This window comes from Mesoplodon densirostris, chromosome 1, assembly GCF_025265405.1.
Source record: "Mesoplodon densirostris isolate mMesDen1 chromosome 1, mMesDen1 primary haplotype, whole genome shotgun sequence".
Classification (NCBI taxonomy): Eukaryota; Metazoa; Chordata; class Mammalia; order Artiodactyla; family Ziphiidae; genus Mesoplodon; species Mesoplodon densirostris.
Window position 1 is genome coordinate 9,418,171 of NC_082661.1, and position 106,623 is coordinate 9,524,793.

The 106,623-nt window shown below is 41.8% G+C and overlaps 4 protein-coding genes across 4 annotated transcripts; 2 read left to right on the forward strand and 2 right to left on the reverse strand.

The window, feature by feature from the left end:
• The first annotated feature begins 578 nt into the window (after nucleotides 1-578).
• FAM24A (family with sequence similarity 24 member A) lies at nucleotides 579-1,793 on the forward strand. Its single transcript, XM_060095460.1, has 2 exons — nucleotides 579-688; nucleotides 1,616-1,793. Exons 1-2 carry the CDS (start codon nucleotides 579-581, stop codon nucleotides 1,791-1,793), a joined length of 288 nt encoding a protein of 95 aa, XP_059951443.1.
• A 26,435-nt stretch (nucleotides 1,794-28,228) lies between these two features.
• Nucleotides 28,229-46,093, reverse strand: C1H10orf88 (chromosome 1 C10orf88 homolog). The gene is made up of 6 exons (XM_060098596.1): nucleotides 45,790-46,093; nucleotides 44,827-45,030; nucleotides 43,932-44,004; nucleotides 40,894-41,100; nucleotides 34,374-34,828; nucleotides 28,229-29,369 (listed from the first exon to the last, which is right to left on the reverse strand). The coding sequence occupies exons 1-6, from the start codon at nucleotides 45,951-45,953 to the stop codon at nucleotides 29,135-29,137; spliced, it is 1,338 nt and encodes a 445-aa protein (XP_059954579.1). The 5' UTR covers nucleotides 45,954-46,093; the 3' UTR covers nucleotides 28,229-29,134.
• Nucleotides 46,094-64,014: 17,921 nt separating this feature from the next.
• On the reverse strand, nucleotides 64,015-73,241 carry LOC132487720 (putative DMBT1-like protein). The gene is given in 6 exon segments (XM_060095472.1): nucleotides 64,015-64,029; nucleotides 64,593-64,735; nucleotides 68,760-68,792; nucleotides 69,412-69,589; nucleotides 69,592-69,710; nucleotides 73,133-73,241. Coding segments are annotated over 6 exon segments (597 nt in total).
• Nucleotides 73,242-80,367: 7,126 nt separating this feature from the next.
• Nucleotides 80,368-82,142, forward strand: C1H10orf120 (chromosome 1 C10orf120 homolog). Its single transcript, XM_060098109.1, is given in 4 exon segments — nucleotides 80,368-80,567; nucleotides 80,774-80,849; nucleotides 81,391-81,859; nucleotides 81,862-82,142. Coding segments are annotated over 4 exon segments (1,026 nt in total).
• Nucleotides 82,143-106,623: the final 24,481 nt, after the last annotated feature.

A 106,623-nucleotide genomic window follows, 5' to 3' on the forward strand; every position in this document is an offset into this window, starting at 1 on the left:
GTACCTTAAATCATATACACTTGACTTAGAACAGGTATTCTATTCAACTTTCATTTTTGTAACCCTTTTAACTATAAAGTATGAAAATCTTGCAATGTCCATGAGCATATATGCTTGAATCCTAGTAAATGGCTCTGTATTATTTCATTGTGTAGCTAACATAAAGTCGTCTATAATTGAACTCTTAAGTGTAAGACTATTTTTAATCTCCCCATTTCTATCTTTTTCCTTTATTTGTTAAATTATAATTTTAAATCCTTAAGATTATCGTGAGGGAAATAAGACCTGGAAAGTTAAAGACTTAGAATTAAGTGATTCAAAATAGTGTATCTATTTCATGGGGGCTAAAATATACCTACACATGGAACCAAATTCAGAACTCCGTGAAAGAGCTGGTGTCCAGAGAGCTGATGTCACAGAGCCTATGGCCTGATAGGCATACAAGTTGGAGCTGGACAGAGGCTGTGCTTCTAAAATGAGCTCTTCAACCCTGGACCTTAATTCCTCCTAACAGGGATGATTCGATCCCTGTTTCTCAAATTACAGGTTTGATAAAATATCTGGTTCCCTAAAGTAAGATGTTTGACCTCAAGATCATGATGACCATTGGTGGCGGCTTACTGATGACTGCATTGGTGCTGATAGGTGGTGTCACCTGTCTTTACTTCAAAGTAGCTGACACATTAAAGTGAGTGATGTGGGTAAGAGTGGCTAACACCCCCCCAAATGGGATCCTGGGGCTCTGTGCTGAGCAGGGTCATCCCTTGCCCTGTGGCCGCCGCACCCTGGGTGAGGTTAGGAACAGCAGGAGGGTTTGACATGACAAAGGCAGTGCGTGTAGAATCTTGGCTTCTTCCCCTTCTGGTTTGGGGCTGTGAGCTCATAAGTAGAATGTTCTCAGCCAGGTGGCTCTGTGCTGCCTTGTCACTTAACCTCATTGAGTTTACCCTCAGCTGGTTGATTGCACACTGGCTGGCCCAGCTCTATTCAGGCTCTGCAGACTGGGGACTGTCAGGGAGACTGTGTGAATGAGTCTCTGCCTCTGTTCACCCAGAGGATGGGCTGAGCTGACCTCCTCTTGCCTGAGTTGGGGAGCTCTCAGGGTGTCCTCTCACTTGTGGCCTTGGGGATGGTGAGGGGGGCCTACAGGACTCTGGGGAAGCTGACAGGAGAGTGTAGATCAGACAAAAGAGCATTAACTTGGGGGGAAAGAAACCTTCAAACATGGAAGAGATTGGTTGTCAGAAGCAGTGGTTTTCCCATTCTAGGGAAGTTAGGCCTGTGTGCTGGAAGGTGAATCCCAGCACCCAGGGGACGGCTGACTTTGGCACCTGTCATGCTCTGCACTTGGAGGACTTGCGGTGATCATCTCGTGACCCACACTTGCAATTCACTCTCCCTTATTTGCTGTAACCTGATTATACATTTCTGGCAATGTTAGGAGAGAAAGGGATTAGACAGGACCTTGGGACGGGGGCGGAGCACTTTAGTCTTGGGCTGGTGTCATGTGTCTGATTGGCTCCAGCCCCAAACTGTCCAGATACCCCCGACAATTGTAACAGATGGACTGAGAAGAAAAATTCTAATTCCATGCTTTGTGTATATTTTTCTGAAGTGCTGCAAAGGACCTTGTTGCTATGACCATAACCAAGAGTAATCAAGACGAGGTTGCCAAGGCTACAACCTCCATCTCTGAGTCTTATTCCAGCCTCCAGTGCTGCGAAGAATGTAGATTGCCTGTCGACTTTGACCCCCTGCCATCGTGCTTCTGTGACATAAACGATGGACTCTGAATACAGAATGAGTAGTAGAAGCTGTTTATAAATACCAACTGCTACCATCTGACCAGTTAAAGAAACAAGGATTCTGTCATATTTCCTCCTTATTTGTTATGAATATATTATGTGTGTATTTACATATATTAAGCAAATATCTTTGTTTTCTTTCCTCTCTTATTTCCATATCATGTAACATAAGCTATATTGACTTTATATCAGCATTTAGTATTTAATTTTACATCATAGAATTTAAGTTACAGGATATCAGGAAAATAGTGAACATCACTCAAGAACTTCCCTGCTCTTCTGGAGAATGAATTAGTGTGTTTTGGGCTGCACGCAGAATAGCTGTATCATGTTAGGTGGAATTATGACCTTATTATTGCCTTTATCTGGAGATTAAGTATGCTTTACGAAGATGCATACGAGTGCCACGTTGACTAAGGGTGGACTTGTGGTGGTTAATTTTATGAGTAAACTCTACTGAGCTAAGGGATGCCCAGATCGCTACTAAACCATTATTTATGGGTGTGTTTGTGCGGATGTTTTCAGAAGATATTAGCATGTGAATCAGAGACTGAGTAAAGATCTGTCCTCACCCGTGTGGGTGGGCGTCATCCAATCCCTTGAGAAACTGAATAGAACAAAAGGCAGAGGAAGAGCAAATTCATTCTCTCTCTTCTTGAGCTGGGACATCAATCTTCTGCCCTCAGACATCGGAGCTCCTCTTGGACTCGGGGACTCACACTAGCAACCCCGCCACCTCATCCCCCCTCCCGTGGTTCTTAGTGGCCTCGGACTGGGAGTTACACCACTGGCTCCCCTGGTTCTCAGGCCTTCAGACTCAGACTGAATTACACCATGGGCTTTCCTGGTTCTCCAGCTTGCATCAGGCATATTGTGTCATATCTCATTCTCCATAATTGGGTGAGGCAATTCCATTATACGTGTCCTCTTATATATCCTATTAGTTCTGTTTCTCTGGAGAACCCTGACTAATAGAGTTGGATAGGACATGAAAAGCACTTGGAAACTAAAGCATTTTTAAGTAATATGAAAAGCAAACAAACAAAATCCCCTTAATTCTTCTCAGTGTATATTTTCTTGAGCACCTCCTGCGTCTAAAATAGTGGGTTCAGCAAGACAAAGTACAGACACAGAAGCTTTGGTTCCTGAACTCAAGTATCTGTCCACAGTGTAAAATCATACCCTGGAAAACTGTAGGTCAAACAAAATTCAAGTTTCATTAGAGGCACAAGCAAAGGGCATGGAGATCCAGTGGAAGGAGTAATTAATGGTGGGGGAGGGGGGACAGGTGAGAGCCTCAGGGGAGGCTTCCTGGAGAGAAGACATTAGGATTCCAGCAACTGGAGGAGGGGATGGAGGGCAGGCCCAGCAGCCAGAGGAAGCGGCCCAGGCTCAGAGGTTTGAACATGCGTGGGCTGTGGGATGTACAGTGGGAGGTGAGGCCGGATAATAAGCTAGGCTGAGACAGAGATGGTGTTGGAGGCCATGCTAAGGGGTGTGCCTTCCATCCTGCCCTGTAGAGCTCCAGCTTCAAGCTCCTGGGGGCTCTCCACTGAGTTGAGGGTGCATCTGTTAGGGGAACCACAGACCAAAACCACCCGCCCTGGCCAGAGTTATGAGTTATCTTACAACAGGAGGGCCTGGTAAGAAACGTGGAACTAACACCCCTTACCCACCCACCCACAGGAAGAATTCGGGAAAGGTCAAAAGGAGAGAGGAGACGCCAGTCCATGTGTCCTACCAGGCTCCCAGAATCCTTCTCGCTGGAATCCATCCCGGATGAGCAATGCGCGCACCACCAGGAAGGACCCTGAGTCAGACCCGAAATGGGCCAAGCAACATGATTGGCCAGAGACCACCCCGAAACTAACCCCAGCACCACAAACCCCGAGACTGGGAGCCACGTAGCAGAGCAGTCTTCCTGGGCTCCCTCACCCCGCCGCTCTCCGCCCGGGCGCCCCTTCCCAATAAAGCCTCCTGCGTTGTCAGCACGTGTGTCTCCTCGGACTATCCATTTCCGAGTGTTAGACAAGACCCCACTCTCGGGCCCTGGAAGGGGTCTCCCTTCCTGCAACAGATCCAACACTCCCACACGAACATTCCTCCATCTACATCTCCTGCAGCTCTGAGTTAGCAGGTCTGGCTTTGGCTCCACCTTGCTTACCCTTGTGTGTGGCATATAATTCCTCCAAACCCGATTTTTCTTGTCTGTAAAATGGAGGTAATAGGAGCCACTTGATAGGGTTGTTCTGAAGATTCAATGGGATGTTGAAGAGGAAAGATCTTTATTTAGAGACAAATACGGTAAAAATATAAGTTTCTCCTGAGAGGATAAGCCTCTAAGCAATACAGTGTTTACCACTAAGACCGAATTTGCAATAACTTTCAGGGCAGTCTTTTTCTCAGGCTTCTAAAATATATTTTCTTGAAAATAAGAATTCTTCTAGTAGTCTGCATGACATTAAACTCTTTTGTCATTTTAGTGTTTGCTTTTGAATCACATCACATAATTGTATACATAAAATTACAGTGAATATGAAAATTCGCTAAAGTTGCACTTTTGATATAAAAGATTCAGGAGTGTCTAAAGCTTTTCTTAAGAAGACATTTTCTGGGCTTCCCTGGTGGAGCAGTGGTTGAGAGGCCGCCTGCCGATGCAGAGGACATGGGTTCATGCCCCGGTCCGGGAAGATCCCACATGCCACAGAGCGGCTGGGCCCATGAGCCATGGCCATTGAGCCTGTGTGTCCAGAGCCTGTGCTTCGCAACAGGAGAGTCCACAACAGCGTGAGGCCCACATACCGCAAAAAAAAAAAAAAAAAAAAGACATTTTCTTCAAACCTTGTACAGACTTCCGGGAAAGATGGCGGAAGAGTAAGATGCGGAGATCACCTTCCTCCCCACAGGTACACCAGAAATACAGCTACACGTGGAACAACTCCTACAGAACACCTACTGTACAATGGCAGAACACCTCAGACCTCCCAAAAGGCAAGAAACTCCCCCACGTACCTGGGTAGGGGAAAGCGGAGAGATTCACACACAGAGGATCAGTGCCAACCGGCACTCACCAGCCCGAGAGGCTTGTCTGCTCGCCCGCCGTGGTGGGCGGCACTGGGAGCTGAGGCTCGGGCTTCAGTCGGAGCGCAGGGAAAGGACTGGGGTTGGCGGCGTGAACACAGCCTGAAGGGGCTAATGCGCCACAGCTAGCCGGGAGGGAGTCCGGGAAAAAGTTTGGACCTGCCGAAGAGGCAAGAGACTTTTTCTTCCTTCTGTGTTTCCTGGTGCACGAGGAGAGGGGATTAAGAGCGCTGCTAGGAGGAGCTCCAGAGACGGGCGCGAGCCACGGCTGAAAGCGCGGACCCCAGAGACGGGCGTGGGACGCTGGGGCTGCTGCCACCGCCGCGAGGCCTGTGTGCGAGCGCAGGTCACTGTCCACGCCCCCCTTCCGGGGAGACTGTGCAGCCCGTCACGGCCGGGGTCCCGGGATCCAGGGACGGCTTCCCTGGGAGAATGCACGGCGCGCCTCGGGCTGGTGCAACGTCACGCCGGTCTCTGCCGCTGCAGGCTCCACCCACACTCCGTGCCCCTCGCTGCCCCCCGGCCTGAGTGCGCCAGAGTCCCCGAAGGGGCTGCTCTTTTAACCCTGTCCTATCTGAGCGAAGAACAGATGCCCTCCGGTGACCTACACGGAGAGGTGGGGCCAAATCCAAAGCTGAGACCCGGGAGCTGTGAGAACAAAGACGAGAAAGGGAAATCTCTCCCAGCAACCTCAGAAGCAGCGGATTAAAGCTCCACAATCAACTTGATGTACCCTGCATCTGTGGAATACATGAATAGAAAACAAATCATCCCAAATTGAGGAGCCAGGAGTCAGTGCTGTGCCTCTGAGGTGGGAGAGCCAACTTCAGGACACTGGTCCACAAGAGACCTCCCAGCTCCACATAATATCAAATGGCAAAAATCTTCCAGAGATCTCCATCTCAACACCAGCACCCAGATTCACTCAACGACCAGCAAGCTACAGTGCTGGACACCCTATGCCAAATAACTAGCAAGACAGGAACACAACGCCACCCATTAGCAGAGAGGCTGCCTAAAATCATAAAAAGTCCACAGACACCCAAAAATACACCACCAGACGTGGACCTGTCCACCAGAAAGACAAGATCCAGCCTCATCCACCAGAACACAGGCACTAGTCCCCTCCACCTGGAAGCCTACACAACCCACTGAACCAACCTTAGCCACTGGGGACAGACACCAAAAACAATGGGAACTACGAACCTGCAGCCTGCAAAAAGGAGACCCCAAACACAGTAAGATAAGCAAAATGAGAAGACAGAAAAACACACAGCAGGAGAAGGAGCAAGATAAAAACCCACCAGACCTAACAAATGAAGAGGAAATAGGCAGTCTACCTGAAAAAGAATTCAGAATAATGATAGTAAAGATGATCCAAGATTCTATTTCCAAGATCCAAAATCTTGGAAATAGAATAGACAAAATGCAAGAAACAGTTAACAAGGACCTAGAAGAACTAAAGATGAATCAAGCATCGATTAAAAACACAATAGATGAAATAAAAAATACTCTAGATGGGATCAATAGCAGAATAACTGAGGCAGAAGAATGGATAAGTGAGGTGGAAGATAAAATAGTGGAAATAACTACTGCAGAGCAAAATAAAGAAAAAAGAATGAAAAGAACAGAGGACAGTCTCAGAGACCTCTGGGACAACACTAAACGCACCAACATTCGAATTATAGGGGTTCCAGAAGAAGAAGAGAAAAAGAAAGGGACTGAGAAAATATTTGAAGAGATTGTAGTTGAAAACTTCCCTAATATAGGAAAGGAAATAGTTAATCAAGTCCAGGAGGCACAGAGAGTCCCATACAGAATAAATCCAAGGAGAAATACGCCAAGACACATATTAATCAAACTGTCAAAAATTAAACACAAAGAAATCATATTAAAAGCAGCAAGGCAAAAACAACAAATAACACACAAGGGAATCCCCATCAGGTTAACAGCTGATCTCTCAGCAGAAACTCTACAAGCCAGAAGGGAGTGGCAGGACATAATTAAAGTGATGAAGGAGAAAAACCTGCAACCAAGACTACTCTACCCAGCAAGGATCTCATTCAGATTTGATGGAGAAATTAAAACCTTTACAGACAAGCAAAAGCTGAGAGAGTTCAGCACCACCAAACCAGCTTTACAACAAATGCTAAAGGAACTTCTCTAGGCAAGAAACACAACAGAAGGAAAAGACCTACAATAATGAACCCAAAACAATTAAGGAAATGGGAATAGGAACATACATATCAATAATTAACTTAGGGCTTCCCTGGTGGCGCAGTGGTTGGGAGTCCGCCTGCCGATGCAGGGGACATGGGTTCGTGCCCCGGTCCGGGAAGATCCCACATGCCGTGGAGTGGCTGGGCCCGTGAGCCATGGCCGCTGAGCCTGCGCGTCCGGAGCCTGTGCTCCGCAACGGGAGAGGCCACAACAGTGAGGGGCCCGCGTACCACAAAAAAAAAAAAAAAAAAAAAAAAAAAAAAAAATTACCTTAAATGTAAATGGACTAAATGCTCCCACCAAAAGACACAGATTGGCTGAATGGATACAAAAACAAGACCCATATATATGCTGTCTACAAGAGACCCACTTCAGACCTAGAAACACATACAGACTGAAAGTAAGGGGATGGAAAAAGATATTCCATGCAAATGGAAATCAAAAGAAAGCTGGAGTAGCAATTCTTATATCAGACAAAATAGACTTTAAAATAAAGACTATTAGAAGAGACAAAGAAGGACACTACATAATGATCAAGGGATCGATCCAAGAAGAAGATATAACAATTGTAAATATTTATGCACCCAACATAGGAGCACCTCAATACATAAAGCAAATACTAACAGCCATAAAAGGGGAAATCGACAGTAACACACTCATAGTAGGGGACTTTAACACCCCACTTTCACCAATGGACAGATCATCCAAAATGAAAATAAAAAAGGAAACACAAGCTTTAAATGATACATTAAACAAGATGGACTTAATTGATATTTATAGGACATTCCATCCAAAAACAACAGAATACACATTTTTCTCAAGTGCTCATGGAACATTCTCCAGGATAGATCATATCTTGGGTCACAAATCAAGCCTTGGTAAATTTAAGAAAATTGAAATTGTATCAAGTATCTTTTCCGACCACAATGCTATGAGACTAGACCTCAATTACAGGAAAAGATCTGTAAAAAATACAAACACATGGAGGCTAAACAATACACTACTCAATAACGAAGTGATCACTGAAGAAATCAAAGAGGAAATCAAAAAATACCTAGAAACAAATGACAATGGAGACACGACGACCCAAAACCTATGGGACGCAGCAAAAGCAGTTCTAAGGGGGAAGTTTATAGCAATACAATCCCACCTTAAGAAACAGGAAACATCTCGAGTAAACAACCTGACCCTGCACCTAAAGCAATTAGAGAAAGAAGAACAAAAACATCCCAAAGTTAGCAGAAGGAAAGAAATCATAAAAATCAGATCAGAAATAAATGAAAAAGAAATGAAGGAAATGATAGCAAAGATCAATAAAACTAAAAGCTGGTTCTTTGAGAAGATAAACAAAATTGATAAACCATTAGCCAGACTCATCAAGAAAAAAAGGGAGAAGACTCAAATCAATAGAATTAGAAATGAAAAAGGAGAAGTAACAACTGACACTGCAGAAATACAAAATATCATGAGAGATTACTACAAACAACTCTATGCCAATAAAATGGACAACCTGGAAGAAATGGACAAATTCTTAGAAATGCACAACCTGCCAAGACTGAATCAGGAAGAAATAGAAAATATGAACAGACCAATCACAAGCACTGAAATTGAAACTGTGATAAAAAATCTTCCAACAAACAAAAGCCCAGGACCAGATGGCTTCACAGGCGAATTCTATCAAGCATTTAGAGAAGAGCTAACACCTATCCTTCTCAAACTCTTCCAAAATATAGCAGAGGGAGGAACACTCCCAAACTCATTTTACAAGGCCACCATCACCTTGATACCAAAACCAGACAAGGATGTCACAAAGAAAGAAAACTACAGGCCAATATCACTGATGAACATAGATACAATCCTCAACAAAATACTAGCAAACAGAATCCAACAGCACATTAAAAGGATCATACACCATGATCAAGTGGGATTTATTCCAGGAATGCAAGGATTCTTCAATATACGCAAATCAATCAATGTGATACACCATATTAACAAATTGAAGAAGAAAAACCATATGATCATCTCAATAGATGCAGAGAAACTTTCGACAAAATTCAACACCCATTTATGATAAAAACCCTGCAGAAAGTAGGCATAGAGGGAACTTTCCTCAACATAATAAAGGCCATATATGACAAACCCACAGTCAACATCGTCCTCAATGGTGAAAAACTGAAACCATTTCCACTAAGATCAGGAACAAGACAAGGCTGCCCACTCTCACCACTCTTATTCAACTTAGTTTTGGAAGTTTTAGCCACAGCAATCAGAGAAGAAAAGGAAATAAAAGGAATCCAAATTGGAAAAGAAGAAGTAAAGCTGTCACTGTTTGCAGATGACTTGATACTATACATAGAGAATCCTAAAGATGCTACCAGAAAACTACTAGAGCTAATCAATGAATTTGGTAAAGTAGCAGGATACAAAATTAATGCACAGAAATCTCTGGCATTCCTGTACACTAATGATGAAAAATCTGAAAATGAAATCAAGAAAACACTCCCATTTACCATTGCCACAAAAAGAATAAAATATCTAGGAATAAACCTACCTAAGGAGACAAAAGACCTGTATGCAGAAAATTATAAGACACTGATGAAAGAAATTAAAGATGATACAAATAGATGGAGAGATGTACCATGCTCCTGGATTGGAAGAATCAATATTGTGAAAATGACTCTACTACCCAAAGCAATCTACAGATTCAATGCAATCCCTATCAAACTACCACTGGCATTTTTCACAGAACTAGAACAAAAAATTTCAAAATTTGTTTGGAAAAACAAAAGACCCCGAATAGCCAAAGCAATCTTGAGAACGAAAAACGGAGCTGGAGGAATCAGGCTCCCTGACTTCAGACTATACTACAAAGCTACAGTAATCAAGACAGTGTGGTACTGGCACAAAAACAGAAAGATAGATCAATGGAACAGGATAGAAAGCCCAGAGATAAACCCACGCACATATGGTCAACTTATCTTTGATAAAGGAGGCAGGAATGTGCAGTGGAGAAAGGACAGCCTCTTCAATAAGTGGTGCTGGGAAAACTGGACAGGGACATGTAAAAGTATGAGATTAGATCATTCCCTAACACCATACACAAAAATAAGCTCAAAATGTATTAAAGACCTAAATGTAAGGCCAGAAACTATCAAACTCTTAGAGGAAAACATAGGCAGAACACTCTATGACATAAATCACAGCAAGATCCTTTTGGACCCACCTCCTAGAGAAATGGAAATAAAAACAAAGATAAACAAATGGGACCTAATGAAACTTCAAAGCTTTTGCACGGCAAAGGAAACCATAAACAAGACCAAAAGACAACCCTCAGAATGGGAGAAATATTTGCAAATGAAGCAACTGACAAAGGATTAATCTCCAAAATTTATAAACAGCTCATGCAGCTCAATAGCAAAAAAACAAACAACCCAATCCAAAAATGGGCAGAAGACTTAAATAGGCATTTCTCCAAAGAAGATATACAGACTGCTAACAAACACATGAAAGAATGCTCAACATCATTAATCATTAGAGAAATGCAAATCAAAACTACAATGAGATATCATCTCACACCAGTCAGAATGGCCATCATCAAGAAATCTAGAAACAATAAATGCTGGAGAGGGTGTGGAGAAAAGGGAACACTCTTGCACTGCTGGTGGGAATGTGAATTGGTACAGCCACTATGGAGAACAGTATGGACGTTCCTTAAAAAACTAAAAATAGAACTACCATATGACCCAGCAATCCCACTACTAGGCATATACCCTGAGAAAACCATAATTCAAAAAGAGACATGTGGGCTTCCCTAGTGGCGCAGTGGTTGAGAGTCTGCCTGCCGATGCAGGGGACATGGGTTCGAGCCCTGGTCTGGGAGGATCCCACATGCCGTGGAGCGACTAGGCCCGTGAGCCACAACTGCTGAGCCTCCGCGTCTGGAGCTTGTGCTCCGCAACAGGAGAGGCCGCGATAGTGAGAGGCCCGTGCACCGCGATGAAGAGTGGTCCCCACTTGCCACAACTAGGGGAAGCCCTCGCACAGAAACGAAGACCCAACACAGCAAAAATTAATTAATTAATTAATAAACTCCTACCCCCAACATCTAAAAAAAAAAAAAAGAAAGAAAAATCTCCCCTTATAAAAAAAAAAAAAAAGAGAGAGACATGTACCAAAATGTTCATTGCAGCTCTATTCACAGTAGCCCGGAGGTGGAAACAACCTAAGTGTCCATCATCGGATGAATGGATAAAGAAGATGTGGCACATATATACAATGGAATATTACTCAGCCATAAAAAGAAACGAAACTGAGCTATTTGTAATGAGGTGGATAGACCTAGAGTCTGTCATACAGAGTGAAGTAAGTCAGAAAGAGAAAGACAAATACCGTATGCTAACACATATATATGGAATTTTAAAAAAATGTCATGAAGAACCTAGAGGTAAAACAGGAATAAAGACACAGACCTACTTGAGAATGGACTTGAGGATATGGGGAGCGGGAAGGGTAAGCTGTGACAAAGCGAAAGAGAGGCATGGACATATATACAGTACCAAACGTAAGGTAGATAGCTAGTGGGAAGCAGCCGCATAGCACAGGGAGATCAGCTTGGTGCTTTGTGACCGCCTGGAGGGGTGGGATAGGGAGGGTGGGAGGGAGGGAGACGCAAGAGGGAAGGGATGGGGCAACAGATGTATATGTATGACTGATTCACTTTGTTATAAAGCAGAAACTAATAAAAAAATAAAAATCCAAAAAAAAAAAAAAGAGAACTTTGGGGATTGACATGTATACACTGATGTGTATAAAATGGGTGACTAATAAAAAAAAAACTTGTAAAAGCTCGGTTTTTCTTTTCCATGTTAAGTTGACCAAACCACTTGACTATTTTGTCACTTAAGATTAGGTGTGATTATAACAAAATCTCAAAATAGCAGTGGCTTGAACAAGTAAGAATTTGATTTTTCTCCTCTTCAAGATGCCCAGCATCAGACAGGCTGGCTGCCTTTCCCATGTCAGGGGCCATGGTGCTCTACTGTGGTGTGTTGGGGTTTTTTTTTCCCAAAGTCATATCATGGTCCAGGATCACTGGTGGTTCTCTAACCTTCATGTCCAAATTCTAGACAAAGAGGAAGGAGGTTGAAAAAAGCTGTGCGTTCCATTTCTCTTTAAGTCCCCTGTGCTAGATAGAACTGAATCACATAGTCTCCCCTAGCTGCAAGGGAAGCTCATAAACGTAGTTTTTATTCCAGTTGTGAATGTGCCCAGTAAACATCAACGTGGTAATAGACATTGCATGTAATGAGCTATCTTCACCTCAATCATGAAGTGATTTCTGACAGTTTATCTTCTAAATATTCATATAAAACACGTTTTGATTATGTTAATTCACATCTTTGCAGTAAAGCATTAACATTTAATATAATCCTTATCATCAGAGTCATTATTTTTCCCCATCAGTGAGCTATTACATCTCATAAGTGAGTGAAGGCATGTAACACTTAGAACAGTGCCTGAGGATATGTTCCATAAATGTTAGCCTGACTAACACACATTCTGTGTTAGCACAGAAATGGGCAGCAAGATGCACCCTTGACTGTTCTGGTGCCTTCCACTGAGTCTCTAGCACCCATTTCTAAGCACAGACTCCCCATCTGTAACCACAATTTGTACTTCCTGTGATAACAGAATGCTTGCTTTATAAGCATCACATGTTTACTTAGAGTTAACTAGTGACAGGTGATTACCTACTAAAAGGGGTAAAAAAGATAACTTGGAAATGAAGGAAACAGCTACTCCCTCTGGGATGAACATAGAACTCAGCATCTTCCAAAGGCCCCCTCTCTGCTGAGTTTCAGTCCTCTCAGCACAGGGCTTGGCTGATGGAATAGTCAGCATTTCAGTGATGCTGAAATTTGCCAGAAGGGCTGATGGGGACAAACTTCCTAGAGGGTGAGTGCTCCCAGCCCCAGTACAAGTTTTAAGAAGCAAGTTTAGAATTGCATCTTCCCTGGAGGCTGCTCTGAAACGCTCCACTTTGAAATGACCTGTCCATCTTGAGTTCCAGGACACTTTCTCTGCTCCTCTCCTGGCATCTATTCCCAGGTTCATCTTAGGTGTTCATATGCCTTCCAATTTTCTCTTGCTGCCAGGAAGTTCCGTATCAGACATGAAGGCAGGACTGTGTATCATATTCAATTCTGTATTTCCAGGCCCTAAAACAGTAACTAATGGATATTTTTTGAATGAATGAAAGACAGAAAAAAAAGAAGGCAACAACACACACACACTTGTTCTTTTTAGTCTCACCTTGGACACCAGGATTCCTTTCTATCATCCACAAAATGTAGTGCCTGAGGGACTTTAATGTGCCTTCGTCAGGCTCTCTGGACATAGTAGTTTGAAATTCCTCCAAACTGAACCTGGATCTGCATTTTCTTTTTCCTCCTGATCCTGTGCCACCTCCCTACCCCCTCCCCCTCAGGGTCAGCACCCTGGCAGGCTCAGAGGAACCCAGCTGGACCCAGAGTTCGCCCAGCTGCCACACTTCCTGCCTCACATGGCTAATCCCTTAGACTCCGAAGGCTTTAATTTTGCAGAAGAGCAGTGAAGGCTTAAGAGGTCAATGGTGCTACCCTCTTCATGATCTGAACAAACAGTAAGGCAAAGGCACAGTCCCAAGTCAGTGCCACGAGGAATTATTTGTGCCTACTGTGTGCCAGGTGTTGGAGATCCCCTGTGAAGAGCTTTAGCTGGGCTCCTCCTGCAAACCTTCCAGGAAAAAAATTGGGGAGAGCAGACACTCACTGTTTGGGATCGCTGATAATAAACCAGTCACACAGAAGCTATATTCTCACATAAATCTACCCTTTGCATAGTCAGACTGACACACTTCCCTAGAGGTGGCCAGGAGGCTTATGAAACTAGATAGTTATGAAATACAGAAAAGTATAAAAGTCTGCTTACCTTCAAGGCTGCCTCCTCACAAAGATGGAGGCTGTGAGAAGGGTCATCCCTTTGGCCCTTTTAACTGAATCATGTTTGGTGGAGTTGGATTTGACCAAGTCTGAAGGTAAGAAAATTGAACCAGGTTTTTCAAACAAAACAGGGCCATTCAAGAGGCACCTGCCAGAGACTTAAAAAAATTTTTTAACGTTCTGCTGCCCGCAGTGTGGAAAAATTTACTCATATATACTTAGTGGAAGATTAATTTAGTACCAGCTTTATTCAAGGTGATATAACAATATTTATAAAAATATACAAAGCACAAGGAATTTTACCAGGTATATTACTTCTAAAATTTTAATCTTTAAAGAATTAATACCAATCCTTCCAGAAAATAGAAAAGGAAAGAACACTTCCAAACGCATTTTACAAGGCTAGCATTACCCTGATCCCAGATGTAGACAACACAAGAAGAAAAAGTAACAGGCCAATATCCCAGATGAACATAGATGCAAAAATCCTCAATAAAAAATACTAGTAAACTGAATTCAACAGTACGTAAAAAGGATCATGCACCATGTTCAAGTGGAATTTATCCTTCGGATGCAAGGATGGTTCAGCATACGTAAATCAATCTATGTGAGACAACACATTAACAGAATGAAGGATAAAAATCATATGGTTATCTCAATAAATGCAGAAAAAGCATTAGACAAAATACAACATCCTTTCATGACAAAAGCTCTCAACAAATTGGGTATAGAAGGAACATATCTCAACATAATAAAGGCTATATATGACAAGCCCACAGCTAACATCATACTCAGTATGAAAAGCTGAAGGTTTTTCCTCTAAGATCAGGAACAACACAAGTATGTCCACTCTTGCCACTTTTATTCAACATAGTACTGGAAGTCTTAGCTAGAGCAATTAGGCAAGAAAAGGAAATAAAAAGCATCCAAATCAGAAAGGAAGAAATAAACTTGTCTCTGTTTGCAGATTATATGATGTAATATATAGAAATCTCTCAAGACTCCACAAAAAACTGTTAGAACTAATAAATTCAGTAAAGTTGCAGGATACAAAATCAACATACAAAATCATTTGCATTCCTTATACATAAACTACCACAGAAATTAAGAAAACCCATTTACAATAGCATCAAAAAGAATAAAATATTTAGGAATAAACTTAACCAAGGAGATGAAAAATCTGTACACTGCAACCTATAAAACACTAATGAAAGAAACTAAGGAAGACAAAATAAATGGTAAGATATTCCCATGTTCATGGACTCCAAGAATTAATTATGTTAAAATGTCTATACTATCTCCAAGCAATATACAGATTCAATTCAATCCCTATTAAAATTCTAATGACATTTTTCACAAAAATAGAAAAAAGAATTCTAAAATCCATGTGGAACCCTGAAAGACCCCAAATAGTCAAGGCAATCTAGAGAGGAACAAAGCTGGAGGCATCATGCTTCCTGAGTTCAAACTATATTACAAAGCTGTTGTAATCAAAACAGTAAAGTATTAGCATAAAAACCAATGAAACTAATAGATAGCCCAGAAATAAACATACATATATTTAATTAATTTTTGACAAAAGAGCCAAGAATAAACAATGCGGAATGTATAATCTCTTCAATAAATGGTTTTGGGAAAACTGGATATCCACTTCCAAAAAAATGAAACTGGACCCCTATCTTACACCATATACAGAAATCAACTCAAAATGTAGTAAAGAGTTGAATATAAGACCTGAAACTAGGGCTTCCCTGGTGGCGCAGTGGTTGAGAGTCAGCCTGCCGATGCAGGGGACACGGGTTTGTGCCCTGGTCCGGGAAGATCCCACATGCCGCGGAGCGGCTGGGCCCGTGAGCCATGGCTGCTGAGCCTGCACATCTGGAGCCTGTGCTCCACAACAGCAGAGGCCACAACACTGAGAGGCCCACATACCAAAAAAAAAAAAAAAAAAAAAGACCTGAAACTATAAAGGCCTAGAAGAAAACACAGGGGGTAAGCTCCTTGGCATTTGTCTTGACATTTTTTTTTTTTTTTGGATTTGACACCTAAAGCAACAGCAAAAAAAAAGCAAACAAGTAGGACTACATAAAACTAAAAAAAATTATTCACATAAAACAAGTCAAAATGAAAAGGCAACCTATTAAATGGGAGAAAAATATCTGCAAGCTACACACACAATAACGGATTAATATTCAAAATATACAAGGAACTCATACAACTCAATGGCACAAAAACAAACAACCCAATCAAAAAATGGACAAGGGCCTGAATAGACATTTTCCTAAATACTATATACAAATGGCCAACAGTTATATGCAAAGGTGCTCAACATTACTAATCATTAGAGAAATGCAAATCAAAACCACAGTGAGATGTCACCTCACACCTGTTAGGATGGCTATTATCAAAAAGTCAAGAGAAAAAAAAGAATCTTATTTTAAAAAATGTCAAAAGATAACAAGTGTTGGCCAAGATGTGGAGAACAGAGGACCCTTGTACAATGTTGGTGGGAATGTAAATTGGTACAATTAGGGAAAACTATATAGATGTTCCTCAAAAAATTAAAAATAGAACTACCATATGATACAATAATCCCACTTTTGGGTATACATCCAAAGGAAATAAAACCTTAAAGAGACATCTGTACTCTCATGTTCATTGCAGCATTATTCAGAGTAGTCAAGATATGGAAACAACGTACATGTCTGTCAACAGATGAATGAATAAAACAATGTGAGATATATTTATATATATAAAATGGAATATTATCCAGCCTTAAATAGGCTATTTGTGATATGAATAAACTAGGATAACATTATGCTAAATGAAATAAGCCAGACACAGAATGACAAATATGGAATGATCTCACTTATGTGTAGTACAAAAAAGTCAAATTCATTGCAACAGAGAGTAGAATGGTGTTTACTAGGGGTAGGTGTGGGGGAAATGGGGAGATATTAGTCAAAGGGTACAAACTTACAGTTACAAGATGAATAAATTCTGGAAACCTAATACACAGCATGGTGATTACAGTTAATAGTGCATAGTATGTACTTGAATTTTGCTAAGTGAGTAGATATCAAGTGTTCTTGCTACACACACAAACACATACACACACACACAAATGGTAGCTGTGTGAGTGGTAGATATGTTATCAGCTTGATTTTGGTAATCATTTCATGATGTATATGTATATTAAAATATCATGTTGTATACCTTACATATATACAATTCTTATTTGTCAATCATACCTCAATGAATAAAATAATACAAGTAAAAGTGTTATCTTTATTAAAAACCTATAAAATACTATTTTTATAAGGATATCACTCATCAGCCACAGAGAAGAAAAATAAGTTTTGTTCCTCTACAAGTGGAGTTACTAACCATTAGATTCCATTGTAAAGTATGTGTTTGTTCACATTCAATTAAAGTTTCTTTTTAAAACCATCGTTCTTCAGGTCCTAAGAGATTTTTACTCTTTATGAATGCTATGTAGAGGAGTCATAAATGTTTTTCTCCCCAGAGCTTCACATTGGGACGTAAAGTCCTGGTAGCTAACTGTGATGAGAGAAATACAGTTCACTTTTAACAACATGGCTGAATGGGGATCTCACGTGGGTAGGGCAGGCCCACAAAGCCCTGATCCTGAAACTTGGCCCCAGTGAGGATTGCACCTGAACACTAAAAGACCAGAAAGCAAAGCATCAGAATCATCTTTGCCCACTTTCAGCAAGTAGAGACTTTGGTCTCCTAACAAGGGTGGTTGAAGTCTCTGGCCATATTGAAAACTGTTGGAAAGTCAGCTGCTTCTAGATGATGATGATAGTCATGGCTGATAGTCACTGACTGATGGCTGTGCCCCCAGCTTGGGCTCACGGGGACATTGAGAATTTGTCTCAGGTCATACAGTTTGTAAATGGAATGACTGGAGTTAGTACCCAACTAGTTCCAGATTCTAGGCCCTAAGACACTAAACTTCTAGTTCAGGACTTTGCTACGCATTATAATCAGCCAGGGAGCTTCCCCAAACCCAGATCTGCAGGCTAAACACAATAGAATTAGATCACAACCTCTGCGGGTGGGACCCAAGCATCAGTGGATTATTTTCAACTTTTTATTTTGAAATAAATATACACTCACTGGTGTTTTTGTTGTTTTTGTTTTGTAAGTGCCCGGGTGATCTCAGTGTGAGGCCAAGCTGAGAACAGGGCACTGAACTGCAAGACTATCTCGGGGCCTCATGAGAACTGCCCCAGTTAATCCTCTGAACAGCCAATGAATAAGAAAGTCCAGAGAAGTCACTTAACACAACCAAAGTCACATGCTAATGGAAGTGGGAGAGGATATCAGAAGCACCTGGAGAGTTTAAAAGTACAATTGCTGTGCCCTACCCCTCAATTCGCTGATTCAAATAAGGTGGTTGGGGCCTGAGAATTTGCATAGGTTAACAACTTCCCAGGTGATACTGATGCTGCTGGTCGAAGAACTGCATATTGAGAATCATGGCTCTACAGCATTGATATTAAATTCACTTCTCTTTATCTCTCAAAGAAATAAAAGAAGGGGGACTTTCAAATTTCCTAGAATTCTAGGGTTATTAAGAATCATATACATTATTCCTGATGTGGAAAGAGAAAGAATAAAGCATGGAAAGAGTGAGGGGAGAGGAAGATTAACAAGTAACATTTATTGGCCACCTCCTGTGTGCCTGGCCTGTGCTAGTTGCTTCATGTTCAGAATATTATAAACCTCACACAAGATGGAAACTGTGATAGACCCATTTTACAGAAGGGAAAACTGAGGTTATAAAATATTAAATCACTCACCCAAAGTTATACAGCAGTTAAGTGACCAAGATGGAAGAACTCAGATTTATCTATCCTTGTGTTTTTTCCTCTAAGTCATCTTGGAAATATGTTCTCCAAGAACATTTGGAGAGAAAATGTCAAAATGGTAAAAAACTTAAATCCTGGGCTGCTGTCCAATGCAGGGCATAGGACTGTCCTTAAGAAGGAGGAAGTAGTGATGTGAGGAAAGGAAGGGACAACTAGGAAGATGCTGTACTTGCTTTACCTTGAGAGAGGTGGCCATGGAAGAGGAGTCACTTCTCCTTTCAACAGCCTTGGATTTCAAATGTCAAAGGGGATCAGTTCCAAGTAAGAAGGTTCTATACCAAAATCCACATGGGCACGGGGAACAGAGAATGGAAGTAAGGGGAAGGAAGGGAGTCCTGGATTCCAGGCCCATCTTCCCCACTTACTTAATAGAATGGTTGGCAAAGCAGTTCAGCTCCCTGAGCCTGTCGCTTCTTCTTGAAAGTGAAAAGATAATGAATAATGTGTGGCTTGACAATGGGGGTGGTGGCTATTAATGTCTGAGAGGTTTCTGTGAGAACAGAGGTGTCGCCACTTTGTAAACTGTGATGCCAATGTGAGCAGTTGATCCCTTTGATGGTGGCTCTTCTCCAAGCACAGATGTGTTCTGTTCACAGGCTTGAACCAGATGCAAAGTGTGAAAGTGAAAACATTAAGTTTTTGATAGAAACTCTAAAAAGGGGTCTCTAGTTAGTGAAAATCTGCAGTAAAAATGACTGCATTCTGTTTGAATCATTTTGTTTCATCGTATTTCAAGAATTCTGACTCTGAAGAAGTCAAAGAATTGCCTTTATCTTCTACTACTTCTCTTCTGGAACCCATAGTTCTTGTTTAAAATTAAAACTTCAGGAGATACAGAAGGACACGGTTTTTTTTTCCCCTCCCCCTCATTTTTTTTGTGTTAAAATAAACATAATAACATCTTAACAATTTTTAAGTGTACAATTCAGTCGTATTAAATACACTCATAATATTGTGCAAACATTACCCTCATCTATCTCTGTAACTTTGACCTTGTGAAACTGAAACTGTATACCCATTAAATGGTGACTCCCATCACACTCCCCCCAACCCCTGGCAACTACCATTCTACTTTCTGTCTCTGTAATTTTAACTCTAAGTACCTATAATGGCTGGCTTCTTTTTCTTAGTATAATGTTCTCAAGGTTCATCCATGTTGTAGCATGTGATAAAATTTCCTTTCTTTTCAAGGCTGACTAATCTTTCATTCTCTGTATATACCACATTTTGCTTATCCATTCATCCATGGATGGACACTTGGGTTGCTTTCACCTTTTGGCAATTGTGAACAATGCTGATATGAACATGGGGGCACAATATCTCTTTGAGACACTGCTTTCAATTCTTTTGGGTATATACCCAGAAGTGGAACTGCTAGATCATATGGTAAATCTCTTTTTAATTTTGGGGGAAACCTCCATATTGTTTTCCATAGTGACTATACCATTTTACCATTTTACTGTGTACCAAAAGTGCACGAGGGTTCCAATTTCTCCACATCCTCATCACTTTCTGTTTTTTCAATAGTAGCCATCCTAATCAGTGTGAGGTCATATCTCATTGTACTCTTGATTTGCATTTCTCTAACGATTAATGACATAGAGCATCTTTTCATGTGCTTATTGGTCATTTGTATATCTTCTTTGGAGAAACATCTACTCAAGTCCTTTGCCCATTTTTGAATTGGGTTGTTTGTTTTGTACCATTAGGTGTTCTCCATATATTCTGAATATTAATCCTTTATCATATATATCATTTGAAAATACTTTCTCCCATTGTGTGAGTTGCATGTTTACTGTGGATAGTGTCTTCTGATGCACAAAATTTTTAAATTTTCATGAAGTCAAATTTATCTATTTTTTCTTCTGTTACCCATGGGTTTTATGTCATATCAAAGAAACCACTGCCAAATCCAATGTCGTGAAGTTTTTTCCTATGTTTCTTTCTGAGAGTTTTCCTGTTTTAGATTTACATATAGGTCTTTGATCTATTTTTTTTAAATGTCATGTTAGATAACAGTCCAACTTCATTCTTTTGCATGTGGATATCTAGTTTTCTCATAACTATTTTTTGAAAAGATTGTCCTTTTCCCATTGAATAGTCTTGGCATCCTTGTCAAAATTCATTTGACCATATACTTGAATGTTTTTCTGGGCTCTCTATTCAATTCCATTGATTTCTGCATCTGTCTCTATAACAGTACCCCATTGCATTGATTACTATAGCTTTATTTTTTTTCCTTTAAATAAATTTATTTATTTATTTATTGGCTGTGTTGGGTCTTTGTTGCTGTGCGTGGCCTTTTTATAGTTGCAGTGAGCGGGAGCTACTCTTCATTGCGGTGCACGGGCTGCTCACTGCGGTGGCTTCTCTTCCCGTGGAGCATGGGCTCTAGGTGCGTTGGCTCAGTACTTGTGGCTTGTGGGCTCCAGAGTACTGGTGCAGTTGCTCCGCGGCATATGGGATCTTCCCAGACCAGGGCTGGAACCCATGTCCCCTGCATTGGCAGGCGGATTCTTAACCGCTGAGCTACCAGAGAAGTCCTGCCATCAGGTCTTTTTCAACACACACACACACAAAGACAGATACATAGGTGATAGACAGGCAGAAATAATGTAATTTAGATCTTCAGAACTTGGAAAGATTAACAAGATGAAAGAGAAATTAATGTTCATCTGAATTATTTTTAGTATTATAATCATAGAATGTTATAAAATTTACTTTTATTATTTTACAAAACGTGTACAGATTACAATAGAACATTTCTATAACCACAGCCATAACTACTAGAATTTTAAAGTGTATTTTAATTTTTATAAAGAAGGCTCTATTTGTGTTTTCTGGTGTTTTACTTTAAAAAAAAACATTTTCATTGTTTTCAAAAGAAACCAGGACAATTCATTTGTGCTATATTTTGGTAATAAACAGAATGTCATCAATCTACAAAATATATGTGGCATTCTAAAAAAAAAGAGGCGGAATATTTCTTTTAAAGTGGTTTCATTGTTTTCTAAAGCTAATGGATTTTTTTTCTTTTCTTAAAATGTATCTCGCTAGAGTGCAAGGGGAGCATTCAAATCTGGCCAGTCACTCTGTAATTAGGAATGGATCCTAGAAAAAAAAGTCAAAAAATATGAGTTTAAAGAATTTTTCTTTTTGAATTTTATTTTATTTATTTTTTTATACAGGTCATTATTAGTCATCAATTATATACATATTAGTGTATACATGTCAAACCCAATCTCCCAATTCATCCCACCACCACCACCACCCCCTGCTGCTTTCCCCCTTGGTGTCCATACGTTTGTTCTCTACATCTGTGTCTCAACTTCTGCCCTGCAAACCGGTTCATCTGTACCATTTTTTTAGGTTCCACATATATGCGTTAATATATGATATTAGTTTTTCTCTTTCTGACTTACTTCACTCTGTGAACAGTGTCTAGATCCATCCATGTCTCAACAAATGACCCAATTTCGTTCCTTTTTATGGCTGAGTAATATTCCATTGTATATACGTACCACAACTTCTTTATCCATTCGTCTGTCAATGGGCATTTAGGTTGCTTCCATGACCTTGCTATTGTAAATAGTGCTGCAATGAACATGGGGTGCATGTGTCTTTTTGAATTATGGTTTTCTCTGGGTATATGCCCAGGAGTGGGATTGCTGGGTCATACGGTAATTCTATTTTTAGTTTACTAAGGAACATCCATACTGTTCTCCATAGTGGCTGTATCAATTTACATTCGCACCAACAGTGCAAGACGGTTCCCTTTTCTCCACACCCTCTCCAGCATTTGTTGTTTGCAGATTTTCTGATGATGCCCATTCTAACTGGTGTGAGGTGATACCTCACTGTAGTTTTGATTTGCATTTCTCTAATAATTAGTGATGTTGAGCAGCTTTTCATGTGCTTCTTGGCCATCTGTATGTCTCCTTTGGAGAAATGTCTATTTAGGCCTTCTGCCCATTTCTGGATTGGGTTGCTTGGTTTTTTAATATTGAGCTGCATGAGCTGTTTATATATTTTGGAGATTAATCCTTTGTCCGTTGATTTGTTTGCAAATATTTTCTCCCATTCAGAGGGTTGTCTTTTCGTCTTGTTTATGGTTTCCTTTGCTGTGCAAAAGCTTTTAAGTTTCATTAGGTCCCATTTGTTTATTTTTGTTTTTATGTCCATTACTCTAGGAGGTGGATAAAAAAAGATCTTGCTGTGATTTATGTCAAGGAGTGTTCTTCCTATGTTTTCCTCTAAGAGTTTTATAGTGTCCGGGCTTACATTTAGGTCTCTAATCCATTTTGAGTTTATTTTTGTGTATGGTGTTAGGGAGTGTTCTAATTTCATTCTTTTACATGTAGCTGTCCAGCTTTCCCAGCACCACTTATTTATTTATTTTTTGCGGTACACGGGCCTCTCACTGTCGTGGCCTCTCCCGTTGCGGAGCACAGGCTCCGGACGCGCAGGCTCAGTGGCCATGGCTCACGGGCCCAGCCGCTCTGCGGCATGTGGGATCTTCCTGGACCGGGGCACGAACTTGTGTCCCCTGCATCAGCAGGTGGACTCTCAACCACTGCGACACCAGGGAAGCCCTCAGCACCACTTACTGAAGAGACTGTCTTTTCTCCATTGTATATCTTTGCCACCTTTGTCATAGATTAGTTGACCATAGGTGTGTGGGTTTATCTCTGGGCTTTCTACCTTGTTCCATTGATCTATGTTTCTGTTTTTGTGCCAGTACCATATTGTCTTGATTACTGTAGCTTTGTAGTATAGTCTGAAGTCAGGGAGTCTGATTCCTCCACCTCCACTTTTTGCCCTCAAGACTGCTTTAGCTATTCGGGGTCTTTTGTGTCTCCATACAAATTTTAAGATTTTTTGTTCTAGTTCTGTAAAAAACGCCATTGGTAATTTGATAGTGATTACATTGAATCTGTAGATTGCTTTGGGTAGTATAGTCATTTTCACAATACTGATTCTTCCAATCCAGGAACATGGTATATCTCTCCATCTGTTGGTATCATCTTTAATTTCTTTCATCAGGGTCTTATAGTTTTCTGCATACAGGTCTTTTGTCTCCCTACGTAGGTTTATTCCTAGGTATTTTGTTCTTTTTGTTGCAAAGGTAAATGGGAGTGTTCCTTAATTTCTCTTTCAGATTTTTCATCATTAGCATATAGGAATGCAAGAGATTTCTGTGCATTAATTTTGTATCCTGAAACTTTACCAAATTCATTGATTAGCTCTAGTAGTTTTCTGGTGGCATCTTTAGGATTCTCTATGTATAGTATCATGTCATCTGCAAACAGTGACCGTTTTACTTCTTCTTTTCCAATTTGTATTCCTTTTCTTTTTCTTCTCTGATTGCCATGGCTAGGACTTTCAAAACTATCTTGAATAATAGGAGTGAGGGTGGACATCCTTGTCTTTTTCCTGATCTTAGAAGAAATGCTTTCAGTTTTTCACCATTGAGAATGATGTTTGCTGTGTGTTTGTTGTATATGGCCTTTATTATGTTGAGGTAGGTTCCCTCTATGCCCACTTTCTGGAGAGTTTTTATCATAAATGGGTGTTGAATTTTGTCAAAAGCTTTTTCTGCATCTATTGAGATGATCATGTGGGTTTTATTCTTCAATTTGTTAATATGGTGTATCACATTGATTGATTTGCATATATTGAAGAATCCTTGCATCCCTGGGATAAATCCCACTTGATCATGGTGTATGATCCTTTTAATGTGTTGTTGGATTCTGTTTGCTAGTATTTTGTTGAGGATTTTTGCATCTATACTCATCAGTGATATTGGTCTGTAATTTTCTTTTTTTGTAGTATCTTTGTCTGGTTTTGGTATCAGGGTGACGGTGACCTCATAGAATGAGTTTGGGTGTGTTCATTCCTCTGCAATATTTTGGAAGAGTTTGAGATGGATGGGTGTTAGCTCTTCTCTACATGTTTGATAGAATTCACCTGTGAAGCCATCTGGTCCTGCACTTTTGTTTGTTGGAAGATTTTAAATCACAGTTTCAATTTCATTACTTGTGATTGGTCTGTTCATATTTTCTATTTCTTCCTGGTTCAGTCTTGGAAGGTTATACCTTTTTAAGAATTTGTCCATTTCTTCCAGGTTGTCCATTTTATTGGCATAGAGTTGCTTGTAGTAGTCTCTTAGGATGCTTTGTATTTCTGCAGTGTCTATTGTAACTTCTCCTTTTCCATTTCTATTTTTATTGAGTCCTCTCCCTCTTTTTCTTGATGAGTCTGGCTAATGGTTTATCAATTTTGTTTATCTTCTCAAAGAACCAGCTTTTAGTTTTATTGATCTTTTCTACTGTTTTGTTTTTTACTATTTCATTTATTTCTGCTCTTTTATGATTTCTTTCCCTCTGCTAACTTTGGGTTTTGTTTTTTCTTCTTTCTCTAGTTCTTTAGGTGTAAGGTTACATTGTTTATTTGAGATTTTTCTTGATTCTTGAGGTAGGCTTGTATAGCTATAAACTTCCCTCTTAGAACTGCTTTTGCCGCATCTCATAGGTTTTGGATCGTCGTGTTTTCATAGTCGTTTGTCTCTAGGTATTTTTTGATCTCCCCTTTGATTTCTTCAATGATCTCCTGGTTATTTAGTAACGTATTGTTTAGCCTCCATGTGTTTGTGTTTTTTACGTTTTTTCCCCTGTAATTCATTTCTAATCTTATAGTGTTGCGGTCAGAAAACATGCTTGAGATGATTGCAATTTTCTTAAATTTACTGTGGCTTGATTTGTGACCCAAGATGTGATCTATCCTGGAGAATGTTCCGTGCGCACTTGCGAAGAAAGTGTAATCTGCTGTTTTTGGATGGAATGTCCTATAAATATCAATTAAATCTATCTGGTCTATTGTGTCATTTAAAGCTTCTGTTTCCTTATTTATTTTCATTTTGGATGATCTGTCCACTGGTGTAAGTGAGGTGTTGAAGTCCCCCATTATTTTTTTGTTACTGTCAATTTCCTATTTTATAGCTGTTAGCAGTTGCCTTATGTACTGAGGTGCTCCTATGTTGGGTGCATATATATTTATAATTGTTTTATCTTCTTCTTGGATTGATCCCTTGATCATTATGTAGTGTCCTTCCTTGTCTCTTGTAATATTCTTTAAAGTCTATTTTATCTGATATGAGTACTGTTACTCCAGCTTTCGTTTGATTTCCATTTGCATGGAATATCTTTTTCCATCCCCTCACTTTCTGTCTGTATGTGTCCCTAGATCTGAAGTGGGTCTCTTGTAGACAGCATAGAGATGGGTCTTGTTTTTGTATCCATTCAGCAAGCCTGTGACTTTTGGTTGGAGCATTTAACCCATTCACGTTTAAGGTAATTATTGATATGTGTGTTCCTAAGACCATTTTCTTAATTGTTTTGAGTTTGTTTTTGTAGGTCCTTTTTTTCTCTTGTGTTTCCCACTTAGAGAAGTTCCTTTAGCATTTGTTGTAGAGCTGGTTTGGTGGTGCTGAATTGTCTTAGCTTTTGCTTGTCTGTAAAGCTTTTGATTTCTCCATCGAATGAGATCCTTGCCGGGTAGAGTAATCTTGGTTGCAGGTCCTTCCCTTTCATCACTTTAAGTATATCATGCCACTCCCTTTTGGCTTGTAGAGTTTCTGCTGAGAAATCAGCTGTTAAGCTTATGGGAGTTCCCTTGTATGTCATTTGTCGTTTTCCCCTTGTTGCTTTCAATAATTTTTCTTTGTCTTTAATTTTTGCCAATTTGATTACTATGTGTCTCAGTGTGTTTCTCCTTGGGTTTATCCTGTATGGGTCTCTCTGCGCTTCCTGGACTTAGGTGGCTATTTCCTTTCCCATGTTAGGGAAGTTTTCGACTATAATCTCTTCAAATATTTTCTTGGCTCCTTCCTCTCTCTCCTCTTTCTGGGACCTCTATAATGTGAATGTTATTGCATTTAATGTTGTCCCAGAGGTCTCTTAGGCTGTCTTCATTTCTTTTCATTCTTTTTTCTTTATTCTGTTCCACAGCAGTGAATTCCACCATTCTGTCTTCCAGGTCACTTATCCATTCTTCTGTCTCAGTTATTCTGCTATTGATTCCTTCTAGTGTAGTTTTCATTTCAGTTATTGTATTGTTCACCTGTTTGTTTGTTCTTTAATTTTTCTAGGTCTTTGTTAAACAGTTCTTGCATCTTTTCGATCTTTGCCTCCATTCTTTTTCCGAGGTCCTGGATCACCTTCACTATCATTTTTCTGAATTCTTTTTCTGGAAGGTTGCCTATCTCCAGTTCATTTAGTTGTTTTTCTGGAGTTTTATCTTGTTCCTTCATCTGGTACATATCCCTCTGCATTTTCATCTTGTCTATCTTTCTGTGAAAGTGGTTTTTGTTCCACAGGCTGCAGGATTGTAGTTCTTCTTGCTTCTGCTGTCTGACCTCTGGTGGATGAGGCTATCTAAGAGGTTTGTGCAAGTTTCCTGATAGGAGGGACTGGTGGTGGGTAGAGCTGACTGTTTAACCTAATGGATTTTAACTGCACCACCATACTGCACATTAATAATGGCAAGTAGGTGAGGAAAAGTATTCAAATTCTAATATAGGTATCATTTTTAAAATTAATTCACGTGGACTCAGAAATTTAGGCTTAAGGGAATTTTGCTATCTTGCAAATCCAAAGTCTTAGCTTACATTAGTCTGAACTGAAGACTCTGTCTCTTTAGAGAGATTTTGGATTCTACAAACTGAAAAATTTAATTGAAGAATATTTTGTATCATCTCTTTTCAATATTGTACCTTTATACATCTTTTTGACATGACCATATTTCTGTTTCAGATGTAATCAAGATGAGACTTGTAAGATGAATCATGCATCTGGAAGGGGGCATTTTGTAAATCAACAGACTACAACTACCAGAAGCTGTAAAACATAACTAAAGGGTTCAGCTTGCAGTGAGACAGATTTCTCCTGAACAAAAAAGGAAATACTATCTTACAGCTATGTATGTTGTGAATGTCCCATAAATTAGAAAAGACTAGAAAAATATGCAGATTTTTAAGTGGCTGTAGTTAGAGTATGTTCTATATACTGTGTCACCTTTGTAGTATGATACAAATGAACAAAGAGTATATAAATTAGCCCTCATTTTAAAGAATGACCAAAATATCAATTGTGAAACACCCCTTTTCATAAAAATACAGCATTTTAAGCAAAGATTAGTTGAAAATTAAAAATTTTTATTTACTTAGACAAGTAGTTTCCAGAGTGGATACATTTATTTTTTAAATGCAAATACATCACCCTTTAACACATATACAATAGTTATAATTTCCAAAAATTAAGTCTGCCTGAGAGAAATGCAGTCTCCTTGATTCATATGCCTAACCCTTCAAAGCAGAACCTCAGAATTTCACACTTTAAACGTATAGAAGAAGGTTCTGGAAAGAGGAACCTGTATCAGCTCAGAAAGGGAAATAGTTCCTTATATTTTCTGGGTTGACTGAGATAAAACAAGATGACTTCTCTCATTTTACATCAAACATTAAATCTAAAATAATATTCCTAACAAGGAATAGGCTAGTTGTGATTTTTACTTCCCTATCTACTGCTACACTGTACTGAAACAAATAATATTAACCTCAGTGTAAACTCATTTTACACATGCCAAACAGTGCACCTTGTTCATTATCTGAGATAAACAATACAAAATGTAAACTAGTGATTTGAATTAAAGGTCTTAAGTATCCAATTTTCCAAAAACAATTGATTAGAAAAAGAAAAATTATCAAATACTCTAAGCATTATTTTTCAGACGCCTAAGACTTTAAAGTCTTTGTATAAATAAAAAATGTACTTCTATGAAACACATATACAATACGAACTAATGAACTGCTTTAGAAATCCTTAAAATCTTAAACAGTTAATCCAGAAGTATACATAAATTTCAATGAGAGTGAAAAATATTGCAAACAAAAATAACTTATGATCCTATCATGTTAACTCAGTGTACAGTACTGGATTCACGAGTGCAGTAAAAATGAACACTGAGGTCACTTTAAGTAAGTGGTGATATTTCAAACGACATTAAATACCTGCTTTTCATAAACTTTTTTGGCGGGTTCGGCTTTGTAATAAATATGTAATAAATATCTGTAGTACTTTGAACATGTTCAGTGCTATCTTTCTCCATTTGAAAGTCTTTCTCCAGAGTCATAATGCCTTAGAGGCATGCCAGAGGGTGGGGAGTTGGGACTTTGCAGCAAGTCCACTAACAAAGCAATCTTATTATCTATGTGCTCCTGGAGTTTATATATTCGCTGATCAATGTAGTCCATAAGTTTCTTTTCCATCAGTTCCATATTTTTAGAAAGAATCTTTTCCAAGTAGGAACAAATGGATTGCTCTTCCATTCTAAAAATAAATTAAAAAAATAATAATAGAACAATTTTCCCTAATATTATAACAAAACAACCAAACTATAGTACAATAAGCAGCCAACACACATTGCTAAAATTTGTCTCCACAACTATACTCTGTCTCCTTACAACATATTTCCAGGTTCTAAAATACATATGCAACAGGCAACCACAATCCTGAATGCCCAAGGGATTCTTACTTCTTAAATTCTTTAAACATTTAAGCATAAATTGAAATGAGAATATAAAAATGAAGATGATAGAATTTCTACCCTCAAAGAGCAGGTCTTTAGACAGAAAGGGTCTTTTTGGTTTTGAGCCTCAAATCAAAAGCGATCTTACTGACTTTTTTTAAGGTCTCCATGTTTGTGTTCCAAGTGCTTCCCCAAGCAGCCCTACAATTTAAAGAGTTTTCTCTTTTTTCATCCAAACAACCTTACTAAAGCAGTGGAAGGACAAGGAGAGTGAATTTCAGAGTGTGGTCCACAAAACCCTGGGGTCTCCATGACTTTTTCCAGGGGTTCCATGAGGTCAAAAGTATTTTTATAATAATAATAAAATATTATTTGAACATGAATCGTACAATGAATGTACAATGAATTATCCAGAGGTTATACCATGTATAATGTCATTACTCTGATAACTAATAGCATGTATGGTCGTATATTCTGTTTCCTAGAATTCCTTAAGGTAGTAGGTTTACGGTACAAATAAATGTTTTTCTCAGAGGTAACTCAATTTGTCCTCAGTATTTCTACTGTGGCCTTACTAGCTATTTATGTTTATACATGCTATAATGCAACATATATGAGAATACAATCCAAAGCTAATAAAGTTTTACATAAGTTTAAAACAATACCGAACTTCCTTGGTGGCGCAGTGTTTAAGGATCTGCCTGCCAATGTAGGGGACACAGGTTCAATCCCTGGTCTGGGAAGAGCCCACATGCCATGGAGCAACTAAGCTTGTGAGCCACAACTACTGAAGCCTGCGTGCTCTAGGGCCCGCATGCCACAACTATTGAGCCAACATGCTGCAGCTACTGAAGCCCGCGTACCTACAGCCCATGCTCTGCAAAAAGAGGTCACCGCAGTGAGAAGCCCGTGCACCGCAACGAAGAGGAGCCCCCACTCCCCGCAACTAGAGAAAGCCGGCGCACAGCAACAGAGACCCAATGCAGCCAAATAAATAAATAAATAAATAAAACTATACAATTCTCACTAAACTTTTAAAAAGAAAATATGGGGCTTCCCTGGTGGCGCAGTGGTTGAGAGTCCGCCTGCCAATGCAGGGGACACGGGTTTGTGCCCCGGTCCGGGAAGATCCCACGTCGCAGAGCGGCTGGGCCCATGAGCTATGGCCTCTGGGCCTGCGCGTCCGGAGCCTGTGCTCCGCAACGGGAGAGGCCCCAGTACCGCAAAAAAAAAAAAAAAAAAAAGAAAATATGGTATTTTTTCATAAAAATGTTTATGTTACTAGGTAATGATCTTATTGTTATTTCTAAACTAATAAATATTTTTATATAGCCTACATAAATAAAAGTTCTTTGGAGTGCTCAATTATTTTTAAGAGGGTAAAGACCAAAAAATTTGAGAACCACTACTCTAGAATATACAAGGAGCTTTTTATTTTTCTCTTTATTTTCAAATAATTATAGATTCACAGGGGTTGTAAAGATACTATATTCCCCAATGGTCCCAATCGTTACATCTTACTTAGCTATGGTATGATATCAAAACCAGGAATTTGATGTTAGTACAGTGTGTGTGTATGCTATTTTATCACATGTACACACATTCATGTAAACATCACGTTCTTGACAGAATCAAGTTCTGTCTCGATTGTAAAAACCACAATAAAGAGACAGAACTATTCCTTAACTACAAAGATCTCCCTTCTGCTACCCTTTTATTGTCACATCCATTCCCCTAATCTCCTCTATCCTTAACACCTGGTAATCACTAATACAGTCTTCATCTCTATTATTTTGAGAATGTTACACAAACAGAATCATATAGTATGTGACCTCTTGAGATTCTCTTTTGTCAATCAGCGTAATGCCTTTGATAGATAACCAAGTTGTTGCGCGTATCAACAGGTCATTCCTTTTTATTGCAGATAGCATCCCATGATATGGATATACCTGGGTTAATTTAACCACCCATCTATTATTTTAAGACATACTGGTAGTTTTTGGCTTTTACAAATAAAGATCCTATGAACAATTGTGTACTGGTTTTTATGTGGAAAGAAGTTTTCATTTCTCTGGGATAAATGCTCAGGAGTATGACTGCTGAGTCACATGTAACTAAATGTTTAGCTATTAGAAACTGCCAAACTTATTTAGAGTGGCTGTACCACTTTAAATTGCCATGAGCAATGTATGAGAGATCCAGTTTCTCCACATCCTCATTGGTATTTGGTTTTGTTATCATTTTTAAACTTTTTATTTTAGCCATTCTGTGTAGCAGTTTCTTGTGGTTTCAATGTGTGTTTCCTTAATAGCCATGAGGTCAACAGCACTTATATTCATGTGCTTATTTGCTTTTTGTACATTCTCTCTGGTATAATATCTCTTTATGTCTTTTGCCCATGTTCTAATTGGATTTTTTTCATGTTGAGTTTTGAGAGTTCTTTCTATATTTTAGATATAAGTCATTTGTTGGATATGTATTTGCAAATATTTTCCCTCACTTTGTAATCTGTATTTTATTCCTCTTAACAGAGAAGAGCAAAAGTTTTACATTTTCATGGCATCTAATATATCAAATTTTCGATTACCCTGCTTTTGGTGTCATATCTAAGAAGTCTTGTCTTGTCTTAGGTCCCTAAAGGTTGTTTCCTATGTATTATTAGAAAAATTTTATAGCTTTATGTTTTACATTTAAGTCTATGATCCATTTTGAGCTAATTTTTATATAAGGTATGAGGTTTGGGTCATGGTTCACTTTTTGCCCTTTGGATATCCAATTGCTCCATCACCATGTGTTAAAAAGACTATTTTTCCTTCATTGAATTGCTGTTGCACCTTTGTCAAAAATCAGTTGAGCATATTTTTGTGGGTCTATTTCTGAGCCCTCTATTATGTTCCATTGACCTATGTGTCTGTCCCTCTGCCATCACTACATCATCTTGAATACTCTAACTACATAAGACTCGACACTGGGAAGAGTGATTCCTCCCACTTCATTCTTCTTTTTCAAAGTTGTTTTAGCTCTTCTACCGCTTTTGTTTTTCATATAATTTTTAAAATGATCCTGCTTATGTCTGCCAAATATTGTGGTGGGATTTCAATATGCATAATATTAAGCTTGCATATAATGGGGAGAACTGACAACTTTACTATGTTAGAAATTGAATTGGTAATTTAACAGTTTCCAGGAAAGAAATAACCAGGCCCAGCTGCTTTCCTTAGAGACTTCTACCAAACATCTTAAGAAGAGATAATACCAATTTTACACAATCTCTTCTAAGATGTAGAACTCATCTTATGAGGCCAGTATTACCCTCATGAAAACCAGACAAAGACAGTATAAGAAAAATACAGACCAGTATCTCTAATGAATTAGATGTAAGAATACTCAACAATATATTAGCAAATCAGATCCAGCATTGTATAAAAAAGAATTACAGCCCACAACCAAGTGGGATTTATTCTAGGTATATAAGGCACGTTCAGTTTCTGAAATGAATGTAATTCACCATATGAACAGACTACAGAAGAAAATTCATGATCATATGAATGGCCATAGGAAAATATTTGACAAAATCCTATACCCATCTATGATGAAAGAAACGCTCAGATAAGTAGGAACTAAGGAACACTAAGCCTCACAGTCCCTGAGCAATCTGACTTCTTTCCACCTTTTATAGTCTTTGTATGTTTGCTGTATTATGTCCAGGGATTTTTATTGGTAAAAAGGGGGATCTGAGAGAAATGGGGACATTCCATCTCAGCTGGACCCAGGAGCAGTTTTTAAATCTGTTTAGGTTTTTTTTTTCTTTGGGTTTTATTGTTTGTTTGTTTTGTTTTGCTATATTACAAGTTAACACTGATTAGACTATCAACAACTAAAGACTGGAACGTCCCTGGTGGTCCAGTGCTTAAGACTCTGCACTTCCAGTGCAGGGGCACGGGTTCAATCCCTGGTTGGGAAACTAAGAATTAAGATCCCGCATGCCACGCAGCACGGCCAAAACAAAAAACAAAATAAAACAACTAAAGACTATTGTTATCTTTCCTTATCCTTCCCAAATAAGAACCACTTGTTCAATAACGTCAACTCCTCAAATTGAATGCTATTGGAGACATTAAGAAAGCTTCAACCAATACAACTCCCTCATTTGACATGGGAAAAAAGGCTAAGCCAAAAGATTTAAACAGTAAGGCAAAATAGTTAAGCTAGAACTATGATTAGAGTCCTGAATTCCAATCTAGTGTGAAATTTGGACACATTACGTCTATATAAAGGATGGAGAACATACTAAACACTTAGCCACCCCTCAATCAAAGCAGGACTGGAAAAAATGGAATTATGAGATCAGGGGATAAGGGCCTGTACACTAGAAATAATTTAGAGCTGAAAAAGGTTTGGATGACTCCGAAATTAGCCTGGGTCACACACGATCTACAGAGGAAATCTGTTCCAATGGCTCACTTCATACAATCGGGCACAAAATGTCCATATCATGGTCCCCAGAGCTCCTCTCCACTCACGCAGACACCTCTCTACTCTGACCCTACCTGCTGCCTGTACCCCTTCCATCAGATGCCTGAGAAGTGCTCGGTACCTCCAGTTTTACCCACTTCTTTCAAAGCAATCCGTCCTACTCTGCTGAGTATTTCCTTCCTATAGTGTGTTAATGGTGAAATGTAAAAGCTCCTAAAATCCTCTCTGGAAACATTTTCAGGCAGTAGTTATTGAAACAAACCTGTTTTCCTCCACCTGCCTCCCCCCTCCTGCCCCCAATCTAAACCACACTTGTCTTAAGTACTCACGTAACGCCAACAGCGCCTTCGCCGGGCTTGGTGATGCTTTCCTGCCACTTGCTGTTGGGTCCCACACGGAGATGGTTCACTTGACTACACAGATTCTGCAGAACAGGCAGCAACTCAGAGTTAGGTATATGTGAGTTGTCACTTGCTTTCTTTGGTAACAAAGAAGATATTGCATTCTTAAGATCATTCTCAGGAAGAGAATGGTTTTGTGGCACAAGTTTACACTCTTGGAGGCTTGTCATATTTCCTCCACCAGCTGGCTGTGTACTTTGATCAATGTAAGCTTTTAAGTCTTCAGTCATGTTTCCAGATGTCAATCCAGTTCTGGAAGGGAAAGGTGTGGAGGATGACTTGTTGAAGGCTCCTGAAGTAGAAGATGATTGCAGTCCGATCATGTGCTTGTATCCAGTGCTCTCCAAAACTGCCTGAAGCTGCTCTCCAGTGGGAATACAATTCTAAGCCAGGTAAATAAAAAAATGTTATTATTAACATGAATCATAATGACAGGTAACCTCTGGAGTATCTCAGAGTCAGGCAATGTGCCTTCTTTCATTTGATCCTCAAAACTTTCACATGGAGTAGGCTATAGCTACTATCCCAATATTAAGTTAGGAAACCAAGACTAAAGTTAACTTGGCCAAGGTAACACAACTAGTCAGTGGCAGAAGCAGGACTGGAACCCAGGCCACCGAACTCCAGAGTCAGGACTTCTAATCATTTCACTAGTTTTGCTAAGGAAAATATTCAAATAAATACAAGCATACTTAGTCAAATTGCATGGGCATATTTTAATGTTTCCACTACAAAGGCCTCCTTAATATATGGTAATAAAATGTAGTATTCTCAGCTGAGTCACAGTAATTGATAACTTTCATAGAATTAAAAATCATCTGCCCATCGTCACATATGGTAAGCCAACCTAAGGATATGCAACTTATTTTCATTGGAAGATAGACCAGATAGTTACATATTTAAGGTATGATGTTATATGAGTACTTCTGTGACATTTTCAATGACTAAAACGAGCTACCTTTTGGCTAAGTCTGCCTTAATAATTTGTAGGATAGTGATTATGTTTTGTGGCCTCAACTCAACCAGCTATGCTATATTATTTCCTGAGAAGACTCAGGCTCACCTTTTTTTTTTTTTTTTTTTTTTTTTTTTTTTTTGCTGTACGCGGGCCTCTCACCGTTGTGGCCTCTCCCGTTGTGGAGCACAGGCTCCGGACGCGCAGGCTCAGTGGCCATGGCTCACGGGCCCAGCCGCTCTGCGGCATGTGGGATCTTCCTGGACCGGGGCACGAACCCGTGTCCCCTGCATTGGCAGGCAGACTCTCAAGCACTGCGCCACCAGGGAAGCCCTACTTTTTTTTTTTTTTTTTTTTTTCAGGCTCACCTTTGAGAACAGGTTACACTGTCTCCTATACAGGGCCGTGATCTTGCTATGCTCTTCATTTTTTCCACAAGAGAAAACCAAAACAACCTCTAGCCTATCTAACTGTTAAGTTATACACCTCCATCTTAACTTCTAAACACAGAACTCTACTAGGGATTCTTATAGGGGATATCATCTCATACTTACTGTTGCTCAGTATCTAGTGAGAGAGACTGAGAAAATTATACAAGAATAGGTGAAGACACTCAGTCCGTATATTGTCTGGATATTCTAAAAAATGCTTCTTGGATTAAGCCAGCCCCAAACTCATTCATTCAACAAATATTTACCAGAAATCTGCTCTGTGTTAGGTACTGTCTCAGGCACTGGTAATAAGCCAGTGAACAAAACAAATGAAAATTGCCGATCTGTGGACACTACAGTCTAGGGAGCAGGGAGAGACAAACAACAAAGAAAAAAAGAAAGAAAGACAATACATCCTGTGAATAGAGATGGTGATAAATACTTTAGGGAAAAGATAGCAGGAAAGGGGAATGACGGGAGCAGGGACGTTGGTAGGGTGGGAACAACAAAGGCCCCACGGAACTTCTACTGAACTGCCTGTTGGAGAAACTCTCTTTATAAAGAAATCTTACCTTCTTCTATTGAATGCAAGTTTTGAAAAAACCTTAAATTATTGCTAAAAACGAGGATTATATACAATTATATTTACAAAATTTAAAAATTAGACAACTCTCCTTAGGTGAAAAGGAGCTTTACTCAGTCCTAAAGGAAAAACTCAATTATTTTTGGTAGTGGCAAAATTCTGGTACTGCAAAAAAACTTTATGATAGAAAATTGAAAATTCTACAAAACAGCAATCACATAAATAGTGGAATCAATGTCAAAATTAATTTGGCAGAAACAATTAATTTAACAACAATTAATTTGGCAGAAATTTTAATTAGAAAAATCCAAATGCAATTAAGACATATGCTATATGAGTTTTTCTATTTTGATATACAGTAATATTTTATTATAAGAAATTCACTGATTATAAAAATTAGTCATATTTTTCTCAGATAAAAACTCTTACGGTGATTATTTTTCACTTTGAATTAAATGTTAAGAAATTCACAGGTTAATCTATATGGCAGTGCAGTAAATGACCCAACCTTAGTTGCTGATGACTATTCTTCTCCTTCTTTTGTTTGACTTTATTCAATTCTTAATTTTCTTGAGCTGTCATATATTGTCTTGCAAGGCACCTCAAACCCTTTTCAAAGTAGGCAGAAGAATATGTATAAAATAATTCATATGTACTTACTGTTTAGGTTCCGTGTCATATTTTATGTGAAAAAAAAAATTACAGAGCAGCCTAAAAAAACATGAAAGCATTTATGGAGAATTGTGTCCACATACTTGTACATGTGTATACTTAATTTCATATAAGTACACATATACCCCCAGATTTTTGAAAAACTGTTTATCTCTGAACATCTTGAAAGATTTCTCAAGACACTGTCTTTAACTTTTTTAATTATAAAGAATTTGAACAAGTATCACCTTGAAAATCCAAGAAAAAGGATCTTTTTACTTTTTTAAGATGAAAAAGGTAAACAGTGAAAACCTTGAATAACTGAATATATTTTCTTTGAGAAAGTCGGTGCAGCTTTCCCTCAGATAACATTAAATGACAACTATATGCCAGGCACTTTGATTCAGAATTCCTACTCAATTATTCTAAATTGCTAAAGCAAAAACAAATGAAACTCAGCACATATGAACTTCAAATACGAGGAAATAAGAAATCACTTTAAGAAACTTTCCAGAAAACAAGGAACCACAAGGCAAAGGTGAAGCAGGGAGTCTAGAAAGCTGTTCCCCAGGTCCTTTCTTTCCTCATCAGAACAGGCCCTGCCCCAATTAACATATGAAGGTTGCAAACGGTGTGGGTTTACGCCCCTTCCATAGAAGGAGACATTCTGATCATGAACCATCCCTACTTTATACTCAACAGATAGTTACAGAGCTTATATGACACTTTCCAGGAAGACATTCCATGGATTCCTTGTTTGTGGACAAAAGCAATCCTAGAGAACCAGGTGTATCCTGTGAGAATCATTCATAAGTATAGCCTCCCCACGAGAAAGAAGACTTTTATTAGCATGTTTAAAAGACGATTTAACAGGATCACCTTCTTTCTTCCCCAGGGGGTTTCCCAAATGTCCCCACAGATAATGATTTAGCACGTGTGTTGGGGGGTTACAACACACGTGCTGTTGGTTGGAGGACTTGTTTTCTATATGATAGAAAATGTGACAAGGACACACACCAAGCTGGGGAACAGGATGAGAGCTGGGTGAGCACTCTTACAATACACCTTACGTACTTGCGAGTGGACGGAAGTTCATAGCAAAGAAAATGTATTATTTTGGGAATTAAACAAAAAACCCTCAAAATATGGGCAAAACCCCCCACAAACTACTATTCATGTCATTTCTTTCCCAAAGTCAAGGTTTTAAAACATAAAAATCAGTCCATGAACTGATTTTACTGAATTCATTAACCCTCTCTAATGTTTCCAACATGTTCCACACACAAAAAATTTCTTCTGTTTTTAACTGTTTAATCTCTATGTCCACTGGATCCTTCCCCTCAAACATCTGTTCTTAAACTATGCTATGCATAAGACTCATCTGGCATTGCCTGTATAAGATAGGTGAGTCCTGAATCACAGCCTCAGTGTTTCAGGTCACCGGTGAGGGCCAGGATTCTGCACTTTATAAACATTCCAAGGGATTCTGATACCGGCAGGTTCCTTATCTCTATCATTCTTGAAACAACCCACTTTACCCTGGCTACCTCCACATTCTGACTACCCATCAAAATCCCTCAAAATCAGGTTTTCATCTCATCACTATTCAAACTGACCCCTGAAGATCTCCAAGGAGTACTTAGTTGATAATCCAAAGGGCATACATATTATATAAAATTTACTCGGAGCCATAAACTAGACAGACAGGTCCTCTTTGCACAAAGCTTATATTTTAATGAGATACACAAAACAACACATAAACAAAAACAGGCAAGAAAGCGCTGATGAAAATATATGATACAGATCTGGAGGAAAAGGCTAATAATATTCTAATCAGGGTGGTTAGCGGAGGTGCCATTCAAGATGGAATGTTTAAGATGAGGTTGAAATAACAAGAAAAAGGCACACTTGCAAAGACCAGGAAGAGAGGATTCTGGCCAAAGAGAACAGTTAAGAGGGCAAAGGTCCTGAGGTGGGAGCACGTCTGGATATGTGTGGAATACCCACATCAGAATGTCTAGAGCAAGGCATCTAAGGAGATGCAGCAGGAGATGAGGCTGAGGAGACAACGTGGGCCCAGACCTCAGATGAGAGCGTGAGGAATCTGGATCAGTTCTGAGTGTCAAGGGAAGCAGTCAGGGGGCTTGGCACAGGGGATGTCGAGTCTGATGTACCCTTTGAGATCATGCTGGCTGCACTGTGGAGAGGGAGCGTGGAGCAGGAGGACCAGCTAGGAGCCTCCTGAGGTATGGAGGTGAGACACCAGTGCCAGAGCAAGAAGAGTGTGGACGCTGTTCAGTTCACAGCTCTGCTCTCCATGCTGTCCAAGATCATCAGCAACTCCCCTGCTCTCCTATGTCTGCCTGTTGATCCAACGATACCCGTCCTAAATTAATACTGGCAAATCTCACAAAAGTTATGTAAGTTTTTTAACTCACGTTATTGGTTTTAAACTTTCATCCTATGATCTTACCAGTATTATCGTTTAGATTGTAAACACGAAGAAATTTATCCTCAAAAAGAGGAAGCGACGCCAAATAACACAGAACTAATAGCTTTGAATTCAGGTCTCCTGACATCGGATCTCTTGTGACTCTGAAGCACTGCTGTGTCCTGCTCTTCTGGTTCCTTTTTCCTCTCCCCGTATTCTTAGCAAACGCACCTACTCTCCCAGGGTCTTCCTTCCTGGCTCCGGTCTCTCCCCTCACCCCCTTCCCCATCATCTACCAGGCATGCTCCTCCCAAACCTCCCTACACTCCACTAGCCCCACCTGTGTTTCCAAAGCCTCGAATCATCATCCCAGGGCATGTGTTATTCACACCTAAAACTCAACACTCCCAAATTAAACTCCTGTTTCCCCCAAGTCGCTTCCCCGCTTGGGTTCCATGTATATTATGGTATCACCATTTTCAAAACTTTAGTTTCACGTTTGATTCTGTTTTTCTCCCACAAAACCCACATTAAATTAGTTGTCAAGTCCCAATGGCCCCACTGTTGTAGCCTCTCACAATCCAGCATCAGGTTGCTCCTTCCAAGTTTAGACTCTCATTAACTATCCCCTGGATGACGGAAATAACAGAGCTGCTTTCCTTCTTGTAGCCTCACTTTCTGCTGATGCATCTTTCCTACTGACTCATCTTACACATAATAGTGGATTAAATTTATTAAAACAGAGCTAAAAAACACCCACAAACTCTATAACATCATTCAAAATCCTCTAAGATCCAGCCCCAGTCTACCTGAAACTTCCCCTGTCACTTATTCACTCCAGAGAAATTAACTTGTATTCATTTCCTAGCTACATCCTATTCCTCTAGCACTGAAGATTTAATCCATACTGTTCTCTACCTCTCAAGTTGCATCCCTCCAAGTTTACTTGCCTAATCCCACCCTTCCTCTTTAAAGGCCAAGATAAAACGTTGCTTCCTTTAATAAGCCTTTCCTAGCATTCCTCATCATTCCCCACCTAGATGCCCTGACTCCCCTAACAAGACCACAGAGATCCTTAACGACAGGTTATCGACTAATTCATCTTTGAATCTTCTAAGGTAACCAAAACTGTGGTATTCACTAAGAAGGGGCTAAATAAATACTTGCTGAATGAATAAATGAGTGAATTCATGGAAAATTGTGAAGTCTATAATAGAAATATGTTTTTGCAAGAGAGTAGGTCTACAGAATGTTATTTTTAGAAAAGTTAGTAAAACTAATAGTTAAGTCAATAACAAAAGTTGAAATAAAAAGATTTATGTTTCTCCATGTCCTTATAAGAAGACATCATTTAAAGAATTTTAACAGTATCTGGAAAGAAATCCATTTCTACTCACCTGTTGCTGGAAAATAACCATATTCATCAATTGCTGAGCTCCAGATGACAACTTTGACCCCATGGACTCCATGATGGTTTGGACCCTCTCCAGGTCTATCCTTGATCCTAGAGCAGGAGAGCCTGCTGAAGAATTTGCTGAAAGTGGCCTCACGTGTACCACAACTTTACTGATGAACACACACTGCTTTTCACCAAAGGAGAGCAGCTATTATAATACAAAAATTCAGCAAAATTAATGATAATAAAAATAATCATCATTTAAGCTCATTTCTTGTTAATACTGAAGAGTGAAGCATTCAAGAATCTAAAAATTAACTTCAAGTACATTTTAAAGGTTTCTGTAGAACAAGTCATAATAAAAAAAAGACTCAAGAAAACAAGGTAAATGCAAAAAGTCCTTTTTAAATAAAAGATTATGTATAAATAATGTTCTACTTACTTACTTTAGGGAATTAAAGATAAACTATACCAATCTGAGATCGTAACATACTGAAACTTGCTATAGTATTATTTAATACAAAATAAGACTGTCCAGTGTCACATGCAAAGTGATTGTGAAATACTAAGTATAAAGAAGTCAGGATTTTAGAATTTAGAACTGTAGGGAGTATCAATACAACCTAAGAGAGCTCAACAGTTTACACATAAAAAGACGAGTTCAGGGTGTTTTTTTTAACTTGCAAAAGACACCCAATTAGCAAGCTTGAGCTCTGAGCTTGTTTCTTCTGGCTTCTATCCCAGTAGCTTTTCCAATGCTTTATGCTTCTTCACGTTGTCCATGCTTCTAAACCAAAAGACATTTCATGTGTGGTGTAGGACAACAAAGCAGCAGAGTGGAACGAAAACAGCATTTAGAATCAGAGAGGCCTGAGTTCAGTGATGGCTCTGCCTGGGTGACCATGGGCAAATACCAAACTTGAATCAGGAGTAAAATGAGTTCACACGGTTGTTATGAGGGTTATGTGTTAAAATTTCCAGTACATATCATTGAGTAAGTGCTCAAACATATGCATCAGTAACTATTACTTTTAACTTACATATACTATTGGCCCAGAAGAAGCTTTCATACAAACCCAAGGATGTCCCTAAATGAAACACTCTTTCACTCCCTGGTACTTCCACAGCACAGTTTCAAACACCATTCACCTTCAGAGATATAACAAACCCATATATCACACAAAGACACAGGCGAATACAGACCCATGATCTAAAAACTCAGTGTGGCACCAAAGATCATCAGTAAGTAAGTAAATACCTCATGAAGTGTAAACACCCACATTCCAACCTCCATATTATCCCTGTTCCGCTTTTTAACCCCCAAGCCCTTCTCAGTAGCGAATGTAGTACCTATTTTGCACACTGAGTCAACCTATTATCTGTCTTGCCCGCTTTAATGTTTGCGATGTGAGGCCTTCGTTCCAATTTATTTCATAACTGCCAATTCCTGAATGCCAAGTACAGTATCTGGCATCAATAGGCACTCCAGTATTTGTTGGATGAATGAATGGTCTTATTTAAATGAATTTAGAAACTATTAGTATATACACCTAAAACAACATCTTGGGATAATCAGTTGTGTGCTCTTCTGTAAGTAATAATCAGCACAGAATTTGAGAAATTAAAAATAATCAATGCAAGAATTTTCTTCAGTTCCCTAATATTACCCATAAGGTAGGTCGAAAAAGGTGAAGGAACTTGCCCAAGGTTATTGTGTTAGTCAGCAAGAGAGCTCATTTAACAGTCAGGGCTTATGTAAAAAAGAGTGGATACATGTATATGTACAACCGATTCACTCTGCTGTGCACCTGAAACTAACACAACACTGTACATCAAATCGACTCCAATAAAAATTTTTTTAAAATAGGGCTTTCGATTTCCAGCTCAGTACCATTTCCTTAGATCTGATGACCTTAGTAAAGTTCATGTGAATACTATTTTTCAGGCTAAAGACACCAATCCAAACTCCTTTAACTTTGTGGTACCCATGTCTGAATCCTCCCTGATTGTGCTCTATCCTTCTAGATTTGGGGACGAAAACTGCTTGTGGTTTTCTTGGCACCTACGTTTTATATAAAGATAAAAAATGTTTTTAACTCCGTTCTTTTAAGGCTCAAAAGTACTATACTGCTGTACTAACAACAGTACATGACATGACTAGGAAATGGAGCAGGACCCTATGGTCCTTGCCCCACCTTGTCCTCAGCCTGCCTTTGGTCTGTGGAAAAACTTTAGCCAAACAATAAGTTTAATCAGAGAAGTGCAAAAATGGAGAAGCAAAGAGAAGCAGTCAACAGGACAAAACAGTAATAGTTTAGTCATAAAGCAAAGTCAAGGACCTTTAGTTCCTCCTCAAGGGCTATAGATCATGTTCTGAGCCACATCCTGCGAGCTGTCTTATAGATACTGAAACCCTCACCAGGTGGAGGAAGTTAACTACATGATGACCAGACTGTAGCCACAACATAAGCTGCCACAATTCCGAAAACTGGCCTCAAGGAAAAGGGAACAAACCAACCCTGGAACTGAAGAACAATCAAGATGATGCTGGTCAGGCCACCACATGACCAATTTCAAGATGACTGTCAGAGCTGGCTGTGCTGTTTCTGCATGCAGCCCCCTCCCTCTGTCTATAGAAGCTCTTGTCCCCTGATGGTCAGTGCGTGGAGTTGGCCTTCAGACAGGAGTCCAGCACCCCCAACGCCCCACCCCTGCTGTTGCCGGCATTCTAAACAAAGCAAACTTTCCTGTCCACCAACCTGGCCTCTTTATTGGCTTTTGAGTGGCGAGCAGCTGAACACCACTTTTGGTTACAATCGTAGCTAATAAATGGTCAAATTTTAACAGAAGAATGTTGAAAATTTTTGAGAAAAGAATTTCTTTTTACATGTTTACGGAGTATTTCTGACCTAAAACCAGGGACCAAGTTGGACTCACTACATTACCAAACCTACAGATAATAAGTATATATAATAGGAAGACAACTGTAGTTTTTAAATTAGCTTAGGCATGACTATGTGACATTTAGGAATGACTTACCTTTATTTTACAAGCATGTGTGGAAGACTCCAATTTTAGATATTTTTTGTACAAAATAATCTTTTCATGTTCACTAAAAATAAAAAGGAATTAACTTATAAAAAATTTCACACACTATCACTTTTAATAGTTACATTTAAAAATAAAGGTTTCCGGGACAATATTTAAATCCTGAGATTCAGTTTTCCTTGTGAGGCATAAACAGCTGGGACTTGCTACTGAAGTGCACTGGCTACAAAGACAACATCTGCCACTTACAAGCTATATGAGAAAATGAAATTAGATATCAAATGTATACTCATGCAGCACAGAGTACACTGTAAAGCTCAATAACATACCCGTTGTATCCAACATGCACGGTATATAAAACACTTCGTATTTTGATTCGTATTAAGGAGAGATTAGGTCAGAATCTTTGAAAGAAATCAGAAAAAAAAATCAAGAAGTATAATAATGGGTTAAATAAGTATACGGGTATGGCACAGTGTTGGGCTCAGGCACTATCTGTAAAGAGTTTCCTACAGGAAAATGTTCAAAGTGCCAGACTGATAGACAACTTAATTTTTGGAAAACAGATTGTTGTGAGTTAAAGAAAACAGACAAGAAACACTTACCAGAACTTCATCTGATCAGTCTGCCACGAACTAGCTATGATCTTTTACCAACTTCTCTCTCTTCCACTAGCTCTCAACTTCCACGTTTATAAAAACAACTAGGCTGATCTAGACTGTCTTTAAGATCCCTAAAGGTCTAAACTTTTATGTCTGCTGGTATGTTTTTATCTTCTCTCCCCTAGTATCTGGCACCAATGTCAGAGAATCAATAAATACTGCAAAAGCTCAAGAAAATAAAACACTACTTCAGAAGAACACTTCCACACGCATAGGTCACAAACCTGTTATCCAGAACATTACAAACATTCTTGCCCCTACTGGTTCCACAGTACTCCTCTCCTGAGTATACTTCCATATTTCTTGCTGAACTTAAAAGGCCAATAGAAACGATTTCTTCACCTCCAGGAGGGTCACATCTCAGGTAAAGGAAGCAGGGGTTTTCATCTTGGCTGTTCACGTTCCTTTTCAAAATCACCAGATCCTCGCTGAAAAGAAAATGAAGAATATTATACAGTTCTCTGAACACTGTCATTAACCCACTTAATGGGCCACAGGGGTTGACATGTTATCCTATTCATTTACATTTGGAGACCAAGCGCCTTGCAAAGCACTGACGAAATGCCCAATACAGAATTCCTAAGGAAATGATGCTTTAGACGTGAGGGCTCTCCACTCTCTTTTCCCTTGACTTCTGTAATACATTCTAAGCGACTTCCTATAATTGCCTGTCCAGTTAATGAAATATATGTACTGGGCAGCTAGTGTACATTAAAAAACAGTTCAGAAGTGGGGGTGGGGCGGGGTGCAGAATGCAATAAAGGACCAAAGTGTGCCATTTTCAAAGCTAAGCTGATGAAGATTTTCGACATCTGGATTTTTTTTTTTTAATGCCTATTTTGGTCGACAGTAAGTTTTTGTTTCGGGATAGAAAGGAGGTTCTGATCCCGACAGGGGGCCTCAGGAGCCAACGTGACGGACACAAGGGGGATGGGAGTGAAACGCCGAGTCTTCAGGTCACCTGCCCCCCGTCCCCTGCGCCCAGCGCTCACGCGGGAGTCTCCTCCTCTTTCCCGCGGGCCCGCCACCCGGGACCTGCCCCCTTGCCCTCGCCGCCCGCACAGACCGTCACCGGCTCGGCTCCGGGCCCAGACCCTCTCCCCTCACGGCCCCCGCCTCCCCTCCCGGCTCCCCCAGGAGCGTGGCTGGCACCGAGCACAACCCCAGTCCCCGCCGGCCCGGCGCACCCGGTTGCAGGCGGCGCCAGCAGCTCCTCCCAGTCGGCGTCCCGGGCGCCGAGACCAGACCGGCTGAGATGGAGACTCTGGGCCAGGGCTCCGCACGCGGCATCCCAGGAAGAGGCCAGCGGCGGGCGGCGGGTCAGTGGCGGGTGTACGGTCTCGGTCTCCATCTGGCCACCTACACACCAGGCCAGCTCCGGAACCTCTCTTACAGCTCTTTAATTTCCACCAGACTGAGGGACTGTAAAGGAACAGAGCGACTTCCGCCTCGTCCGGCTGCAAACCCTAGAGCCGCGGCTTCTCGCCGGGGTCGAGAGAGACCAACTACCGTAAACGCGCATGCGCGCGCCGGCCGGTTTGGGCGGAGGGTTCAAAATCTGCGAGGGGGGGCGGGGAGCTGGAGTCCGGCGCATGCGCACTGACAGCCTGGTCCAGCTGCTGGGCTGTGCGCAGGCGTGGTGCTGTGCGCGTGGGAACCCAGTGGTGGTTTGACGTTGGCCCCGGAGATGTCTTGTGGATGCCGGTGGCTGGGCGACCCGCAGGGTCGGTCCGGTGAGGAGAGTACGTCGTGAGGTAGGTGTGGTGTCGTGGCTCTCGAGACCTGAAGGACCTCGTCCCGACCCTCGGGTCTGTGGCGCGGACGCCGAGCCTTTCCGCGGGCTGCGGTGGGGTGCGTGGGGCTGGGGACGCGGCGGCCAGGCGGTGGAGTCGGCTTTTCAGAAAGTCCTCAGCCCGCTCCGTACACGCGTTCTCTCCTCCGAGGGTGTCAGGTGGGTGCCGGTCGTTCGGCTTTAGCTGAGGAGGAGGTTGGGACGGTGTTGCCCTTGGTGTGGGGCCAGGGCGGGTGGTGTGTGAGGAAGGTGTGTGGCCCTGGGGCTTCGCCCTGTCAGGTGGCCCGGGCCGCCCTCGTGTCCCCCGGGCCGGGTGGAAGGTGGAGAAAGGCCTGCGCCCGAAGGGGTGTGGGGTCTGCCCTCCCGGCCCCCAGAAGAGCGAGCAGGACGGCGGCCTTGGGTCTGCGGTGGAGCAGAATGCGAGCTGGACCTGAAGGACCCTGAAGCTTTGGGTCCGGGGAAGTGGGGGCGGGTGGCTCTTTCCAGATGTCCCCGGGATAGGAAGGCCTATGATGCCTTTCTGCCCCTTTCAACCGCACCTTGCGAAGAAGTGCAAAGTAGAGTAAAATACACTTGTAACGTCAGCATTCTCCAAATTTGGCCCGTCACTTCTGTAGTTCTGGTGGTGTTCTGTGTAGGAAATAGACGTCGAACTCTGCTATGGCAATTCCCTGGCCGTACAGTGGTTAGAACTCAGCGCTTTCACTGTGGTGGCCTGGGTTCCATCCCGGGCCGGGGACTAAGATCGCAGAAGCCGTGTGGCATGGCCAAAAAAAGAAAAAAAAAAAAAAAAAAAAAAGAAAAAGAAATCTTGCCCCACGTTAGTTTTGTCTTAGTACTTCCTACTATGGGTTTTCTGGGCAAAGTAATTTTTATTTTCTTTTTCTTAAGTTTTCATCTGAGTTGTTATGTTGGAATATTTACCTAATGAGAATACCGTGCTCTTTTGCCTTCTTTTTACGTACTTGTGGAGTGGTCTCGAAAAATTATTAATGTATTTTTCTATAAGTAATTATCCAGAGTGTTTGTTAGATGGACTTAGGAAGATTGAAAGAGAAACCTACCACAGATCTGATAGGTACAGAATTTATAAAGTTAAAAGTCCTTAACTGTAAATGTTCTGGTTTTAATGATTGCAAAGATTAGTCCCCCAGACTTAACGGTAAGCAGTGTATTTGTCATGTATGTCCTGCCTCTTGTGGTCGTAAGGTAACTTTGATCCATGTTAGAGTGTTTGCACAGTCCAAAGAAAACTGGCTCTTCTTCAGAAATACCAATCTGCAATTTATGAGCAAGATCAATATTAACAACTGGATGTTGACTTCCTTAAATAAAGCTGAAAGACCATAGGTCAGAAAACTAAAGACTTCAGTGGTCCTCCCTCTTTTATTCCTATATATCCAATAAATCACTGTCTTGATTTCGCCCCTCCTTTTTTTTTTTTTTTTTTAAGGAAAACTTTCCTCTTTTTCTCCATCTCTGCCTTTTCTGTTTTCCAGCACCGACTTTCAGCTGAAAAGTTCCAGGATTTTCTTTTTCTTTCTTTTTTTTTTTTTTTTTTTGCTGTACGCGGGCCTCTCACTGCTGTGGCCTCTCCCGTTGCGGAGCACAGGCTCCGGACACACAGGCTCCGCGGCCATGGCTCGCGGGCCCAGCCGCTCCGCGGCATGTGGGATCTTCCGGGATCGGGGCACGAACCCGTGTCCCCTGCATCGGCAGGCGGACTCTCAACCACTGCGCCACCAGGGAAGCCCCCAGGATTTTCTTTGTTGGTCTTTTAGCCTTTTTTTTTTTTTTTGGCCGCATCACACGGCTTGCAGGACCTTAGTTCCCCGACCAGGGCTCGAACCCAGGCGCCGGCGGTGAAAGCGGGGAGTCCTAATCACGGGACTGCCAGGGAATTCCCTAGCCTTCATTTTAATTACCTCCATTTCAACCTCTGCATTGCCCTCTGATCCTTCTGGTGTTTGCTGCGCCATACTGAGTCACATCACTCATTAGCATGGCATACAAAGCCTTTGGTACTCTTACTCCTGCCTGCCTCCCATTCTCCTCTACCTTTGCACATGCTTTTCCCTCTACAATGCTTTTCCTTTTGGATAACAGGGAAAATTCTGTTCATATTCCAAAGCAAGTACAGACCTCCACTGTGCTACAGAATTAATCACTAATTCCTCTGAACTACACTTTTTAGGTACTATAATCTCTTGTGGTTTGGGACTTTATAAAATAATTCTCACATTTGTGTTTCCTTCCATGTGTATACTTATGGAAATTAGGAAGTATTTTACACCTGGTAGAGGGTTTTTGTATGGAATTGATAGGGATAACAATAGAAGCCCTTCCTTGTTGGCCCAACACCCCCGCATCACTTTTATGCCCGTTGTTTCCACTGACTCCTTACTGGACTATGGGACGGTGGGGTTTGGGGAAGGATATGGTCCTAGACTGAACCAGGAGGATCCATTCCTAGTTGTAGCCAGGTGTTTGGCCGCATGCTTGGTGTTGCCATGGCAAAGCTAGCACCTGTGATACAGGGGAATGTCATGCCCATGAAGAACTTGGGAGCTTGGAAGTAGACCTCTGTAACTTCTCTTGGTTCTTTACTGTTGGAGAATTCTTGGGCTGGCTGTATACAAGTTGAGGACTGGATGTCCTCGTGAGAGTAAGTAAGCAGGAGGCATGACTATGGCATGCAGACCCTTCTGATTCCTAAGGGCTGCTTATCCTCAGCTATGTCCACAGATACTCTGTTTATCTCTGCTCTGCAAGTAGTCTCACTACTCTCTAGTCTCACTACCTTCTGTGTACTGTGTGTATACATTCCGTGTATATATTTCATGGGGGCCATCAACCCAAATTGGGAAAGATATTCCCATCTTTATTTTTGTTAACCTCCTACTGAAATGTAACAGTTTAATGATTAGTAAAGCTAGCCACAGTAGACTTAGTAGACTCAGAAACACCTATCACCTTGTCACTAAAATAAATGACATTTTCACATCACATTAGTATTCTTAGAGCTGTCTCAAAATTTTATCAAAACCTCAAACTTATAGTTATTAGACTACCACTATAAATTTTTATTTTTATAAGTCAGCTTCATTAAGGTATAGTCAACATAAAGAGTCACAAATTTTAGTGTATAATTCTTTGCCTTTTGACAAATACATATAGTTATATAATGAACTCTACAGTGCCATGATTTGTGTGTGGTAGTTATTAGACCCATCAGTATTCTGGGCATTGAATCTAATTGTAAAGAAGCACATATACTACTATATTATACATTTGGTTTTTAAAATATTTCAGTTTGCTTGATTTCATTTGTAATCCTGTGTATTTTATGTTAAATACTTAAATGTGTTATTCTGAAAGGGTCCATAGGATTCACCAGACTAGGTTTCTCCATGACACAAAAAGATTAAGAGCTTCTTATTACTGTCCATCTTCCCACCACTATCTTAGGGTATGGTAGAATATAGGCACCTTTTAAGCCTTTAAGGTCTAGTTGGTTAGTCACTGACGAGGTCAGAAAGTGGCAATATGGTGACAAGTTTGCAGTTTGTTCTCCTTGATTTATTACAGCCTCATTGCATTTTATAAAACAGGGGAGGAAGGGACTGGATAGGAATTGAGAGAGGTCACATGGTATGATTTGCCTCAGTAGAAAACTTCCAGACAGAACCCCCTGATGAATGTAACAAATGGACTTAGAAAAAACTCCACAGATCTAATTTTTAAAAATATATCTTTAGAGCATTGAAGAAAAATATTGAAAGCAATGACTTTGACACAAAAGGCATATAACAGAGTTTGGAAGAAGATAATCCTGAAAAATCTGATATCTCCTAACCCTTTAGTTGTTAGATACTTGTTATGTAGCCTTAGAGAATAATATTGTGGCAGTTCACCAAATACAGGTGAACTCCCTTGTGCCACCCCCTGCCACAATTCATTTGTGTGAAGGATGTACTGTCTATGCCAGGCTCCATTACCTCTTGACATGCTTCTGTGACCAAAGTGAAGGAGTCTAACCTGGAAATGCTGGGAACAGATATCTTTATAATATCTTTATGGTTTACATTTAATTTCTTTTGAGTAAAATTTTTTAGAATTTCAGTTAAAGTATATTCTTATTTCTTCATTTGCTTTAGAAGGTCATATTTACATTACCTCTGATGTATTTTTCAGTAAATATGCAATTATGGAAAAAATTTCTTTGACTCTTGTATCCTTTTCTGGTGACGTTTCTTTTACTTTTTTATTTAAAAAGTTTTTATATTATCCACTATGGGACTTGAGACAGCTGGTTTATTTATTTATTTATTTTTTCATATGTATATGAAGCTGGTTTTTTATTTTTTTAATTTTTATTGGAATATATTTGCTTTACAATGTTGTGTTAGTTTCTGCTGTACAGCAAAGTGAATCAGTTATACATAGACATATTGACATATCCCCTCTTTTTTAGATTTCCTTCCCATTTAGGTCACCACAGAGCATTAAGTAGAGTTCCCTGTGCTATACAGTAGGTTCTCATTATTTATCTGTTTTATACATAGTAGCGTATATATGAGACAGCTGGTTTAAAATCACAACAAAAGAACAGGTTGAATAGAAATTAAAGGAGGAGGTGTAGCAATTTGAGAAGATATATCTGGTGCTAGATAGGGATTGGCACACTTTGTCTGTAAAGGGCCAGATAATCTTTTAAGCTTTGTAGGCCACTTTCTATTGACACTACTCAATTCTGCTGTTGTAGCATGAAAGCAAAAATAGACAATTTCTAAACAAATGAGTATCACTGTGTTCCAAAATCTTTATGGACACTGACATTTGAATTTCATGTAATTTCCATGTCATGAAATATTATTTTGAATTTTAGCTCAACCATTCTTAGCTCATGGACCATACTAAACAGCGGGCTTGTACTTACAAATGGAATTTGTACTAAAAAGAATTTTTACTATTCTGTACTATTAACTTTGTACTATTACAATTTGTACTATTAAAGAGAAAATTAAACAACAATCCCACTGTCATTGTGTCTTGGCATCCTTGCACCTTTCCACATAGGCCGTGCCAGCAAAGGCTCTTCTAAGTTTTGGCGGAACGCTTCGTACTCCGAGATCAAGAGACGATGAGAGGCTTGTAAGGAGTCGTTACAGGACCTTCTGTCGCTTCCGTCTCCTCTGGGAGGTTGTCGTGAGACAGTTTCTCATTGTCTCTGGATTCTGATGAGTTCTGAGGCTTTCTGCCTTGCCCCCTCCCCGCCCCTTTCCCCCCTCCAAAATAAAACTTCAGAATATAAAACCACTTAGCTACAGGCTAGAACTGACTCCTCAGTATCGAAATACTCCACAACTTGCACTGCGGGCATTCAGCCCCTCTTGCTTTGGTCTCATCCTTTTTGGGGTGTGGAACAGGGATTTGGCACATCTTTCACTGTCTCTGTAAATAATAAACTGTCTGAATCTAGAAGTGGCTTGTTTTATCTTTATCAGCAGAATCAGTCGGGTCTCACCCTGTCTTACGGGTGTGTGACAGTGCCCTGCTACTCACCTTCATCCAGGTCAGTCCTTTGACTCTTAAGAATTTGCATTTTGGGGGAAGAGCAGAGAAGGTTTAATCAACTCATTTATGATCTTAACACAGAACTGCAAAGCAAGAATGTCGTATCAATTCCACGAGTAATTAATTACTCAGTGCCTACTCTGTGCTGTGTATTGAGATACCCCAGTGAAGGGCTTTAGTTATAGTACTCTCTATAAACCTTCTGTGAACGAGTGGGGTAAAGGGAACACTCCCTCTTTGGGAATTGCTGATAATAAACCAGTCATACAGCTGCAATATTCTCACATAAATCTGTATATGGCTGGAATTGATATGTATCCCTGGAGGCCAGCAGGAAACTTATTCATCAGATGGTGTGAGAGACCAGAATTATAAGACTGCTGACCCTCAGAGCTGCCAAGCCATTTGCCATGATGGAGGCATTAAGAAGCCTTGTCCCTTTGCCCCTTTTCATTTTACTATGTTGGGCAAATGAATTTGACTGAGGCTGAGGGGAAAAAAATTGAACCAGGGTTTCAAATGAAATCAGTTAAGTTCTCCTTTCAAAAGGCCACAGCCAGAAATTTTAAAATTAAATTATCCACTGCTGGAGATAACATGGAGAAACATTTGCTGTTATACACTCTTAAGTGGAAGATTATGTTAGTACCACATTTCTTTAGAGCAGTTCGACACTATATAAATATGTGGAACTTGACCTGGTAATTCTAGTTCTGAGAACTTACTTTTATGAAATAATCAGATATATGCATAAACTTGTGTATCAAAGTGTTAATTATGGCATGCTCATTATTGTAAAATATTAAAGAGAACACACATTTGTAAACCCATACAACCCATACAAAGGATTACTCCACAGTTAATTCTTTTTTTTTTTTTGCGGTACGCGGGCCTCTCACTGCTGTGGCCTCTCCCGTTGTGGAGCACAGGCTCCGGACGTGCAGGCTCAGTGGCCACGGCTCACGGGCCCAGCCGCTCTGCGGCATGTGGGATCTTCCCGGACCGGGGCACAAACCCGCTTCCCCTGCATCGGCAGGTGGACTCCCAACCACTGCGCCACCAGGGAAGCCCCAAAGTTAATTCTTTAATTGAGGCATATCTATAGGAAAGATACCCATGATTTTATGTGTATATATATATATATATATATATATATATATATATATATATACACACATATATATGTGTGTGTGTGTGTGTGTGTGTGTGAAGTTGTTAACAGCTATTTTTCATAAGTAGATTGGATTATGGAATTTTTTTCTTTTAATTGTCTTTGCTTTCTTATTTTTCTGTAACAGACATGTATTGCTCTTATGATAAGAGTTGATTTTAAGTAAGTAAATAATTTAAAAGCCCTTATCTTCAAGGCATTACCCTTCAGCCAAAAATAAGAAAGAAAAATAAAATGGGGGGACTTCCTTGGTGGTCCAGTGGATAAGATCCCATGCTTCCAAGGCAGGGGCACGGGTTAGATCCCCGGTTGGGGAACTAGGATCCCACATGCCGCGTGGTGCGGCCCAAAAATAAAAATAAAAATAAAAGAAAATGATTGTTTTTTTATATGTGGTGATTACAAATCACAAGTTAGGTTTCATTACAGATTTTTTTTAATGCAATTAAAGAATCTTCTAGTAAAGTCATCTTTTCTTCTTCTTTTTTTTTTTTCCTTTGGCTGTGCGGCATGTGGGATCTTAACCACTGGACCGCCAGGGAAGTCCCAAACTTATCTTTCTTTACAGAGAATCATAAATGCTTTTCTCCCCAAGGGCTCCAGGAAGGAGAAATCAGTTTTGGTGGCTTACTGTGTGAGGACATAAGTACACTTCAACATTAGCTGCGTGGTTGTTAGGCTGTGCCCTCCAGACCTGCAGACCTTGTAATTGCCCAGCCGAGAGACTGAAGAAAGAGCCCGGAGACAGAGACACAGAGACATTAATGGTTTTTTGGATAGGGAGTCTTACAAGTCTTACAATTCAGTAGATGTGAAAATTGATGACCAGAGGAGTCACTTAAGACACGGTTACATAGTAATGAAAAGTGGAAGAGGAATCAAATCTTAGCATCTTGGCTCCAGAGTCCATGTTCTTAAACATAGATCAGTGGTTCCTTAAATAAGCTTGCATTCCAGTGAGCTAGAGGGCTTGATGAAACACAGATGGCTGGGTCCCACTTCAGAGTTTCTGACTCAGAAGTTCTGAGCTGAGGCCTGAGAATTTGCATGTCTAACAAGTTCCAGATACTGCTCCTGATGCTGCTGGCCTCAGGCACACTTTGAGAACCACTATATTATTATCTTAATTAAATGTTATTGAAGTGACCTCCATTTGACTCTCAAACTAGGAAATAGAAGAGGGGCTTCCAAATATTCTGGAATGGTGATGTTATTAGGGACAATACAAAATATTTTTGCTGTTTAAGTAGAGGAGAGAGATCAGAGCACGGGAAGAGCAAGGGAAGAAGAAATTGACACTTAGCATCTACTGGGCACCTCTTTTGTGCCAAGCCTGTGCCAGGTGCTTCATGTCCAGAATACCATCATGCCATAGTATGAAGTAGGCTGTGATATCCCCATTTTACAGACTAGAAAACTGAAGTCGAGTGATGTTAAGTCACTTAGCTAAAGTTATAGAGTGACTAAGGTAGGATAAGAATTCAGCTTTGTCTACGCTTGTGGTTTTTCCTCAAAACCACCTTGGAAATGTGTCTTCGGAGGGCATTTGGAGAGACCCTGTCAGAACAAGTAGAAAACTAAAATTCTGGGTTAATTGTCTAATACATGGCATGGAACTATCTTTAAGAATGTGAAAGTGGTGATGTGGGAACTGGGGAGACGCTAAGTCTTGCTTTACCTATATTTGGATGAAAATGGCCTATTTAAATGATTTACCTCTCAGGTATTAACCTGGGCAAGGGAATTGCAAGAGTCTCAGGGTAGCCATGCAAGAAGAGTTACTTCACCTGACAACAGCTTTGGATTTCAAATGACAAAGGAGGTCAGTTACCCATGAAAATACCTGTTTGGGGCCGAATTGTGCCCCCTCTCTCCCAATTCACTTGTTGAAGTCCTCACCCCCAGTATCTCAGAATATTATGTATTTGAAGATAGGGCCTTTAAAGAGGTAATCGAGTTAAAATGAGGGCATTAGGGTGGGCCATAATCCAATAAGACTGGTGTTCTTATAAGAAGAGATTGGGACAAACACCGAGAAAGGAATACATGAAGATACAGGGAGAAGGCTGCTGATTTTTTTTTTTTTTTTTTGCACTACTGTTATCCCCATCTTAAAAGTGTTGACCCATTGTAGGAGTTCAATAAACATTTATCCTTAAGCTAAATTAAAATGAATTAAACAAAAAATGGAATGGAAAAATCTACACGAGTTAAGTTTTACCTCATGGAAAAATATGTTGCACCAAAAACTCCCTGGTCTTGGACTCCTCCATTGCTCGTTAATATACCCGTCATCTTGTTTGTGGACAGGATGATGCAGCATGAGCAAGGCCCTCAGCCATGCAGGTGTCTGGAGGTCAAGATGAGAATCCCAGGAGCAGAGTAGAAGGAGCTGTGGAAGGGGCACAGAGCTGCACTTGGGCCAAGTAAGGGGGCCTCACAGGGCTACTCCCAGGAGACTGGCATCTGGGCTGCTTTCTTCCACCATAGATACAATTTGCAGGTATGAGGGTGTGCAACCACCTGACCCAGGTGTTAGTCACAGGATGGGCACTTGGCAAAATAACTGACCTGGGTAAAAGGCCTTGAGTGTGAATTACAAAGAATCTCCCACAGAGAGAAAACAAGCCCCTGTAATCACATCACAGAGTTCAGCTCACTGATTCTGAATACAGCTACTGCTTACCTTTTGTCATCTGGAACACATGGCCCCTGGTCCCCATCAGTCCCAGGACTCTTGACTAGTCATGCCACGTGAATTGCCAATGAGATAGCTCTTAGGATGAAAACATAATGATAATAACCAGCCCCTTTCCCTACATGAAATGCAGCTGGATTTCTTTGCCATCTTTCAGCTCAGAGTCAAAATCAAAGTCTCTGGATATAGAGTTGGGGGGACTGGAAATAGTAAACAGTATATCATTTCAAACGGCTTCAGAAGGCAGGGGGCTGGAAAGGTGTTGGACCTGGGAGGACGGGGGCTGGAGGGAAAAATCACAGAACCAGGCCCTAGTTCCAGTCCTGCCAGTGACTTGCTAAGTGATCCAAGGGAGTCATTTGTTCTCTGAGCTTCAGTTTCCTCATCTGCCAAACAGAGGTTTTAGCTATTTCCTCCTAGTCATCTCTAGAAAGCTGTTACTAAAACACGTTAGAAATGGTCAGGCCAATAGTTTAATGTTGGTAACACAATGTGAAATATCCTTATCAATAAATGAAATAATACTGGTCAGGGCTTACTGCTATGTCCGAATTTATTGCTCTGTCTGAATTTAGAGGCTCAGGTGGGGAAAGGTGTTACCACATTGATAAAATTCATATTTGAGTCATCGTCCATGACATGTGCTAGCACCTAATGGGTTCTGGGCTCTCTTTTTGATACTTGGGGATCCAGAGTTCGTTCCTCATGAAACTTACACCTTGAAAAAACACACTTTAAACGTACAGAGTCATCAAGTAACTCAACAGTCAAGTAACTACAGGAATAGAAGGAAACCAAGAGATGAAGTGGTCAGCTCTGTAAGGAAAGTCAACATAGCCTACCTCCTTAATCATGACTTACCATATTCAAGACTGTGTCCCTCAGAATCGTTGCTGCTTCAATAGGAAGGAATAGAAAAGAAACTTGGAAAAATAAAACATTTTTGAGTGAGATAAAAAGCAGAAGGAAACCCACAGTTAATTTAACTCAAAGTACTGGGTTCAGTGAGTGTGAGCATAGTAGGTTCCTTTACTCAAGACAAATGTCTGTTCAGAGTTAAAGCAGGAGCTGGAGAACCTTAAGGCAAACAGAAGTCAAATTTTCAGAGAGGTACAAACAAAGGTCATGGATACAGAGGGAAAGGAGCAATTAACATGGGATGGGGGGCAGATGGGAGTCAGTGAAAAGTTTACAGAGGAGATGGCATTTTAGTGAAGCTTTGCAGGATTCGTATTTCAGCCGATAGAGGAGGAGAGAGACTGGTGAGCCATCTAGCCAAAACTCAGGCATGACAATACATTGGGTGTGGGGAAATGCAGTGGGGAATGAGGCTGGAAAGATAAGCTATGATGAGATGACAGGGCCCAGTCTAGGATGACACACGTGAGGTGCCTGGGGTGCACAATTTAAGGAGGCATTCACTCTCAGGGTTGGACAAGCAGGGTTGGCACAGTGGCTCTGGTCATTAAGTAGAGGGTTGATGTCAAAGTCTCCCACATGAGAGACTTCTGCTTCTGGTAAGATGGAGTAGATGGACCTTTCCCTATGCTTCCCACTAACTGCAGCTGAAAACCCTGAACATATAAAACAAACATAAGACTCTGACAGATGGAGAGATGAAAACAGACAAGCTTAGTAATCTTGAGATCCAAGGAAACATGGTGGTGGGTCCCCTGGATTTTGTTTTCACTTCATATTTCCAGACTTGGAGCCGAAGAAGCTGGCAACCTGGAAACACCAGTGCGTGCAGACAGAAAAAGCCCAACCAAAGCCTGCTGTTTCTAGCCAAAGGACCAGGAAACAGGCAGCCTAGAAAGAAGGAAATAACTGCTGTGTTCCAGCCACATGCCACAGAAAAAACTGTGGTCCCACTTCTCCTCCCCTTCCTGTCTCCCACAGCAGAGACTACATGCAGAAACTAGACTTCCATTTTCACCAGGCTCTAAAGAGGTGTCCCAACCCCCTCTCTCAGGTTAGTGCCTGAGAAGCCTGAGTAGAGCTGAGACCTTCATCCCTTCCCAGCCCCTGTGGTGTCAGTGGAGACCTTGGGAAGTCTGGACTTCCACCCTCATCTGGTGGAGATGAGGCACTGTTCCACCTAACTGACGCGGTGATACTAGAAGAAGCCTAGTGGAAATTCAGGACTTTATCTCCCAGCAGTAACAAAGCCACCTCCAATGTGGTGTCATTGGAGACCAAAGCATGAGGGGTTTTTTCTAAAGTCTTTACCATAAGAACCTAATTGAGTTCCTATAGGTAACAATCATGAAAGTGTGCCCCCCACCACCAAAAACAAAACAAAACAAAACTCAGCCTCCAGGAGGATTTTGGTTTTGTTTTGTTGTTTTTGTTTTGTTTTTTTGGTTTGTTTTCTCTCTCAAGCTAGTCCTCATTCAGCCTCCAGCAATTCATCAATTACTATTTAATTGTTCCTACCCATTGCTGGCTCCAGCAGTGACTTCTTCTCCTGGTGTACTGTATGCCATGATTCTCTGTATTCACCTGTCTCTTAACTTTTGGGGGTGGCTATTTTCCATGTGACTTCAATTCTCTTGTTAACTTAAGAAGACTTGTTGATTTTGTTTGTTCCAATTTTTTTTTCTTGTTTTGAGGATGACAGTTCCCGAGCTGTTTACATTTTGGAGTGGAAATTGGAAGGTCCGTGTTCATTTTTATTTACTTTTTCTTTCGGTTCCTTAGACTGGATAATCTCAATTGACCTGTCTTCACTTTCTTCTCCCTGCTCAAATCTGTTGTTAAGCCCCTCCAGTGAATTTTTTTTTCAGTTATTGTACTTTCGAACTCCAGAATTTCCATTTGGTTCTTTTAAAAAATAATTTCTCTCTCTATTGATCTTCTCTATTGGAGACATTATTCTCATACTTCCCTTTAGTTCTTTAGAAGTGGTTTACTTGGGGAATTTCCCTGGTTGTCCAGTGGTTAAGATTCCGTGCTCCCAATGCAGGGGTCCCGGGTTTGATCCCTGGTCAGGGAATTAGATCCCGCATGCCTCAACTAAGAGCCCACATGCTACAACTAAAAGATCGTGCACGTGGCAATGAAGATCCCATGTGCTGCAGTTAAGACCCAGTACAGCCAAATAAATAAATAAATAAATATTAAAATAAAAAGAAGTGGTTTACTTTGGACATGTTTAAAATAGCTGATTTAAAGTCTTTGTCTAGTAGAGCCAACATCTGGGCTTCTTCAGGGAAAGTTTTTTTTTTTTTAATTTTTATTGGAGTATAGTTGATTTACAATGTTGTGTTTCAGGTATACAGCAAAGTGAATCAGTTAGACATATACATACATCCACTCTTTTTTCTTTTCTTTTCTTTATTTTTAGATTTCTTTTCCCATATAGGCCATTACAGAGTATTGAGTACAGTTCCCTGTGCTATACCACAGGTTCTTAATAGTTATCTATTTTATATAAGGTAGTGGGTATATATCAGTCCCAATCTCCCAGTTTATCCCCCACCCCAGGGAAAGTTTTTATTGACTGCTTCCCTCCTCCCCCTTTTTATGGGCCATGCTTTCTTGTTCCTTTGCATATCTTTCATTCTTTTGTTGAGAACTGCACATTTAAAATAATATAGATAATATAGAGTTCCCTGGTGGCCTAGTGGTTAGGATTCCGGGCTTTCACTGTCATAGCCTGGGTTCAGTCCCTGGTTGGGGAGCTGAGATCCTGCAAGTCACACACCACGGCCAAAAAAAAAAGCAAGAAAAAATAATATAACATAGCAACTCTAGAAATCAGGTTCTCCCCATTCTCCAGGGTTTGTTTTTGTTGTTTGTTTAGTGACTTTTCTCAACTAATTCATTGTAAAGTCTGTATTCTTTATTGTGTGGACAGTGAAGTCTCTGTTGATTAGCTTAGTAGTCAGCTAATGATTGGCTACTAAGCATTTAAGATTACCTTAAATGCCTGGACCCAGTATACCTCCCAGTCTTTCATGAGGGGTTCTGTGTGCCTACTGGGGCATGCCTTCAACAGTATCAGCCAAGCAGTTGAAAACTCTCCCTTTGCCTTCACTTCCTGCTTGGGAAAAGCTTCAAGATCAGCCAGGGTTGAATGCATAGGGCCATCTCATGTCTTTCTTGAGCATGCTCACAACCCTGCATGCACACAGCTCTATACATGTGCATGGACTTCTAGACTCCCACAGATATGTCAGAGCTGTTCAAAACCCCTATGAACATCTAATTTACCAGCTTTTCCTTTAAGCTTTTTGGCTAGTCTGTCAGTTGCCCCAAATAATCCAATGCCTCAAAGAGCCAGGAAGTTAAAACATTTTGTCAAAAGTTCTGTGAGGAGAAGACTTTTTGCACTGAGTGGACTCCAAGTTAGGTCAAATGCAAATAGCTTTGCAAGCAAGTGACGTCTTCCAGAAAACCAGCAGATGAGTCAGATAATGACAGTTCTTTGGGAATGAGACTCTGAAAGGGCTCTACCTCTGTTCTGCTCCCTCTGGTGACTGCGTTGGAATCTAGGCTATTGAAAATAAGGCTACCATAGAGCTGGAGAGTGAATGATGGAACAGTGCCACAAAGCATGCTGTTCAATACTGAGATTCAGTTCTTAAATAAATGTTTCCTGAGCTGCTGAAAGCTTATAGTTAGTATCCAGAGTCAGAAAAACCTGATTCTGACAATTTCTTTTTTTGCCAGATTTTTCATTGCTTTTACAGAGGAGAGAATTTTCAGAGATCTTATGCCACCATTTTGGGTTATATCTCCCCTGCAGTTTGTAACCTCACCCAGGGTTTGGCCAGAGCAGCAAGGAATAACCCTTTGTAGTTAAAGTAATTCCCTCATTTAATGGAACCAGCTTTGCTGGTGTGAGTACCTTGAAATCACAGAAACCCGATTTAGAACAGATATCCTCTTCAAATTGCTTTTTGAAATCTTTTTGTCTTAACTCTAAATTATGATAATATTCTGAAGTCAGTGAACCTATATCCAAATCCTGTTCAAAGCTACAAGTATATACTATTTCATTGTGTTGCTAAGACATAAAGTCTAACCAGTCTTCTATGACTGTACTTTTAGATATGGGTATTTTCAGATATTAGCCTCCCCACATCACTGTCTTTTTATTTTATTGAAATCCCAAATTCGCTTTCCCACCCCCCAAATTTGCTTTTGATTAACAGTCAAACCTTAAATGGTCCTCTGAGAGAAACAAAATCTGAAAAGGTGAGATTGAAATTAAATGATTTAAAATAGTATTGGGGCATTCACATTTCCATTGGTGCTAAAATATATCTGAACATGGAATGGAATTCAGAACTCCATGAAAGAGAGCTGGTGACAAAAGAGGTGATGTCACACAGCCTAAGGCCTGATAGGCATACAAGTTGGAGATGGACAGTGGTTGTCCATTCTGGTCGCACTGGTGGAGACTGTGCTTCTAAAAGCGAGCTCTTCAAACTTACATCTCAATTACTCCTAACAGGATAATTAGAATTTTCTTTCTCAAATTAAGGGTTTGAGAAATTCCTGATAAGATGCACTGTTCCCTGAAGTTGATTTTAATTGTAATTTTTTTAAACTGTCAGCATTTATCCAGCGTTGATGGCTTAGATGCTCGTAAGTATGCTTTGGCAGTTCGATTGTTTATTCCTCTCTTCTGGCTAACTTTTCCCCAGTTTCAGGGAGTCAGATTAAACAAATTGCTTCTTCCACACAAATGGGACTTCCTGGAAAGATTTAGCGTTTAGGAGGAAAAATGGCAGTTGTCAGAGGGAGAATTGAAAGCTTCCTTTTCCTGAAACACATATCACTTACAAAATAGATTAGTATATTCTTAGTATTTTTGAACATAACATTTTAAAAAAGTCATTCCCTTAATAATTGCCATAGAAGATTTTTAAGCCTGATGTACAGGCAAGGGTTTAATTCTGACTCTGAAAGGGAACATTTCAGGAGGCCCAGGTGTTCGGGAATAAAACCATTTGCTCAAGCGCAGGCTGGTTATTTACAGCTGCACTTTACTGCATGTGAAAGAGAGAAAAAGATTCTTCCCACTTTCTTTCCTTCCTTCTCTCTGGACTTTGCATTTCAGTCCCATCTCATTTAGAAATGAACCCTTTCCCCCGTCTTTGGGCCAGCTTAGAGTCCTGCCCCCCCCCCCCCAAGAAGACACATTTGTGTTTTACACGCATAAGGATCTGTGGTTTGAGTTCATTCTTCCTCCACTGAAGGAAGCATATTGAGGTTGCTAGGTGGCTGTGGGGAGGGAAACCACATTCACTGCTTGCCTGCACTTCTCTGCCTAGGTAAAACTTCTCAAGTTAACACAATTATGTTCTGCATTTGTGGCGGTATCTTTTGGCTGTGCTTGTGCTGACGGCTGCTGTCTTCTGTCTTTACTACAAAGTAACCAATGCATTGAAGTGAGTGATGTGGGTAAGAGTGGCTAACACTCCCTCAGATGGGATCCTGGGGTTCTGTGCTTGAGTAGGGTCATTCCTTGCCCCATGGCCGCACCCTGGGTGAGGTCAGGAACTGCGGGAGGGTTTTCTTCGCCTTCCTGTTTGGGGCTGTGAGCTCATAAGTAGAATGTTCTCAGCCAGGTGGCTCTGTGTTGCTTTGCTGTCACTTGGCCTCATTGAGTTTACCCTTGCTGGCTAATTCCACAGCACTGCAGACTGAAGACTGTGTGAATGAGTCTCTCTGCCTGTGTTCACTCAGAGGACGGGCTGAGTTGATCTCTTGCCTGAGTTGGGGAGCTCTCAGTGTGTCCTTGGCCTTGGGAACAGTGAGGTGGGCCTATAGGACTTTGGGGAAGCTGAGTTGTGTGAAGATCCTGGGGTTTGCCTAACAAGGGAGTGTAGATCAGAAAAGTGAGCATTAGATTTTGGGGAAAGGAACCTTCAAATATGGGAGAGATTGGTTGTCAGAAGCAGTGGTGTTCCCATTCATTAACGTTCCAAGGAGGCAGCGTAAGTTGTTGAACAGAGTCCTGCATCAAGCTTTCAATGACCTGCCTTTTATTTACAGCTCCTCCTCTGCTTGTATGTGTTTGATCAAGGCACTGTGTTTCTCCATGTCTCAGATTCCTTATCTAATAATGCGGAGAAAAAACAAACAAAAAAGAAGCAGTGGTGTTCCCATTTTAGGGAAGTTAGGCCTGTGTGCTGGAAGGTGAATCCCAGCACCCAGGGGACGGCTGACTTTGGCACCTGTCATGCTCTGCACTTGGAGGACTTGCAGTGATCATCTCGTGACCCACACTTACAATTCACTCTCCCTTATTTGCTGTAACCTGATTATACATTTCTGGCAATGTTAGGAGAGAAAGGGATCAGACAGGACCTTGGGATGGGGGCGGAGCACTTTAGTCTTGGGCTGGTGTCATGTGTCTGATTGGCTCCAGCCCCAAACTGTCCAGATACCCCTGACAATTGTAACAGATGGACTGAGAAGAAAAATTCTAATCCTATGCTCTGTGTATGTCTTTTCCTAAGAGTTCCAAAGGAACCTACTTGTTCAGACTTAGAAAATGATCCAGCCATGGTCACCCAGGACAAGGTCACTGCGGCCATCACCAATGGGCCTTATCCCAACCTCCGATGCTGTGATGAATGTAACTTGTATGCTGGCTTTGATCCCCTGCCACGGTGCTTCTGTGATGCATACGAGGGAATCTGACTTGGGTGGGCACATATATCTTTGTGAGCAGTATTTCTTTCTTAGTAGAATGTTTTATTATTCAAGTCAAGTTCTGTCTCTTTGGTTTACATTATATGATGTACTATGTAACATATTTATGTACTTTTGAATAAATAAAATATTGAAAATAATCCTCTCTGCCTCCAGTATTGCTGTTGTTTGTTATAAAAGTACTTAAATTTGTGTAGTACCCACTTTGGGACTTGGGGCAGCTAGCTTATAAAGTTATACTGCAATATAAGGAGAGTTAGAGTAGAAAATACACCTATATATCCAACCCCAGAAAAAAAATATTGATCTTAGAGTGTTTCTAGTTTCAGACCCTGCTCAACTTCCCACGCTCGGCCCTCCTCCTTCTAAGGGTTTCATTCACTCTCATCCAGCTACTCTACCATGGGCAGTTGTTTCACTGCCCTGGAGGGAAACTCCATTCATCCCAGAGGGAGAACAGCCAGATGGGCTACCTCTGGGTTGAGGTTGCCTGATCTGTGCAGTCATGGGGTTGAGCTCTGTGGTGTCAAAAGGACATTTTAAAAACCTGAGATTCCTCCTCCTGCTATCCTCCAAATCTTCAGAAGCAGATTTTTTTCTTCTTTTTGGATCACTGTAACACTGATTATTGGTGACTCAGCTGTCAGTGTCTTTAACTGCAAACAGGAGCCTCTCGCCGAATGGTGAGGTCCGGATCCTCCTGGTCTCAGCAGTCGGCAGGAGGGTTGCGCCCCTTGTCACTCCTGCTCGTCCGCTCCCTTCTGTTCCTGCTCTTTCCTCTGAGCCTCTGGAACCCCCTTCTAACTGTAGACTCTCCATTTGTAACCACAATTTGTGCTTTTTAAAAAAAATTTTTTTTGAAATGTTGATAGCACATATTTAATTTTTTTTTGTGTGTGTGTGGTACGCGGGCGTCTCACTGTTGTGGCCTCTCCCATTGCGGAGCACAGGCTCCGGATGCGCAGGCTCAGCGGCCATGGCTCACGGGCCCAGCCGCTCCGTGGCATGTGGAATCTTCCTGGACCGGGGCACGAACCTGTGTCCCCTGCATCAGCAGGCGGACTCTCAACCGCTGTGCCACCAGGGAAGCCCCTATGCGGAATTTTTTATCCACGTGGATCTCCCAAACACACTGGATGTCTGTTGGGTAGTCTCCTGGATGCAGCGGACTGGAAAATGAGCCGGAGAGACTAGAAATGACCCCTCCACAAGAGTTACTTCCTCCTGAAATGACAGGAAAAAGGACGCCAGGATGTGCCTCCATGGCATCACTTATGTGGTCCCACTAACGACTGCCTCACAGCCAGCGGCCTGGTGGAGTCAGGCTGCCGTCGGATGGATCTTTAGCCTAAACGTCTCCTGGGAAGGAGAGTCCATTCAATCTAATTCTTATGGGTCCAAAAGTATTAATGCATGAGAGCTCCCTGCCTTCCTCCCTCTATCATCTGATGAAGAAAACATTATCTTTGTCCTGTCTGTTTACTCTCTCCTCGCTCTTTCTAAAGTGGAAGGGTGCTCGCTTGCTGGGACGGGGGCAGAGCAGATGGACATGAGGGTTTGGGACAGAGAGACAGAGGCCGAGGCTGGATGTGCCTGGGGAAGGGGTGAGTCTGATGAGGTTTGGCTCTGAGGAATCGGAGATGGAGGCAATGGGGGTGGGATGGACTGTTTGGGGAGGTTATGACTGGGACCGCCCTTTAACTACTTTGTCATCACTTTTTCTGGGTAGATTGTGTTTCCTTCAACTCAATAGCTACTGCAACTGGAACTTACAGGTTTTGGATTTATAAGAATTAAACAAGGGGCTTTCCTGTTGGCGCAGTGGTTAAGAATCCGCCTGCCAATGCAGGGGACACGCGTTCGAGCCCTGGTCCAGGAAGATCCCACATGCCGTGGAGCAACTAAGCCCATGCACCACAACTACTGAGCCTGCACTCTAGAGCCCGTGAGCCACAACTACTGAGCCCACGTGCCACAACTACTGAAGCCTGCGCGCCTAGAGCCTGCGCTCTGCAACAAGAGAAGCCACCGCAATGAGAAGCCTGTGCACTGGAACAAAGAGTAGTCTCCGCTCACCGCAACTAGAGAAAGCCCGCGTGCAGCAACGAAGACCCAACGCAACCAAAAATAAATAAATAAATAAATAAATAAATTTTATTTAAAAAAAAAGAATTAAAGAAGTAAAATCTGGGCCTCCCTGGTGGCGCAGTGGTTAAGAGTCCGCCTGCCGATGCAGGGGATACGGGTTCGTGCCCTGGTCTGGGAGGATCCCATATGCCGCGGAGCGGCTGGGCCCGTGAGCCATGGCCGCTGGGCCTGCGCATCCGGAGCCTGTGCTCCGCAACGGGAGAGGCCACAACAGTGAGAGGCCCGCATACCGCAAAAAGAAAAAAAAAAAAAAAAAAAAAGAAGAAGTAAAATCTAATTCTTCCATACTAGTCATATTAATATCAATTGATACACACACACAAACATACATATGTAAAGCAGCATGCCACACAAAAAAGTAGAAAACTTAGAATTGTCAAATTATTTTAGAGGAAATTTGAAAACATAATGTTTTATTGACCTTGTGGCCAAATTATGACGATGCTTAACTTTCTTCTTTCTGTTCTCCCGTGACCACCTTGTAATCCTCCCAGAATCGCACAGATTCCTGGCCTTTCCCGTGATGGATGGTGGGAAGTGGTGACGGTCACAGAGTGCTAGTGTTGACTGCGCTTGTAGGTTACAATAACTCGGCCTCGTCACGCTGACGCTGAAACCCTGGGGAGCTGGCAGGGGGTGATGAGCTGGTGCCCATCATGGGGGTCCACTGCTGGATGGTGCCCAGAGGAGGCAGGCTGAGAACAGCCAGACGGACCGAGCCACATTCCCTTCAAGTCCCTTGTCACCCTCCTGCCTACTCTGACCTGGGCAAATCCACATGCCCCCTTCCCAGCCTGAGAGTCAGCATTTACAATTTTATACAAAACTTATTGTTCCCTTTTATTATATATGGATGTCGGCCAATATTTCATAATAACTATAAATGGAGTATAACCTTTAAAAATTGTAAATCACTCTATCATATACCTGTATCATAATATTGTGCATCAACTAAACTTTAACAATTTTTTTTTAAACATAAAACAACAAGAAGTCAGCATTTACAGGCATTAGAAGTACTAATGCCACGCCCCTCGGCAAGGCTGCAGTGAGGACAGGGACGCCCCTCCGATTGAGTCCTGGCTGCCCTGCCTTCTCGTGGAAAGGGCTGCAGCAGGATGGGCTTGAGCAGCAGAGAAGCAGCCCCTCAGCCACGCTGCACGAGCCTCTTTGTGCCTTGTCCTGAGCACACCGCCTGGCATCTCCTATGATGGTTCTCTTGGCATGGAGTTATTACCATGTCAATTTAAAACAAGCGGCTACCTGTTACGCAATCCTGAGAAGCTGTGGAAAGACCCAGAAGGAAAAAAAGAGATAGTGATGACCTCCAGGGGAAAATAGTCTCATCTACTAGGTTAGCAAAATGTAAAGGGTCTCCTTAGAAATGTCCATGTACTTAGTGCAAACTGAGAAAAGTCTGAAGGTGCTGAGAGGATTCCTGTGGTAGGTTAAAGAAGGCCACAGATTCTCGGACATGCGTCTCATCACAAGGTGGGTCCCCTCCTTTGAACCTGGGTGGGTTCTGTGACAGCTCTAACCAGCAGAGTATGGCAGAAGCGATGCTGTGCCTTAAGACACTGGCAGCTTCCACTTCCTGTCTCTGGGAACCGTGGCTTGCTTGTGGCACCCTGAGCCACCCCGTAAGATGTCTAATTACCTGGAGAGACCTTGGGAATATGAAGAGGCCCCAAGACCACCTGGAAAGGAAGAGGGCCCTTGGCTGAGCCCATCCATCCAGCTGTCTCCACCAGGACCCCAGGCATGTGAGTACAGCTGTCCTGGACTCTCCAAACCAGCCACTAGGTGACCCTGCTCAGTGCTATGTGAAGTGGAAGACTCTCCCAGCCAAGCCCTGCCCCACAAAACCGGGACAGACAACTAAGTGGTTGTTGTTTTCAACCAGTACGTTTTGGAGCAGCAGCATACGACCAGGATGGCTCCTTTCATGCAGTATGGCCTTTGTCATTTCCCCATCATCCAGGTAATTTTCAGCTTAGCTGAGTTACATTAAGTGAGAAAACTACAGATGAGCCTTTATTTGAATATCCACTGCCCTTGACCCCAATGCTGGCCCTTTAACTTTAGATGATCTTTCCCCTCTCACTCATGACCCTAACACATAAGGCTGGCCGTCCCCCCAGGAACGCTCAGAACACATCAAGGTCTTCTCCAGGCAAGTGACCGACACAGGTGCTTCTGCAAATGACTTGTGATGTGTGGTGTTTTCTGAGGCTGTGTGGGGACAGCCAGCTGCATTCAAAGGGCAAGAGGTGGGGTTTGAAGATTCCTGTTCTATTACTTTCTACTAACTGAGTTATCCTGGACAGGCTTCTTGATCTCCCTAATCCTCAACTGTAAGGATTAAATAAATTAACTTATGCAGAAACCATAACATCATGCCTGCTGCTGTGCAGATGCTTAGAAGTGTCTGTTGCAATGAAACAAAATGCCTTTTCATTTACCTTCAGCATCATTTCAGAATTTACATCATGTGCCGTCTGATTTTTCTAATCTTTGGTTTTTATTACAGAGGAATATCCTTCAATCATTAACTTAAAAGATCTTTGAAAACAGGCAAAAGATTCCCAAGAGTATGTACTCTGAGGTCAAACTGATTAGTGTCAAAGCTTGGTTCCACCATTAACTGGCTGAGTGATCCCAGGAAAGTTACTTAACCTCTCTGCATCTCAAATTACTCTTTCTGTAAAATACAATACAAGGTGCCTTTTTGCAGCATTGTCCTGAAGATTAGCAATAACCTGAGCTAAATGTCTCCCCTTCTTTGTGTTAGTTTTGCCTGGTCTTTGTGTAGTTAGGGCCAATGAACAGGTGTGGTAAGTGAGACTGGTGGTCAAGGGCCCTGACAGCTTTGGTTCAAATCCACTGGCTACCCCTGGGTATGTTACTAACCTTCTATATCTCAGTTTACCCATCTGGAAAATGGGAATAATCAAAGTACTTTAAGAGGTTATTGTGTGGATTAAATGAGTTATATATGTATTGATATATAAGGGCTTAGAACAGTACCTGAAAGCATCTATAAGTATTTGACGTTATTATTATTATAAAGTTGTCAGGACTAGAAAAAATATGGACATACCTGGAGGTGTGGGAGGAGGCAGGTCTTCTGAATCTGAATGCATAAAGAAAGGCAACAGGTCACTCTCTTTAGTGAATCCAAAGTGTGGAGGAGGTGGGGTAACAGGAGTGCAGGTGGGGATGAAGAGGAGAGGATCATGGCCTTTTTGGGCACAGGACTCAGAGCACTGCATCCTGAGTAACTCTAGCCCTCCTCTGGCAGGGTCCTTGGCCTCAGCGGGTGGGGTAGCGCAGCTGGGTCAACTCTGCCCCACGGTCGCCAGGGCTGACTTACCCACGGCCCCTCTTATGCAGGATCCCCTGGACTACTTGTTAAGAATGCAGATTCCAGAGCCCCTTCGCAAACCTAGTTCATCGTAATCTCTGGGGGTGGTCCCTGGATTCTGCATGGCGAGGCCCTGGGGGTGCTGTTTCACACCAGCATTCGAGACCTCCCATGTGCAACCCACGTGCAACCGGGGGCTGCCCGCGGCAGGGCTTGTGCCTGAGCCCAGGGCCTGGCGCGGAGTAGACGCTCGAGGATTGGTTGACGCCAGAATGAGCAGACGGATGGACGGATGGATGGGTGGATGAAAATTCCATCTGGGATGCATAGTGTCAAAATGTCTTCAACCACGACATCTGAAATTACGGCCTGAGAGGAGAGAGGATACCCGAGCAGATGACACTAGCGTCCTCGTGGTGGCCGCAGTTGTGCTCCGACCAGCAGGGAGCGCTCCACCCGGCGCACTGCAGCTTGTCCAGGAAAGTGGCCCCGGAGCCCGGGCCGAAGTGGGCCTCCCCGAGGGCGGACACAGCCCGACTGCACCCCAGCTGTCGGCACGCGACCCTGAACCTTCGTTCAGGTCCCACACGTCATCACACACGGTGCCCCAGGCCCCCCGGTGCAGGACCTCCACGCGTCCTGAGCACCATCCGGAGTCGCCCGCCAGCCGCAGCTCCGGCCAGTCCCCTGCAGACAGACAGCTGGTGACCGTGGACTCTGGGCGCGCCGCTCACGTCCCTTGAGCTGGCCGAGCTCCCTACCCCACACTGCTGTTAGGGCAGGAGAACTTGGTAAAAGGTCAGGCAAGTAGTCAGCCTCCTAGCTGGAGGTTGCTAAGTCATGAAAATCGTCCAAACATTTAGCCTAAAACGTCCATTAATATCTATTGGGCCAGAGCTGTATGCCAATCTCTGTTGGCTAAATGCAGAAAAACGTAGTAAGTAACCTGTACAGTTTTTTGTGATTCTGTGAAGTGCTTTCATGTGTGTGTGTGTGTGTGTGTGTGTGTGTGTGTGTCCCCACCTTCACCTTCATAATAACTCAGGAAGGTAAGCAGAAGAGTATCAGTGTACCAGTTTTATCTATGAGGACACTGATAGTTGGAGAAGCAAAGTGACTTACCCCAAATCCCACATCTGGTAAGTAGCTGATCTAAATTCAGTCCCCCATTTTTGTCCTTATTTCTAGAAAGGTGATGTACTTGTAAACTTGAATATATAGAATATAAAGTTTTGTTGTAAACTCAAAAAAGTTGTATTTTTTATACCTATTGGTGTTTCCTCTTCCCTAGAGGTGATGGGGGTAATCGTTATTTCAGCAGCTACAGTAAAAAGAAAACATCAGTTAGTGATGAATATACAAAACACATAAATAGAAACAAAACTAAAGCTGAGTAAAGGGAGAGCTTATCTAGCCCTCCAAACCAATGTCTAGTATCTCTTTGTGAAATATAAGAAGCCAGTTCTAAAGGGCTTGGTGAATTTCCAGCTTAAAGACATGTTTGCTCTAATCTGGAATCTAACTCTGGTTCACCACACATTACGTACAAATGAACATCAATTTCCTGATCCATAAAACTGGAAATCAGATTTGACAAAGAAGAGGAATGAGGTTTACTAAGAAGTGAATAAATTTTAAAAATTATCATAATTTTCCCAATTCAATAAATACTTCATCATTTTGGGAAAAATTAACACACCACAAAAAATATTGAAATAGGAAAAAATTTAAATGCCTTTTATAATAGCATCAAAAATCATGGAATTCTTATGGATAAGTCTGATAAGTATGTGCAAAATTTGTACATGGAAAAATCCAAACTACTGATGAGATAAATGAAAGACCTCAGTAAATGAAGGGATACATTATGTTGATGTACCAGAAGACTTGATATTGTTAAGATGCCAATTTCCTCCAACTTTATATGAGTCAATCCAAATCAAAAATCCTAGCAGACATTTTTTTGTAGAAATTGATAAATTGATTCTAAAATATTATATTTCTGAAAGGCAAAAAGCCTAGGTTAGCCAAAACGATTGTGAAAAAGTAGAAAAAAGAACAAAGTTGGAGCACTTACACTACCCGATTTCAAGAATAACTCTAAAGCTACGGTAATCAAGCCAATGTGTTATGGGCATAACAATGGTCACATAAATCAGTGCAACAAAAGAGGAAGTTTAGAAATAGACCATGTATTAATGGTTAGTTTATTTTTGACAAAAGTGCCAAGGTATTTCAGTGGAGTTAGAAGAGACTTCTCAAAGGAATAAAGACACAGACTTAGAAAATGGACTTGAGGACATGGGGAGGGGGAAGGGGAAGCTGGGACAAAGTGAGAGAGTAGCAGTGATATATATACACTACCGAATGTAAAAATAGATAGCTAGTGGGAAGCAGCTGTACAGGGAGATCAGCTCAATGCTTTGTGACCACCTAGAGGGGTGGGATAGGGAGGGTGGAAGGGAGACGCAAGAGGGAGGGGATATGGGGATATATGTATACATGTTCACTTTGTTATACAGCAGAAACTAACACACCATTGTAAAGCAATTATACTCCAATAAAGATGTTAAAAACAACAACAACTGGTGCTGCAACACAATTGAACATCAAAATGCAACAAACCAAACAAAAACCAGAACAAAAACGCTTCACCCTTACCTCTACCTTATCCAGAATTAACTTGAAGTGGAGCATAGACCTAAAAAGAAATAAAATGAGGGTGTAGGCCAAGCAGAATTTCTTGTACTACTTAAATGATTATTTTTTTTATCTCTTTTCACTGAGTGTCAAAATCTAAATTCACATAAATTGTGTACCTGATGTATGTATGCATACTTTTTTAAAAGCCTGTTTCTATTTTCCACTTCTCTCCAAATGTCACATTGTTTATATGCCACCTGGAAAGATGCCATCTGAGTGATGTGCATATGAAAAGACCCATTTAAAATATTACCATCATCTTGAGTCACAAAGAACAAGAGTCCTGCCAGAAAGACATGTTAGCAGTGTTTGCATTGAGAGGGGCTGAAGGCGCCTTCTACCTTCCTTGTCTGTTGTCTCAGACCTGCTGGACCCTAACTCTCACCTTAAGCCAAGAACAGTTCTCAAATATTTCCTGTTGTAACAAAGAATCTGCGCTTTTCAAGTCTGAGTGCCAGTGCTGTAGACGAGCACCACTTTTCATGTTCAAAATGATCCTTTTATGAAAGGTGATCCTGACACATCCCCACTCAGATACATTAAATTCCAGAGTAACGCAGGATTAGCAAATTCTGACATAGAGACAGTGCAGAGCTCTTCCTTCAGAGTTCTCCCTTCATCTGGTTCCACGGGACCCTGGATCTACCCAAATTCTGTCTCTTTAGGTTCCTGGCATAAAGTGACATACTGGATACAAAGGTGAGATTGCTCCTTCTCCACGTCAGGCTGGGAACTGGGAAGTTCAACTGTGAAGTCCCCCTGGGGTTAGAGCACTGGCCCCAGGGACTCTTCTGGAGGTTCAGGGCAGAGAGGAGCTGAGCGGCCAGACCTGGCATCTCCAGCTGAGACTGTCTGGTGCTGGGGTCCGACAGCGGTGAGTGCTCAAGAGAGGCCACCGAGCAGATGCAAGACTCTGGGATTCCAGGATGAAGGAAACCCCCGTGGGACAATGGCAAATTTTACTTCCTTCCTCCTGTTGGCAAATCTCATTCCTACTTCTGTTCTACTGCAGAAGGGAGAGGCACGTGTGAGAGATCAACACTCCCCTGTATATGCCTCAGCAGCCGGGCAGAGACCTCTCGCCAACACTGAGTCACCCCGCTCAGCAAATGCCCTCAACCTGCTTCTCTTCACCCATCTCTTCTACCGCTCCAGGCCCACTGCAGTTTGTAGAGTCTATTCCAGGCCAAAAATTAATAGAAAGCCAGGGAGGTGGATAAACTTGCATAGCCTTTCCCCAAATTCTCATGCACCTTATCTCTGAACACCCATAGTTTGCCCCATGGGAAGTTTCTCTGAGCCCCTGGCTGTTAAGAATCTTCCCAATGTTGCCAGAATACCACCTTTCTTGCACCAGTTATAATGTGCATTATATTCTACACTGACCTTCTATATACCTGTCTCACCCCATTTTGTGAGATCTTCTGCAAGAGACAGACCCTGTCCTGTCTTGTTCATCTGTGTTTCCTCAACATCTAGCAGAGTTGAGCTCATGGCGTGCTTGAGTGGAGGCATGCGTGCACACGTGAACGTATGTATGAATGTGTGAGTACCAAAGAAAGCATATCCAGAGAAAAATGTTCTCCCTTACAGAGTATTACATTTAAGTAGACATTTAAGTAGACTAAATATCCTGCTTTGATACCCCTATAACATGCATCTATAACGGGCAGTAATGTCAATACTTGCAAAATATACAGAGCAAACATTTAATGGTTAATCCACTCTCTAGGGTGCTTCTGTGGATAAGAGAAAAAAAAAAAGTGAAAAGTTTGTCCACCCACCAGTCAAATGCCAGTCTCCTGCCATCACTATATCCCGACCCTAAATGTGCCAAGTCTTTGCCTCTGTATTTGGTGGCTCCTCCTTGCCCTGGGGACTCAGCTCCGCCACTAGATCACATGACCTTGAGTAACTCCTCTTCATCCCCCCCCTTTTTTTTTAACTCTCTACAGGTCGAATGAGCGCCCTGGTGAGCCCTGCATCTGGTGAGCTAGTTGGGATGTACCTCCCAGACATGGCCAGCTCCTTTTCTCTCACATTCTCTATTTGGTTGTTTACTTCTCTATGTAGCAACCCGGACAGGGGACAGAGCTGAATAAGATGCCAGGGGGCCATGGGCACAAGACAGGAATGGAGCCCAGACTCTGCCTAGTCATACCCTTCCCCAACCTAACCCATCTCCTTTCCCATTCCTTCCCATCATGGAGGGAGAGTAACACCACAGTCCTGCAATCTTGACTTGGTGTCAAGTCAAGAAAGGACGGTCTTTTCTCCTATTTTATCTGTGTCCAGATTTCACAAGGAGTGACTGGCAGGAAGGAGCGTTCCAAATACAGGAAGCTGTCCATCCCCTTGTCTCCTGCTTTGTCTGGTTGCAGTGGGACCAGCAGAATCGTGGTCTGGTTTGCCTGGCACCATCTTTACGCCAGACTAATACAGGAAGTTGTTATTTAAAGATAAGGGAAACCGCAATTAACGCCCTCCCTCCATAATCTGATAGAGTCTTGGAAAGGCTAAGTCATTTCTGCATTAGCCTATGGAAAGGTAAGATGATCTTCAGCCTGATTCTCCACATGAGTTCAGGCATTATCGCAGCTACAAGCATAGGCAGGTACTTCCGGCTTCATGGGAAGAGGGCAGGTTTCATGAGCACGGATTTAGCAGTGACTCTAGTGGTGACAGAGGGACAACAAAAAAACCCAATGCACCCTACAGCAGAAAGCCAAGGAGGCGAGGGTAATTTGAAGCTAGAAAGGGGTCATTTTAAAAAGAAAACACTTGAATGCAAATCTGTAGAGATAGAAAGTAGACTAATGGTTGCCAGGGGATTAACTATAAATGAGCATGAGAGATCTTTTGGGGGAAATATTCCAAAACTGAATTGTGAATTATACAATTCAGCAAGTTTATTAAAAATCATTGAATTGCATGTCTAAAGCAGGAAAATTTTATGGTAGGTAAAGTATATCCTATGGCCCAGGGCTTCTTGGTTCACTTACAGCTCTATCTTAGCTATTTTTTTTTTCATTCCACAAATATTTATTGAGTGCCTCCTATGTGTCACAGACCATGCTGGGACTGCAAAATTAGCAATAAATAAGATTTTAAAAGTTCCTGGTCTCTTGGAGCTTACATTCTAATGGGAGGAGTGAGATAGTAATAAAGATAACTACAGATCGCTATAAGACAGTAATTCTTAACCCACATGGTAGGACCTCCTGGAGGGCATCCAAACATCCCAGTGCCCAGGCCACACCCTATCAGACTCTCTTGGGTAGGATCTTAATAGCAAGACAGGCAGCCAAAGGAGAATTCTCAACGCCTCCTTTCAGACTGAGAATGTGGTGTTGCACAGTGGTCTCCATTAATCAGTGAGGAAAGGGCTAGGGAAGACCCTCCTTCTTGTGCCCTGGTGTCTGTTACCTCAGCTCACCTCCGTGGGGCAGATTCCACTGGGGAGGGGGAGTCCTCCTTGGTGGGCCTGAAATTCTGGTGGGAAAAAATAAAAAACACATGCAGGCAGGGATATCATCATCCTGGCCTAGATTCTGAGGTCTGATTAGATCACCCTTTTGGGACTTGACCTTCCCCAGATAATAATCTGTTCCCCCTCAGTCAGAAAAAAAAAGAATTAGAGACCCTGCTTCTGACACCTCCATGTGACCAAGCATTCCCCAGAGGTCTAAAATGGAAACAGGCCTCGCCTTATCCATAGGTTCCACTGTTCTGGGTGGACCTCCCAAAGAGGCTCCCAAAGTGGACCTATTCCTAAGTAACTATTTGTAACAACTCTGCTTGAGCCAGCATCTGCTCAATCCTTATGCCAAGAGGAAGCAGACAGGAAGCTGGAAACTGGATTTATCTTTTAATTTTAATTTTATTGGAGTATAATTGATTTACAATATTGTGTTAGTTTCAGGTGCACAGCAAAGTGGTCCAGTTATACATATACATACAGTTGTTCTTTTTTAGATTCTTTTCTCATATAGGTTATCCCAGAATATTGAGTAGAGTTCCCTGTGCTATACAGTAGGTCCTTGTTGGTTATCTATCTTATATATGGTAGTGTGTGTATGTTCATCCCAAGCTCCTGATTTATCCCTCTCCCTCATGCTCCCGCTTTGGTAAACATGTTTGTTTTCAATATCTGTAAGTCTGGGAAACTGGATTTTAGAAACAGGTTGGTGCACAGCAGGTGAATCCTGACCACAAGTCCTCTGGGCTGACTCCATGGGGGTCCCTGTGGAGGTTGTGTGTCATCTGATTCCTCACAGGGCCAACCAGCTGCCTTTCACACTTTTCTGTGTGTGGGATTCACCTGGGGAGCTTGTTGAATTGCAGATCGTGACTCAGTTGATCTGGGACAAGGCCTGAAATTCTTCATTTCTAACCTGCTCCCGGGTTATACCACTGCTGCTGGTCCCCTAGCCACACTTTGAGTAGCACCCCGTGCTGAGTAGTCCCACACATTGAGTTGCAACTTTGTTCCTCTTGGACCAGCAGCATTGGCATCCCCTGGGAAGTTGTTAGAGATGCAGATCTTTAGGTTCCACCCCAAACCTACCGAATCTCTGCATTTTAATAAGATCTCCCCGGAGGGTTATATGCACATTAATGTCGGAGAAGCACTGACCTAGAAGACCTGTCCAGGAGGCTGGTCTGCCTAGAGCCAACGGCTTTGTAATGGGAACTATGATTTTAAGGCACACAGCTTCTCATATAAAGTCTGGATATAATGCAGTGTTAGAAAGGAGCACCATTCTCATAAACCAAGGGGGCTATCTCCATAGGGAATCTTAGCCCCGGAGTAGGGGGATGGCTGGTGGGTCTTTGCAGAGCCATCTTTCAGTGAGTGGCAAGATCCACCAGAGGGAGCCAGAGCCTAGGAGGTGACTGAAGGGACAGATGTGGCAAGGGAGGAGAAGCCCGGACGTTTTGTGTATGACTTGCACACACAAACACACACACACGCAACCACACACATGTACACATACTCCTTGATAGCCATTATAATAATAAATTGGAAAATATACTTAAAGAAAAAGAGGGAGAAAATGAACATTAAAGTTAATAAGATGAGGGTAGGAAGTTAAGAAAGTTCAAAAGAAAAATGTTTTTAGGGAATAATATAAGAGAAATCATAAATATATATGCAATATAATATAGGAGAGTATCATTCCTACCTAGGATAGGAAATGATTTCTTAAACAAGACATGAAAAGCACTAACCATCAAGGAGAAGACTCATAAACTGGAGTGCAGCTGGCATAAAAGAAATCTTTAAGAAAGGAGAGAGGCCAGTCAAGAATAGGAGCAGATATTTGCAACATAGGTTACTGGCAAAGGGCTTATATTAAGAATATGTAAAGAGGGCCTCCCTGGTGGCGCAGTGGTTGAGAGTCCGCCTGCCGATGCAGGGGATACGGGTTCGTGCCCCGGTCTGGGAGGATCCCATATGCCGCGGAGCGGCTGGGCCCGTGAGCCATGGCCGCTGGGCCTGCGCATCCGGAGCCTGTGCTCCGCAACGGGAGGGGCCACAACAGTGAGAGGCCCGCATACCGCAAAAAGAAAAAAAAAAAAAAAAAAGAATATGTAAAGAAGTTGTACATATCAATAAGAAAAAAAATATTAGAAAAAATTGACGAAAGACTTGTTGAATAGACATTTCACTAAGGGTAATCTCAATGGGCAATAGAAAAAGTGTTCAACCTCATCTGTAATCAGAAAGTGTAAATTAAAGCCACAGTGAGATATCACAAGATACCCATTAGTGTTGGCAAGAGGAAATTCTCATACTTTACTGGTGGAATGGTGAATTGTAGAGACAATTTGGAATAGAGCTGAAAATTCTCTAGGAAATCAAAGCACACATATCCTAGGGCTCAGCAATTCCACTCTTAGGTATGCACCTGACAGAATAGGTACAAGGAAACATGACAAGAATGCGCCCCAAATTTTAAAAAAACCAACCCAAATGTAAACAACAGAAGACTGATTAATAAATGAGTCTTCTCTTTGAAGAGAAGGTGGCTTCTCTTTGTTGCAGAGCACAGGCTCTAGTTGCTCGGGCTTCAGTAGTTATGGCACGTGGGCTCAGTAGTTTTGGCTCGCGGGCTCTAGAGTGCAGGCTCAGTAGTTGTGGTGCATGGGCCTAGTTGCTCCACAGCATGTGGGATTTTCCCAGACCAGGGCTCGAACCCGTGTCCCCTTCATTGGCAGGTGGATTCTTAACCTCTGTGCCACCAGGGAAATCCTATTCTGTGAAGGTGTTTTTGGACGAGATTAACATTTAAATCAGCAAACTCTGAGTAAAGCAGATTGCCCATTGCTCCATAATGGGGGTGGGTCTCATCCAGTCAGCTGAAGGCCTGAAGAGAACAAAGACTTATGTCCCCTGAACAAGAGGAAATTCCGCCAGTGGACTTGAATTTCGACATGGGCTCTCCCTGGGTCTCCAGCCTGCTGGACCACCCCTGCAGATTTTGGATATTCCAGCCCACACTCATGTAAGTTAATTCCTTAAAATAAATTTCTCTCTGTCTCCAGATCCCACCCCAAACCTATCATTGCCATGGTGACATCACTTCTGTGCAGAGTGGCAGGGTGCCCTTTCTCACTCTCCTTTTCCCTGATGCCTGGAGGAGCTGAGTCCTGACAGTGCTACCCTTTTCTACCTGGACCTGCTGGGACAAGGCCATAGCTTCTCCATCTCAATACCTGGAGGTTACCAGGCTGCTGGTACATGGCCAGCCCTAGAATATCCCCCATCAGCCCACAGTCCACTGCTGATGTCTCTGTGTATTTCCTTCTAGTCTTTTTTCCTCCTGCATATTTGTATATTGACAGCATCCAGATCATACTCTATATAAGTTTTGTATTCTATCTTTTTAAAATATCACATTACATCATAAGCATATTATTGGAAATTTGACAAAGACTTGATTTTTTGATAGGCCCATAATATTCTATCATGTATCATCCATTGGTTGTTCCACAAATATTTGTTGAGTGCTCGCAATGTGCCAGGTGTTGTGTGGCTTGTGCAAGCAGTTGACTGTAGGACAAATGTGTGAGTCAATGAATACAGGGCAGGAGGCTCAGAGGCACTTGTTGCTATTTCCAGGTTCACAGCTGTTCCAGGTAACTGAACTTGCCCAGGTAAGAGGAGCACCAATGTATTTTAGGCGGCTGACATCGGTATGAGCACTGGACCGAGCTCTAAATATCCCCATTTGGGGATGTTTCCTGGTAGAAGCAAAGGAAAGCTTTAGGACCAGTACTTGTCAGAGACAACTTCTTCCATAAGCTGTTTCTTTACTTTTTAAACTTATGTTTTCAATAGGTAATATGCTTACATTGTTCTAAAATTCAAGATGAAATAATAATGTACACAATGAAAAGGCTCATTCCCACCTCTTCCTCATCTGCCAGGTACCCACCTCTGGTAACCATTTTTATCATTTTTTTGGTATGTATTATTCTAGAGTTTCTTTATGCAAATACAAGTTTCCTTTCCAACACAAAAAAGTAGTCTACAGTTTATATACTTTTGCACCTTGCTTTTTGCATGAACAAAATTTCTCAGTGATATTTCCAAATAAAGATCTTTTTATTACTTCTATAGTCCTATTACTCCTATATAGTATCCCCTTGTATGGTCAACCATAACTCTCTAGCCAGTCACCTGTTAATGGACATTTGAGTTTCCCATTAGATTTGTCATCTCAAACAAGGCTGCACTGACAAACTTGTGTGTATTTTACTTTATACATGTAATTGCTGGGTCAAAGGGTAAACACACTTGTAACTTTTGGTATATATTGCCTAATTACTTTCTACAGGATTGTGCCAATATACATTCCCACCAGCAACACTCTTGACCCTACTTTTGGGCAGGAACCCAAGATGATTACTTATTAGGTCAACAGGCTGAACATCTGCTCTATACTAGATCCCATGATAAAACAACCCCAGTGCAAAGAACGAGATGCTATTGGCACCTGCTTTTGAGCAGAGGGAGAGACAGACCTATTGGACAACCAAGTCAATATGTGACAAAGCACTATAGCATGATACAGGAAGTGCTGTGAGAATGTGGACAAAGGGATAATTTATTCTGCAAGGAACGCTTCAGAGGAAGCAATGGTTAAGCTGGGCCCTAAAAGACAAGCAAGTTGTCTAGGGGGAGAGAGGTATTTGAGACAGGGGGGAGCATGTCTAGAAGCTGATTCCAAGAACCATAGATAGAGTTCATGGATGGAGCATGAGGAACTAAGATTGGAGCTAAGATTGGAGAGGCAAGCCAACACCAGGGAGAGACTTTAGCTGATGAACCTTCATCCTGAAAGAACTGAGCAGTCTTTACGGGCATATAAGTGGCAGTGACGTGGTCAGATCATCTCCCAGCCACACTCTCTGCCCACTCTATTCCTCTAGACTCCAACACGCCAGGAGCATGGTAGTGTGTATCCATTTCACCCCAGGGGGTCATTGTTGCCTAAACTCAGACCTCACAATAGCTCCACATAGGCCAGTTATGATGCAAGAAGTTTATGACTGTCCCTTGGGTTCCCACTAAAACTGTCTTACAAAGAAACTCCAGGCACTGACACCTCCCATCTTAGCCTATTGCTAGAGTATGATCAGAGAATGGGAGAATGGCTGTCAGAAGACTGGAAAACAGAGGGCTAGAGATTCAAGGGCCCAAGAAAGGATGACTACAGAGGGGAAGTCAAATAAGAATGGAACACCAGTCCAAGTATTCAATATAAGCGATTCCTTTCAGGATAAAGACTCCCTGTGCTGCCAGGGGGATCTATGTTCTGCTTCACCATTGGAGTGAGTATGACCTGTGCTTCTGGTCTATTCCTTCCCACCCATGTCAGAACGAGGCCAAGTGGAGGAGCCCACTCTAAGGCTGTAGAAACCCTGCTCACAGTGACACTACCCTGACTAATGTAGAATCACCCTTTGTGAGATTTCCCATTCCAAAGGGAAAACTAGGAGGACCTTTCCAAGTTCTAATACACCTCTCTGCCTTCCAGGATATGGACCAAATTCTACAAATCAGACCCACGCATTGCCCTCGGAAAATACTCCCCCTTGGAAAAAGAGATCCTAGTAAGTGCTGTGAAATTTATACACAGGGAAGCCCCATGGAAGCCAGGCAGTTAGGCTAGGGGAGCCAGAGGTTCAAAAACCACCAGCAATAGAGATGTAAGTCTCCCAAACAGCAGACTGGAGTTGGCCACTGTTTGGCCGTTGTGAGCTAGTGGCTTCCACACTTGCATAACAAAAGCAAAATACTCTCTTATTTCGAAGTCCCAAGTAGGAATATAACTACAAGTGATAACAAATCACGGAAGCTGCCTTTTCTCAAGCCCTTATCTTGCACTAGTTGCTTTCATATATGTTATCTTATGGAGACCTCACAGGGGCCTGTAAGATCAATAAAATTCTTTCAAATTCATAGTAGGTAAGAAGGAGAGTCAGGAGTTGAACCCAGGCTCGTCTGACCCCAAAGATCTGCCCTCTTTCTCACTACACAGGGGCTCGGGCACCCTCAGCGATAGAGGGTGAAGGTGTCACTAGGTAATTGTTCCTGTGGGTGCCCCCTTCTCCTGTCCCGTTGAGATTTTAACCATCCCTTTCCCGTTGTCAGCGTCTAGGTGGTGTTCACACCATAGCAGCCAGGAGGTTCCTGACTTATAAACAAGAGGAAGAACGGAAAATGCTCAAGGAACTACAGGTGCTGTCTTCAGACTATAAACGGGCGGTAGAATATAGAAAGCAACTCAGCCCTCCTTGTGCCCCCTGTGGACCCCTAGAAAAAATATGGACGGCAAAGGTGACGGTGTCCCCCGAGGAATTCAAAATGCCACAACGGGAGAGGCTGAACATCAGCAAGCACATAGAACGAATGCAGCTCGCTCGAGCCCTGAGGAATAAGCAGCTTTTACCCTACATTGAAAGATTTAGGAGCTCTTCGCTTCTGTCTGGAGGAGGCCTGGGCCTCCCGGCAAGAGGCAAAACTGGGGAAGGCAAGGATGACCGAGACGCCGATCACTGCGACGACGCCCATCAAGAGAAGAGAGATGAGGCAGAGAGCAAAACCACGGAAAGACAGGAAATAAAAACGTAATTTTCAAGTCAGAAGAACCAAAAAAATGTGTAACGTACCATCCAAATGACCTAAAACCATTCCTCCCCCGCAAAAAAGCAGAACGATCCATCGCTGGCTTAACAAACGGAAATCTTTTGCACCTGGCCGAATTCCCTGGAGACCTAATGCTGATGAATCAGGATTTTATATCACGGGGAATCCACCCCAGTGATGTGTCAAAGGCCAGCTGCCTGGAAGAAGGCAGTGCCTGGAAAGAGTACATGCACAAAGCTGCTACCCACCATTATTAAAGGTTTATTTATTCCCCATGGAAACCGAGTGTCCTGGTCCTTATTACTCCTGCAGCTCTGCCCCAGGTGGCTTCCCTCTTTCTCTTTTTTCTTTCTTTTCTTTTTTTAGCTTTAAAAAATTTATTTAAAAATTATTTTATTTATTTATTTTTAATTTATTTATTTTATTTACTTATTTTTGGCTATGTTGGGTCTTCGTTGCTGTGCACGGGCTTTCTCTAGTTGTGGCGAGCGGGGGCTACTCTTCGTTGAGGTGCACAGGCTTCTCATTGCAGTGGCTTCTCTTGTTGCTGAGCACGGGCTCTAGGCGCACGGGCTTCAGTAGTTGTGGCACGTGGGTTCAGTTACTGTGCCTTGTGGGCTCTAGAGCGCAGGCTCAGTAGTTGTGGCGCATGGGCTTTGTTGCTCCGCGGCATGTGGGATCTTCCCAGACCAGGGCTCCAACCTGTGTCCCCTGCATTGGCAGGCGGATTCTTAACCACTGCGCCACCAGGGAAGCCCCCCAATTTTTATTTTATGTTGGAGGAGAGTTGATTAACAAGGTTGTGTTAGTTTCAGGTGTCCAGCAGAGTGATTCTGTTATACGTATACATGTATCTATTCTTTTTCAAATTCTTTTCCCACTTTGGTTATTACAGAGTAGTGAGCAGAGTTCCCTGTGCTATACAGTAGGTCCTTGTTGGTTATCTATTTTAAATATAGGAGTGTGTACATGTCAGTCTCAAACTCCTTAACTATCCATCCCCCCAACCCTTCCCCCCTGGTAACCATAAGTTCATTCTCTCAGTCTGTGAGTCTATTCCTGTTTGGTGGCTTCCCTCCTTTTCTCCTTACAGGACCCGATCTCCAGGGTGTCCTTAAGGTAAGACCTAGCTGCTGAGGCTTCCTGGTGTCAGGCAACTGTTGGCTCTAAGCTGCTCCCCCTCCCCCAGCAGCCCAGGCCTTCCCAGGATGCAGGCTCCTCCTTTTCACCTACTCCCATGGGGCCTGTATCAGTTACCTGCTTCTGTGAAGCAAGTCGCCCCCAAATTTAGCAGCTTACACCAACTTTCATTAATTTAAGTTATAATTCTAATTGTGGGTCAGCAATTTGGGCTGGTCTCAGCTGAGTTTCTCCTGTGTCTGCAGTCAACGGCGGGTCATTTGGGTGGCCCTCTTTCTTGGGGGAGAGCTATCAGCTGGGTCAGTGGGAGTGAGGGGTTACATCTTTCCTCTTCCAGCAGCTGTAGCAGGCCAGCCCCAGGCTTGTTCATGGGGCCACTGCAGGAGCCGAGAGGGCAAGCAAAAGTCTGCAAGGACTCTTGAAGCCAAGACCAGAACCGGCACACCACCACTTTGCCACATTCTGTTGGCCAAAGCAAGATACACGGCCAGGTCCAGATGCAAGGGTGCGTAGATGGACTTCACCTCTTGTTGGGAGGAGGTGCAAAGTCATACTGCAAAAGGGCATGAGCTCAGGGAGGCTGGTGCAGACAGGACCGTGGCTGCAGTCAGTCTGCCCCAGAGCCCCTAGGGCTGGAGCTGGGACCAGCCTGTAGCCCAGATGAGGGGAAAGAACCCTGCTCAGTAAAGAGGCTGCCCAGGCCTAAAGGCTAGAGGTCTGTCCCGTGCTCCCCACTTCTTGCCTAGACATGCAGCTTCTACCTTGGAAGGCAGAGCCTGCCTGTTCCCGGCCTGATCTCTGCCGCCTTCCTCTTCTGTGCAGCCAGGTGACTTACACCCTCCCCATCAAGTCAAGTGCAGGCACAGGACACACAAGGCTGTAGCGGGCACAATTCCTTTGGATGTGTCAGGAGGACGGTCCAAGGTCCCTGCGGTCAGTTATTGCTACTCCCATGAAGGCCCTGCCTCGGCCCAAAGGTGGCAGATCTGGGAGATATTTCAGCGTTTGAGAAGATGACATATTCGTTTCTTGTCTGCATCTGAAACCCAGAAGGATCCCCGGTTAATCACACTCTGTCCTCAGCAACTCTGCACACAGTTGGAAAGACACTGAGCTTGTCCACAGGTACAGCTTCCGGGGACAAGGCCAGCATTCTTTCTAGATCGTTCCTCTCCGTGGATTTTTCGCAATCGGCTCTTTCAGAACCACAGCTCTCCTCCAAGCAGAGGGGGAGTCATGGGCGGGAGGCTGACCCTCTCTCATTTTCCAGGAGAACTCCACTGGCCATAGCCACAGGTTAAGAGAAAGTATTGTATCGGTAGCTGCTATTGCCAAGACAGCGATTTAGGGAGAGGTAACATAATTCCAAAGTCATCAGTGGAAGAATCAGTATAAACCAAAGGAATGCTCTAACTTTTCAACTGGGGCAAAGTTGGAAATTGGGGAGAAGGAAAATATTATTTCCAATATTGATATAACTTCTCCAATGGCTATAAAATTGTGAATATCAAAGCAACACATGAAAACTCAAACCAGTTTGAAAACATTTTAAAGCTATTTAGCTGGATCCTAAACATTGCTCAAGATCAGCTCTGCAATGTGGTAGAAAGTTCTTTGCATGAGAAGCGAGACCAGTGCTCTTCTCAGAGATCTACCACCAACCAGCTGGGAAGTGTGGGTAAACCACAAGGTTCTCTGTGACTCAACTTCCTCAGCAGTTAAATGAGCTCAACAACTAGAGCATCACCAAGGTCCAGTTCTGGGATTCATTGAACTAGCTGTTTGCAGTGGAGTTTGCATTGCTCACCATCTGCTTAGTGTCACAACCTAAGAACTGTGTTAACAGCACCAGGTGGTGCTGGTCTGGAGACATTTTCACCGAGTCCAGTAGTCACCTCTGAGAATAAATCAGGGAAGGTGTTAACAGAATGCAAGGGGTTGCTCTACTAGCTGTTGGCAGTAACAACCTTGTTGATAGTGTCATTTTAATTACAATAAACATTAATTACTTGGAGCCATCCAGAAATAACCCACAGTTAACCATACAGGTTTGTGTATCTGTGTGCCATCTTCTAGGAAGTATATATGAAAATAAACTTAGATTTATTTATTATTATAGGTTTCTGAAAAATCTCTGAATGAAGTATGTATTCCTTCTAACTGCTTACCTGGAGTTATATAAACACACCCAGATGATAATATTTGATAAAAAGATAAGTGACCTAAAGAGCCCTGCAAGAGCCTTAGGCTATGGTGGAATTTAATTAAAAATTTATTTTTTATTTTTTTAACTAAAAAAAATTTTATTGAAGTATAGTTGATTTACAGTGTTTCAGGTATACAGCAAAGTGATTCAGTTATATATTTACATATATGTATATATATGTGTATATATATTTATACTCTTTTTCAGATTCTTTTCCATTATAGGTTATTACAAGATATTGAATATAGTTTCCTGTGCTATACAGTAGGTCCTTGTTTATCTATTATATACATATCAGTATGTATCTGTTAAACCCAAGTTCCCAATTTATCCCTCCCCCCCGCTTCCCCTTTGGTGACCATAAGTTTGTTTTCTATGTCTGGGAGTCTGTTTCTGTTTTGTAAATAAGTACATTTGTATCATTTTTTATTTAGATTCCACATATAAGTGATATCATATGATATTTGTCTTTGTCTGACTCACTTCACTTAGTATGATAATTTCTAGGTCCATTCATGTTGCTGCAATGGTAATATTTCATTCTTCTTTTTAGCTCAGTAGTATTCCATTATATATTTGTACCACATCTTCTTTATCCATTTCTCCATTGATGGACACCTAGGTTGCTTCCATATCTTGTTTATTATAAATAGCGCTGCTATGAACATTGGGGTGCATGTATCTTTTTCAGTTAGAGTTTTCATCTTTTCCAGATATACACCCAGGAGCGGGATTGCTGGATCACATGGTAACTCTATTTTTACTTTTTAAAGAACTGTGGTGGAACTTAGAAAGCCTTTGGGCATCAGCCCAAAAAGACTTCTGGTAAGGACTAATTTAATCTGAAATTTGTAACAATTCTTTATTCCTTGAGAACTCTGATACAAAGTAGCCTTGTGGGACAAGTGATAGATTAAATTTTCCCCAAAAGTCCAGTATTGGTTATTCAATATACAGAGGCAAAAAGAGATAGATGACAGATAGATAGATAGATAGATAGATGATAGATAGATAGATAGATAGATAGATAGATGACAGATAGATATTTCAGACAAAAAAAAGAATCTGATAGTTGATTTTCACATAAGCTTAATGTTGTCATTACTGGAAAAAGTCAGAACTTCTTTGGACTTCCTTACACTTACAGTTTAGTAACAGTTTTTTTTTTGTTTTTTTGTTTTTTTTGGTGGTATGCGGGCCTCTCACTGTTGTGGCCTCTCCCGTTGCAGAGCACAGGCTCCGGACACCCAGGCTCAGCAGCCATGGGTCACGGGCCCAGCCGCTCCGCGGCATGTGGGATCTTCCCGGACCGGGGCACGAACCCATGTCCCCTGCATTGGCAGGCGGACTCTCAACCACTGCGCCACCAGGGAAGCCCCTAGTAACAGTTTTATTTTGAATTACTTATGGAAACAGACCTCATTGTCTTTTCCATTCTTAGAACCAGTACAGATTTTAATCTGTTCTTGCCCGAGACCCACAGGAGCCCTATGGTGTCAAGAGAGGGCTCATTTACGATGATGGTATCTGAAGAAGGTGATCAAATGAACTGGAAGATTCTGGGATGAAACATCTGGCTAGCACTTTGGACATGGCCAGACCTTCAGCTCCATTTCCTGAAGAGGCACTGGGTGTTTCCTGCTATAGTTCACCCCTAGACTGGGTCTGTTGCCCCCCTTTGGGATCCCATAGCAATCTGACTTTGCTCCCTCCACCTTCCCTGTTTCATCTTTCCTCATGTATAACCCGCTGGGTGATAAGCCATTTGTGTGACCCCAGTGCCTACGTTCAACTTAATCATTCTGGCAGCCCTAGCATCTAGCACACCTTCTGTACTCCATAAATCATTACATCATTGTAATGAGGCGACATTTACATTCCTTAAGAGCTGGTACCAGGATGTATCTTAGGGTAAATTGTCTTTCTTGGGGAAAAATACCTTACAATCCATTTTGAGCTGGAATGGGATACTTGAGGAGCCCCCCAAACAAAACAAAAGAATGGTTAAGCCTTCTTCATGGGGAAGTGAGAGGAATTTTCAATTTTCTCTTGAAAAAGGGAGAAAGAAGGGAGAGAGAAGAGGGAGGAACTAGTGAGATGGAGTAAGGCAGAGTGCATGGGTAGAAGGACCACGTACAACCCCCAGGTGGTGACGAAAAGGAAGACTTGGACTCCACCCTCAACAAGCTTATGAACTGGTTAAAGAATGAGATGAATATTCAAAAATGTTAATACCATGGAGCCCCACCTATCCAGGTTTATTTTCCTCTCTGCACCATGAATCTCCAGTTTCAGCAAACAGGCCTTCAGATTCTGCCCTGAAGGAGATGCTGAGAGTTCAAGGACCACATGGGCTATGGCGGTGGGCACACCTGGGTGCAAGTCCTTGTTCCATTATGAGGTGAGCTGCGGGATCTCGGTCAAGTTCCAGACATCTCTCAGCTTCAGGCTCCTTACCTGTAAATGGGAGCAATAATGTGTCTCCCTCACAGGGTCGTTGGAGGATTAAATGAGGAAATGTGTGGGAAACACTAAGAACAGTTAATTCAGCATGAGGCTTGGTAACTACTTCATATCAGCTGAGAGTTTATAATATCTAAATCTCTATTATTATTATTGGGTTCAATCTGGTTGAAGCCCCCCATGTAAAAATTCAATAAAATGTATATGCTTTTCTCCTGTTAATCTGTCAGTTTAATTTTTAGACCCAACCAGGGATCCTAAGAAAGTCAAAGAAAATTTTTCTTCCCCTACCATATGCATGTCTGCTACTTCAGTTCAGTGTTTCATCAAAGTCTCCAAAAGCCAGCAAAGCTATCAGAAAAGACAATCTGATAAATATCAAGAATAATCAGAGGGAAATATGCAAAATATAATGCTTGGAAACATCCATCCTAAAGGTTTACCTAAAATGATTCTTATGTGAAACGATTCTTAAACTTTTTGACTGGAAAAATCAAATCATGGAAACTGTGACACCTTTAGAGCAATGGCTCCCATACTGCTACCCTGAGCTACATTGTCATATTCACATTGAATAAAAGAGCCTCAATATCAGTTTGAGTAATTATTGCTCATTTTTGGTACAAACTCAGAATTCTTCATATGAAAAAACCTAGGAAGTTCAAAAAGCTTGATTTTTAGTGCAAATACTCAAATTCCTAGATAGATTAAATCATGCTCTGATTGCATCTCTCTTTTTCTTTTGTATTCTGTGGTAATTGCTTCCTGAGAGATTAAGCACAAAAGATTTAAAATCCACAAAAGTACCCTAATGCACCAGTGAATGTTCGAGACATTCCACTTAGGTTCATTACTTACCATTTGGTAAGCACTCTTACTGGTGAATAGTATAGCTTTTAGCTTCTAAGCCATACATTACCCTGACAATTCAACTCGTCACCCATATCAGGTGTTATTTTAGCAATTTTTGAAATAGAGAGTATAAGATATTCTTTCCTGTTTAGGGGAGGAAATTTTCCATTTAAACCTGAAACACTATTGCTTTTAAAGAGACATATGGCATTCTTAGTTTCAAAATCATGGTGGTATTCAAGGGCTTGAAATATGAGGGGGGGAAATGTTACTTAATTTTATTTTCATCCTAATGAGTACCAGGTTTATAAGCATCAAATGGTAAATATTATAACAATAGAAACTATTCCTCTAATAGCTGAAGGAAGAAAGGACTCATACACCTGTTTTTCACTTGCCCCTACATCCCAGCTGTCTGTGCACATAGTATGGGAGAGGAAAAATGTCCCCCTTTACGCCTTCTAGATTCTGTGCCTGCTCTAAGAATTAAACTGACATAAGACAGATTAACCACTGGGGGGGAAAACAAGTTTAATTATGGATGTATTTATGGAGCCCCATAAAGATATGGGACTCAAAATACGGCCAGATGATTGGGACTTACAAACCATTCTGAGCTAAGGGAAAGGATAGGAATTGTAGGTGAAGAGAAGGCAATTTCAAGGACAGGTGGGAAGAGAAAATGTATGGGAAACAAAAGTTCTTGCCCTTCCAGGCAGGTAAACCTCAGGTGAAAAAAAAGTGATCTCAAAAGTGATCTCTGGGAGCAGCTCTCCTCCCTTGTAAATACTCTTTCTAATGGAAATTTCCTTTATGAATGTAGATTTCCCTTACAGAAGGGTACCTTCTCCTGCATCTACAGTTTCTCAGAAATAACCGGCTCAAAATAATCCTTATGCCAAAGGGGCATATTTGGGGTGGCCTATTCTGCTACCCTTCATAGATTTTCTGATTTTTTAATTATCCTTGTATACTTGGAATAAATCCTATATTTTCATGATTATTTTTTACATTGCTAAATTCGATTTCTTAACATTCTATCCTATTTTACCTTATCTTTGCATCTAAGTTAATAAATTAGTTTCCTTCCTGAATTGTCCTTGCTCATTATGTTATCAGATTATAGTTATATCAGATTTTTCTAAAGTTGTTAAATGAGCTGGTAGACCTTTCACCTTCTCTAAGATATTTTAAATAAGATAAGGATTTTTGAAGAGTTTATTATTTTTTTTTTTGGTAAAACTATCTGAACTTAGGGTCGTTTGGAGTAGAAAACTTCTGATTATTTACTCCATGTTAAATGATTATTTGTCAATATTTTTATTTCTTCTTGGATAAACTTGTATTTTCTGATTTATATTTTCTTCAAAACTCTCTATTTTTTCTAATGTTTTACATTATTTAGTATACAGTTGTTTATATATTCACTCTATTTTTAAAATAGCATCTGTAATTTTTGTTCATAGTATAAGTTCCCCATACTCCACTCCACTTTTTGTTCCTGGTTAGTCTTCCTAGAGGATTTTCTTTCTTTCTTTCTTTTTTTTTTTTTTTTTTTTTTTGCATTACGCGGGCCTCTCACTGCTGTGGCCTCTCCCGTTGCGGAGCACAGGCTCCAGACGCGCAGGCCCAGCGGCCATGGCTCACGGGCCCAGCCACTCTGCGGCATGTGGGATCTTCCTGGACCGGGGCACGAACCCGCGTCCCCTGCATCTGTAGGCGAACTCTCAACCACTGCGCCACCAGAGAAGCCCAGAGGTTTTTCTTTTTTACTAGCTTAAAAAATAAAACAGATTTTGGTTTTGTTGGTGCTCTCAATTCTATTTCCTTAGATTTACTTGACTAAAATTTTAACAGAACTCACTTTTTAATTTTGTGTTTTAAATAAATGTATTTTAAGGTTCTATGTTTGCCTTTAAATGCCAAATAGCTGCATCTAACAAAATTTGATGTCAGCTACATTCATCATCATTATATTCTAAACATTTAATAATTTCTATTACCATTTTACTTCCCTCTCAAGAATTATTTTATTTTGGAGTTCATTTTCAAGTTTACAAATAATTTAATACTTTTATTTTACTATTTACTATTTAATTGCCTTGAAGTTATAAACATGGTCTATATGACATCTTTAATTACTGGATTTAAAAATTAATCTATGACACGATTAATTTTTGTGAATGTTCAACACGTCCTTGAAAAGACAGTTCATGATTTCTAGGGTATGAATCCTATATTCATCTTTTAGATCAAAATTTTAAATATTCACACTTTGTGGTAAAATCACCCACCACATTCATTTCTCCTTCTACCATGATCAGTTTTTGCTTTGCAGTTATGTTAAATGTGCAATTTGTGATTGTTGTATCTTCTTAGTGGACTTTTTCCCACTATTTTTAGTACTACTTTAATTTTTATCCTTATTATTGATTCGTGCATTAAATATCTCATTTGATATGAATATTTCAAATCATCATATTTTGGGAGGGATGGGATATTATATTTCACAACTTTCATGGATTGCTGTGCTGTTCTGACGGCAATCACATGGCTTCCACTGTTGATGTGCCCTATGGTTTATCCTCACAGTGTGATGAGTGGGCACAGCACAGCTCAGGAATTAGACGGCCCTGATCATAGTCCTGTGGGCATGAGAGCTGGATGGCTTTACACAAGTTATTTACTCTCCCTAAGCCTCAGTCCATTCATCTGTAAAATGGGAATTTAATAGTAATGGCTTCCTTGGGTTCTGGAGGATAATCCACACATACACGGCTCAGTGCCCAGCCCAGGGAGCCTCTCCAGTACATTACCTGCCACTGTCAACATCCTATGACAACCACTTCCTTTCCCAACTAGATACTTCTTTCCTCAGTAAATAGAAATCAACAAATGCTCTGGAAACTATTTGACCATAAATGTCAACCTGAACACTGGGAGTCCATCTCCAGCTGCCCTTCCTGGGCCCTGAGGTGGCATTGGATTGGGGGGCACAAAAGGAACCTCCCCACCCTGGGGTGTCCACCACGTCTGCTCTGGAAAATATAAATGAAGGTTTGCCTGAAAGCAGGTGTTAAGTGCAGAACCAGAAATTATCCCTGTCACTTCAGGTGGCGTCTCTAGACTGGACCCACATCTACAGTGAATGCCTCTGATCTAGAATCTGAGGTCCCGGCTTTGAAGCAGAGGAAACATGCAGCCCCTTGGAGGAGTTCAAGACATGTCACCCTGAAACATGCCATCTTGGCATACTGATGATTTGAACTGAAAGCACTTGAGAAACAGCAGATGCAGGAAGGGCTCTGATGGACGCATTTCTACCTACAAGCTGCCCACAAAATGTCCCAGCAGAATGGCGCCCCCCCCACCCCGGACCAGGCAGACAGGAAGGTCCTCCTCACAGCAGCCTGGGACGGATGCTGACAGGGGTCTGTGATCACACACTGACCACACTGACCTGTCCTTCCACTTGCCACCATCTACATCTCCGAGTCCCGACCCGCATTGCCTGAAGGAGATGAGAGCTGTGAGGAGGAGAGGGGAGGGGAGAGCCTAGTGATGGGGGCCGCCCTGCCCTGAAGTGTGAGGGGCAAAGGTGAGCAGGGGAGGAACAGCAGGGCGAGGGCAGGGAAGCCGAGTGAGGAGAGCTGAAAAGAGGGGCTGGAGCAGAACGGGGGACAGAAGGGGGAAGCACAGGCGACAGAGGTCCAGAATGAGGGAGAAGAAGACGGGGGTCTCCCTGAAGAAATGACGGCTTCTTTTTCCCTCCCCGCATCGGGAATCAGCGTTACTCTCCGTCCTGCGGTCAAGGGCAGTCCCAGCAGCAGGGCTAGGCTCTCCCTGTCAGGACATCCTCAGCCCCTGGGGGAGCTGCTGTTCCTGCTGTTCGTTCCCGAACTTCTGTTGCTGCCACATCTCAATCCCCGGGGGCAGGTGCAGAGCACGCCCACCTGTCCTGGGGCTTCCGCAGGGGCCCCCGTTTCCCCATCGCTCACCCCCTCCAGCTCAGGTCCAGCCAGGGTCCCCCCCTCCAGCACCCCCACGGTCACAGCTCCAAGAACGCCTCCAAAACGAAAGCACGTCTGGTTCCCCTCATGCAGGTCTGGGCTGAGCCCTGGCTGCCCCGCAGTGCATCCCAGGGACATTGGCTTAAGGCAGGAGGGAGGGGGGAGGCAGGGAGACCCAAGAAAACATCTCAGAACAAAGACAGGGGAGCCCAGAGAATGTTTAAAAATCAAGGTGGTCTCAGCCCAGGGTCATGGCCATCCTGTTGGACCCCTCCGCCTCCAGCCCAGGGGGAGGGAGACATCTCGTTGGAGGAGAGTATCTTGCAAACTCTCTTCGCTGGCAACAAGCAAACTGCATAGAATCTCTAGGTTGAACAGGAAGCAGAGAGAGAGGCCCAGGAGTAAGGGGCTCGGGGCCAGGCTTTAACTGTGCTGAGCAGCAAGGCCCAAGGGATGGCGCTGGACAGCTTCATCTTAGCGAGCCTGGCGGCAGCCTCAGGAATGAGCCTGGCCCTGGAGGCCTGGGGCTATAGAGACAGCCGCTGACACCTGATCTCCTCCCTCCCTCTGGAGGCCAGGCCAGCAGGGCTGCAGGAGCCTCGGGTTCTCTAGAGGGAGGGAGGCTGCCTGCTACTTACCCCTTGTCTTTCTCAGACACTTCTGTGTCCTTTCTCACCCAGACTGGGAAACAATGGCCAGTTCCTTCTCTTCCTCTCCTCTTCCTGTGGTCCTGGATGAAGGGTGACAAGCTGACCACCTGCCACATGGAACTCTTGTTTGGGGAGCACCTCCTGCCTGGGGTTAAGTGACAGCACTTTCACCTCTAGTAACTTGCAGAAGCCTCACAACACTTTGGACAGGTTGGGAACTGAGACCCAGAGAGATCACGGGACTTGCCCAACACCACAGGGTGACAGTGGCAGAAGCAGGATGAGGTCTGACCTCCTGGCTGCCCGGTCTCTCTAAGAGCCCTCCTTTGTCACTCAGGGCAAAGGCACATAAACAGCCCCCAGTCTGCTCCAGGTGTGGGTCAGGATTGGTGGGGCAGCTGGAGTACATACCAGCCCATGTGTGGTGTCTCCACAAGGATGACATGGGTACACACGTCGGCGTTCCTTCTATATTTATAACACCAGTACCACATGGCTCGGTCCAAGGAGTGTCACAGTTATAAGAACACAGGAAAACTTCCTGTGGAAGACAGTCTAGCAGGTTCTCACCAGATTCCACAGGAGTTTGTTTCCATATGGCCCAGCTTTCCACTAGGTATTTACCCGAGAAGTGAAAATGTATGTCCACACAGAAAATTATGCATGAATATTCGTAGCAGGATTATTGTAAGAGACAAAGTGTGGAAACAACCCAAATGTCCAACCACTGATGAATGGGTAAATGAAACGTGGTCTGTCCATACAATAGAAGTCATTCAGCCATAAAGAGAAATGGCAGCCCAACTGCCTTCGAAGGAGTATTAGCAACTACAAACCAAACAGGAAGATGAGAGTCCAGTTTCCTGAAAAATAAACATCTCTGGATTTTACCAAATCTTTCAAAATTTCTTGTTGATCAAAAATCCTATAATTAATATCTAATTTTTTTAATTGTTATTTCTCCAATTGCCAGGGGAGTTGGTCTCTTTTTTTGTTTCTAATGCAACTGCAGCTCTTTGGTGAAATACCTGTTCATACATATCTTTGGGCCAGTTTTCTATTACTATTACATCACTCATCTTTTTCTTATGGATTGTAGAAACTTCCTGTCCTTTCCAATCCTTATCTCTTTTCATAGAGGCCCTAATGGGTTCACAGTGGGGAGAAACGTTCCACCCCAAGCAGAACCCAGGGAAGCTGCCTTGAGCCATCTGGTCACTCAAGCTCTCCTGGCTGATGAATGGGGGAAGAAGCACACTGGACAGTTTCTCCCTCTCAGGATACAATGAGAATTCTGCTTCAGTCGTTAAGCTCCCTGGTTATTACTAATATAAAATATAATATTTCCTAACAGTTCTCCTTCTGTCTAGAATCTCCCTTTCCTAATCTTTCCCTGTTACCCCTCACAGCCACCTTTACTCAGAATACTACCCGGCCCTGGTCTGTGGAGAGGACAGATGAGCTCCCCAATGGATATAAATGCAAGAATTGAGCCAACACGGGAACCCTGGGGAAAAGGTACTTCCTCATCTTACGTCCCAGCCCAAGCATCTGCCTTCAACTCCAAAGTGTCAGGCCGGCTGTCCTCCCAGCAGTGTCCAAGCACGGCTGTGGCTGCCTGGGGAGAAAAAGTAAGCACGGTCCCTTTTCCAGGGAAATTCAAAGTTCCTAAAATCACAATGTCCTCTGGAGGAAATTTATGGGTTAACAGCAGTTTTTGAGGGTTTTTGCCCCTCGGATTCTGTCCCCAAAGGTCACACCTGGTTTCTGAACAAGACTGGTCTCCCCGCTTCTAAGCTCCTTCCCTGTGGACTGCTCCACAGCACATCTTTCCTCTCCTTCTCCATGAGATGTGCTAGTTGTCTCCACCTGGCTCACAGACCCCCTACGTGCCTTCCACCCCATCAGAACTTTCCATCTACTCTCTTTCTAGATGGGCGTCATCTCCTGCTGAGCACCCAGGCTTTATTCTCACGGAAGAGTTCAAGAGTCTCTTGGGCATTTTGTAAGCTGCCTCCCCAGCATGGATTCCCTCCTCGTTGACAGAGAACCACAGGTTTATTCAGTTTCTCTTCCCCTCTGAATGCCCCATGGGCTTTGGGAGAGGTTGACCCCAGACCCTGCTCTGAGAACTGGCCTCAGTGGTGGAAGAGGTGGTGTGAGTGTCACCAGGAGGCTCTCCGTCCTGGCTGGTGATGGTGCAGGAATGAGCGTGTCCCCCAAATGGGCCACTGAAGTGAAAGGAAAGGTCTGGCTGCAGGGAAGGTGGGAGAGGTCTGCTCTCCACTTCCTCCCAACTAAGAGTGAAGCCAAGTCACAAGGCAAGAGGAGGGCAGGGCTGCCAGTCCAGAGCCACTGGGCAACCTCACCTCCAAAGCCTCCACTCTTCCAGCCCCAGGAGTCATCCCCGTCCTTGTTGTTGAAGGCATTTGAGATGGGGCTTCAATCACACGCAGCAGGAAACATCCTCACCCATTTAAGGTCTCATGAATCCGAGGACAGAAAGTGCTTCTAAGGTTCCTTAGAGACTCAGAAGAACAAGAGCTGTCTTCTGTTTGAGCCCCCCAAGCTGAGCAGACCTGCTCCATCTCACTTTTCTTTAGAGGAAAGGCTATATTGGCTATACTGGAGGAAAGCCTCCAATCCAATGTTGACTAAACTTGATGACAGTCATTCTGTAGTGTTCTTAACTTTACTAGACTTGCTCCTGATGTCTCAGTTACAAATTATGTGTTTTGCTGGATGTTCTTTCTTGTTGTGAGTTATGAACTTAAACTTGTTTCCTTCAATGACTAGTTTCTAAGCGTTTTGTTACAACATGAATAGCTATTCAATTTTGTTGAATTTGTTTCTGTATCCACTGAGGGGTTAATATGGATTTTAGTGTTAATTCTATTAATGTGAGAAATTTCATTAATAGATTTTTTTATTTCAAATTATATTTGCATTCTTAGGATAAAACCTTACTTTTTTCCCCCTTGTTTACTAATTTTATTCAAATTCAGTCCTTGCACACACAAAAAATAAAACTTTAAAAACCAACAAAGAAGGAAATTATCTCATCTACTGATAAATTTTAATAAATTTAAATAAGTGGTTAGTAGCAGTATCCAATTATATCTATGTAAAACCTTACTTTTTAAGAATATTTTATAAACTACTAAATTCAGTTCCCTAAAGTTCTATCCTATTCCATTTTCTTATATCTTATATTTGCATCTATGTTCATAACTTTGCCTAGTTTCCTCTCCTGTACTGTCCTTGCCTATTACTCACACCAGATCATAGTTTTATGAGATTATTCTAAATTTAAAACGATTTGGGTAGCCTTTTTACTTCCTCTAAGATATTTTGAATAAGATAAAGATGATTGAAAACAGTGATATTTCTTTGTAAAATTGCCTGAAACTATGGCCATTGAGCAGAAAACTTTTTTTTCACTCTGGATAATTTCAGGGCATCTGTCATCATATTTTATTAAATAATCTCTGAATTCCTATTTTTTCTTCCACTTTTATTGAGATATAATTAACATACAGCACTGTATAAGTTTAAGGTGTATAGCATAATGATTTACCTTACATACATCATGAAATGTTTATCATAATAAGTTTAGTGAACATCCATAATCTCATATAGATATAAACTAAAGATATAGAAAAAATTTTTTCCATGTGATGAAATCTCTAAGGATTTTCTTTCTTAGCAACTTTAATGTATAACACACAGTGTTGATTGTATTTCTCATGCTGTACATTACATGCCTAGTACTAATTTTTCTTATGACTGGAAGTTTGTCCTTTTTGACTGACTTCATTCAATTCTCCCTCCCTCACCCACCTCTTCTGGTAACCATTAATCTGATATCTTATTCTGTGAGTTTGTTTGTTTGTTTGTTTTTGAAGTACGACAACCTTAAACACTATGTTAGTTCCTGGTATGTAACATAGTGAAGAGATATTCCTGTACATTTCAAAGTTTTGTTACGATGTCACCATAGAAAGATATTACTTAGTTATTGATGGTATTCCTCACCCTGTACATTTCATACTTGTGACTCATTTATTTTGTAACTGAAAGTATCTACCTCTTAATCTCTGTCACCTATTTCTTTCCTCCTCCTACCCAGTTCCTTTCTGGCAATCACCTGTTTTTTCTCTATGTCTGTAATTCTGTTTGTTTCATCATGTTTGTTCATTTGGGTTTTTTTAGATTCCACCTATAAGCAAAATCATACAGTATTTGTCTTTCTCTGTCTGACTTATTTCACTTATCATAAAACCCTTTGGGTCTATCATGTTGTTGCAAATGACAAAATTTCATTCTTTTCTATGACTTAGTAACATCACACTGTATGTATGTACCACCTCTTCTTTGTCCATTCATCTATTGATGGGCCCTTAAGTTGCTTCCATATCTTGGCTATTGTAAATAATGCTTCTATGATCATTGGAGTGCATATATCTTTTCATTTTCTTCAGATAAATACCCAGGAGTGGAACTGCTGGTTAATATTGTAGTTGTATTTTTAATTTTTTTACAAATCTGCATTGTGTTTTCCATAGTGGCTGCACCAACTTATACTCCCACCAACAGTGCACGAGGATTCCCTTTTCTGCACATCCATGCCAACACTTGTTATTTTTTTCCTTTTGGAAATAGTTGTTCTGACAGATGTGGGTGATATCTCAGTGTGGTTTTGATTTGCATTTCCCTGGTGATTAGTGATGTTAAGCATCTTTTCATGTTCCTCTTGGCCATCTGTATGTCTTCTCTGGAAAATATCTATTCAGACCCTCTTTTTTAATCAGATTGTTTATTTTTCACGTTGAGTTGTATGAGTTCTTTGTAAATTTTGGATATTAATCCCTTTTAGGACACAAAATAGAACAGGACCCTATAGGGCTTTCCTGGGAACAGACACCCCCCTGTTTCCCTCTTCTTGTTTGGAGAGAAGATTTAGCATCCTAGGCCTTCCCTGAGTTCCAAAGAGCAAATTTAATCATAGAAGTGAGAACATGCAGAAACAAAGGAAAGCAATCAAGCAAGACAACATAATAAGAGTTTAACCATAAAACAAAGTCAAGGACTTTTAGTTCCTCCTTAAGGGCTATAGAGAATATCCTGAGCCATATCCTTGAGTTGTTTTGCAGATACTAAAACCCCGACCAGGTGAAGAAAGTTAACTGTATGCTGACCACCAGTATGTAGACCCCAGACCTTTTGGAACCAGAAGGTTGATGATTGAGATTCCTGAAACATCACACTGTTACCTCACCATCAACCAACCAGAGAACTGTGCATGAGCTGAAACATATCCTGTGACCCTCTCCCTCACACTGTCTTTAAAAACCCTCCCCTGAAAATCATCCAAGATTTCAGGCCATATGAACATAAGTCGCCCATTGTCTTCTCTTAGCACCCAGCAATAAATGCTGTACTTTCCTTGACCACAACTCAGTGTCAATATATTGGCTTTGCTGCACATCAGGCAAGTGGACCCAAGTTCAGTTCAGTAGCAGATATATCATTTGCAAATATCTTTCTTATTTCAGTAGCAGATATATCATTTACAAATATCTTCTTTCATTCAGTAGGTGGTCTTTTTGTTTTGTTGATAGTTTCCTTCCCTGTGTGAAAGATTTTTACTTTGAAGTAGTCTTATTTATTTTTACTTTTGTTTCCCTTGCCCAAGGAGACATATCCAAAAAAATATTACTGGGCTTCCCTGGTGGCACAGTGGTTGAGAGTCTGCCTGCTGATGCAGGGGACACGGGTTCGTGCCCCGATCCGGGAAGATCCCACATGCTGCGGAGCGGCTGGGCCCATGAGCCATGGCCACTGAGCCTGCGTGTCCGGAGCCTGTGCTCCGCAACGGGAGAGGCCACAACAGTGAGAGGCCCACGTACCGCAAAAAAATATATATATATTACTAAGACCAATGTCAAAGAGCTTATGTTTTCTTCTAGAAGTTTTATGGTTTCTGGTCTTACATTTAGGTCTTTAATCCATTTTGAATTTATTTTTGTGACCAATGAAAGAGGGTAGTTTAGTTTCATTCTTTTGCTGGACAAGTAACTGTCCAGTTTTCCCAACACAGTTTATTGAAGAGGCTGTCTTTTCCCCATTGTATATTCTTGCCTCCTTTATCTTATGTTAATTGCCCATATATGTGTGAGTTAACTTCTGGGCTTTCCATTCTGTTCCATTGATCTATGTGTCTGTTTCTCTGCTGGTACCAGACTGTTTTGATTACTGTAGCTTTATAACATAGATTGAAATCAGGCAGCAGAGAGATAGCTCCAACTTTGTTCTTCATTTTCAAGATTACTTTGACTATTCAGGGTATCTTGTGTTTCCATACAAATTTTAGAATTATTTGTTCCAATTCTGTGAAGAATGCTATTGGTATTTTGATAGGGATTGCTTTGATTCTGTAGATTGCCATGGATATTACAGTCATTTTACTAATATTAATTCTTCCAATTCATGAACATGGTATATCTTTTCATCTGATAGTGTCATCTTCAGTTTCTTTCATTAGTGTCTTACAGTTTTCTTAGTACAGGTCTTTTACCACCTTAGGTTTATTCCTAGGTATTTTATTCTTTTTGATGTGATTGTGAATGGGATTGTTTTTTTAATTTCATTTTCTGATAGTTTGTTTTTAGTGTATAGAAGTGAAACAGATTTCTTTTTTTTTTTTTTTTCTTTTTGCGGTATGCGGGCCTCTCACTGTTGTGGCCTCTCCCGTTGCGGAGCACAGGCTCCGGATGCGCAGGCCCAGCAGCCATGGCTCATGGGCCCAGCCGCTCCGCAGCATATGGGATCCTCCCAGACCGGGGCACGAACCCGTATCCCCTGCATCGGCAGGCGGACTCTTAACCACTGCGCCACCAGGGAGGCCCGATTTCTTTTTTTTTTTTAAATAAATTTATTTATTTATTTTTGGCTGTGTTGGGTCTTCATTTCTGTGCAAGGGCTTTCTCTAGTTGCAGCGAGCGGGGGCCACTCTTCATCGCGGTGCGCGGGCCTCTCACTATCTCGGCCTCTCTTGTTGCGGAGCACAGGCTCCAGATGCGCAGGCTCAGTAGTTGTGGCTCACGGGCCCAGTTGCTCCGCGGCATGTGGGATCTTCCCAGACCAGGGCTCGAACCCGTGTCCCCTGCATTGGCAGGCAGATTCTCAACCACTGCGCCACCAGGGAAGCCCCTGAAACAGATTTCTTTATATTAATTTTGTATCCTGCCACTTTACCAAGTTCATTAATGTGTTCCAGTAGTTCTTGGGTTTTATCTTTAGGATTTTCTATGTATACTATGATGTCATCTGCAACCAGTGACATTTAACTTCTACCTTTCCAATTTGGACTCTTTTTATTTCTTTTTCTTTTCTGATTGCTGTGGCTAGGAATTCCAATACTGTGTTGAATAAAAGTGGCAAGAGTGAGCTTCCTTGTCTTGTTCCTGATGTTAGAGGAAATGTTTTCAGCTTTTCACCATTGAGTATGGTATCAGCTGTGGGCTTGTCATATATGGCTTTTATTATGTTGAGGTGTGTTCCCTCTATACCCATTTTGTTGAGAGTTATATTTCTTTAAAAAACTATCAGGAGCTATGGTTTCTTGATGCAGGACACTTTGAATTACTAATACCATTTTTTTGGCAAACAATAAACATTTATTGAATCAAAGAATTAATGAATGGATGAATGGATAAAATAGTTATTTTAAAAATCTGTCTCATTACCCTTGTTTTCATGAGACCTTTTTTTTGGCCATGCCATGCAGCTTGTGGGATCTTAGTTCCCCAACCAGGGATCGAACACAGGCCCCAGCAGTGGAAGTTCAGAGTCCTAACCACTGGACCACCGGGGAATTCCTGTCATAAGACTACTTTTTAAAGCAGTTTTAGGTTCAGAGTAAAATTGTGATGGAGGCACAGAGATTTTCCACATATCCCAAGCCCCACACATGCATAGCCTCCTTTATTATCATCATAACTCATCAGGGTGGTACATTTGTCACAACTGATGAATAAAAATTGAAGCATCATAATCATCTGAAGTCCGTGGTTTACATTAGACTTCACTCTTGGTGTTCAGACATTCTATGGGTTCGGACAAATGTATAATGACATATATGCGTCATTATAATATCACACAGAGTATTTTCATTGCCCTCAAAATCCTCTGTGCTCCACATATTCATCACTACTCCCTAAGCCCTGCAAACCACTGACCTTTTTACTGTTTTCATAGTTTTATGTTTTCTAGAATGTCAAATAGCTGGAATGGTAAAGTATGTAGCTTTATCAGATTGGCGTCTTTCACGTATCAATATGCCTTTAAGTTTCTTCCATTTGTCTTTTCATTTGTTTGTTTGTTTGTTTGTTTTTGGCTGTGTTGGATCTTCGTTGTTGTGCGTGGGCTTTCTCTAGTTGCGGTGAGCAGGGGTTACTCTCCATTGCAGTGCGTGGGCTTCTCATTGTGGTAGCTTCTCTTGTTGTGGAGCACGGGCTCTAGGTGCACAGGCTTCAGTAGTTGCAGCACATGGGCTCAGTAGTTGTGGCATGCGAGCTTCAGTAGTTGTGGCTCATGGACTCTAGAGCACAGGCTCAGTGATTGTGGTGCATGGGCTTAGTTGCTCCATATCATGTGGAATCTTCCCAGACCAGGGATTGAACCCATGTCCCCTGCATTAGCAGGTGAATTCTTAGCCTCTGCACTACCAGGGAAGTCCCTTTTCATGGTTTGATAGCTCATTTCTTTTTAGTGCTGGAGAATGTTCCATTCCTGGATGTACTACATTTTATTGACTCATTCACCTACCAAAGGACGTCTTGGCTGCTTCTGAGTTTTGACAATTATTAATAAAGCTGCATAACATTCGAGTGCAGATTTTTGTGTGAACATAAGTTTTCAATTCTTTTGTGTAAATACCAAGATACATGATTAGATTCCACATATAAGTGATATCATATGATATTTGTCTTTCTCTGTCTGACTTACTTCACTTAATGTGATCATCTCTGGGTCCATCCACATTACTGCAAATGACACTATTTCATTCTTTTTTATGGCTGAGTAGTATTCCATTGTATATATATATATATATATATATATATATATATACACACACACCACATCTTCTTTATCCATTCATCAGTCAATGGGCATTTAGGTTGCTTCCATGTCTTGGCTATTGTAAACAGTGCTGCTATGAACATTGGGGTGCATGTATCTTTTTGAATTAGAGTTTTCTCCAGATTTATTCCTAGGAGTGGGATTTCTGGATCATATGTTAACGCTATTTTTGGTTTTTAAGTAACTTCCATTCAGCTCTCCATAGTGGCAGCACCAATTTACATTCCCACCAACAGTGTAGGCGGGTTCCATTTTCTCCACACCCTCTCCAGCATTTGCTATTTGTAGGCTTTCAAACTATGGCCATTCTGACTGGTGTGAGGTGATACCTCATTGTGGTTTTGATTTGCATTTCTCTAATAATTAGTGATATTGATTATCTTTTCATGTGCCTGTTGGCCATCTGTGTGTCTTCTTTGGAGAAATTTCGGTCTTCTGCCCATTTTTTGATTGAGCTTTTTTTAAAATATTAAGCTGTATGAGTTGTTCATGCTGCCTTGATAACTGTAACATTATAGAAATTTTGAAGTCAGATAGTGTCAGTCTTCCAATTTTGTTCTTCTCCTTCAATATTTTTTTGTCTATTTTGTGTCATTTGCCTCCACATATAAAGTTTTCAGTCAGCTTGTCCATACCTACAAAATAACTTGCTGGGATTTTGAATGGGATTGCATTGAATTTATAGATAAATTTGGGAAGAACTAAAATCTTGACAGTATTGAGTCTTCCTGCCCATGAACATGGATTATCTCTCCATTCACTTAGCTATCCTTTGATTTAATTCAAAAGAATTTTGTAGTTTTTCTCATGTAGATCACGTAAAAAATTTGTTTGATTAAAACCTAAGCATTTCACTTTTGGGGTGCTAATGTAAATTATATTGTGTTTTTTACTTCAAATTTTGTTTGTTCATTGCTAATATATAGGCAAGCAATTGACTTTTGTATATTAACCTTTTTATTCTGCAGCCTTGGTATAATCATGTATTACTTCCAAGAGGCTTTTTATTTCTTAACAGTTCTTTCATATTCTCTAAGAGATGATCATGTCATCTGTGAACAAAGTTTATCTCTTCCTTACCAATCTGAATACTTTTTACTTACTTTCTTTGCCTTATTGCATACTGGAAGCAAAACTTTCCAGTATGATGTTGAAAAGGAGTGGTGAGAGGAAATATACTTGCCCGGTACCAGATATTCATGGGAAGATTTGAATTTCTCAACAGTAGGTATGATGCCTGCTATGGGGTTTTTATGCATATTCTTTATGAAGTTGAGGAAGTTTCCCTCTATTCCTATTTTACCCTGAATATTGATGATGAATGAGTTGAATTTTGTCAAATGTTTTCATGCATATATTGTTATGATCATGTGGTTTTTCTTTTTCACCCTATTGATGTGCTGGATTACAATAATTGACTTTTGCATGTTCAACCAGCCTTACGTACCCATAAGAAATTCCACACGATTGTGTGTATACACTGTTGGATTCAATATACTAACATTTTGTTGAAGATTCTTGCCCATATGGCTTTGAAATTATTTCAAAATAAATTATTATTTTTTAAATATCAGAAGCTATGCCTTCAATGATACCATTGATCTCCTTCAAGATTCCTATTACAGTCTTTGCAGGAGTGTTCTTAAAAATTAATCTGGAGTGATGAGGTAAATCCATAGAGACAGAAGCAGACGGATGGTTGCAAGGTAGTGTCAGTCTTCCAACAGGATGGAGGGGAAAAGAGATGACCATTTATGTTGTGGGCTTCATTTAGGGCTGATGCAAATGCGTTGGAACTAGATAGACTTGGTGGCTGTACAACACGGTGATTATACCAAACTCCACTGAAGCACCCTTGAAATGGTTCATTTTATGTTATGTAAATTTCACATCATTAAAAATAATCTCCATCTCCCAGTTTATTGGGATTGACATATATACACCAATATGTATAAAATGGATAATTAATAAGAACCTGCTGTTTAAAAAAATAAATAAAATTATTAAAAAATACATAAAAGAGCCAAATGGCTTTTAGAACACCTTTGAGGAAACTTGTCACTGATTAAATAAAGTTGGTCATTTAGACACATGAGGCAAAACAAAAAACAAAAAACAATCTCCCCAAACACACTAATCCAGAGTAAACTTCTGTGCCAATTGTTGATTTCCTTGGCCAACATGCTTAGCATTTCCTTCAATAAATGTGTTGTCATTTGGTTTTGCAGGTCCATTTGGAGTGGGATATCTTCATGATCTCTGTGTCTCCCACAGCCCTCTCCCCATCCTCTGTCCCCACACTCTCCTCTCCTGGTCCTAGTGGTTTCACAGTCACCTCCCCACAGCTCTTTCCTGGGCCAGCTGGATCTCCTGCAGAGATACTGCAGATCTAGTTGGAGATCTAGTCAGAGATCCAGGAGTGCCTGCACTGTGTCCACCTTCCATCTCCCACAGCAGGGCCCCAGGTCCAGCAGAAGATCTTCATCAGCCTCCCTTAGCTGGTGGTCGTTGGGTGGGTGAATGCACGTCAGTCCCCATGTGGTTGGCCGGCTCCTGGTCCTCCCAGCAGGTCATGTCAGTGGAGGCCATGGCGGCTCCTACCTCTGAGTTGACCCTGAGCTTCAACCTATTGGCCATTTTTGTGTTATCAGTGTTTCCAGATCTTAGAAACATTACTTTTCTATTTGAACCCATGTGAGCTTTTGATTTTTCCCTATGTTATCCATATAGTCATGTGCTGAATTTCAGGGAGGTTTTTACCCAAAGGCAAAGGGACATTTCTCCAAGTGACTGGTGAGTCAACTCTGTAAGAATCACAGTTGGGAGTGGGAGGACTGTATATCACTGCCCTGCACCAGCTCAACCAGAGAGGCTCCTGAGTGACTCTAAAGTTTGAAATGACTTAGCTTTAAAACAATTGAGCCTATTTAAAATCTTGAACCTGTTTTCATGTTTACCCTGAAGGAATTCAGAACTTTCCACCAGAAAGCATGCTGATATGGCATATTGACTGTTTTGACTTAAAGACACTTGAAAAAAGACAAATCCAAAACAACAACACACTCAGTGCACTCTGACCTTCTTTCATTTTCTTAAAAACAGGAGACAAGTTGCCATTGAAATGCATCCTCCTTATGCCAGAAGGAAATAACATTCTTTTTTTTTTTTTTTTTTTTTTTTTTTTTTTGCGGTGCACGGGCCTCTCACTGTTGTGGCCTCTCCCGTTGCGGAGCACAGGCTCCGGACGCGCAGGCTCAGCGGCCATGGCTCACGGGCCCAGCAGTTCCGCGGCATGTGGGATCTTCCCGGACCGGGACACGAACCCGTGTCCCCTGCATCGGCAGGCGGACTCTCAACCACTGCGCCACCAGGGAAGCCCCAGAAATAACATTCTTATCATCAGGACATAAAGTTGAGTCCAGAGAATTCTATACACAGAGACCTTGATAAAATAATTCTAATTATCTTGTCTTCCTCACATAGTGTAATTACTTTTCCACCATTGTTTCTCTTTGTTGAAACACATATAAAAGCAAGTAGGTTTCCCAATTTGGGAGGTTTTCATTTCTTATGAAGTCTCTCCCCATGTCATGTAAAACTTGCATTATATAAACTTGTATGCTTTCCTCCTGTTGAGTTGTCTTCTGTCAACTGAAGCCGCAGCCCTGCCGCATAAAATCCGAAGAGGGTAACGATAAGCTTTTGCCCCCCAACCACTACAAGCCTAACCTAATTCCAGTTCAGCAGCCTTGTCTCCAGGGGTGACGTCAATCTGCTTCCCTGTGTTAGAGAAAAGAGTCAGGCACATTACAGATGCAGTTACAAACTGAGAACAAGTCCAAGGAAAAGCCCTGGGCCTCATCTGACTGCTCTCCGTTCCCGCAAAGTGCAGCCCCAGAGTGGGCTCCGTGCCCGCGGCTTTGCGGAGGCAGCCCGTTTGCAGTTTCCAGCTGGTCCTCCTGAAAAGGGCAGACAACACCCAAATGGCTTCTTCTCTCTCTGAGCTAGACCCTCCCTCCACAGAGAAGTCAAAGCAGGACTAGCCTCCCTTCCAGGAATCTCTTCCTGAAACGGACCTCCTGTTAGAACGGGGTCCTGTGACTCCAGCCACCAGGGACCCTTCCCCACTAGACACTTGCCCTTTTCCACTTCTCCTGCAGGCAGAGATGTCACTGTGCTCACACGCTGGAGAGTGACCATGAGTGGTGCTGACCTAGCTCCTCACATGGTGCTGGAAGACGTTACCCAGTCCACCCCAGGTGTGCACGTGCGT

Excerpts from the sequence above, each read along its gene's own strand:
- FAM24A (XM_060095460.1), top strand. The coding sequence starts at position 579 with ATGTTTGACCTCAAGATCATGATGACCATTGGTGGCGGCTTACTGATG. Across the intron at positions 689-1,615 it reads AAAGTAGCTGACACATTAAA|TGCTGCAAAGGACCTTGTTG; the intron begins GTGAGTGATGTG and ends ATTTTTCTGAAG.
- C1H10orf88 (XM_060098596.1), bottom strand. The coding sequence starts at position 45,953 with ATGGAGACCGAGACCGTACACCCGCCACTGACCCGCCGCCCGCCGCTG. Across the intron at positions 45,031-45,789 it reads CTGGCGCCGCCTGCAACCGG|CGAGGATCTGGTGATTTTGA; the intron begins GTGCGCCGGGCC and ends TTTTCTTTTCAG. Across the intron at positions 34,829-40,893 it reads TGGTTATTTTCCAGCAACAG|AATTGTATTCCCACTGGAGA; the intron begins GTGAGTAGAAAT and ends TACCTGGCTTAG.